The sequence below is a fragment of the Triturus cristatus genome, chromosome 6, assembly GCF_964204655.1.
Source record: "Triturus cristatus chromosome 6, aTriCri1.1, whole genome shotgun sequence".
In the NCBI taxonomy this organism is placed as follows: Eukaryota; Metazoa; Chordata; class Amphibia; order Caudata; family Salamandridae; genus Triturus; species Triturus cristatus.
The window spans coordinates 232,731,353-232,875,531 of NC_140589.1; the positions used below are offsets into that span (position 1 = coordinate 232,731,353).

The 144,179-nt window shown below is 49.9% G+C and overlaps 1 protein-coding gene and 2 pseudogenes across 2 annotated transcripts in view; 1 reads left to right on the forward strand and 2 right to left on the reverse strand.

The window, feature by feature from the left end:
- The window catches only part of GCFC2 (GC-rich sequence DNA-binding factor 2), a 255,188-nt gene extending 242,821 nt beyond the window's left edge, over positions 1-12,367 (reverse strand). Inside the window, exon 1 of one of the 2 annotated variants that reach the window (XM_085610585.1) lies at positions 11,925-12,367. In XM_085610585.1, the coding sequence (XP_085466711.1) occupies positions 11,925-12,264 (340 nt within the window). In that variant the 5' untranslated portion in view covers positions 12,265-12,367. The remainder of the gene's footprint in view (positions 1-11,924) is intronic. The other variant, XM_085610586.1, reaches the window with a different exon arrangement.
- On the forward strand, positions 3,383-3,703 carry LOC146816698 (large ribosomal subunit protein eL42-like; annotated as a pseudogene).
- A 29,201-nt stretch (positions 12,368-41,568) lies between the features above and the next one.
- LOC146816699 (putative tRNA(His) guanylyltransferase) lies at positions 41,569-114,440 on the reverse strand (annotated as a pseudogene).
- Positions 114,441-144,179: the final 29,739 nt, after the last annotated feature.

The window sequence follows — 144,179 nt, forward strand, 5'->3', positions numbered from 1 at the left end:
AATGCAAGTTGTTCGTGATGCATGATGTAACAGAGCTACAGCACTCCTTCCTCCATTATCAAGTCCAGAGAAGTAGGTTATAGATCAGGGAGGGGGCCGAAATGACAGGAGATGGGGCGGCTCTCTTTGTAACATGAAAGAAGCTCAGGTTTGAACACTAAAAATTGATCTAAAAGTCATAAAAACGCAGTTTGAACATATTGAGAAATCGCATGTAAAGTGAAAGAACGGGTAAAATTGCAATCTTGAATGCAGCTATTCCCCCTGCTCTGCGGGCCCTGTCTTTGTGCAGCAACAGGATGATATAGCAGCTTCCAACAAAAATCTAATTGTCTTTCGGAACTTTTGCAGTCATTGTTGTTTAGCAATAAAAGTGCGCTTCTTTGTTGCGACATGAAAAATGAAAGCAGGGGAAGCCCTGTCAATCAGGCCCGGCTCCAGGAATTTTTTGTTGGGTGGGCCAAGGGTGCATTTGGGTGGGCCACCGCGGACCCAATTTGTTTTCTTCTAGCCTACAAGCCCTAGATTAGATTATATCTACTTGCAAACAGTCACCAGTATACAACGGATCAATTCTGTGTGTATACAGAGCATGTGGAGAGTTATTTGAAAGTAAGAGCGATGTCTGGATGTAAGTGCAAACCCTTAAATTCCAACAGGCCAGGTTTTAACACAAGTACTTCCAGGCCCGATTATCCACTTTTCGACAATCCCACTCCTGTGTACCTTATCTCACAGCTGACCTTCGGGCCCCAGCCCCATATCAGCCCCATCCAGCTCTACTTTCATTATTCCCGTAAAAAACATTAGCAAAATCACCTTCAAACTTAAAACATTAAATATAGCAGTAAATATAATTAGCACGCACTTTAAAATATGTTCCACAGTTGCCCTAATGACCTGATTGCTAATTAAATAAAAACAGAAAGGCAATGACAGGGCCGGTTTTCTCGCTAGTATGTAATTCCGTCTACAGGGAATGTCACATGAGCCAATGAGGATTACAAGATGTAGGAATCACATGGCATCCATACTGGTGGGCAGTAAATTTAAAGAGGGTTTGGGCTGGGGAAGCACAAACTCAGGATTTAAAGCATACCGTAGTGGTTGGGGCTTGGCTTTACTAATAAAAATGTATATCGGCCCAAACTCTTTTTAGCAACATTAAAATAATGAAAGACTGGGGAATTTCTAACTTTATAGTAACACAAAAAAAGTGAAGTTCTAACTATACCATTCATGTTTGTCTGCAGCTCTTTGACGACAGTTCATAGCCACTGTCCTATGTTAGGATTGTAACGTTTGAACTGCAAGTAACACAAGAATCTCTGTGACAAAGGCAGTAACCCACTGAGCTATCCAAATAAAATACAGTTTATCTGCATTTCAAAACTACCAACAGGCAAAGGACTGCTCTCCAGCAGGATCATTAATCACCAGTTCTCTGGACATGTTTTATTGTTGCCTTGCATCCATGGCCATGATAATGTGCCTTGCTGGGCCTGTGCAGATTTTTAAAATAAAAACAAACAGTAACACATTCTCTGACCTACTCCAGTACTCCTTGTGTCCTAGCCTGATCTGATAAGCAGCTGCAGGAGTCAGGAAAGGTGAATCAGAAAAACAAACTTCTTTTCTCAAATGCTGAACAGAAATGGATGGAAATATCCACGCAGCAGCACAGGACGGTAGGCAAAAGTTACTCGGTGTCAAATAGGCAATAGTAATACCAATACGCAATAATAGGCCACAGTACTACACAGCCATAGCAAGAAGTTAGGGCGATGTACTCTTAATTCCCACCGCTCTGCTCTCAGTGTCTCCTAAATTGCTCTCTGGTGCTCATGACAGAAACGTCTCGAACAATACTGCTAAGACTGCTTCATGGGAGGGCGGGGGAGACGCAGGGGGTGTCAATGCCGTCGAGAGAATGTCGTCGAAAACAAAGGAACTTCCAAAATATTAATATTTGTAAATGTTTCCAAGTTTGACATGTTACAGATAAGTACAAATGAAGGGCTGTATATAGCTGGACTCTGGTGTGCGCTGCTCGCTGTTGTGCAGTCCGCGTGAGCCACGTCCATTTCAACGCCTTGTAGGTGGTAGTATTACCGTAGTAAGCGCTATATAAATACAATTACAGTCTTTTAAATGTCACATTTATTAAGCAGTTTAGCAGCACCGCTGGAGGAAAGCATTCCTGTGTGAAGGCATGTTTGCAGACTGAATTGTACAAAAAAACAATGACTGTTTGCCATGAACACTGAGGGAATTATAGACCCACTGCCGAGCCCGTCAGATCTCTCTCAATAGACCCACTGCCGAGCCCGTCAGATCTCTCCTGCCCACCCTGAACGTTTCATTTGACCCTCAGTGCCCATGAAATCTCATGACACGTCCCTCACCAGACCCATCACACAGCCTGTCAGATATCCCTCACCAGACCCATCACACAGCCTGTCAGATATCCCTCACCAGACCCATCACACAGCCTGTCAGATCTACCTCTCAAGGCCCATCACACAGCCTGTCAGATCTCCCTCACCAGACCCATTACACACCGTGTCATCTCTCCCTCGTCAGATCCACCGCATAGCCCGTAAGATCCCGACTGCACCCCGTGCATCTTATTGGAGGCACCCTTACCTCTCCTGCACATCTCCCCGTGACCTCCCTTACAACATTCTTCGCACACCCTAGATCTCCCTTCAATTATGCCCATCAGTGACCTGACGTACATTCCTGTGAGAGCACACTCCCCAAATCCCAGGTATGTCACGGGATCACGTACGTGTCGTTAGATCTCATCTCACTCGATGCACTCTGTACACCACCATACGTTTCCCTGGGATAAGGGATGGTTAACATGGCCTTTTTTGTAATCTTTAATTTATCTAATTGCTATACACTAATCTTTTAACTGTAACAAGGGCGCAACCCCTTAAAAGAACAACTATGGTATGGGTGGGGTAAAGTTATATTTGGGGAAAATCATTAAACATTATAATACGTATGTGAAACATTAATGCATCATTACCCTACCTACCTCTCAGCCTGGAGACGTAGATTAAATAAACTGGGCGCTTGATTACAAAGTGCACGACTTCTAATACCAAAAAAAATATAGTGATGTCCAAACATCTGATTTGAAGAAAATTATGGTTCCAGTTTGTGATAATTAGGTCCACTCTGCAGGTCCGCATGCTCAGAGGCTAATGCATGTATCCCCTCCAGGGATCTGTGTCTAACTCCATGATCATGGGTTCGAGGTGTACTCAGCCATTCATCCTCCCGAGGTCGATATTACGAGGATAACTGAGTTGGGTAACAAACACCCGTCAGCTGTCCAGAGTGTCGTCTTTGGTCCGCTGCTGCTGGCAAGATGGCGAACGTCCCGACAACTCGCAGGGCAGGCATTCTGTAAGAAGTGCGGGGTACATCAGCCCCACAAAGTAACCCATACAAGAAGGGGGCGGATTCCCTCTGTGCCCAGGGACAGGGGCGATACGATCGTAAGGAGAGCGGGTATGGTGGTCAAACAAAGCCCATTTTCCAAGGCCAAGACTACGAAAAAGGCTAATGTTAAGATTGGAACGCGCGGAGTCAAACTGCAGGTCCCAGAGGATGCTGGACATCAAAATATGTAAACAAGTTACACTTGGGCAGAGACAAGAAGAGAAAGGGCCGAGTTAACCAGTTCTAAGCTCCATCTTCGTGATCCATGTGCGGGAGCGCCCAGGAACCCATATGTGATGAATGTGCGCTCTGTAATACATATGTTTTGCTCTTTTATGTTACACTCTGTCATATGTGTAAACCTGCGGGGGGCCGGGGCGGTCAATAACAATAATAATATCATATTTAAATAGCAATTACTCTGACAAGCTTGCAGCTTCGAAGTGCTGCTATGTCTCGACAAACACACTCACCTGCTCAGTTGGTGTTGGTGGCACGTGGCAGACAGTGGGGGGGAGGGGGCTAGCCTTAAACCAGGTTCCGCTCCGGCTCTGTGGCTCTGTCCTGTCCTTAGAATAAAATTAAATTATAGTGGCGACGGCGACTTGAGAGACCTCCTCACCTCCCGAGTCCTCGGCGCCCCTCGTGATGCCAAGTCACGTGGACTTGGGGCCCAATGCGCATGCGGGATTCGGATTCCTGTATTCCAAAACATTAAAATAACATCGCCGACTGCACCCCTCTAGTGACTACGTCACTGCCGAGGTGCGCAGACAGTGCGCGCTGCGCCCAGAGGCACCTCCTCCTGCTCAATAGAAGTTATGTTTGCGTCGTCGTTGCGTTTCTGGTTTGTTCTGCAGTACTGCTCTGCAGTCTGCACCACACCACATCGACCGGCCCTTTGGTGTCACCCCCGTGAGGGTGTCACCCGGTGCGGTCCGCACCCCCCGCACCCCCATAGTGACACCACTGCCCCAATTTTGCTTCGTGATCAGACGTGCCACCCTAGGATCTTGAAAATTAACAACTATACACTCCCTCCCCCCCCCCCCCCCAAGTGCTTAGGAGTACAACCTATCCAGTCTGTCCTTCTCACTCCAATAATCAGCCCGTCCACTTCCCCGGGCAGTGGTCTATTTACCTTTAACCAGTGCATTACCTTGTTTTTTAGCATCTGGAAGGATTCTCTTTGCCCGGCCAACAAAGGTGGTACATTAGTAAGGACAGCCACGAAAGGATAAGAATCTGGAGTGAGATTCATAGGAGGTATCCTACGGGGTGCCTTCATCGGGAGGGTGTTAGGCAGGATAATGGCAGGAGCAGCAGGACCGGATGTTGGAATACTTGGTGGTAGTTGGAAACTATTCAATACAGTGTTATTAGTTTTGGAAATGTCATTGTTACCCCTAGCAGGAACACCAAGACTAGGTGTTGAAATGCTTGGTGAGGGTTGGGAACCATTAGATACAGGATTTCCACTTTTGGAGCTATCTTTATTACCTATAGCCACAGTATCAGGCAGCTTGTTTTTTTTAGTGGTATTACTACTTGGACGGTCCGACAAATCTAAATTAGTCTTGGGGATATGTCCCTTCGACTGAGGCCTACTTGCATTGCTGACTACGGGGGGGAGGAGGCTCAGCGATGGACACACCATTTGCCTGACCATTTGGTTTCGGAAGATTGATACTATCCCCCATCCTAGGGTGGGACTTGATTAGGGATTTGGTGGAAAAAAAGTTATCTAGAGTAGCCTGCTCGAAATGATCTAACCGATCAGCCAATTTTTTAACTCGTTCCTCAATAGGAGTCAAGAGAGACCTCATCAGCCTCTCCAACTCGTGGAGCAGGGGTGGAGCAGAAGATAAGGTCTCAGTCAACACCATCGCTGAGGGGTCATTCGTGTTAGATACAGGACTAGCCGGAACAACTCCGTCTTTGACAATCTTAACCCCACCAGAGCCAGCCCTAATAGACTCGCAGGAAGGGCGTAGACATATTCCAACCTTCCTTATTTTTTTCGGATGTTTAGGAAGATAGCACTTCTTCGGGGCAGCACTTCTTTTATTACTTGGTTTAGTTTTAGCCACGTGAGTTGACACACTCGGTTGGGCAGTGGTCACCTGCCCTGTAGGTAAACCAGTTAGTATAATGGACGAGGTAGAAGGCAAAATGGGCACATCGTGGCCCACAGACGAGCCAGCCAACAACTCTGGTGAAGGGGGAAAGGCGTAAGGCGTTTCCAGTACAGCTGGCAGGGTTAGGGATGACAGGGGAGGAACCAATGCCGGGAAACCCTGAGGTGGCCGTTTCTCCAAAGGAATTTTAAGGAGTTCAATAGATAACCTACGCTCGGCACGCCTTTCCGCCAAAGCGATCTCTTTGTCAATATCTAGGGTTACCCGACTAAAGTATTTGGCTAGAGGATCCAAAGTGGCTGCCCCACCTCGGCCTGAGTAGAGATCTGGGCAGTGGTATTTGAAGGAGAAGACATACTTTGCAGCCAACAAACTTTAAAAAGAACAATACTATATAAACAAACACCAGAGGTCTCTAGATACAGGGAACGTACTGTAACAAGTGGTCAGAGGGCGCAATGTCAGAGAGCGGGCCCAGCCCAGCCTCCTTCAGCCCCTGACGGCCACAGACGGTCCCGCCCTTGTCCCGGGCTTCTCCCGGGACGCTCCCGCGCAGCGGAAGTAAGCTCCACTGTTATAGATCAGACGTGACGCGCAGGGGGCGGGGCTGACAGGGAGAGCGGGCCAGGTGTTCTCAATCGGCCAGGCAGGGACTCCTGGGAGACGGAGTCCCTGTAGAAACGCTCGCAGCCCTGCCCAAGAGCCCCAGCACAACACAGACTGCACAGCCTCTCCACAGATTCCCCAGCGGCAATTCCAATGAAGCGGGACCCGCGAAGCGGGTCCAGCGAACAGTGGGCTCAAAAACAGTACAACAGCCCAAGGCCAAGAGTCCAGGAGCAAGGGTCCGTCAGACGCACCATCAAATCAGCAAGGGATCTTCTATACACATCAGTTTGTTCAGAAGATCAGGCTTTCTTTTGTATTTGGTTGTATATCTTCAGACAACCAGCCCCCAAACAGTGCAGTAATATTTTCTTCTTCTTGTCCGAAGTTAAATCATCATTGTCCTCAAAGGTTGAAACATAGTTTACAAAATGCTCTTTCCATTCCTTCCATTTCACTATTGGTTCGCCCTTTGCCGCTAGGTATGGCTGAGGAGGTGATAGGTTCCATACATTCCCAGAAGCCATATTACTAATAGTTAGTACAATTGACTAATGTGTATGTAGATTGAATTGCTAGGTGGTATAAAACATTTTTTTAAACTTTGCGTGTTTGATGAAAAGATCCAACTAGGCACTAACACAAGCCTGTCAGGCGCTGTGCTGAATAATGTGCTTATAGAATAATCCAATACACATATGCAATGGATAGCAATTTAAGGCATGCAGGCAGATTGCTGGTTCAAAGCATGCCTGTCGCTGATGATAACAACATAAAACGATCTCATCCATCAAATGGGAGTTTCCCAAAGTATGGCCGACAACGTCGTCATATGTGGTTTTCCTTAGGAAATCGGCTCTTTTATCCAGCGTGCGGACACAGACGCTATTGTGCTTGCTTTCAAATGGCAGTGAGGTACAACCTGTCAAGCACACAAGTGCTCCCTTCAGCCTTGTCTTTCAGTGACGTAAAGAGGCGCACGTGCAAGCTGCGTTGAGGCAGCAGTCTCGTGCCATACCACAGGAGTTCCGTGCTGCCAAAATTAAGGTATGTCTTTAAGTAAAATACCTTCCGGACGGATCCGCACGAAATACGAAGATACAATATATGCTGGAAACTCTTTACCAGACTCTGACGTGACATGGCGTTTTACCATAGATGAAACCTCTTCACGCGTTGAGTTCTTCGTGTCAGGATCGGGTGACAACTCGTCGCCAATCCTGTAATGACTCGTACGCCGTTTCCTTTGAAGTAAAGCTTTATTGGAACAATACTGACCCAACATGCGGAGACAGTGTGGCCCTCTAACAATCTCCGAGCCCTCCGCTTACAACCGTTTTCTCGATGACATCGACACATTCCAATACACAATAACATTCTCAACTATGTGGCAGGCGCATGCCAAAGCCATCACTACAAAATGTTAACATATGCCTATTTAAGGAAATGTCATCCTTTTTTTTTGTTTTTTTAAACTCCCTATGCTGTCTATCTGATCAGCTGTTGGCCTGGAATTCATGAAAGATAGCATGGAGAGTCCCTCAGAAGAGGGAACATTTTCACATTTTTTCCGCTTTCAAAAATAAATTCAGTCAGAAAACACATTGTTTTCTGTCTGAATCTCTAAAATTCAGTAAAAACTGAAAACCGGGAACCTTATTATAATGTACCAAAAATCCCACATGAGCACCTAGACACACCTATAATACTGACCCATTAGAGCAGACCAATTGCTCGCTCACTTATGTAGGACCTGCACTCAGATTTCCAGTATTAAAGTAGAGCAGCATGAGTGCCCGGTGATAGTTTGTTGTGCTATACAAAATAAAGAGTTATTTATGCATAGTTAATTCCAAACTTTTTTCAATACGAAATCAAGCCCATGGATCAGCAAGTTCTGCCGGCCGTGCAAGTCATCTGGTCGTAATTTCACTCATCAGGCCTGGTATAGGTGTGAACTTTGGTGACCCGATCATCAGCTGTCTGAATTTAAATAGTGAAACAAGTGGGCACTGTAAAGCAATAACTGATAAGTACTTTGAAACCCCATCTGGCCTGCCTACAGCTCTTAGCCCAGTGAGACGCCACACGGACGACCGATTAGCACGGTTGAAGCTCGGCATTATCCCCAGCTTTTTAGAGACACGTACACGTTTCCCTACGGTTCTCCTGTGCTCTAATTTCAGATACAGAATTACGGGTATTTCTAAGCTGTACATCATGAAGGGAAACAGGAACTTAGTACCTGACCCCCATGTGCTATCTTAAGGAACCCTGCCCTCTGATTCATATCGGGCACGTGATCAAGTCTAGAACTCACTCAGGTTGCCCTTCTTGTCCTGATGAAGACCCGCACGGCCAAGGCTCAAATTACCCTTTAGGCCACCTAGACGGGTCGAAACGTCGACGCCCCCTTTTCAATTACCTGGGACACGCAATTCCCTTACGTGCTATACTATGAATTGGTTTCTAGTTTGTTTTCTAAATGCATAATTGAGTCTTCATATTTTGTAACGTGACCAGGTTACTTTGGACGGTGATTTACAACCGGTCCCCTTAGTGAATTCATTTAAAATTCTCCTTGTCACTACCTTTCATAATTTCTCTCTCACTCACTCTTCAGCACCCTTGCTATATGCACGTTCCCTCTGGAGCAACCTTGTGTTACATATTACAGAAACTAAAATTGCCTAAAATGTAAAATAAATGTATGGTGATTTTGAATGTTGCTTTCTTTATGTTGGAATATTGTAATCAATACTGTGAGCTACTCAAAAATTTGTTTTCCTTATTTAGCTCTTTACTGAGTGAATGATATAACTAAGTAAGGGCTTACTGCCCCGGTGTGTTAATAATCGGTTTAGGACCATTGTCTTTTGTATCACAGCTCTTAACCCAACTGACACTCAATGAGCACATTGTGACATGACATCAGCATAGCTGCCAAGGTTTCAGATTGCTTATGTGTGACATTTTCAAAATTTCAGTGCAATTATGAGTGACACTTTCTCGTGAGCAAAATCAAACAATGAAGACGAAGGAAACATAAATATACGACCTTGCACCCATTTGAGCTACCAGAAACTAATAAGATCTTAGAACTGCTGTAAAGCACCAGAAATTAAAGGCTACTAACCTAGTAAAAAAGCAGTAACTCAGAGCTAATCCTCACAAAATACAGTTTTGCCAGTATGTGGGGTTCATGATCTTTTGTGCAAACTGTTAATAGACTAAACGCTGACCTTGCTCCAGCACTCTGCAAAATGTGTGACACTTAAGAGCGACACTTTCGCGCAAGTAAATACAAGCAATGAAGTGCAGGGAAAGACATAAATAATAGAAATCAGACCCCTTTGAGCAATGAAGTTCAAAAAGAATCTTGACCCCTCCCCCAAAATCACAGACATTGCTCTCATTGCAGTCATCTTCAGTGAGTACCCTCTTGTGGACTCACCTGTGCCACCACAAGTAAGTTCTCCCTGCAGTGCCAGACTGAGGCAGAGAGTATCTTTGCCCAGTGTTCTTGAGCAGATGGGCAAGTGAGCTCACTGGCAAAATGCTGTAAACTGTGGCTGCAGGTTGCGGTCTTACAGTGCCACTCTGGTGGCTAGCATTTATTTTTAATACAAACCAACTTGCCTTATAAAAAGTGGAGCTCCCCTCCATTAATGCAGCAGGTGGAAGCAGGGCCCCACAACGGAGTTGCGGCCCCCATCAGCATTACAATACAATACACTGAGGCTTCATCTAAATTTCTTCTCAGCACACCAATGACGCATACAGAATGTTTGCCATTTAGAGTGCAACGTTGCATCAACTTTACAATCAAAAGTGTAATGCTGATAAACACTGCCACGAATGTTATGGATTTAACTTGTTCCATCGGGTGTCCCATTGACTTTCGGGCTGCCCTCCTGCTTGCTGCACATTCTTCTAGCACTGCACTAAGGCCTCATGTCGGCCTCTAGCAGCTGCTCGTTGATTGAACCCCTCCAGTACAGTCAGCAAGTTCACCGGCACCCACAGAGCATCTGAAAAGCCTTTTACCGATAACCTTCAACCCTGCAATGACAGGCAACTTGGCACATTCACCACGCATTTCTGTTATATTAATCATAATGCCCTGCACTTGATAACCATTGCAATAAATGTGGCAAACGATGAGTTATTAACACTGCATACAATAAACAAAATCTACTGTACTGGAAAACACCTCCTGAAAACGCTCTCACGTTTGAATTAGGAATAAGGTACAGCACATGTCAAATGCTGACTAAAGCACAGGTAGAATACATGCGGTTCTTTGCACAGACAGTCTCTGAATTACGAGCATATACCACAAAAGCTAAATCGTCATTCCTTGGGTGGCATACACATACCAGTTTCAATATAAAGACCATTTACAAAGAAAAGATTGACACGTCCCTCGGCATTAAGGACACTCTGCATTAACAGAAAGATTCACACAAGTCACTCTCTAAAGGGCAGAGTGGAACAACACAGATGGTGCTTTGGGGCCAAGTTGGCACACCATTGAGTCCGTGCTGCAGAACGAGACAGCATGCGTGCTAGCTCCTAGAGAGGAGAAACAAACAAATTTCAGCAAGTGTAGAGAGAGCACAGACCTGCACTCCCTGCATACGTGCCTGGAGGAGGTTAGGGCAGCAAACTTAAATAGGAAACTTGTTGACACAAGTGTCAACAACACAATACTTGTATGAATCTGGGGCAGCCAACCCGGCCTACAATGTAACCATAACGCGCTACGTCGAGCAGCACTGCCAATGCCAAAAGATTATTCATTCTCTGACTACTAATCGCACCGCCATGTGCATCGCTGCCGTAGGACTTGACGTCACATACGCCTCTGTCTATTGTTAGTCACAAACTCCCCACCCCAGAGGCTGATTGTCTCCATAGAAGTGATTGAGCACACAGACTCGGCACTGAATACACTGAAATTTGATGCAGCACTGCGCCGTGACGGGCGCTGAATGATCCTTAATAATATTGTTACTGTTGAAACCAGAGTAGCAGCTGCTAGAGCTGAGGACTCTGAGACAGCACCCCCCCACGCTGCCACTTCACTTTCAGTGCTTTGTTATGGTGATTACTAGCGCTCCTAGACAGCTGAAGAGGCGCCATTATGCGCGATTATGCATTTCAGTGCGGTGATGCGGACCACCACGCTGAAATGCGTTAGTCTAACGCCTGATGCGTGATACTTGGCAGGGCTACTTCAGGTACTCTTATAAAAAGGTAAATAATTACTACGACTTCTGGAGCACACTTTGAGAAACAGAAGGTTCCCAAAGGGCGCTTGTGTTACATTTTAACCACTGTGATGGTTCTGAAACAGAGCACCCTCTACAGAGCTGGGTTTCTCGCTGACCAGGTGGAAATGTTTATAACATGTGCACAGTTCTCATCATTGCCTCGCCAATGCACAAGAAGCGCATCCAGTAAGAGACTCATCTGGGGATTTAGGGGCTTGCATTCCTGATAAGACATCAGAACTACAAGTACAAGAAGCGAAAACACCCTGTAGTGAATTACTACACACCCCTCATTGATATATAGACCTGGGACTATCGACAACTCTGGAGTTTAGACTTCACAGCGGTTTCCCTATTGGTCAGAACATGTGTGTTAAAGGTTAGAGGCAAAGCCACGTGACTCTATTCAACCAATTACACCGATTCATCTGCAAGGAGAGGCTGGTACCTTCCGTCTGCGCCCCGAAGCTCAGTAGACTGGCTCTCTGCTCTGCAGGTTCGGACTCTCGACCGATCATTCGAGGACTCTCCCCGCCCGAGGCACAGAATTCGGCCTCGAGAGGGGAATCTGTGCGCTGCAACCTCCTCCCTGGCCATTCATCAAGGGCGCGGGGCCTCGAGCTGCAGGATAGGCCCCTACCCCGGGGAGCCCAAGACCTGCCACTCGCTGCCTGTCTCTCCACATCTCCTGAAGATGGTGACGCTGCCGGCTCGTCCTCCGAGCTGCTGCCACCGCTGCTCGACTCTGCTTTTCGCGCACGGAAATTCCGCGCTCGCTTTTTGAACATCTCACGCGTTTGCAGCTGTTGTGAAGAGCGCAGACTCGGGACTGCGGCGCTTCCGGTTCGAGAGGCGACGCACTAATCTGTCAACTGAACGGAAGACACAAGAGAAACACGTGCGCGACGGACTGTAAACACAGAAGAAAGACAACAGTTCATTGCGCCGCCATCTTTGAACGGGTTGCATCCGTTATAATACATACATCGGCGATAATGTTGGACTTTCTGGTGATAATGATCTAATGTATTGGTGGTGGTGTAATTTCCCTCGTCTTTTGAAGCAATTAGACCAAGACATTTGATTGCATTGCTATGTATGTGAGATTTTAAAGTATGGCTACTTCTACCAAGACAGTCCTCTAAGTTCCCCAGGTCCTTTGTATGATATTTTGCCCTAGTCCAATTTTCTTTGAATTCTGTTTGCAGTGTTGTTTATCCCATTATAAAACAGCACTACAAGTCTCAGAGTTCAAAAACCTTAACTGGAGCAGCACACCATCATGGACCTGGGAAACTTGGCAACCATGGTAGGGGGATGGATTTTGAAAACAACATGCCTAGACTTTCTTCAGGTGTAAAAGAAGGGCTACAAATACCAATGATTGATACAATTCTGTGTTGGGTTTGAAGCTCAGATTTAACCATTATTTGTAAAGCGTACGGTCAGCAAGCCTTGATGCTCTAATGACAGATATTTATTGTTGTGTTACCATGTCGGCTGGGTATGCTAGGCTGCGCGGCAGTAAAAAGAAGCACACAGACTCAGGAAGTTATTTCACTGGCAGCTGAAGAAGAACCACAAGGTCTGTTCCAGTTCCTTTTTTAGGTCTCGCTGAGACAGTGCAAGCTGTCTCTTTGAGACATTTTGTAAGTGGGTTTTCAAAAGTGCTACCCACATGGTTTTGCTGGCCTAGAGCTTGAGTGCACAATGGCGTGCACGTGCACAGCTGCTCCTTGCATTCCCCCCTCCCTGCTCACCCAGCCCTTTGATGCTCTGCTCGTATCTCCCTCCTCCCTTCTCCTCCTCTTTTTTCGTCACGTGGATTCAGGCTCCTCGCATTCCCCCCTCCCTTCTTGTCTGCATTGCTCTGTGATAGGCCTCTCCATCTGCAGTGCGAGCAATGCTCAAAGCCATTTCACAGCAGAGGGTCTTTTTATTACCAGCTGTAAACATGCTGCTTCACTGATTTACGAGGCAGGGACTGGCTTACACCTCCTAGTGAGAATGTGTATATTCTGGGATGGAGGCCTTTATGGGGCAGTAGGACTCCGTCCCAGTCTTTGACCTCTGTACCTTAAAGGGGCCGGGCTACCATGACACAACAAGTGGCACTCTGTGATTCAAACATGTAGCGGCCCATTGGACCACTCTGTGCCCCTCCAGCCTGCGCGAGCAGGACGAATGCTTTCAAATTTGGATAACTTGCAGTTTGCGAATGCTCCCCGCCTACTGTTGGCAAGCACCGACTATACTATGCTCTGTAACCACAAAAGAGGATCACAAAGCATTTGTGCATATCTTCCTGAATGACAAGGGAGGGCAACGCCCTTTTGTCTCCCCTTCACTTGCAATTTGGAAAGGTTCACAATGTGTGCTTTTCAACTTAAATTATGAATCACAAAGTACTTTTTTGTGCATTGCACTTCTGACTTTGACCTCTCGGAATCAGTTGGACTGATTTTGCAAAACCAATATTGTTTGCGAATCAAGCCTCTAATCTGAATGAGGTGCTAAATATCTAAAGCAACGCTAAAAGAAAATATTCCTTACCTAACACTTACCATATAAGTGTAGGGCTGGTTCACAAAGATATTTCGGTAAGTAGCTGTCTTTTACTACTATTCAAGGTGTAAATTACTTCTAAATATTGAGGCCTGCTTTACAAATCCTTTTCTTACACCAGACCAGGCTCTCCGGCTCTGCTCCTTTCTTCTGTTACCCCCCACCAGCCCCGCCCTCTTTCATCCTCATTAGAAGAAAAGCTGTCTTGGATGACTGAACTAATGAGTGTAAAAGCTACGTGTAAGAGGGGGTTGAGGGGACACCCTTCCCCGGAACGTAAGGACCAGGATACAGCAGTAAGGTAAGATTTTTATTGAACGGGGTTCCAGTTTAAGGAAAGAATCAGACCACCAATGCAACAGTCTAGGAGGAAGACGGAGTACTTCGGGAATCTCTCAATAGTCCTGTCTGGTCGTTCTTGGTCACAGCTCGGTACTCTTCTGGCTTGAGGCTGACAAGGGCCCAGAGGTGTCTCTCGGATAGAAAGAAAACAAAACCCGGGGTTATATCCAATGTCGGGATTCCCGATGGTGAAAGGAGGGGGAGGGGAAGTGACGGGATCACCAGGGAACCTTTACCGTGCAACAATATGGTTGTGCAGGGGAGGTGTGCTCTTTTGACAATGTGAAAAGCCCACCCAAGCCCCTTCTGACTACCGTCACCCACCCCTACCGGTTCCCTCCCTGTGAGAAAACGAGTCCCCTTAATCGGGCTCGTACCTTGTGGTGCCATACTTCTCCAGAAGTGTGGCAGGGCGGAGCGTGGTCTCGTTGGCCTCCTGGCTTTTTCGTCTCCTGGGACGCCAACATCTCCGGATCGTCTCTCCTCTCCTGCTCCGACGGCTCTGCTCCGAATACCTTCGTCTCCTGGTTCACGAACACTCCTGCAACTGCTCCGTCCGGCTTCTCCTCTCCTGGCTGTGTCGCGCCGTGTTAGTCCTGACGTCGTTCTTTCAATGGCAACAGGACATCTGATTGGTGGACGGGCGGTGATGTCAGAGGCGGCGTCTCCTCCTCCGGGAATGGTCTGTCCTTCTTAAAGGGACCACGGCTGTCCTGCAAGCGGGGCGGAAACAAACAGGAATGAAAGTCCTCCCCCGGCTCGTGGCAGGCAGGGACCCCCTGACACATCCCTCCCCCGAGATTTCCCCGATCGGGGGAAAAGGGGAATCGAGACAAATAATCCGCATTCCCCTGCTCCAGTCCTTTCCGATGCCGAACCTCAATCTGAAAGGGTTGCAGAGCCAAGAACCATCGAAGAATGCGATCATTGTGACCCCGGTTCCTTTGTAGCCAGGTTAACGGGGCATGGTCCGTATACAAAATAAACGGTCGTCCCTCCAGGTAATACCTGAGTTTGTCCACTCCCCAACGAACCGCCAAGCACTCTTTTTCGATAGTGGAGGAAGCCACTTCCCTGGGGAACAGTTTACGACTGATGAAGAGTATCGGCCTTTCCGATCCCTCTGAATCCTCCTGGGATAGGACCGCCCCAATACCCACTCCTGAGGCGTCCGTCTGTAGGATAAAGGGTTTCGAGAAATCAGGGGAGATCAACACGGGTGCAGTGGTGAGGATGGTTTTTAATGCCTCAAATGCACGAGTCTCTCTGGGAGTAGGAGCAGGTAGTCTAGGTGACGACTGAGTTTTCTTTAAAAGGTCTGTAAGAGGGCCAGCCAAGTCAGCAAATTGAGCAATAAACCTCCTATAATAGCCCACTAGGCCCAGAAAAGCCCGTAGGTCTCTTTTGGTCTTGGGATAGGGAACTTCAAGGATAGCCTTGACTTTTTCGAGCTGTGGTTCTATCCTACCATTTCCCAAGACGTATCCTAGATACTTCACCTCTCTGAAGGCTACTCTAGTCTTTTTAGCATTTATGTGAAAGCCTGTTGTTCTTAAACTGCTGAGTATGTTTTTCAGATGTGTTATATGGTCCTTCCACGTTTTACTAAGTACGCAGAAGAATAGAGAGTATGGGACGACAATACCGTATCCATGGCTCTTTGAAACGTTGCCGGAGCACCGTGCAGTCCAAATGGTAGAACTGTGAACTGATAATGGCCAGAGGGGGTAGAGAAAGCGGTTTTCTCTTGATCCGCAGGGTTAAGGGGAATCTGCCAATACCCCTTGGTGAGGTCTATAGTGGTGATATAACGAGCCTCCCCAAGGCGTTCTAGCAATTCGTCTACCCTAGGAAGGGGGTATGCATCTTGTTTGGACACCCTATTCACTGCTCTGAAGTCGATACAAAATCGAATACTGCCGTCCGGTTTGGGGACGAGGACAACTGGAGAACACCAGTTGCTGCGGGAGGATACTATCACACCAGAGCGTAACATTTGATTCACCTCTTCTTGGAAGGCCTGCCTCCTAGCTTCGGGGACACGGTAGGGCTTTTGTTTGACCACCGTCCCCGGAGACGTAGGGATGGAGTGCATTGCTATGTTGGTTTTCCCTGGCTGATCAGAAAAGACATCTGCATACTGGAGAAGAAGGGCTAGTATTTCTTCCCGTTGGTCCAGGGATAGGTCAGAGTCGATAGGGGTGTCGTACACGGTATGTTCGGCTAAGGTAAGAGAATTGACCACTTGAGGAGGTGTTCCCAGCCATTTTTTCAACAAGTTTATATGGCACATTTGTGTTTTGTTACCTTGGACTTGTAAGATGTATGTGGTTTTACCGATTTTCCTAACAATTTTAAAAGGGCCCTTCCATTCTTTCCTCATTTTATGTGTTGACGAGGGCAGCAGAACCAAGGCCCACTCCCCAACATCCATCTCTCTCCACTTCTTGCCTCTGTCATAAAACGTTTTTTGTTTTGTCTGGGCTATGGCTAAGTGCTCATGTGCCATAGTCCTCAGTTTGTGTAACCGGGTTTGGAGCTGTCGGGTGTAATCTAGCAAGGCTTCTGATTCTTGTACCCCTTCCTTTTACCAGCTTTCTTTTGTTATTTCCAATAGGGTTCTTGGGGTTCTGCCAAACAACAACTCGAAAGGAGATGTGCCTAAGCTGGCTTGTTTTTGGCTCCGAAGGACAAAAAGAGCCAATGGTAACAGTTGGTCCCAATTTTTACCATCCCCAGAGAGGAGTTTCTTCAGGGTGAGTTTTAAGCTACCATTATACCTTTCGACCAAACCATCCGTCTGGGGATGGTAAACAGACGTTTTTATGTGAGTTATTTGGAGTTGTTTACAGACTTGTGTCATTAAGCGGGAGACAGAAGGCGTTCCTTGGTCAGTAATGATTTCGCGAGGAAAACCCATCCGAGCGAACACCTCAACGAGTTTTTGGGCGATGGCTGTTGATGTAGCCGCCCGGAGTGGAAAAGCCTCGGGGTAGCGAGTGGCATAGTCTACTAAGACCAGGGCATACTGGTGGCCCCTAGCCAACTTAGGTAAGGGACCGATAAGGTCCATGCCTATTCTCTCAAACGGGTTGCCTATGATCGGTAACGGGTTCAAAGGTACCGGAGGTGGAACATAGGGGTTTCTACGTTGGCATATCTGACACTCTTGACAGTATCGCTGTATTTGTGCGTAAATCCCTGGCCAAAAGAAGTGTTGCAAAATGGCCTGCCCGGTTTTTTCCACCCCTGAGTGTCCTGCCAGTAAGTGTGCATGTGCAAAGAATAAAATCCCTAAAGGCAACCGGTACCAGGAGTTGGGGCACTGCATCTGACTTGGCCAGCCGATATAACAACCCATTTTTTTCAATGAAGGTGGGATACGTAGTTGTTACAGGATCCTGACCTGAACGGGCGATGTGCCAAGCATTAGTAAGGGAGGAGTCATTTAGTTGGGCTGTTCGAAAATGGGTATCCCTGGCCCATGGTTCAGAAGCAAGAAGAGTGGGGCGGGGAGTGTTTTGCAAAGCCTCAGACATGAGAGCGACGAAGCCCGGATTGTCGGTACCTATGATCACAGGTTCTGGTAAAGTCGGCAAAACCCCAACGACTACTTCGGTTCTGGTTCCTGAGGCCGTGCAAACGATGATTTTGGCTATGGGATACTCCCTGACATCACCATGTACGCATTTTATGTGAACTCGTTTCCCTTGTATGAGGCATGAGGGGGGGACCAGTTCTTTTCTAACCACCGAGTGCCTGCATCCTGAGTCAAGTAAGGCGCGAACCACTTTCCCATATACAGTCACACTCACATAGAAGACCTGGCCTGTTTCTTGGGCGTACAGAAGTGAGTAGGGAGCATAGCTCACATCCATAGGTTCTTCTTCCTTTTCCTTTCGTTTTCGGCAATACCGTGAGATGTGTCCCCACTCCCCACAGTCATAGCATTGTGGACCGGAGTTGGGTTGAAAGTCTGGTTTTAGGGGTCGTGGTCGGTAAGGCTCTACAGGGGGCTTTGTAAGTTTTTTTGGGGGGTTTGCCCGGGATGGCCTTATTGGTTTTCTCTATTTCTCTTATAGGGGGTCGTCCCTGGGCCCTCGCATAAGATGTAGCCATCTCAACAGCATGGTCAAGGGTTAAGCCTGCATGTTGTTTCAGCCACCGTTGTGTCCCATACGGTAATGCTTCCAAAAACTGTTCAAGATATATTTTCTCCATTACTTCTTCCATATTACCTTCCTGGGGTTTGAGCCAGAGGTCGGCGGCTGCCTTCAACTTGAAGAACAAAGTCTTTGGGAGGTCTCCTGGGGAGCCGCGTTCTTGGCGAAACTTGAGGCGATGGGTCTCTTCATCCACCCCTAGCCGGTCGAGTATATACTGTTTCACCAAAGCGTAACCGGAAGTACCATCCTTATTCACTATCTGATAAGCGGCTTGTGCCTCCCCTGTTAAAAGAGGGGCAAGATAAAAAGGCCACCTTTCACCGGGCTAAGCGCTGGCCCTAGCGGCCCTTTCGAAGTTCAAAAAGAAAGCCAAAGGATCATCCCCTTGAGTGAACTTTTGTAACGGGACTACTGTTCCTGGGAGAGGGGCACTGGTTCTCCCTTGTCCTAGCGCTGCCACAAGTTGGTTTTGACCCTCTGCCAGCTTCAAAAGGCTAGCAGCCTGTGTCTGTATGGCAGAAGTAAACGCTGTGCGGTCGGCTTCCGCTTGAGTGGCTGTTTGTCCGATTGCCCATTCGAGTTTTTCCTGTCCTTCCTTCATTTGTTGGATAATGGTTTCCATCTTGTATCAGAGGACGGTCTTAACCTCCTATCTGGCTCGCCACTTGTAAGAGGGGGTTGAGGGGACACCCTTCCCCGGAACGTAAGGACCAGGATACAGCAGTAAGGTAAGATTTTTATTGAACGGGGTTCCAGTTTAAGGAAAGAATCAGACCAGCAATGCAACAGTCTAGGAGGAAGACGGAGTACTTCGGGAATCTCTCAATAGTCCTGTCTGGTCGTTCTTGGTCACAGCTCGGTACTCTTCTGGCTTGAGGCTGACAAGGGCCCAGAGGTGTCTCTCGGATAGAAAGAAAACAAAACCCGGGGTTGTATCCAATGTCGGGATTCCCGATGGTGAAAGGAGGGGAGGGGGAGTGACGGGATCACCAGGGAACCTTTACCGTGCAACAATATGGTTGTGCAGGGGAGGTGTGCTCTTTTGACAATGTGAAAAGCCCACCCAAGCCCCTTCTGACTACCGTCACCCACCCCTACCGGTTCCCTCCCTGTGAGAAAACGAGTCCCCTTAATCGGGCTCGTACCTTGTGGTGCCACACTTCTCCAGAAGTGTGGCGGGCGGAGCGTGGTCTCGTTGGCCTCCTGGCTTTTTCGTCTCCTGGGACGCCAACGTCTCCGGATCGTCTCTCCTCTCCTGCTCCGACGGCTCTGCTCCGAATACCTTCGTCTCCTGGTTCACGAACACTCCTGCAACTGCTCCGTCCGGCTGCTCCTCTCCTGGCTGTGTCGCGCCGTGTTCGTCCTGACGTCGTTCTTTCAATGGCACCAGGACATCTGATTGGTGGACGGCCGGTGATGTCAGAGGCGGCGTCTCCTCCTCCGGGAATGGTCTGTCCTTCTTAAAGGGACCACGGCTGTCCTGCAAGCGGGGCGGAAACGAACAGGAATGAAAGTCCTCCCCTGGCTCGTGGCAGGCAGGGACCCCCTGACACTACGTTTGTGGCTAGCACATCCTACAGGGCTTGACATTTGAAAGATAACAGATCAAACAGGACACTCAAAATGAAGGCATGATGGCAGGGCTCTCAGTGCCAGAAAAGTCTTTCGAGTTATCGGGTAAAATTACATTGTCCATTTACTCTCTTACAAATGGATGGTCAGCTAGGAAAAAATATGCGTACATTGTAAGAGAGTGCATTTTATTTTCAATTGACGTCAGAACTACAGGACAGAACTATTCATCATGAGTGCGACTGAATATAAAATATGATCTTTGTATCAATTATAGTTTCAGTGTGTTTCTGGGCCACTCGCTATTGCAGCAAGTACGTGATGAGGCATTTGAGTACTTGCACTAAGGTTATAACAAGCATTGGCATATAGCCAATAGGTCTCGCTTTTGGGACCTTATAAGTGTTTAGCCATGCAACAGTTGATGTTGTTGCACCAAGGATATTGTGCTGCATAACTAAATACTTATAAGGTCCCAAAAGCGAGACCTATTGGCTATGCCAATGCTTGTATTACCTTGCCCCATGAAAGCATGGCTGTGACCTAGTCAACAACAGTTGTGGGGTCCACCGCTCCCAACACCCTTAGGTGAGTTCCCAACAGTAACATTCCTACTTTACCCAGATATCAAAACTACAGCAGTACTTGAAGAACACTTGAGAAAAATGCTCAATGATGCATAGTGCAATGGCATTACAACGTACCAGCTCGGTGAGGTGCGTGAAACAAAGATGAAAAGTGAAATAGTGGAGAGACAAAAGAGGAAGATAAAAGAGAGAACAAGAGAAAGAGACATGTTGATGAGACACAACTCTTATTGGAGTCCAGCTTCCAAGCGTCAAATCAGTTTACCACAGTCTTTCAAATGTGAGGACTTCATTGGACGCTGCCTGAGGTGGTACCTATGTCCCTTGCCACCTGGAAGTTTCAACCCCGCCTGCAGGTGTTCATTGTGGCTGGCAGATCTGAGGAACAGAGTGTGGATTTTAACTTTCCTTCCTCGCACCGTCACTGGAGTTGGACGAGGTCACTTGCAACTGATGTTCATTAGCCTCTTGAGAGGACAGCACCGGAGATGAGGTCTGGCTACTGGAACACCCTGCGAACGAGTAACCATCTTCACGTATAATTACAGCCCAGTGCGATGTTGGTGAATGATAGCCAACCTGGCAGCAGGTTGCTGGTAGAGCTTGAAGAAGGACACATATCTTGTGACAGTCTCGCTCTGCTTCTGAACAGTTATCATAGTATATTTTACCGTGGTGGTGAGTGATGTGAATATGTCACATCACTCACCACCACCACAGTGTTGTCACTTGTGCTTAAGAATATCTTGAGGGGTATTGCTTATGAAAGCCACACAGTGTTTTTACTTTGAAATGCATGACCAGCATTGTTTTTTAACCTAATCACGTGTACTCAATACACCTGTTACAGTCTAATGTGAAGTTGACATGGACTGTTGTATTTTCTCTTTTTTGTTCTACAGGTTGCCTCAATTCCCCAAGGGTAGTGTCCCTGGGTACCACCAGTGGTAGGTAGCGTTGCACCTCACCACTCACGTGTAGATAGTTTCGCTTTTATTCACATGGTCCTGAAGAATCGCCAATGATCACTCCTTGACAGCTTTAGGCAAGAAACATGTTGACCTCCTGGGAGTCGAGGACTCATTTTGTCACATTATAACAAAAGAATTACCCCTCCCTTTTGACTTTTAATCAGGTTGGGTCCCTCGCAGAATACATTTTACTACAGCGGACTCCCTTATCAGTTTTACCACCACTTCAGACATCTGCACTCACGTAAGCCCCTCACACCCATGTCACCCTTATGGCAAGGAACTAAAGATCTCCGATAAAGAGCCCCTTTAAGGGTGCCCATCGGGCATTGCAGCTCCGGCCCGATGAGGAGCAGACCCATATGATGAAGCATGACACCTAGCTTGCTGGGTGTGTGAGGGCCCTAGTTCCGTAAGGAGGATTCCCCCTCCTCACGACCTGTAGAACCTTTTTAGTATTTATCTTGTGAGTGATTAATACATCACTTAGGAACTTTGTACCCTTTTCTTGTTCACTGGTTTTTGACTAGCACCATATCGCCAACGCAAATAATTAGCTTCTTTACGTTTCTTGTTCGAGAGATGTGGTCACTGACGCAGTGCTTCATCCACTTGGTTCCTTGATGCTGAGGGCTCATCCACATGGGGAATGGTGTCTTTCACGGCCCATTTCATCCAGAGAGCAGTGGGGCCCACCCTGGTTGTGGCGTGAGACGGTATTCCCTCAGAAAAGCGTAGAGAGCTCACCCCATGTTCTATCCATTATGATGAATACAGGCCCCAGCTAGGCCCGCAGAATACAAGGGTTCTCTCACCTGTAACAAAAGCTAGAAGGAAGTTGGCACGGAAACTGCAAATACAAAGACAGAGTTTATTAACCCTTAAGGGTGGTCCTACAACCTACACAACACTCTTCAGTATTGCATAGAGTAGCACAAAGAACTTGCGTACACGGTCCCCTTTTATACACAACAGAGGGGCTCATAAGTGGGTGGATACAACATGGAGCAAAATTCATTACCATTTATGGACATTTTCGATACAGGATCAATATATGGGCGGAGTTAACAATTTCCTGAGCCCGCGAAAACATGGTCAAACAAGGACTAACTGATAACAGATGTGGTCAAGTCTGGGCATGCACCAGACGGACAAAGGAGCTATTTATAGACTGTTACTAGGCAGATTACAAGAGCAACTAGCGGAAAGATAGGACTCTTCTCGTGCAGAGCACGTGGAGACATGACAATACAAAATGGAGTCCGGACATTAGTCAACATAAGACAAGAAAACATGTTTTAACTAAAGAGAATTCATGTCTTTAGTGAATGCTTAATCATATCGCTGTTTTAGTTTTCAACAGACGACCCTTTCAGCATTTACTGAAGACATTCGGCTTATTAGGATAATCATCATAAATGTCAATTTTCATCATCTCTTCCACCTCTTTGGTTAAATGTTTCGGATAAGTGATATTGGCAATAGCTTTCTTATCAGGTATACAGAATGACACACATAGAGAACAGAGTAAAGGACCACACTGTACACAGATGCAACAGGAAAACAGAACTGCTACAATAATACAGAGACCAGTTAAAACCTTCCATCCCCATGTAGTGATCAATGCCCAAAACCATCCAGAAAAGGTCCAAGTGCCATTTTCTGTATGAATCTCAGCTGCGATTTTATGCAATTTATTAATAGCGCTATAAACTGATGGCGTATGGTCAGGAATGAACACACAACAACTACTTCCGATAATTTTACATGCTCCACCTCTATCAGCTAACATAACATCTAATACCATACGATTCTGTAATGTAACAATTCTAGTAATTTGTAATTCTTCCGTAAGATTCCCAAGAGCAGCAGCGGTCTGATTCGTCACAGCCTCTACAACTCTTGTTACTCTTCGAACCTTCCTACTATTTAGGGCAGCTCCAACAAAGAAAAACAATCCTAAGTTGAAATCAACATACTGCTGTAAGCTAGTATCAGTTTGATCAACATCATCAATAGATAGAGTACGTTTATACCTATTTACAGTCACATTATTCAACAACTTCAAATCTTTATGATAGGATGCAGGTGCTAAGAATACAGGAGGTAATAAAAACGCTACATAACATACTCCGGACCAACCGGCTGGTAAGCGATAATAACCCTTATTCCCACATACGAAGTATGTGTTATGGGAGGCTAAGAAAGTACTATTATTTAATCCATCTATGTTCAATACAATAATACAGTCGCTAACACCAACAGGAATATAACCCACACTCTGAACACACAGGTCCGCTTGAGCTTGTGCCACTTGAATCACAAATTGTTCATTCCCAGCAGTGTCTCTGGTGTTCGTGAAGATGTAGGGGATCGATTCATTGTCTGGTCGATATTCTTCCCACTCCCATATTGTCCCATTCGCTTGTGGATAGCCTTCTTTATCTTGATGACATTCCCTATTAAGTCTGAAAAGTAATCGTCCCACTGTGGGTTTCCGTGTGGCGAAAAGCAAAGTGTACCATGCTCTACAAGAGCCATTATGAGAGAAAGGAAGAGGTATGAACGGCGTTCCTCCTTTCTTCTGATGAGCTGGCATCATACCACATATCCAACAGTTCGTAGCATTTGTAGCAACATGGGTATGATGCAACATCTGGATGAAAGTGTTATTCAAATAAGACTGACGATGCTTCAATTCTTGATACGGAAGGGTATAAAAGTAGTGTTCCTCAGGCACTGGAGTGGTCAAAACAAGCAACTCACGGGCAGGAGTCACATCCTCAACAAACCATGTGGTTATATCAACAATAGCTACAATGATAATAAAGCTTGTTGCACAAAGAATCTTCTTCTTCTCCATCTTGTAGTAAAAAGTCAATATCTTCCTGAAACTAAAAGGTTGTCAGAACTCTTCCCCTTAGGCAGCCGTTGATTTCTTCACCAGCGGGCCAAGACGGGTGTCACTACACTAATGCAGGGCTGATCCCCCCCCCTTGCCTCATTGGCTCTCCATTTCACTAACCTAAGGGCCGTTCTGACAACATCTCTGAATACAAAAAAAAAAAAATCACTTCCTCGGTCTGAGATGATATCTTCCTCCTCCAGGAATCGCTTGGTCCGGGAAGAGCTCCTCAGTGTCGTTCGGTTCCACAGCACGGCCTCTCTCTGCAGTCAGGACTTCTCGATGGTCGGTCAACACAGCAGGCTCCACTAATCCAGGCGGCACTTTACGACAGTGCAAAGAGTGGATCCAGTTCTTCCGATTGGAAACTCGCACAGCTGTCCTCGTTGCGAGCAAGACTTTCTCAGGACCAACCCATCTCGGCTCCAGACTGTTCGTCCTTTCGAACACCTTAATCATAACCTGATCCCCAGGTCGAAGATTATGACCTTCACCTGTGGACCGATCAGGGAGCGCTTCTCGAACCTGTTGATGAATAGAAACCAAATTATCCGTTAACTGTGCCAGATAATCATTCATCATTACACAAGGTACATCATACACTGACTTCGGTTTTGGTGGACCCCAAATATTCATTGGGTGTCTGAACACGATCTCGTAGGGTGTGAGACCGGTCCGTGAATGCGATATCGATCTAATTGACAATAATGCCAGCGGTAAAGCGTCTGGCCAAGTCAAAGAAGTCGAAGCTTGGATCTTAGCGATCTTAAGCTTCAAAGTGCCGTTATATTTCTCAACCAATCCCGCAGATTGAGGGTGAAACACTGCATGGAACTTCTGAGTAATGCCTAGGCCTTTAAGGACATACTTGATAACGTCTGCTATAAAATGAGGTCCGTTATCACTCCACAACAATCTACAAACACCATATCGAGGGAAGAACTCCTTCAATAGCATCTTGGCTGTAGTCATTGCAGTATTGTCTTTCGTAGGGTATGCCTCAACCCATTTACTGAAGGCACAAACCACTACTAGAACATACTTCAGATTGTTACAGCGCTCAAGCTGAATGTAATCCATCTGCAAAACCTCAAAGGGTGCAGTGGGTGTTGCAAATCCTCCTGCTGGAGTTCGTGTACCCTTTCCTGGGTTGTACCTCAGGCAAATCATGCAGGTCTGCACTACCCTCTTTGCCGTACTAGCGATCTCCGGATGCTCCCAAACTTGTGTGAGTAATTTTACAATTGCGGAAGCTCCGACATGCGCTAGTCCATGTGCCATCTGAACCATAGGTTGTACGAAGGCAGTGGGTAACTTCCATTTATCCATCTGCTTACTTCTCCAACACCCTTCATCATCCAATTCTCCATCATTGGACCATTGCTCCCGTTCCTTATCGGAAGCGGTCCTCTGTATCTCCAGCACTTCTCTCCTAGCATCGTGCCATCTTTCTGCCTGTGACTTCACAACATACATTGCAGTAGAGTCAGGCTGCATCGCAGTCTCTCGTGCCACCCGGTCTGCCAAAGCATTCCCTTCTCCAACTTTATCAACCACCTTTTTATGGGCACTACATTTAACTATAGCAATCTTCTTTGGATATGTTAATGCAGTCAAAAGGTTGTGAACTAACTCTCCATACATTATCTGTGCTCCATGTGACGTTAGAAACCCTCTCTCCTTCCAGAGTAGGCCGAAATCGTGCGCTACTCCGAAGGCATAGCGGCTATCTGTATAAACATTCACACACAATCCTGCACTGAGCTCACATGCTCGTGTTAATGCTATCAGTTCCGCTGCTTGAGCTGATTTCTGCGGTATGCGTGCTGTCTCCACTATTGTTTGCAATGTGGTAATTGCATACGCTGCTGAAGTCGTACCATCTGGTAGCTTCAGGCATGATCCGTCCACCCATAGTTCTCCATCAACATCTGTAAAGGGCGTATCCTGGAGATCAATACGACCCTTTGTCTGTTCCTCAGTCACAAGAATACAGTCATGTGCTTTTCGTGCTTCAGACCAAGTTTCCGGGAACGGCAACAATGGGGCTGGATTTAACGTTGCACACCTCTTTAACGTAATATGAGGAGCCAAAAGCGTCAACTCATATCCCGTTAAACGAGCACTGGTCAAATGCTGTGTCTTTGTCTGATTAAGCAGGGCATCAACAGCATGGGGAACTAATACCAACAGTTTGTGAGATAACACAATTCCCTCGCTTTGGAGTATTGACACAGCTGTCGCCGCAACCGAGCGAAAACAACCAGGTAATGCTCGGGCAACAGGATCAAGTACAGCCGAAAAATATGCACAAGGGCGCTGCTTGTCGCCGTGCATCTGCACTAAAACTGATAATGCACATCCATCTTTCTCATGCACATATAGTGAAAAGGGCTTCGTATAATCAGGGGTACCTAACACTGGTGCTGAACAAAGGGCTTGTCGTAATTGCTGAAAAGCAATTTCACACTCATTTGGCCAGGGAAGAGGAATCGGTGTGTCTTTTGTCAAAAGTGCTAACAATGGCTTAGCTATGTGTGAAAACCCCAATATCCATTGCCTACAAAAAGAAGCAAGACCCAAAAATGCACGCACATCCTTCTGTGTGGAAGGTACTGGCGTGTCCAAAATTGCTTGAATACGATCTGGTGTGAGTGCATGCCCCTCCTTAGACAAAAGGTGACCCAAATAAGTCACCTTTGGTCTACAGAATTGCAATTTCTTCCTCGACACTTTGTGATTGTGAGATGCCAAAAAGGAAAGCAAAGATAACGTACACTTCTCACACAGCTCAGGAGTGTCGGCCGCCAACAGGATGTCATCGACATATTGTATAAAGGCAACACCCTCAGGCAGAACAAAGGAATCCAATTGCCTTTTCAACGCTTGACTGTAAATACTAGGGCTCTCTGTATAACCCTATAAGACCTATTATTCAAAGTAAAGCCGAAAAGGTATCGGCTATCAGGGTGAATAGGAATCGAAAAGAATGCATTTTTCAAATCAATAACTGAAAACGTGGTCGCCGTTGGCGGGACCAAAGTGAGTAACGTTGTGATATCAGAAACCACTGGATACTGAGGTATCACTATCTTATTCACTTCCCTTAAGTCAATGATAAAACGATAAACCCTGGTATCGGTATCTTTCTTCAAAATGGGTAAAATAGGACTATTGCAGACATTGTAGGGAACTTCCTCCACTACTCCCACCTTAATCAAATCCTGCACAATCTGTATGAGTGCCTCCTCCCCCTCCTGGGAAATACGATACTGAGGGAGGCGTGGTAACACCGCACCCTCCTGGACACTAATGTGGACAGGCGGAATCACCATCTGTCCCACATCAGTATCCGAAGTGGCCCACAAAGAATGAGGGAGGGAAGCTAATGCAGTATCCTCCGCAACCACACACATCCGTTCTGTCATTGGGTGATTATCGTTTAATATCACACGTACTCCAGTAGGGGAGCAGCGGATCGTAGCTCTGAAGTGCTTAAGCATATCAAGACCCATAATGTTGTCGGGCGTGTTCGGAGCAAGCAAAAACGGACAGGGTGCAGAAAAGTGGTCAACATGAAATGCAAGGGGTCGGGATAGAGGGCTTTCGAGAGAGTGTACCATCAAACCCTACCGATGTAACCATTAAGCCAGATGGGGGAGCCCTCGGAACCAATTGTTTGGACAGCGCACTACGGGTAGCTCCTGTATCAACTAGGAACCGATCAGTAGAACCCAGAACATTTGCTGTAACATAAGGACCCTTCTGATCAACCCGTACTTCAACTGATTCCAACCCCCATCCAACGCAATCCTACGCATGCTGTGAACATGGTACCCAGAACGGCCGTTCCCAGACAGTTGATACTGATGTTGCCGATCAAACACATTAGGTCTATCGCATTGCTGCACATTAGGCTCAAATCGAGCACGATCATTAGAGTGCCCTCTAAAATTCGAAAAGCCCCTTCTACCTCTCGGTGGTCCCTGACCACGTCCCTGACGAGATGCATATAATACCGGACAATCTCTGGCCCAATGACCCGACTGTTTACAATACGCACATTGATTTCTATTAACATCTGACCGACCCGAAGGGGGACCATAGAATCCTCCTCTACCTCTTTCGACACCCCGACGAGACGGACCATACACTTGTGCTAGCATCACCTTAGTTTTCAAATCTTTCGATTTCTTCTCCTCATTCCCCTTCGCCTCTTGTTCCTGACGCTCATAATACTGAGCCATAGTCAGGAGGGATGCCGGAGACGAGGTGGACCAAGAACTTTCACTCGCTTTCAATCGAGCTGCTATTCCCGGTAATAAATTCGCCACATATTTATCGACAAAAAGATGTCGACCCGTATCATCCGTAAGTGACTGACCACTGAAATCATGAAATGTCTCCTCAAAGCGCGTAAAGAAGTCTGAAACTGATTCATCAACCTTCTGTTTACATGAGGCTAACATATTCCAGTCAATTTTTTTAGGGGGGATAATTGTTTTCAACTTAGTCAAGATAGCGGCAGGAAGATCTAAAATAAGCTGGGGTGGTTTTTGTGCGGGTTTTCTCTCCCTATCCACATCCTCAATCTCAGACCACCTAGCCTTAAAGGCGGTAACATCATCCACCTTCCGCACAGATCTCCACATATCCGGTGGTAAAATGAGCCCAAAGAACAAATCTATATCCGCTAAAGTCATAGTACAAGAATTCAAGGCCCCTTCGACCTCTTCGTAAAAGGCCGCTGGATTCTTGCGGGGGTCGGGCAATGCATTCTTTAATGCCATAACATCAGCCCTATGCCAGGGAGTATAAACCCAATTATACACGAAATATCCCCTAGCATCGGGGGAAGATATATCTGAACTGTTTCCTGCTCCTTTAGGAGGAACATACAAAGGTGCCGCCTCTCGCATCGGTTTAGCATGCACTAGTTCACTCTTATCTGAATGGGAAGTAGATGATTGATCGCCGCCGATATGTGAATCCGATTGCTCCTTCTCCCCTGCCTGTAGGCGCGCTCTCTCTTTAAGTTCAACCGCCGCGTCCCGCAATGCAAACAGCCGTCGGACCGCATCGGGTACCTTAGAGGGAGAAAAAACACCGTTACGTAATGCTTTAGCATCTGATACTACAGCATCAGGCTCGAAAACATCAGAATATTTCCGAAAGGCAGTAATCACTTCATCAGAAAAAGTTGCAGCAAAATACAGCTTCTCTCTATCCTGCCAACTTTCCAAAGATTCCAACAATTAAGCAAGGGATACCTTGCCTTTAAGAACACGCAGAGAAATTTTCCGAAGCTCACCCATACGCTCAATTGATAACATGGACCGCGTGTCTACCTTATCCGAAACCGATCCAGAATCCTGTGACCTCGGGGCAGACGCGCCAACATAAGGGGGCGGGGAGCGATCTAATAAATAAAAATCATCTTCAAGATTAGTAAGGACAGGATAAAGTGGCTGGCGGACAGCATATTGACCCGAGACTTGCAGCCTACGCTCTTTCTCTTGTCTCTCCGCCAGTTCTCTTTCCTCCCGACGCTTCGCTTCCTGTGCTCTCACATGATCATTTTTCCGTTGCTCTTTATCAAACAGCGCTTTCTCACGTTTCTCTCGCTTACGCACTTCCTTCACCCATAACCGTACACATTCAAACATGTCTTGTCGAGCACGCCGTTTACACATACACTGTTCCACATACTCAATCTTACGCATATCAAACGATCCATACAAAGGCCATCGTAACTCAGGATCCTTTTTGGTGTATTTCCTCCACACTGTGCTGTACATTATAGAGGAAAGACCATGCTTCACATACATATCCCTATTAGGAGTCCCCTCTGGGGGGGCTGGAGCAGATTCCTCGAGATTTAACCGGTTTCCAAAGCAGCAACACCACTTACGGAGTGCGCTAAAAGCAGGCATGCTCAAAAATAATGCAAAATATGCAGTATTATCAAAAAAATGGCACTTAAATTTTGCGCCGTTCAGATTTAAACAACTCCGGAGAAATATCTCCACATTACCTGCCTATATGTGTTGCAACGCATATATTCTCACAGTAATCAATACAAAATATGACCGGTCATCACAAATCAAACTCAAATAGCCAACCCAGGCTTCAAAACTCGGAGCAAGTACCGTACAACGGTTCTTACCAATCAAGAGTGTCCAGATTCCAGCTGCCAAGTTCCAAAATTCGCCCAAACGGCTGTCGCGGCAAACCGACAGAAGAGGTCTCAGTCGAGGACCGGCGCCACCCAGAAGGTCAGTTCGGAAGGGAAGGGAGAAACCTCGGGATGCCAGGACTAAAAACGCCACTGGCAGTGATCACATCCCCGGCCAAATTCCTCACCTTCGTCACAACCAGTCCTTCGAGCATCCGAGTCGCCGATGAGCCCCACGTGACGGGCGCCAATTGATGAATACAGGCCCCAGCTAGGCCCGCAGAATACAAGGGTTCGCTCTCCTGTAACAAAAGCTAGAAGGAAGTTGGCACGGAAACTGCAAATACAAAGACAGAGTTTATTAACCCTTAAGGGTGGTCCTACAACCTACACAACACTCTTCAGTATTGCATAGAGTAGCACAAAGAACTTGCGTACACGATCCCCTTTTATACACAACAGAGGGGCTCATAAGTGGGTGGATACAACATGGAGCAAAATTCATTACCATTTATGGACATTTTCGATACAGGATCAATATATGGGCGGAGTTAACAATTTCCTGAGCCCGCGAAAACATGGTCAAACAAGGACTAACTGATAACAGATGTGGTCAAGTCTGGGCATGCACCAGACGGACAAAGGAGCTATTTATAGACTGTTACTAGGCAGATTACAAGAGCAACTAGCGGAAAGATAGGACTCTTCTCGTGCAGAGCACGTGGAGACATGACAATACAAATTGGAGTCCGGACATTAGTCAACATAAGACAAGAAAACATGTTTTACCTAAAGAGAATTCATGTCTTTAGTGAATGCTTAATCATATCGCTGTTTTAGTTTTCAACAATTAGTTAGAGCAATTCTGAGGATTTTGTTCAAAGTTCGCAAAAATCTTTCGGCCTCTCTGTTGGCTTGTTGCCAACGGCATGTGATTCTCCCGTGAAGTATGCTATGGGATTGTAAGTACTCTGAACTCCTGACTGGGGAATGGGGGACCATTGTCAGTTCGGATCTCGCTCAACAAACCATGGGTAGACATGGTCTTTTCCAGTCGGGCAATCTTTTGGCTGGCTATCGTTGACTCTATGATCTCAACTTCAGGGTATTTCGAAAAGATTATCTGTGACCACCAGCATATGTCTGCCATCCTGTAGACTTCAAATATAGTCACTGGCCCTGTGCCATGGTAGAGGTGGTATGGTCTCTGTGATGATGAGTGCCGATACCTCTGCAGGTCAAGTAGCTTGACACAGCGAGCATTGCCATACACTACATTCCACTAGATCATCCAGATTTGGGAACCATACCTTGCCCCGCAGTCTAGACTTGGTTCTAACAATGATGAGCTGTGTGAGCGAGGTCAGCCACTCGTTGCTGCAATGTTCTCAGGATTACCAATTAGGGGCTTCTCATTAGACACCCTTTTGGAGAGATAGCAAGCTGTGATAGAAAATGTTGGTGCCTCGGTATGGTGTGATGCCTTTTGAGTGAGGGTGTGCCAATTTTCAGATGTTGCCACAGAAATGGCCAGCCAAAGGCACACATCAGTGGTGGTGGCCTGAACAATGTCCGCAAGGGAGATGGGGAGCAGCCCGGATCGTTCTACCACCAGTCAAACATATTCTTCCACTTCCTCCACATCTGGTTCCTCTTCCATGGGGGCTGACCTTGCACGCCTGGATAGATAATCAGCTGGATTTTCTGATCAAGGGCAGTATACCACTGAGAAACGGTATGCCTGAAGTTGAAGGATCCATTTCTCTATTTTTGGAGGAGGACCTATTGAATAGAGGGACTAACGGCTTGTTGTCCGCATATACTGTGAATGGTTGACCATACAAGTAGATACGAGAAATCGCGGCAGCCCCAATGCACTGCAATGGCTTCCTTTTAAACATGGGAATAGCGCTGCTCAGTCTCAATCAGGGCATGACTGACATACGCTACTGGTGCCCAATCACCATTATATTGTCTTCGGGATAATGCAGCCCCTAAGCCTGTGGGGCTTGAATCTACTGATAACACTGACTCCCAACTGAGGTCACAATAAACCAATGTGGTTGCCCGAAAAACCTCCTCTTGGGTAGGGCTCCAGTTCCATGCGGCATTCACCATGGTCAGTTCTCGAAGCGGGGCGGTTAGGGCTGTTAGGTTCTGGATGAAACACCGGCAATATGTGACCATCCCTAAAAAACTGCATACCCCAGTGACACTGGTGGGCACTGTGTGATAGGATGTTGTGGGATCTGGCATGACCCCCCGCCTCTAAGAAACTATCCAAAAACACTACTACGGATGAAAGAATGCACACTTCTCTTTGTGGAGTGTCTGACCATTTTCCTTTAGTCATTGAAATGTGGCTGTTAGACGGTCTAGATGTTCCTCCAGTGTTGGTGCATGGACGAGAATGTCATCACTGACATTAAAGACACCTGTGAGTCCAGCCGACACCTCCCTGATTGGGTCATGAAATACTTCTGGTGAACTCGACACGCTGAAACGGAGGCGTTTGTACCTTCGCAAACCTACGAAGGTGGAAAATGTAGTGATTTCTCTAGATTCTGGGGCACACATCAACTGATGGTATCCTGCGTGGAGATCCATTATGGAGAACCACTTGGAGCCACTGACTTCAGCCACAATGTCAACAATAGTGGGTGTGAGATGTCTTTCACGTCAAATGGCCATATTTGGTAGGCGCATATCAACACAGATTCTGACCTCCCTGTGGTATGTAATAGAATGTAGTGAGGTCATAGTGATCTCAAGCAGCAGGGATGACAGTTGGAGAGGAGAACTCTAGGAGATGAGCTGCAGGGTGGTTGAGGTCTTGAAGAATAAACTACGCTACAGTCTAACACTGCCTTTATTCCCGGTGTCTTGTTACACTGGCAACTGGATGAGATATTGAGGACCCCGGTGCAACATTAAAAGAAGAAACCTCAACAACGCTGTCTCAACATTGTTACGGTATTGACAGTATTGACAAGCAGTAGCTGTAGGAGACGTTAATTGTTTTGTTAAGAACAATTACGAGGTGAGAGCATACTTCCAGAAGGCTTCTGTATGAATTAAGCCTACGCTTCTTTTTGTACTTCAAATTGACCAAAAACGGAAGGTTAGACATCAGCGCCGCATTAATTTGCCTCAATACGCTTATACACTCAGTATGTGTGGCTATTTAAAATGGAACTTTAACTGTGGGCCTTCAACAGTTAATTTTCTTCAAGCCGGCGCGAGCATTGTCACAGCTGTTCTTTGCACACAACCAACCTACTGCACGTGAACAGAACTGTGTGTGATTACTGATCTGCGCAAGCATGGTCACATGTTTGTGACGACTTCCAGAATGTAATGTCATATCGCCACCTATTGGGCTTTATCAGTGCTAACAGCCATTTAGCATGCTTTCATGTTTCTGTGTTTAGCACGCTTTTGGTGGCAAATACATTTGTTAATTCTGTGAACTTTTACAGCAATTAGATAGTCTGTCTCATGTCAGGTGCATTTCATCCCAGCCATTGGCAGGCTTTTGTGGCAATTGCATTAGTTATTACAGTATTATAATTGTTAACATTGCACATGCAGTGATTCATAACTCTTGCAGCGATTGGCATGCTTTTGATGGCATTCACTTGGATTTTACCCAAGTGTATTCCCTGCTGACAACGTTTGTGCAAAGCGTACATGGGAGCTAATAAAAGCGTGTGGCAAAGAAATAATAATATCTGATGAAACATTATTGTAAAATCATGCGTTGTAATGGTAGTTGCGATGTAAAAACCATGTTGTAAAGGCATGCGTTGTAACTGTTTGCATTGTAACGTCATATATTCGATTTGGCTGGCACATATCAACACAGATTCTGACCTCACTGCGGTATGTAATAGAATGTAATGAGATCTTAGAATGTAGTGAGGTCATAGTGATTTCAAGACCTATTGGCCTTTCAAGACCTATTGGCCAACTTGGCGGTCAACTACGCCTCGGTCTTGGTGCTAGGGGACTTTAATTACTGGCCCTCTGACCCACACGAGTGCTCAGCCTCAAAAGAGTTTACACATTGCCTATCAACCCTTAATTTCGTGTCGCACATATCCGTCCCCACTCACTCCCATGGACACACATTGGACCAGGTCTGGTCCCTCAACCTCCCCGTGGCCTCGGCCACTGTCTCGCCGTGCCCTTGGTCCGACCATGCCCTCATTTCCTTCTCTATTCCCCGCAACGTGATGTCTAAAATTCCGTATGCCAAAAACACCTGGGCACGGAACTGGAATAGATTGGATTACCCCTCCTTGACCTCCATGCTCCGCGACTCTACTCCTACTCTTACTGGCTTAACATCTACCTCTCAAGCCAAGGCCATTAACACCTGGCTGGCGGATGGCTGCGACTCTGCGGCGCCCCTACGCCGCATCTCCGTCCGCCGACCAAAGGACTCTAATAGATGGTTCAACGACCACCTAAAAGCTCTCAAACTGAGCGCCCGACAGGCAGAAAGGCAATGGAGGAAAAATTACGATCCTCTATTAAAAACCCACTTCTCATCAGCTCTGGACAAATACAAAACAGCAATCCTGGCTGCTAAGTCCGCCTACTTTTCGTCCAAAATTACTTCTGCTGAAAACAAACCCAGGGTAATCTTCGGGATAGTGAATGACCTGGCATTCTCAGACCGAACCTCGCCCATTATTCCTCCCTCCCAACTTCTCTGCGACCAGCTTAATACCTATTTCTTAGATAAAATAGCAACCATCAAGCTTAATATCCCTCCATCCTCCTCTGCCTTCGTCGATCCCGCCCCCCCTCCCCTCCCCCACCTTCTTACCTCTATCCCCCCCCTCACGCAGGACTCTTTTCTGGAGATACTCCCTAAAGTGAAGTCGGGATCTCCCGCGGACGTCTGCCCAGCACGAGTCCTGCAGCAAATATACTCCAGCTGCCCTGGCCCCCCCATTGCCTTCCTCAACAGCTCCCTGGCACAGGGCGTAGTGCCCTATTCGCTTAAAGCAGCTACCATAGTGCCCATCCTGAAGAAAGCTGGCGCTGACTCTTCTACCTCGGCTAACTATCGCCCCATCTCCCTGCTACCCTTCTTGGGCAAGGTGATGGAACGCCATGTTACCGCGGTGCTCAGCGCCCATGTGGAGGCAAACGGGGGACTGGCTTCCCGCCAAGCCGGGTTCCGTCCCAGGCATTCGACCGAGTCAGTCGTGGTCTCAGTTTTGGACAAACTCAGAAAGGGTATGGACGAAAATAAACACCAGGCACTGGTCCTCCTTGATCTTTCCGCCGCCTTTGACACGGTGGACCACACCATCCTACTTACCCGTGTCAAGGCGGCCGGTATCGGGGGATCAGCTCTGATCTGGCTCTCCTCCTTTCTGAGGGAACGCACTCAGGCGGTCCGGTTAGGCGACTTCACGGCCACTCCCCTTCCTGTCACTTGTGGTGTTCCCCAGGGATCCTCGCTCTCCCCCTTACTTTTCAACCTTTACATCTTTCCTCTCATCTTTGCACTACAGCAGCTGGAGGTCACCGTCTATAACTACGCGGATGACCTCCAGCTCATCTTTGATCTGTCCCCTTCTCCTCTCTCGGTCTCCAATTTCCAGTCAACCATGACACTCATCAGTGACTGGATGAACCACAACCACCTTAAGCTGAACCCGGATAAAACCGAGCTGGTTCTCACTGGTGGTCCATCCAGTCCCTGGAACTCTCTCTTCTGGCCCCCTTCTCTTGGCTTTGCACCGACCCCCTCCACCACGGTCAAAACACTTGGTGTCAAAATAAACAGCCAACTCACTCTCCACTCACAAATCAGTTCTGTGGTGTCCTCCTGTTTCTTTTCTCTTCGCACTATCCGCACTGTCTCCCGCTTCTTTTCCCCCCAGGCACTTAAGATCATTATGGCCGCACTCGTGATATCAAAATTGGACTACGCAAACGCTCTTTATCACGGTATCCCCGCTTTCAGTTTGCGTAGACTCCAGACCGTCCAGAATCAAGCAGCCCGGCTTGTGTACGGCCTCCCTTGTTATCACCACTCCACCCCCCTTCTTAGAGAGCTTCACTGGCTCCCCATAAAGGAACGGGCCCTATTCAAGATCGGGTGCATGGTCTTCCAGGCCCGCCAGGGCTCCGCCCCTGCTTTCATCTCCTCATTAATCAAGTCCTATTTACCCACAAGAGAACTTCGATCTTCCTCCAGGTCCCTCCTCCAGATCCCTCGCTTCACTCGCAAAAAGTGGGGCGGGGCTAATTTCTCCACCCTAGCTCCAACCTTCTGGAACTCACTTCCTGACCACCTCCGGTCTGCCACCCAGTATCTCCCCTTTCGCAGAGATCTGAAAACGTTCCTTTTTAGCCAAGCCTTCCCCATTTAATCCCCTTCAAATATCCCTTTCTTCTCTCCCTGGTCTTCTTGTTTTCACCTCAGTTGCCGATCTCCCCAGCGCCAAGAAACCGCAAGGTGTATGCTGCGCTTTACAAGTATTTTAAATTAGAAATTAGAAATCAAGCAGCAGGCGTGGCAGTTGGAGAGGCGGGCGCTAGATGAGAAGCAGGGTGGGTGAGATCTTAAAGAAGAATGAACTACAAATGTTCATACAACACTACAGTCTGATGCTGCCTTTATTCCCGGCCTCTTGTTACACTCCCCCTGGTTGTTTAGGTTTTCATGCCACCATTATTGCGGACACCCAGGGCGTGGGGCTGTCAACCTTCTCAATGATGTCCGCTTGCTCCAACTTCCGCAGTTCAGCCTCTACTTTGGGGCATAGTTGGAAGGCTACCCTCAATGCTTCAGCGCGACAGGTTGGATGGAGTCATCAATGTGCAGGTGTATCAAACGGTCTTTGAGACATCCTATTCCTTCAAAGAAGGGTGCAAACTCTGCGCCAGGTCGTCCACACTTCCTAAGTAGATGCTAAAAGCAAAACCAAGGAGTACAAGACTCCGCAATCCAGCAGCTTCACAGCATTCCAGAGTCACCTTTAGTCACGTACACCTTGGCACGAGTCGAGTGGGACATATGCGTGATTTCGGTCGTGAAGACGCCTGCCAGTGTGAGCGGTGTGAATGATCCATATGCGAAAATACAGGTGGAGATGGGGTGAAGCACCGATTGGAAAGGGAGTGTCTTTAGGACATCTTGCGCTGGGTTATTAATCGAAGCTCTTGTGTAACTGATGGCCTGCCAAGAGGATGTTGCACTTGAGAATGCGTCTCCACAGATATTCAGTAGGTTGCAGCGCATGGTGACATGAACAGCTACTTCAGAGTCATCATTATCATCCATGTCCTCTTCATCGTCCGGCAAAGTGGGAGACTGCATCGCGATGACTGCTTTGGGTTTCTGGCCTTTTTTTGGTGTGGAAGAACGGCATACTTTGGCAAAATGATTGGGTTTGTTGCATGCCGAACATAGTTTTCCGTGAGCGGGCCAAGGTCCTTTGTGTGGGTACGACCCTCCACACGTAACACAACTTGGGAGTCGAGTTAGATTGGGACGGGGTTTATTTTTGTCTGTGTTTACTGCCCCCACCACATTGACTGGTTCCGTCGTGACCTGACATTGCTGAGCAGCTGAGGGGCTGGGTCCGAAGATGAGAACCTCGGTCTTTTCGGAGTTGAGTTTGAGGCAACTGTCCTTCATCCAGGTGGCTACTCCACTCATTCCCTCCTGGAAGCTCATTCTGGTGTCTTCGGGGTTACTGGTGAGGGAGAGGATGAGCTGGGTGTCGTCGGCATAGGATATGATGCTGAGTCTGTGCTGTCTGACGATGGGGGCCATGTAGATGTTGAAGAGGGTTGGGCTCAGAGAGGATCCCTGGGGGACCCCGCAGATGATGTCGGTGGGTTTGGAGAGGAAAGGGGGGAGCATGACCCTCTGTGTTCTGCTGGAGAGGAAGGATCGGAACCAGTTGAGGGCGTCTCCATGAATTCCCGTGTTGTGGAGTCTGGTGGTCAGTGTGCGATGTGAGACGGTGTCGAAGGCTGCAGAGAGGTCGAGGAGGATGAGGGCTGCGGTGTGTCTCTGATTGAGTAGCATGCGGATGTCATCGGTGTTTGCGATTAGGGCTGTCTCGTTGCTGTGGTTGCTGCGGAAACCAGATTGGGAGGGGTCTAGTATGTTGTTTTCTTCGATGAAGGTTGTCAGCTGGGTGTTCACGATTCGTTCTGAGACTTTGGCCACGAAATGAAGGAGGAAGATGGGTCCTGAGGTCGGTTGGGTCCGCCGATGGTTTTTTGAGGAGGGGCCTCACTTTGGTGCGCTACCAGTCCATGGGGCAGGTGCCGGAGGCCAGGGAAGAGTTGATGGTGCGGATTAGCTCGGGAGCGATGGCCGTGATGGCTCTGTGGAAGATGTGCGTGGGCAGGAGTCCGTCGGGGCGCCCGAGTGGGTCTTCTTCATGGTGGTGGTGATTAGTTCGACTGAAGCGGGGCTCCATGTGGAGATTGTAGAGTTTGCGTTGGTCGTGATTGTAGGGGCGAAGGCCGTAGTTGGTTCGTTGAAATTGTCGTAAAGGGTCATAATCTTCTGGTGGAAGAAGGTGCTGAGCTTGTTGCAGAGATCTTGGGTGAGTGTGATGTCAGTGGCTTCGCATGATGGTTTGGTGAGATGTTTGAAGACCTTGAAAAGTTCACTAGAGTTCGCTGCGTTGGCGTTGATTTTTTCCCTGATGAAGGTTCTTTTGGTGCCCCTTATTAGTTGGTGGTAGTTCTTCATGGCGGTCTTGTGGTTGATGAGGGCTTTGTTAGTCTTCTGGTTCCTCCATGTTTTCTCGAGTCGCCTGCAGGCGCGTCTAGTCTCTAGGAGTTCGGTGGTGAACCAGGCGGCTTTTGCGGGGCGTATCTTGGAAGACTGCCGGAGGGGGGCTACTATGTTAGCGCAGCTGGTAATCCACCGGTGGAGTTCCTTGGCGGCGGCGTCTGGGTCGGTGGTGGCTGCGGGAGGGTCGTGGAGGAGGGTAGTGTTGAGGAGGACTGGAGTGATCTTGCTCCAGTTCCGTGTAGGCGGGCGCGGGGCTGGTTTGGGCGTGGTGCTGGAATTGAAGGTGAATTGGATGCAGTGATGGTCTGTCCAGGGATGCCGGGTGGTGTGGGTGAACCGGATGTTCGGCCCTTCGGTAAAGATGGGGCCCGAGTGTGTCCCGCGTTGTGGGTGGATGTGTTGACTAGCTGCTTGAGTCCTAGGTTGGTGAGATTCTCCAGTAGCGCTTTGGAGTCAGGGTCCTGAAGGTTATCGAGGTGAAAGTTTAGATCTCCGAGCAGAATGTAGTCTGTGGAGGCGATGGCGTGGGCTGCGGCAAGTTCTTTGATGGTGGCAATGGGTTGGGCGCGAGGTCCTGGTGGTCTATAGATGAGAGTGCCCCGCAGCATTGTCCTGGGGTTGGTGTGTACCTGGAAGTGGAGGTGTTCCAGGCTGGGAAGCGCGCTGCTTGGGCCGGGTACGGTGAGTTTGAGTTTGAGGGAGGCTTTGTGTGCGATGGCGATTCCCCCCCCCTGGTTGGTTCGGGCGGTCTAGCCTCTTGAGCTTGTTGCCATCTGGTATGGCTGTGGCGATGTTCGGTCCGGAGCTTGCGTTCGTCCAGGTCTCAGTGAAGAAGGCGACATCAGGGTCGAGAGTGTCTAGTAGGTCCCAGATTTCTATGGCGTGCCGGTGTAGGGATCGTACGTTGAGAAGGATGCAGTTTATGGTGCTGGCGGGTCTGGCTGCCGGTGTGTCTTTGTCGGTTGTGTGCGGGGGGTCCACGGAGAAAGTGTTGCGGCAGTGGGCGCACGAGAAGGCTCCTTGAGTGTTGAGGGGTGAGGCCCGCATGCAGGGTTTGAGGAGGCTGGGTTTGAGTGCGAGGAGGCTGGCGAAGGTGTAGCAGGGGGGGCCCGGTGGACCAGGGGTCCTGGCGCTGGGCACGGTCCAGGCGTGGACGGGCGCAGACGGGCTTGCCTTAGGCGCGCACAGCAGTCGCCGTTTTAAAGGGAAGGGGGGCGGGATTGATGAGGAGGGGGGAGTGTGGCAGGGGCGGGGCAAGAGCGAGCGATCACCGGGGCTCGGGGACAGGAGGCGGCAAGGCGCTACGGCGCTGGATTAACGTGGGGAAACAACCTGTAAAAGAAGAAATGCCAAAACAGAGATACACCAAGACACGCACTGATGTCAGGAGCGCGGAAACACAATCACACCAAAAACCTGGTGCAAAGTCGGGCGCGCGGCTCGAACTCTGCTGCTGGGCGTCAAATGCGGCGTGTATCAGCTGGTGGAGCTGCGGGGAGAGTGCTGCCTGGACCGAGGTCTGGTCAGTACAAGCGCTCCCCCGCAGCGGTCGCCGTTTTAAAGGGAAGGGGGCGGGATCGATGAGGAGGCGGGCGGGAATGTGGAGGGGGCGGGGCAAGAGCGAGCGATCACCGGGGGCAGGAGGCGGCAAGGCGCTACGGTGCTGGATTAACGTGGGGAAACAACCTGTAAAAGAAGAAATACCAAAACAGAGATACACCAAGACACACGGTGATGTCAGGAGCGCGGAAACACAATCACACCAAAAACCTGGTGCAGAGTCGGGCGCGCGGCTCGAACTCTGCTGCTGGGCGTCAAATGCGGCGTGTATCAGCTGGTGGAGCTGCGGGGAGAGTGCTGCCTGGACCGAGGTCTGGTCAGTACAAGCGCTCCTCCGCAGCGGTCGCCATTTTAAAGGAAAGGGTGGCGGGATTGATGAGGAGGCGGGCGGGAGTGTGGAGGAGGCGGGGTAAGAGCGAGCGATCACCGGGGCTCGGAAGGCGGCAAGGTGCTACAGCACTGGATTAACGTGGGGAAACAACCTGTAAAAGAAGAAATACCAAAATTACCAAAACAGAGCTACACCAAGACACGCGCTGATGTCAGGAGCGCGGAAACACAATCACACCAAAAACCTGGTGCAGAGTTGGTCGCGCGGCTTAAACTCTCCTGCTGGGCGTCAAATGCGGCATGTATCAGCTGGTGGAGCTGCAGGGAGAGTGCTGCCTGGACCGAGGTCTGGTCAGTACAAGCGCTCCCCCGCATCGGTCGCCATTTTAAAGGGAAGGGGAGCGGGATTGATGAGGAGGCGGGCGGAAGTGTGGAGGAGGCGGGGCAAGTGCGAGCGATCACGGGGGGCGGGAGGTGGCAAGGCACCACGGCGCTGGATTAACGTGGGGAAACAACCTGTAAAAGAAGAAATACCAAAACACAGATACACCAAGACACGCGCTGATGTCAGGAGCACGGAAACACAATTACACCAAAACCACTGCGGGACGCACTGCTGGGATTTGTTGCCAAGGATCCCTACTCCAATTAAGAGGACCCTGTTGAATAAATCAATCCAAAATGCTGACAGCATCACTGCATTCTTTGTCCTGAATCTTTCTGCCACTGACACCACTAAGCCCTGCACTACGCAATGGAGAATGCCAGGTCCTACCCCCCACCAATGAGAACACAAGATCCTGCTGCGTTGAGTGATGACATCTCGTAAGCACCAAAGGTGGGAGAGGCATTGGATCCCAGGCAGAGTATCATAGGGTTTAAGTCCCACACAAGAAGAAGACTGCGATGACAGCAAGACATACCCTGCCACCGTATCTGTATGCTGATGACATCTCGTCTACCTTCGCCCTGAAAAGATGCATGCCCAATGCAGAGTGCCAGCAATCACTGGTGAATATACACAATAAAAGCACTAATTGTTATAGACTGCAGGCAATCCTTCCACAATACAGTTCCTTACCCGCAACCTCTCCTGCGCTTGCGCTGGTGTCAGACCTCCTCCCTGGACGAGCGACCAGAAAGCAGTGTTATACAGGTTGTTAATGTGACCTGAGGAAGGAATGCAAGTAGCCGTAAAATGTCAGCTGAAAAAGACGTTATTCCTTCTGAGTGCTACTCACTCCGATTCCAACTTTCACAGAATGCAAGATACCGTAATATACATCGAAAGCAAATAAAGTCAGTCATCCACAACCAATCTTGTTACTCCTTCTTCCCCCGCCCCCAAAAATGTTGTAGCCTTTACCACTCTCCTACTATCTTACACCAGTGCCCGATCCCCTCTCTTAAAAGGGCCCCCTCTCCTCGAGTTTCCGGTCATCCATGCCCACTGATCTCTTTCGGCATCATCAACCACTCTTTACTGGTCAGTGTGACCTTACTGACACTTCCCAATAGTCTCCTTGTCAAAGTCAACTCGCAGCTGCTGACAGTAGCCCTGCTGGCGTTCCCATGGTTCTCACGTGGCTTACTGTCTGCTTGTCTCTAGCTGAGGTAGTCCTTCAGGTTTTGGTCGCTCGGATATAGCACAGCTCGGCCATCAAATCTCGGTGGGTAGAGGAGGAGCTGCTCCGCAAACTAATCTTTCCAGTAAAAGACAAAACTCGATGCAAACTGGGGGGCCACGTGAGTCATAAATTTACTGATGGGTAGAGGGGAACACAAATAGAAAACAGATGATTACAAGTGGGGAAGGGGAGGAGATATAGCATTAGAAAGCAGAATCACAGAAATACACTATTTAAATAGCACACTAAGTATCACAGCGGCAGGGCAAGGGAGAGCATTATAAACCTTCACTTCTATTTTTCCATTTCAAGCACTGGACACAGCAGAAGAATTTCCATAAAACTGGAAGAAAGAAAAAAGAAGTATGGAAGGAGCTAGGGATGGGAGAGAGAACACATACCAACAATCTGAGCAAATCGTACTACCGCTTTTCAGACTTGGTCTTACTCAAAGACTCTAAACTGTGGAGACACAAAGGAGCCCACACATGAGCTCAGACCTATGTCTCTGAACGAGGAAATAATTGTGTGCAGTCAGTTAAGATACCTTTTGTGGCTATATGTGTTTCCCACTATTAGTTTTTTAAAACTGCAACAGAGAAATATAGGCAAGCTGGGTTAACCCCTTGTGTGCCCATGACGAGCTGGACTCGTCATGGAGCACAGTCGCGCTGGGCCCATGACGAGTCCAGCTCGTCATGAGGCATTCCCTGGGGCCCGCACCAGAGGGATTCTCTTTTACTGCAAATAGCTTTGGGAGCTGGGAAGGAGCTTCCCCAGCTCCCGAGGCCCCCCCCCTTTCACTGTAATGACGATCGGCGTTACAGTGGCATTACAGTGAAAGTGAAACTGAAATGAGCCAAGAGGCTCCTTTCAGGTTTCACTTTGTACGTGCTCAGGGGGCTATCTCAGCCCCCTGAGCACGTAGAAAGACGGGAGAGGTATCGTTGGAAAGGGGAGAATCTCCCCTTTCCAATGGTACCCCTCCCCAGTGGATCCCTGCTTGGGGATCGCCACAGGAGGGCGATCCCCAAGCAGGGATCCACCCACTAGACACCAGGGAGGGGAGAGCGGCCCCTTGGGCAAGGGCCTTTGCTCCCCCCAAAACATTTGGGCATTATTTAGTCTTTTTGCCCCCCCGGCGGGCAGATGGGGGCAGTAGCCCCCAATCTGCCCCCCTGGGGGGGCAAACAGCTCACTAGACACCAGGGAATAAAAAAAAAAAAATAGGGGTGGGGGCTGCCCAAAATGGGCAGGCCCATGCCCCCACCCCACCCCCCAATAATCACAGTCTTTCTGCCTCCCTGGGGGGCAGATGGGGCATCGGCCCCTAATCTGCCCCTTCGGGGGGCAGAAAGCCCACTTACACCACGGATTTATTTTCATTTGTTTTTAGGGTGGGGGCTGCCCGAAACGGGCACGCCAATGCCCCCACCCACCCACCACCATTACAGCCTTTCTGCCCCCCCTGGGGGACAGATGGGGCATTGGCCCCCAATCTGCCCCCGGGGGGGGGGGCAAAAACAACACTAGACACCAGGGAATTGTAAAAAAAAAAAATAAAGGGGTGGGGGCTGCCCAAAACGGGCAGGCCCATGCCCCTACCCCACCCCCCAATTACCACAGTCTTTCTGCCCCCTCGGGGGGGCAGATGGGGCATTGGCCCCTAATCTGCCCCTCTGGGGTGGGCAGAAAGCCCACTAAACACCAGGGATTTTTTTTGTGCAGTTGTTTTTAGGGTGTGGGCTGCCCGAAACGGGCACCCCAATGCCCTCACCCTCCCCCCCACAAAAATGACAGTCTTTCTGCCCCCCAGGAGGCAGATGGGAGCTGTAGCCCCCAATTTGGCCCCCCCTGGGGGCGCAGAATGCCCACTAGAAACCATGGATTTTTTGGTTTTATTGGTGATGGGGGAGGGGCTCCCCAAAATGGGCAGAGAAATTCCAGTCTTTCTGCCCCCCCCCCCACCGGGAGGGCAGATGGTGGCAGTGGCACCTGATCTGCCCCCTGGGGGGGCAGAAAGCCCACTAGGCGCCAGCGAGTACGCAGGCTTTTTTATGCGTGGGGGTGGGGGCTGCCCAAAATGGTCATACCAGTGCCCCCACCCCCACAAAAAATAGCCACAGTCTTTCTGCCCTTTTAGGGGCATATCAGGATGAAACCCCCTTCCCCGATTCCCCCCCAGGGCGGCAGAAAGGCCACTGGGCTCCGGATTATTTTTAGCAATGTGCATACCTGTGGATTTCGGGCCCTAGCGCAGTTGGCACGTAGGCAAACCTAGCTAACGTGTACATTGTTTAAAATTAGACACCGAGGGGAATCCAGGATGGGGTGACTTCACTGGCTCTCACCAGGTTCTGTTACCCAGAATCCATTGCAAACCTAAAAATGTGTCCAAAATAACACATTTTCCTCACATTTCTGTGGTGGAAAGTTCTGGAATCTGCGTGGGTCCACAAAATTCCACCCACCCTGCGTTCCCCAAAGTCTTTAGAGAAAAATGGTACCTCACTAGCGTGGGTGGGCCTAGTGCCCGCGTCAGGCAAGGGCCCAAAACCTATTGAGGAGACATCAAAATTACCTATAACAAAACAACCTGGTTTTGCAAAAGGGGTCCTATGAGTTTTTGGCCCCGGGCTTGGCGGCCACCTAAGCAAACCTACCAAACCCACACATTTCTGAAAACTAGACACCCGGGGGATTCCAGGGAGGTATGGCTTGCGTGGATCCCAAAACGTTTCCTTACCCAGAATGCCCTGCAAACCTCAAATTTAGCTGAAAAAATCACCTTTTTCACACATTTGTGTGTGGGAAAGTTGTGGCATCACCGGCCTGACACAAATTTCCTACCACCCAGCGTTCCCCCTGGCCTCCCGATAAAAACGGTGCCTCACTCGTGCGGGAGGCCCAATTACCGGCGACAGGCAAGGGCCCAAAACGTATTGAGGCGACATGAAAATTGCCTACCTCAAAACGACTTGGTTTTGCAAGTGGGGTCACCTGGGTTTTTGGCCTGGTGCTCGGCGGCCACCTAGGGGAACCTACCAAACCGACACATTTCTGAAAACTAGACACCCGGGGGATTCCAGCGAGGTATGGCTTGCGTGGATCCCCCAACGTTTCCTTACCTAGAATGCCCTGCAAACCTCAAATTTAGCTGTAAAAATCACCTTTTTCACACATTTTTGTGTGGTAAAGCTGTGGCATCACCGGGCTGACAGAAATTTCCTACCACCCAGCGTTCCCCCGGGTCTCCCGATAAAAACGGTGCCTCACTCGTGTGGGAGGCCCAAGTACCCGCGACAGGCAAGGGCCCAAAACGTATTGAGGCTAATGAAAATTGCCTACCTCAAAACGACCTGGTTTTGCAAAGGGGGTCACCTGGGTTTTTGGCCCAGTGCTCGGCGGCCACCTGGGGGAACCTACCAAACCCACACATTTCTGAAAACTAGACACCCGGGGGATTCCAGGGAGGTATGGCTTGCGTGGATCCCCCAACGTTTCCTTACCCAGAATGCCCTGCAAATCTCAAATTTAGGCAAAATAATCACCTTTTCCACACATTTTTGTGTGGGAAAGTTGCGGCATCAGCGGGCTGACACAAATTTCCTACCACCCAGCGTTCCCCCGGGTCTCCCGATAAAAATGGTGCCTCACTCGTGTGGGAGGCCCAAGTACCCGCGACAGGCAAGGGCCCACAACGTAGTGAGGCGACATAAAAATTGCCTACCTCAAAACGACCTGGTTTTGCACGGGGGTCACCTGGGTTTTTGGCCCGGTGCTCGGCGGCCACCTAGGGGAAACTACCAAACCCACACATTTCTGAAAACTAGACACCCGGGGGATTCCAGGGAGGTATGGCTTGCGTGGATCCCCCAACGTTTCCTTACCTAGAATGCCCTGCAAACCTCAAATTTAGCTGTAAAAATCACCTTTTTCACACATTTTTGTGTGGTAAAGCTGTGGCATCACCGGGCTGACACAAATTTCCTACCACCCAGCGTTCCCCTGGGTCTCCCGATAAAAACGGTGCCTCACTCGTGTGGGAGGCCCAAGTACCCGCGACAGGCAAGGGCCCAAAACGTATTGAGGCGACATGAAAATTGCCTACCTCAAAACGACCTGGTTTTGCAAAGGGGGTCACCTGGGTTTTTGGCCCAGTGCTCGGCGGCCACCTGGGGGAACCTACCAAACCCACACATTTCTGAAAACTAGACACCCGGGGGATTCCAGGGAGGTATGGCTTGCGTGGATCCCCCAACGTTTCCTTACCCAGAATGCCCTGCAAATCTCAAATTTAGGCAAAATAATCACCTTTTCCACACATTTTTGTGTGGGAAAGTTGCGGCATCAGCGGGCTGACACAAATTTCCTACCACCCAGCGTTCCCCCGGGTCTCCCGATAAAAATGGTGCCTCACTCGTGTGGGAGGCCCAAGTACCCGCGACAGGCAAGGGCCCACAACGTAGTGAGGCGACATAAAAATTGCCTACCTCAAAACGACCTGGTTTTGCACGGGGGTCACCTGGGTTTTTGGCCCGGTGCTCGGCGGCCACCTAGGGGAAACTACCAAACCCACACATTTCTGAAAACTAGACACCCGGGGGATTCCAGGGAGGTATGGCTTGTGTGGATCCCCCAAAGTTTCCCTACCCAGAATGCCCTGCAAACCTCAAATTTAGCGGAAAAAATCACGTTTTTCACACATTTTTGTGTGGGAAAGTTGTGGCATCACCGGGCTGACACAAATTTCCTACCACTCAGCATTCCCCCGTGTCTCCCAATAAAAACGGTGCCTCACTCGTGTGGGAGGCCCAAGTACCCGCGACAGGCAAGGGCCCAAAACGTATTGAGGCGACATGAAAATTGCCTACATCAAAACGACCTGGTTTTGCAAGGGGGGTCACCTGGGTTTTTGGCCCGGTGCTCGGCGGCCACCTAGGGGAACCTACCAAACCCACACATTTCTGAAAACTAGACACCCGGGGGATTCCAGGGAGGTATGACTTGCGTGGATCCCCCAACGTTTCCTTACCCAGAATGCCCTGCAAACCTCAAATTTAGCCCAAAAATGCACCTTTTTCACACATTTTTGTGTGGGAAAGTTGTGGCATCACCGGGCTGACACAAATGTCCTACCACCCAGAGTTCCCCCGGGTCTCCCAATAAAAACGGTGCCTCACTCGTGTGGTAGGCCCAAGTACTCGCGACAGGCAATGGCCCAAAACGTATTGAGGCGACATCGAAATTGCCTACCTCAAAACGACCTGGTTTTGCAAGGGGGGTCACCTAGGTTTTTGGCCCAGTGCTCGGTGACCACCTAGGGGACCCTACCAAACCCACACATTTCTGAAAACTAGACACCCGGGGGATTCCAGGGAGGTATGGCTTGCGTGGATCCCCCAACGTTTCCTTACCCAGAATGCCCTGCAAACCTCAAATTTAGGCAAAAAATTCACCTTTTTCACACATTTTTGTGTGGGAAAGTTGTGGCATCAGCGGGCTGACACAAATTCCCTACCACCCAGCGTTCCCCCGGGTCTCCCGATAAAAACGGTGCCTCACTCGTGTGGGAGGCCCAAGTACCCACGACAGGCAAGGGCCCACAACGTAGTGAGGCGACATAAAAACTGCCTACCTCAAAACGACTTGGTTTTGCACGGGGGTCACCTGGGTTTTTGGCCCGGTGCTCGGCGGCCACCTAGGGGAAACTACCAAACCCACACATTTCTGAAAACTAGACACCCGGGGGATTCCAGGGAGGTATGGCTTGCGTGGATCCCCCAACGTTTCCCTACCCAGAATGCCCTGCAAACCTCAAATTTAGCTGAAAAAATGACGTTTTTCACACATTTTTGTGTGGGAAAGTTGTGGCATCACTGGGCTGACACAAATTTCCTACCACCCAGCGTTCCCCCCGGGTCTCCTGATAAAAACGGTGCCTCACTCGTGTGGGAGGCCCAAGTACCCGCGACAGGCAAGGGCCCAAAACGTATTGAGGCGACATGAAAATTGCCTACATCAAAACGACCTGGTTTTGCAAGGGGGGTCACCTGGGTTTTTGGCCCGGTGCTCGGCGGCCACCTAGGGGAACCTACCAAACCCACACATTTCTGAAAACTAGACAACCGGGGGATTCTAGGGAGGTATGGTTTGCGTGGATCCCCCAACGTTTCCTTACCCAGAATGCCCTGCAAACCTCAAATTTAGCTGAAAAAATCACCTTTTTCACAAATTTTTGTGTGGGAAAGTTGTGGCATCACCGGGCTGACACAAATTTCCTACCACCCAGCGTTCCCCCCGGGTCTCCCGATAAAAACGGTGCCTCACTCGTGCGGGAGGCCCAATTACCGGCGACAGGCAAGGGCCCAAAACGTATTGAGGCGACATGAAAATTGCCTACCTCAAAACGACTTGGTTTTGCAAGTGGGGTCACCTGGGTTTTGGCCCGGTGCTCGGCGGCCACCTAGGGGAACCTACCAAACCCACACATTTCTGAAAACTAGACACCCGGGGGATTCCAGGGAGGTATGGCTTGCGTGGATCCCCCAACGTTTCCCTACCCAGAATGCCCTGCAAACCTCAAATTTAGCTGAAAAAATCACCTTTTTCACACATTTTTGTGTGGGAAAGTTGTGGCATCACCGGGCTGACACAAATTTCCTACCACCCAGCGTTCCCCTGGGTCTCCCGATAAAAACGGTGCCTCACTCGTGTGGGAGGCCCAAGTACCCGCGACAGGCAAGGGCCCAAAATGTATTGAGGCGACATGAAAATTGCCTACCTCAAAACGACCTGGTTTTGCAAAGGGGGTCACCTGGGTTTTTGGCCCAGTGCTCGGCGGCCACCTAGGGGAACCTACCAAACCCACACATTTCTGAAAACTAGACACCCCCGGGTCTCCCGATAAAAACGGTGCCTCACTCGTGTGGGAGGCCCAAGTACCCGCCACGGGCAAGGGCCCAAAACGTAGTGAGGCGCACTACGTTTAGGACCCTTGCCTGTTGAGGCACACTACGTTTTGGACCCTTGCCTGTCGCGGGTACTTGGGCCTACCACACGAGTGAGGCACCGTTTTTATCGGGAGACCCGGGGGAACGCTAGGTGGTAGGAAATTTGTGTCAGCCCAGTGATGCCACAACTTTCCCACACAAAAATGTGTGAAAAAGGTGATTTTTTTAGCTAAATTTGAGGTTTGCAGGGCATTCTGGGTAAGGAAACGTTGGGGGATCCACGCAAACCATACCTCCCTGGAATCCCCCGGGTGTCTAGTTTTCAGAAATGTGTGGGTTTGGTAGGTTCCCCTAGGTGGCCGCCTTGCACCGGGCCAAAAACCCAGATGAGCCCCCTTGCAAAACCAGGTCGTTTTGAGGTAAGCAATTTTCATGTCGCCTCACTACGTTGTGGGCCCTTGCCTGTCGCGGGTACTTGGGCCTCCCACACGAGTGAGGCACTGTTTTTATTGGGAGACCCGGGGGAACTCTGGGTGGTAGGACATTTGTGTCAGCCCGGTGATGCCACAACTTTCCCACACAAAAATGTGTGAAAAAGGTGATTTTTTCAGCTAAATTTGAGGTTTGCAGGGCATTCTGGGTAAGGAAACGTTGGGGGACCCACGCAAACCATACCTCCCTGGAATCCCCCGGGTGTCTAGTGTTCAGAAATGTGTGGGTTTGGTAGGTTCCCCTAGGTGGCCGCCGAGCACCGGGCCAAAAACCCAGGTGACCCCCCCCTTGCAAAACCAGGTTGTTTTGATGTAGGCAATTTTCATGTCGCCTCAATACGTTTTGGGCCCTTGCCTGTCGCGTGTACTTGGGCCTCCCATACGAGTGAGGCACCGTTTTAATCGGGAGACCCAGGGGAACGCTGGGTGGTAGGAAATTTGTGTCCGCCCGCTGATGCCACAACGTTCCCACACAAAAATGTGTGAAAAAGGTGAATTTTTTGCCTAAATTTGAGGTTTGCAGGGCATTCTGGGTAAGGACACGTTGGGGGATCCACGCAAGCCATACCTCCCTGGAATCCCCCGGGTGTCTAGTTTTCAGAAATGTGTGGGTTTGGTAGGTTCCCCTAGGTGGCCGCGGAGCACCGGGCCAAAAACCCAGGTGACCCCCCTTGCAAAACCAGGTCGTTTTGATGTAGGCAATTTTCATGTCGCCTCACTACGTTGTGGGCCCTTGCCTGTTGCGGGTACTTGGGCCTCCCACACGAGTGACGCGTTACAACAAACAAATGATGGACGGAATGCTGACAATGCAGACATTCTCCCCCAGTCAAGAGATCTGGGTTAAATCCATCGTTCTTTTGCCCACCACGCCACCCCAGTTTAGAAATGGCCGTATGCAAATCAGTCTTGACCCTGTGCCTCATGGGAACAGTCCAGCCCGAACTGCCAAGCCATGTCTTCCCTGGACCGGAATCAAGCATCCTAGGACCGGTTTCTGGCTATCAGCCGTCATCAGCCAGGATAGCTTGACTCCAGTGGCGTAGTGAGCACGGGTCCCACGTCTGGGAATACCCATCCCACTTAGGGCGAAAAGCGTTACAACAAACAAATGATGGACGGAATGCTGACAATGCAGACATTCTCCCCCAGTCAAGAGATCTGGGTTAAATCCATCGTTCTTTTGCCCACCACGCCACCCCAGTTTAGACATGGCCATATGCAAATCAGTCTTGACCCTGTGCCTCATGGGATCAGTCCAGCCCGAACTGCCAAGCCATGTCTTCCCTGGACCGGAATCAAGCATCCTAGGACCGGTTTCTGGCTATCAGCCGTCATCAGCCAGGATAGCTTGACTCCAGTGGCGTAGTGAGCACGGGTCCCACGTCTGGGAATACCCATCCCACTTAGGGCGAAAAGCGTTACAACAAACAAATGATGGACGGAATGCTGACAATGCAGACATTCTCCCCCAGTCAGTAGATCTGGGTTAAATCCATCGTTCTTTTGCCCACCACGCCACCCCAGTTTAGACATGGCCATATGCAAATCAGTCTTGACCCTGTGCCTCATGGGAACAGTCCAGCCCGAACTGCCAAGCCATGTCTTCCCTGGACCGGAATCAAGCATCCTAGGACCGGTTTCTGGCTATCAGCCGTCATCAGCCAGGATAGCTTGACTCCAGTGCCTAGTGAGCACGGGTCCCACGTCTGGGAATACCCATCCCACCTAGGGCGAAAAGCGTTACAACAAACAAATGATGGACGGAATGCTGACAATGCAGACATTCTCCCCCAGTCAAGAGATCTGGGTTAAATCCATCGTTCTTTTGCCCACCACGCCACCCCAGTTTAGAAATGGCCGTATGCAAATCAGTCTTGACCCTGTGCCTCATGGGAACAGTCCAGCCCGAACTGCCAAGCCATGTCTTCCCTGGACCGGAATCAAGCATCCTAGGACCGGTTTCTGGCTATCAGCCGTCATCAGCCAGGATAGCTTGACTCCAGTGGCGTAGTGAGCACGGGTCCCACGTCTGGGAATACCCATCCCACTTAGGGCGAAAAGCGTTACAACAAACAAATGATGGACGGAATGCTGACAATGCAGACATTCTCCCCCAGTCAAGAGATCTGGGTTAAATCCATCGTTCTTTTGCCCACCACGCCACCCCAGTTTAGACATGGCCATATGCAAATCAGTCTTGACCCTGTGCCTCATGGGAACAGTCCAGCCCGAACTGCCAAGCCATGTCTTCCCTGGACCGGAATCAAGCATCCTAGGACCGGTTTCTGGCTATCAGCCGTCATCAGCCAGGATAGCTTGACTCCAGTGGCGTAGTGAGCACGGGTCCCACGTCTGGGAATACCCATCCCACTTAGGGCGAAAAGCGTTACAACAAACAAATGATGGATGGAATGCTGACAATGCAGACATTCTCCCCCAGTCAGTAGATCTGGGTTAAATCCATCGTTCTTTTGCCCACCACGCCACCCCAGTTTAGACATGGCCATATGCAAATCAGTCTTGACCCTGTGCCTCATGGGAACAGTCCAGCCCGAACTGCCAAGCCATGTCTTCCCTGGACCGGAATCAAGCATCCTAGGACCAGTTTCTGGCTATCAGCCGTCATCAGCCAGGATAGCTTGACTCCAGTGGCGTAGTGAGCACGGGTCCCACGTCTGGGAATACCCATCCCACCTAGGGCGAAAAGCGTTACAACAAACAAATGATGGACGGAATGCTGACAATGCAGACATTCTCCCCCAGTCAAGAGATCTGGGTTAAATCCATCGTTCTTTTGCCCACCACGCCACCCCAGTTTAGAAATGGCTGTATGCAAATCAGTCTTGACCCTGTGCCTCATGGGAACAGTCCAGCCCGAACTGCCAAGCCATGTCTTCCCTGGACCGGAATCAAGCATCCTAGGACCGGTTTCTGGCTATCAGCCGTCATCAGCCAGGATAGCTTGACTCCAGTGGCGTAGTGAGCACGGGTCCCACGTCTGGGAATACCCATCCCACTTAGGGCGAAAAGCGTTACAACAAACAAATGATGGACGGAATGCTGACAATGCAGACATTCTCCCCCAGTCAAGAGATCTGGGTTAAATCCATCGTTCTTTTGCCCACCACGCCACCCCAGTTTAGACATGGCCATATGCAAATCAGTCTTGACCCTGTGCCTCATGGGAACAGTCCAGCCCGAACTGCCAAGCCATGTCTTCCCTGGACCGGAATCAAGCATCCTAGGACCGGTTTCTGGCTATCAGCCGTCATCAGCCAGGATAGCTTGACTCCAGTGGCGTAGTGAGCACGGGTCCCACGTCTGGGAATACCCATCCCACTTAGGGCGAAAAGCGTTACAACAAACAAATGATGGACGGAATGCTGACAATGCAGACATTCTCCCCCAGTCAAGAGATCTGGGTTAAATCCATCGTTCTTTTGCCCACCACGCCACCCCAGTTTAGACATGGCCATATGCAAATCAGTCTTGACCCTGTGCCTCATGGGAACAGTCCAGCCCGAACTGCCAAGCCATGTCTTCCCTGGACCGGAATCAAGCATCCTAGGACCGGTTTCTGGCTATCAGCCGTCATCAGCCAGGATAGCTTGACTCCAGTGGCGTAGTGAGCACGGGTCCCACGTCTGGGAATACCCATCCCACTTAGGGCGAAAAGCGTTACAACAAACAAATGATGGACGGAATGCTGACAATGCAGACATTCTCCCCCAGTCAAGAGATCTGGGTTAAATCCATTGTTGTTTTGCCCACCACGCCACCCCAGTTTAGACATGGCCATATGCAAATCAGTCTTGACCCTGTGCCTCATGGGAACAGTCCAGCCCGAACTGCCAAGCCATGTCTTCCCTGGACCGGAATCAAGCATCCTAGGACCGGTTTCTGGCTATCAGCCGTCATCAGCCAGGATAGCTTGACTCCAGTGGCGTAGTGAGCACGGGTCCCACGTCTGAGAATACCCATCCCACTTAGGGCGAAAAGCGTTACAACAAACAAATGATGGACGGAATGCTGACAATGCAGACATTCTCCCCCAGTCAAGAGATCTGGGTTAAATCCATCGTTCTTTTGCCCACCACGCCACCCCAGTTTAGACATGGCCATATGCAAATCAGTCTTGACCATGTGCCTCATGGGAACAGTCCAGCCCGAACTGCCAAGCCATGTCTTCCCTGGACCGGAATCAAGCATCCTAGGACCGGTTTCTGGCTATCAGCCGTCATCAGCCAGGATAGCTTGACTCCAGTGGCGTAGTGAGCACGGGTCCCACGTCTGGGAATACCCATCCCACTTAGGGCGAAAAGCGTTACAACAAACAAATGATGGACGGAATGCTGACAATGCAGACATTCTCCCCCAGTCAAGAGATCTGGGTTAAATCCATCGTTCTTTTGCCCACCACGCCACCCCAGTTTAGACATGGCCATATGCAAATCAGTCTTGACCCTGTGCCTCATGGGAACAGTCCAGCCCGAACTGCCAAGCCATGTCTTCCCTGGACCGGAATCAAGCATCCTAGGACCGGTTTCTGGCTATCAGCCGTCATCAGCCAGGATAGCTTGACTCCAGTGGCGTAGTGAGCACGGGTCCCACGTCTGGGAATACCCATCCCACTTAGGGCGAAAAGCGTTACAACAAACAAATGATGGATGGAATGCTGACAATGCAGACATTCTCCCCCAGTCAAGAGATCTGGGTTATATCCATCGTTCTTTTGCCCACCACGCCGACCCAGTTTAGACATGGCCATATGCAAATCAGTCTTGACCCTGTGCCTCATGGGAACAGTCCAGCCCGAACTGCCAAGCCATGTCTTCCCTGGACCGGAATCAAGCATCCTAGGACTGGTTTCTGGCTATCAGCCGTCATCAGCCAGGATAGCTTGACTCCAGTGGCGTAGTGAGCACGGGTCCCACGTCTGAGAATACCCATCCCACTTAGGGCGAAAAGCGTTACAACAAACAAATGATGGACGGAATGCTGACAATGCAGACATTCTCCCCCAGTCAAGAGATCTGGGTTAAATCCATCGTTCTTTTGCCCACCACGCCACCCCAGTTTAGACATGGCCATATGCAAATCAGTCTTGACCCTGTGCCTCATGGGAACAGTCCAGCCCGAACTGCCAAGCCATGTCTTCCCTGGACCGGAATCAAGCATCCTAGGACCGGTTTCTGGCTATCAGCCGTCATCAGCCAGGATAGCTTGACTCCAGTGGCGTAGTGAGCACGGGTCCCACGTCTGGGAATACCCATTCCACTTAGGGCGAAAAGCGTTACAACAAACAAATGATGGACGGAATGCTGACAATGCAGACATTCTCCCCCAGTCAAGAGATTTGGGTTAAATCCATCGTTCTTTTGCCCACCACGCCACCCCAGTTTAGACATGGCCATATGCAAATCAGTCTTGACCCTGTGCCTCATGGGAACAGTCCAGCCCGAACTGCCAAGCCATGTCTTCCCTGGACCGGAATCAAGCATCCTAGGACCGGTTTCTGGCTATCAGCCGTCATCAGCCAGGATAGCTTGACTCCAGTGGCGTAGTGAGCACGGGTCCCACGTCTGGGAATACCCATCCCACTTAGGGCGAAAAGCGTTACAAACAAACAAATGATGGACGGAATGCTGACAATGCAGACATTCTCCCCCAGTCAAGAGATCTGGGTTAAATCCATCGTTCTTTTGCCCACAACGCCACCCCAGTTTAGACATGGCCATATGCAAATCAGTCTTGACCCTGTGCCTCATGGGAACAGTCCAGCCCGAACTGCCAAGCCATGTCTTCCCTGGACCGGAATAAAGCATCCTAGGACCGGTTTCTGGCGATCAGCCGTCATCAGCCAGGATAGCTTGACTCCAGTGGTGTAGTGAGCACGGGTCCCACGTCTGGGAATACCCATCCCACTTAGGGTGAAAAGCGTTACAACAAACAAATGATGGACGGAATGCTGACAATGCAGACATTCTCCCCCAGTCAAGAGATCTGGGTTAAATCCATCGTTCTTTTGCCCACCACGCCACCCCAGTTTAGACATGGCCATATGCAAATCAGTCTTGACCCTGTGCCTCATGGGAACAGTCCAGCCCGAACTGCCAAGCCATGTCTTCCCTGGACCGGAATCAAGCATCCTAGGACCGGTTTCTGGCTATCAGCCGTCATCAGCCAGGATAGCTTGACTCCAGTGGCGTAGTGAGCACGGGTCCCACGTCTGGGAATACCCATCCCACTTAGGGCGAAAAGCGTTACAACAAACAAATGATGGACGGAATGCTGACAATGCAGACATTCTCCCCCAGTCAAGAGATCTGGGTTAAATCCATCGTTCTTTTGCCCACCACGCCACCCCAGTTTAGACATGGCCGTATGCAAATCCGTCTTGACCCTGTGCCTCATGGGAACAGTCCAGCCCGAACTGCCAAGCCATGTCTTCCCTGGACCGGAATCAAGCATCCTAGGACCGGTTTCTGGCTATCAGCCGTCATCAGCCAGGATAGCTTGACTCCAGTGGCGTAGTGAGCACGGGTCCCACGTCTGGGAATACCCATCCCACTTAGGGCGAAAAGCGTTACAACAAACAAATGATGGACGGAATGCTGACAATGCAGACATTCTCCCCCAGTCAAGAGATCTGGGTTAAATCCATCGTTCTTTTGCCCACCACGCCACCCCAGTTTAGACATGGCCATATGCAAATCAGTCTTGACCCTGTGCCTCATGGGAACAGTCCAGCCCGAACTGCCAAGCCATGTCTTCCCTGGACCGGAATCAAGCATCCTAGGACCGGTTTCTGGCTATCAGCCGTCATCAGCCAGGATAGCTTGACTCCAGTGGCGTAGTGAGCACGGGTCCCACGTCTGGGAATACCCATCCCACTTAGGGCGAAAAGCGTTACAACAAACAAATGATGGACGGAATGCTGACAATGCAGACATTCTCCCCCAGTCAAGAGATCTGGGTTAAATCCATCGTTCTTTTGCCCACCACGCCACCCCAGTTTAGACATGGCCATATGCAAATCAGTCTTGACCCTGTGCCTCATGGGAACAGTCCAGCCCGAACTGCCAAGCCATGTCTTCCCTGGACCGGAATCAAGCATCCTAGGACCGGTTTCTGGCTATCAGCCGTCATCAGCCAGGATAGCTTGACTCCAGTGGCGTAGTGAGCACGGGTCCCACGTCTGGGAATACCCATCCCACTTAGGGCGAAAAGCGTTACAACAAACAAATGATGGACGGAATGCTGACAATGCAGACATTCTCCCCCAGTCAAGAGATCTGGGTTAAATCCATCGTTCTTTTGCCCACCACGCCACCCCAGTTCAGACATGGCCATATGCAAATCAGTCTTGACCCTGTGCCTCATGGGAACAGTCCAGCCCGAACTGCCAAGCCATGTCTTCCCTGGACCGGAATCAAGCATCCTAGGACCGGTTTCTGGCTATCAGCCGTCATCAGCCAGAATAGCTTGACTCCAGTGGCGTAGTGAGCACGGGTCCCACGTCTGGGAATACCCATCCCACTTAGGGCGAAAAGCGTTACAACAAACAAATGATAAACGGTATGCTGACAATGCAGACATTCTCCCCCAGTCAAGAGATCTGGGTTAAATCCATCGTTCTTTTGCCCACCACGCCACCCCAGTTTAGACATGGCCATATGCAAATCAGTCTTGACCCTGTGCCTCATGGGAACAGTCCAGCCCGAACTGCCAAGCCATGTCTTCCCTGGACCGGAATCAAGCATCCTAGGACCGGTTTCTGGCTATCAGCCGTCATCAGCCAGGATAGCTTGACTCCAGTGGCGTAGTGAGCACTGGTCCCACGTCTGGGAATACCCATCCCACTTAGGGCGAAAAGCGTTACAACAAACAAATGATGGACGGAATGCTGACAATGCAGACATTCTCCCCCAGTCAAGAGATCTGGGTTAAATCCACCGTTCTTTTGCCCACCACGCCACCCCAGTTTAGACATGGCCATATGCAAATCAGTCTTGACCCTGTGCCTCATGGGAACAGTCCAGCCCGAACTGCCAAGCCATGTCTTCCCTGGACCGGAATCAAGCATCCTAGGACCGGTTTCTGGCTATCAGCCGTCATCAGCCAGGATAGCTTGACTCCAGTGGCGTAGTGAGCACGGGTCCCACGTCTGGGAATACCCATCCCACTTAGGGCGAAAAGCGTTACAACAAACAAATGATGGACGGAATGCTGACAATGCAGACATTCTCCCCCAGTCAAGAGATCTGGGTTAAATCCATCGTTCTTTTGCCCACCACGCCACCCCAGTTTAGACATGGCCATATGCAAATCAGTCTTGACCCTGTGCCTCATGGGAACAGTCCAGCCCGAACTGCCAAGCCATGTCTTCCCTGGACCGGTATCAAGCATCCTAGGACCAATTTCTGGCTATCAGCCGTCATCAGCCAGGATAGCTTGACTCCAGTGGCGTAGTGAGCACGGGTCCCACGTCTGGGAATACCCATCCCACTTAGGGCGAAAAGCGTTACAACAAACAAATGATGGACGGAATGCTGACAATGCAGACATTCTCCCCCAGTCAAGAGATCTGGGTTAAATCCATCGTTCTTTTGCCCACCACGCCACCCCAGTTTAGACATGGCCATATGCAAATCAGTCTTGACCCTGTGCCTCATGGGAACTGTCCAGCCCGAACTGCCAAGCCATGTCTTCCCTGGACCGGAATCAAGCATCCTAGGACTGGTTTCTGGCTATCAGCCGTCATCAGCCAGGATAGCTTGACTCCAGTGGCGTAGTGAGCACGGGTCCCACGTCTGGGAATACCCATCCCACTTAGGGCGAAAAGCGTTACAACAAACAAATGATCGACGGAATGCTGACAATGCAGACATTCTCCCCCAGTCAAGAGATCTGGGTTAAATCCATCGTTCTTTTGCCCACCACGCCACCCCAGTTTAGACATGGCCATATGCAAATCAGTCTTGACCCTGTGCCTCATGGGAACAGTCCAGCCCGAACTGCCAAGCCATGTCTTCCCTGGACCGGAATCAAGCATCCTAGGACCGGTTTCTGGCTATCAGCCGTCATCAGCCAGGATAGCTTGACTCCAGTGGCGTAGTGAGCACGGGTCCCACGTCTGGGAATACCCATCCCACTTAGGGCGAAAAGCGTTACAACAAACAAATGATGGACGGAATGCTGACAATGCAGACATTCTCCCCCAGTCAAGAGATCTGGGTTAAATCCATTGTTCTTTTGCCCACCACGCCACCCCAGTTTAGACATGGCCATATGCAAATCAGTCTTGACCCTGTGCCTCATGGGAACAGTCCAGCCCGAACTGCCAAGCCATGTCTTCCCTGGACCGGAATCAAGCATCCTAGGACCGGTTTCTGGCTATCAGCCGTCATCAGCCAGGATAGCTTGACTCCAGTCGCGTAGTGAGCACGGGTCCCACGTCTGGGAATACCCATCCCACTTAGGGCGAAAAGCGTTACAACAAACAAATGAGGGACGGAATGCTGACAATGCAGACATTCTCCCCCAGTCAAGAGATCTGGGTTAAATCCATCGTTCTTTTGCCCACCACGCCACCCCAGTTTAGACATGGCCATATGCAAATCAGTCTTGACCCTGTGCCTCATGGGAACAGTCCAGCCCGAACTGCCAAGCCATGTTTTCCCTGGACCGGAATCAAGCATCCTAGGACCGGTTTCTGGCTATCAGCCGTCATCAGCCAGGATAGCGCGACTCCAGTGGCGTAGTGAGCACGGGTCCCACGTCTGGGAATACCCATCCCACTTAGGGCAAAAAGCGTTACAACAAACAAATGATGGACGGAATGCTGACAATGCAGACATTCTCCCCCAGTCAAGAGATCTGGGTTAAATCCATCGTTCTTTTGCCCACCACGCCACCCCAGTTTAGACATGGCCATATGCAAATCAGTCTTGACCCTGTGCCTCATGGGAACAGTGCAGCCCGAACTGCCAAGCCATGTCTTCCCTGGACCGGAATCAAGCATCCTAGGACCGGTTTCTGGCTATCAGCCGTCATCAGCCAGGATAGCTTGACTCCAGTGGCGTAGTGAGCACGGGTCCCACGTCTGGGAATACCCATCCCACTTAGGGCGAAAAGCGTTACAACAAACAAATGATGGACGGAATGCTGACAATGCAGACATTCTCCCCCAGTCAAGAGATATGGGTTAAATCCATCGTTCTTTTGCCCACCACGCCACCCCAGTTTCGACATGGCCATATGCAAATCAGTCTTGACCCTGTGCCTCATGGGAACAGTCCAGCCCGAACTGCCAAGCCATGTCTTCCCTGGACCGGAATCAAGCATCCTAGGACCGGTTTCTGGCTATCAGCCGTCATCAGCCAGGATAGCTTGACTCCAGTGGCGTAGTGAGCACGGGTCCCACGTCTGGGAATACCCATCCCACTTAGGGCGAAAAGCGTTACAACAAACAAATGATGGACGGAATGCTGACAATGCAGACATTCTCCCCCAGTCAAGAGATCTGGGTTAAATCCATCGTTCTTTTGCCCACCACGCCACCCCAGTTTAGACATGGCCATATGCAAATCAGTCTTGACCCTGTGCCTCATGGGAACAGTCCAGCCCGAACTGCCAAGCCATGTCGTCCCTGGACCGGAATCAAGCATCCTAGGACCGGTTTCTGGCTATCAGCCGTCATCAGCCAGGATAGCTTGACTCCAGTGGGGTAGTGAGCACGGGTCCCACGTCTGGGAATACCCATCCCACTTAGGGCGAAAAGCGTTACAACAAACAAATGATGGACGGAATGCTGACAATGCAGACATTCTCCCCCAGTCAAGAGATCTGGGTTAAATCCATCGTTCTTTTGCCCACCACGCCACCCCAGTTTAGACATGGCCATATGCAAATCAGTCTTGACCCTGTGCCTCATGGGAACAGTCCAGCCCGAACTGCCAAGCCATGTCTTCCCTGGACCGGAATCAAGCATCCTAGGACCGGTTTCTGGCTATCAGCCGTCATCAGCCAGGATAGCTTGACTCCAGTGGCGTAGTGAGCACGGGTCCCACGTCTGGGAATACCCATCCCACTTAGGGCGAAAAGCGTTACAACAAACAAATGATGGATGGAATGCTGACAAAGCAGACATTCTCCCCCAGTCAAGAGATCTGGGTTATATCCATCGTTCTTTTGCCCACCACGCCACCCCAGTTTAGACATGGCCATATGCAAATCAGTCTTGACCCTGTGCCTCATAGGAATAGTCCAGCCCGAACTGCCAAGCCATGTCTTCCCTGGACCGGAATCAAGCATCCTAGGACTGGTTTCTGGCTATCAGCCATCATCAGCCAGGATAGCTTGACTCCAGTGGCGTAGTGAGCACGGGTCCCACGTCTGGGAATACCCATCCCACTTAGGGCGAAAAGCGTTACAACAAACAAATGATGGACGGAATGCTGACAATGCAGACATTCTCCCCCAGTCAAGAGATCTGGGTTAAATCCATCGTTCTTTTGCCCACCACGCCACCCCAGTTTAGACATGGCCATATGCAAATCAGTCTTGACCCTGTGCCTCATGGGAACAGTCCAGCCCGAACTGCCAAGCCATGTCTTCCCTGGACCGGAATCAAGCATCCTAGGACCGGTTTCTGGCTATCAGCCGTCATCAGCCAGGATAGCTTGAATCCAGTGGCGTAGTGAGCACGGGTCCCACGTCTGGGAATACCCATTCCACTTAGGGCGAAAAGCGTTACAACAAACAAATGATGGACGGAATGCTGACAATGCAGACATTCTCCCCCAGTCAAGAGATGTGGGTTAAATCCATCGTTCTTTTGCCCACCACGCCACCCCAGTTTAGACATGGCCATATGCAAATCAGTCTTGACCCTGTGCCTCATGGGAACAGTCCAGCCCGAACTGCCAAGCCATGTCTTCCCTGGACCGGAATCAAGCATCCTAGGACCGGTTTCTGGCTATCAGCCGTCATCAGCCAGGATAGCTTGACTCCAGTGGCGTAGTGAGCACGGGTCCCACGTCTGGGAATACCCATCCCACTTAGGGCGAAAAGCGTTACAACAAACAAATGATGGACGGAATGCTGACAATGCAGACATTCTCCCCCAGTCAAGAGATCTGGGTTAAATCCATCGTTCTTTTGCCCACAACGCCACCCCAGTTTAGACATGGCCATATGCAAATCAGTCTTGACCCTGTGCCTCATGGGAACAGTCCAGCCCGAACTGCCAAGCCATGTCTTCCCTGGACCGGAATCAAGCATCCTAGGACCGGTTTCTGGCGATCAGCCGTCATCAGCCAGGATAGCTTGACTCCAGTGGCGTAGTGAGCACGGGTCCCACGTCTGGGAATACCCATCCCACTTAGGGTGAAAAGCGTTACAACAAACAAATGATGGACGGAATGCTGACAATGCAGACATTCTCCCCCAGTCAAGAGATCAGGGTTAAATCCATCGTTCTTTTGCCCACCACGCCACCCCAGTTTAGACATGGCCGTATGCAAATCAGTCTTGACCCTGTGCCTCATGGGAACAGTCCAGCCCGAACTGCCAAGCCATGTCTTCCCTGGACCGGAATCAAGCATCCTAGGACCGGTTTCTGGCTATCAGCCGTCATCAGCCAGGATAGCTTGACTCCAGTGGCGTAGTGAGCACGGGTCCCACGTCTGGGAATACCCATCCCACTTAGGGCGAAAAGCGTTACAACAAACAAATGATGGACGGAATGCTGACAATGCAGATATTCTCCCCCAGTCAAGAGATCTGGGTTAAATCCATCGTTCTTTTGCCCACCACGCCACCCCAGTTTAGACATGGCCATATGCAAATCAGTCTTGACCCTGTGCCTCATGGGAACAGTCCAGCCCGAACTGCCAAGCCATGTCTTCCCTGGACCGGAATCAAGCATCCTAGGACCGGTTTCTGGCTATCAGCCGTCATCAGCCAGGATAGCTTGACTCCAGTGGCGTAGTGAGCACGGGTCCCACGTCTGGGAATACCCATCCCACTTAGGGCGAAAAGCGTTACAACAAACAAATGATGGACGGAATGCTGACAATGCAGACATTCTCCCCCAGTCAAGAGATCTGGGTTAAATCCATCGTTCTTTTGCCCACCACGCCACCCCAGTTTAGACATGGCCATATGCAAATCAGTCTTGACCTGTGCCTCATGGGAACAGTCCAGCCCGAACTGCCAAGCCATGTCTTCCCTGGACCGGAATCAAGCATCCTAGGACGGTTTTCTGGCTATCAGCCGTCATCAGCCAGGATAGCTTGACTCCAGTGGCGTAGTGAGCACGGGTCCCACGTCTGGGAATACCCATCCCACTTAGGGCGAAAAGCGTTACAACAAACAAATGATGGACGGAATGCTGACAATGCAGACATTCTCCCCCAGTCAAGAGATCTGGGTTAAATCCATCGTTCTTTTGCCCACCACGCCACCCCAGTTTAGACATGGCCATATGCAAATCAGTCTTGACCCTGTGCCTCATGGGAACAGTCCAGCCGAACTGCCAAGCCATGTCTTCCCTGGACCGGAATCAAGCATCCTAGGACCGGTTTCTGGCTATCAGCCGTCATCAGCCAGGATAGCTTGACTCCAGTGGCGTAGTGAGCACGGGTCCCACGTCTGGGAATACCAATCCCACTTAGGGCGAAAAGCGTTACAACAAACAAATGATGGACGGAATGCTGACAATGCAGACATTCTCCCCCAGTCAAGAGATCTGGGTTAAATCCATCGTTCTTTTGCCCACCACGCCACCCCAGTTTAGACATGGCCATATGCAAATCAGTCTTGACCCTGTGCCTCATGGGAACAGTCCAGCCCGAACTGCCAAGCCATGTCTTCCCTGGACCGGAATCAAGCATCCTAGGACCGGTTTCTGGCTATCAGCCGTCATCAGCCAGGATAGCTTGACTCCAGTGGCGTAGTGAGCACGGGTCCCACGTCTGGGAATACCCATCCCACTTAGGGCGAAAAGCGTTACAACAAACAAATGATGGACGGATGCTGACAATGCAGACATTCTCCCCCAGTCAAGAGATCTGGGTTAAATCCATCGTTCTTTTGCCCACCACGCCACCCCAGTTTAGACATGGCCATATGCAAATCAGTCTTGACCCTGTGCCTCATGGGAACAGTCCAGCCCGAACTGCCAAGCCATGTCTTCCCTGGACCGGAATCAAGCATCCTAGCACCGGTTTCTAGACTATCAGCCGTCATCAGCCAGGATAGCTTGACTCCAGTGGCGTAGTGAGCACGGGTCCCACGTCTGGGAATACCCATCCCACTTAGGCGAAAAGCGTTACAACAAACAAATGATGGACGGAATGCTGACAATGCAGACATTCTCCCCCAGTCAAGAGATCTGGGTTAAATCCATCGTTCTTTTGCCCACCACGCCACCCCAGTTTAGACATGGCCATATGCAAATCAGTCTTGACCTGTGCCTCATGGGAACAGTCCAGCCCGAACTGCCAAGCCATGTCTTCCTGGACCGGAATCAAGCATCCTAGGATCGGTTTCTAACTATCAGCCGTCATCAGCCAGGATAGCTTGACTCCAGTGGCGTAGTGAGCACGGGTCCCACGTCTGGAATACCCATCCCACTTAGGGCGAAAAGCGTTACAACAAACAAATGATGGACGGAATGCTGACAATGCAGACATTCTCCCCCAGTCAAGAGATCTGGTTAAATCCATCGTTCTTTTGCCCACCACGCCACCCCAGTTTAGACATGGCCATATGCAAATCAGTCTTGACCCTGTGCCTCATGGGAACAGTCCAGCCCGAACTGCCAAGCCATGTCTTCCCTGGACCGGAATCAAGCATCCTAGGACCCGGGTTCTAACTATCAGCCGTCATCAGCCAGGATAGCTGACTCCAGTGGCGTAGTGAGCACGGTCCCACGTCTGGAATACCCATCCCACTTAGGGCGAAAAGCTTACAACAAACAAATGATGGACGGAATGCTGACAATGCAGACATTCTCCCCCAGTCAAGAGATCTGGGTTAAATCCATCGTTCTTTTGCCCACCACGCCACCCCAGTTTAGACATGGCCATATGCAAATCAGTCTTGACCCTGTGCCTCATGGAACAGTCCAGCCCGAACTGCCAGCCATGTCTTCCCTGGACCGGAATCAAGCATCCTAGGACCGGTTTCTAACTATCAGCCGTCATCAGCCAGGATAGCTTGACTCCAGTGGCGTAGTGAGCACGGGTCCCACGTCTGGAATACCCATCCCACTTAGGGCGAAAAGCGTTACAAACAAACAAATGATGGACGGAATGCTGACAATGCAGACATTCTCCCCCAGTCAAGAGATCTGGGTTAAATCCATCGTTCTTTTGCCCACCACGCACCCCAGTTTAGACATGGCCATATGCAAATCAGTCTTGACCCTGTGCCTCATGGGAACAGTCCAGCCCGAACTGCCAAGCCATGTCTTCCCTGGACCGGAATCAAGCATCCTAGGACCGGTTTCTGGCTATCAGCCGTCATCAGCCAGGATAGCTTGACTCCAGTGGCGTAGTGAGCACGGGTCCCACTTCTGGGAATACCCATCCCACTTAGGGCGAAAAGCGTTACAACAAACAAATGATGGACGGAATGCTGACAATGCAGACATTCTCCCCAGTCAAGAGATCTGGGTAAATCCATCGTTCTTTTGCCCACAACGCCACCCCAGTTTAGACATGGCCATATGCAAATCAGTCTTGACCCTGTGCCTCATGGGAACAGTCCAGCCCGAACTGCCAAGCCATGTCTTCCCTGGACCGGAATAAAGCATCCTAGGACCGGTTTCTGGCGATCAGCCGTCATCAGCCAGGATAGCTTGACTCCAGTGGTGTAGTGAGCACGGGTCCACGTCTGGGAACCCATCCCACTTAGGGTGAAAAGAGTTACAACAAACAAATGATGGACGGAATGCTGACAATGCAGACATTCTCCCCCAGTCAAGAGATCTGGGTTAAATCCAATCGTTCTTTTGCCCACCACGCCACCCCAGTTTAGACATGGCCATATGCAAATCAGTCATGACCCTGTGCCTCATGGGAACAGTCCAGCCCGAGAACTGCCAAGCCATGTCTTCCCTGGACCGGAATCAAGCATCCTAGGACCGGTTTCCTGGCTATCAGCCGTCATCAGCCAGGATAGCTTGACTCCAGTGGCGTTAGTGAGCACGGGTCCCACGTCTGGGAATACCCATCCCACTTAGGGCGAAAAGCGTTACAACAAACAAATGATGGACGGAAATGCTGACAATGCAGACATTCTCCCCAGTCAAGAGATCTGGGTTAAATCCATCGTTCTTTTGCCCACCACGCCACCCCAGTTTAGACAGTGGCCGTATGCAAATCCGTCTTGACCCTGTGCCTCATGGGAACAGTCCAGCCCGAACTGCCAAGCCATGTCTTCCCTGGACCGGAATCAAGCATCCTAGGACCGGTTTCTGGCTATCAGCCGTCATCAGCCAGGATAGCTTGACTCCAGTGGCGTAGTGAGCACGGGTCCCACGTCTGGGATACCCATCCCACTTAGGGCGAAAAGAGTTACAACAAACAAATGATGGACGGAATGCTGACAATGCAGACATTCTCCCCAGTCAAGAGATCTGGGTAAATCCATCGTTCTTTTGGCCCACCACGCCACCCCAGTTTAGACATGGCCATATGCAAATCAGTCTTGACCCTGTGCCTCATGGGAACAGTCCAGCCCGAACTGCCAAGCCATGTCTTCCCTGGACCGGAATCAAGCATCCTAGGACCGGTTTCTGGCTATCAGCCGTCATCAGCCCAGGATAGCTTGACTCCAGTGGCGTAGTGAGCACGGGTCCCACGTCTGGGAATACCCATCCCACTTAGGGCGAAAAGCGTTACAACAAACAAATGATGGACGGAATGCTGACAATGCAGACATTCTCCCCAGTCAAGAGATCTGGGTTAATCCATCGTTCTTTTGCCCACCACGCCACCCCAGTTTAGACATGGCCATATGCAAATCAGTCTTGAACCCTGTGCCTCATGGGAACAGTCCAGCCCGAACTGCCAAGCCATGTCTTCCCTGGACCGGAATCAAGCATCCTAGGGGACCGGTTTCTGGCTATCAGCCGTCATCAGCCAGGATAGCTTGACTCCAGTGGCGTAGTGAGCACGGGTCCCACGTCTGGGAATACCCATCCCACTTAGGGCGAAAAGCGTTACAACAAACAAATGATGGACGGAATGCTGACAATGCAGACATTCTCCCCCAGTCAAGAGATCTGGGTTAAATCCATCGTTCTTTTGCCCACCACGCCACCCCAGTTCAGACATGGCCATATGCAAATCAGTCTTGACCCTGTGCCTCATGGGAACAGTCCAGCCCGAACTGCCAAGCCATGTCTTCCCTGGACCGGAATCAAGCATCCTAGGACCGGTTTCTGGCTATCAGCCGTCATCAGCCAGAATAGCTTGACTCCAGTGGCGTAGTGAGCACGGGTCCCACGTCTGGGAATACCCATCCCACTTAGGGCGAAAAGCGTTACAACAAACAAATGATAAACGGTATGCTGACAATGCAGACATTCTCCCCCAGTCAAGAGATCTGGGTTAAATCCATCGTTCTTTTGCCCACCACGCCACCCCAGTTTAGACATGGCCATATGCAAATCAGTCTTGACCCTGTGCCTCATGGGAACAGTCCAGCCCGAACTGCCAAGCCATGTCTTCCCTGGACCGGAATCAAGCATCCTAGGACCGGTTTCTGGCTATCAGCCGTCATCAGCCAGGATAGCTTGACTCCAGTGGCGTAGTGAGCACTGGTCCCACGTCTGGGAATACCCATCCCACTTAGGGCGAAAAGCGTTACAACAAACAAATGATGGACGGAATGCTGACAATGCAGACATTCTCCCCCAGTCAAGAGATCTGGGTTAAATCCACCGTTCTTTTGCCCACCACGCCACCCCAGTTTAGACATGGCCATATGCAAATCAGTCTTGACCCTGTGCCTCATGGGAACAGTCCAGCCCGAACTGCCAAGCCATGTCTTCCCTGGACCGGAATCAAGCATCCTAGGACCGGTTTCTGGCTATCAGCCGTCATCAGCCAGGATAGCTTGACTCCAGTGGCGTAGTGAGCACGGGTCCCACGTCTGGGAATACCCATCCCACTTAGGGCGAAAAGCGTTACAACAAACAAATGATGGACGGAATGCTGACAATGCAGACATTCTCCCCCAGTCAAGAGATCTGGGTTAAATCCATCGTTCTTTTGCCCACCACGCCACCCCAGTTTAGACATGGCCATATGCAAATCAGTCTTGACCCTGTGCCTCATGGGAACAGTCCAGCCCGAACTGCCAAGCCATGTCTTCCCTGGACCGGTATCAAGCATCCTAGGACCAATTTCTGGCTATCAGCCGTCATCAGCCAGGATAGCTTGACTCCAGTGGCGTAGTGAGCACGGGTCCCACGTCTGGGAATACCCATCCCACTTAGGGCGAAAAGCGTTACAACAAACAAATGATGGACGGAATGCTGACAATGCAGACATTCTCCCCCAGTCAAGAGATCTGGGTTAAATCCATCGTTCTTTTGCCCACCACGCCACCCCAGTTTAGACATGGCCATATGCAAATCAGTCTTGACCCTGTGCCTCATGGGAACTGTCCAGCCCGAACTGCCAAGCCATGTCTTCCCTGGACCGGAATCAAGCATCCTAGGACTGGTTTCTGGCTATCAGCCGTCATCAGCCAGGATAGCTTGACTCCAGTGGCGTAGTGAGCACGGGTCCCACGTCTGGGAATACCCATCCCACTTAGGGCGAAAAGCGTTACAACAAACAAATGATCGACGGAATGCTGACAATGCAGACATTCTCCCCCAGTCAAGAGATCTGGGTTAAATCCATCGTTCTTTTGCCCACCACGCCACCCCAGTTTAGACATGGCCATATGCAAATCAGTCTTGACCCTGTGCCTCATGGGAACAGTCCAGCCCGAACTGCCAAGCCATGTCTTCCCTGGACCGGAATCAAGCATCCTAGGACCGGTTTCTGGCTATCAGCCGTCATCAGCCAGGATAGCTTGACTCCAGTGGCGTAGTGAGCACGGGTCCCACGTCTGGGAATACCCATCCCACTTAGGGCGAAAAGCGTTACAACAAACAAATGATGGACGGAATGCTGACAATGCAGACATTCTCCCCCAGTCAAGAGATCTGGGTTAAATCCATTGTTCTTTTGCCCACCACGCCACCCCAGTTTAGACATGGCCATATGCAAATCAGTCTTGACCCTGTGCCTCATGGGAACAGTCCAGCCCGAACTGCCAAGCCATGTCTTCCCTGGACCGGAATCAAGCATCCTAGGACCGGTTTCTGGCTATCAGCCGTCATCAGCCAGGATAGCTTGACTCCAGTCGCGTAGTGAGCACGGGTCCCACGTCTGGGAATACCCATCCCACTTAGGGCGAAAAGCGTTACAACAAACAAATGAGGGACGGAATGCTGACAATGCAGACATTCTCCCCCAGTCAAGAGATCTGGGTTAAATCCATCGTTCTTTTGCCCACCACGCCACCCCAGTTTAGACATGGCCATATGCAAATCAGTCTTGACCCTGTGCCTCATGGGAACAGTCCAGCCCGAACTGCCAAGCCATGTTTTCCCTGGACCGGAATCAAGCATCCTAGGACCGGTTTCTGGCTATCAGCCGTCATCAGCCAGGATAGCGCGACTCCAGTGGCGTAGTGAGCACGGGTCCCACGTCTGGGAATACCCATCCCACTTAGGGCAAAAAGCGTTACAACAAACAAATGATGGACGGAATGCTGACAATGCAGACATTCTCCCCCAGTCAAGAGATCTGGGTTAAATCCATCGTTCTTTTGCCCACCACGCCACCCCAGTTTAGACATGGCCATATGCAAATCAGTCTTGACCCTGTGCCTCATGGGAACAGTGCAGCCCGAACTGCCAAGCCATGTCTTCCCTGGACCGGAATCAAGCATCCTAGGACCGGTTTCTGGCTATCAGCCGTCATCAGCCAGGATAGCTTGACTCCAGTGGCGTAGTGAGCACGGGTCCCACGTCTGGGAATACCCATCCCACTTAGGGCGAAAAGCGTTACAACAAACAAATGATGGACGGAATGCTGACAATGCAGACATTCTCCCCCAGTCAAGAGATATGGGTTAAATCCATCGTTCTTTTGCCCACCACGCCACCCCAGTTTCGACATGGCCATATGCAAATCAGTCTTGACCCTGTGCCTCATGGGAACAGTCCAGCCCGAACTGCCAAGCCATGTCTTCCCTGGACCGGAATCAAGCATCCTAGGACCGGTTTCTGGCTATCAGCCGTCATCAGCCAGGATAGCTTGACTCCAGTGGCGTAGTGAGCACGGGTCCCACGTCTGGGAATACCCATCCCACTTAGGGCGAAAAGCGTTACAACAAACAAATGATGGACGGAATGCTGACAATGCAGACATTCTCCCCCAGTCAAGAGATCTGGGTTAAATCCATCGTTCTTTTGCCCACCACGCCACCCCAGTTTAGACATGGCCATATGCAAATCAGTCTTGACCCTGTGCCTCATGGGAACAGTCCAGCCCGAACTGCCAAGCCATGTCTTCCCTGGACCGGAATCAAGCATCCTAGGACCGGTTTCTGGCTATCAGCCGTCATCAGCCAGGATAGCTTGACTCCAGTGGGGTAGTGAGCACGGGTCCCACGTCTGGGAATACCCATCCCACTTAGGGCGAAAAGCGTTACAACAAACAAATGATGGACGGAATGCTGACAATGCAGACATTCTCCCCCAGTCAAGAGATCTGGGTTAAATCCATCGTTCTTTTGCCCACCACGCCACCCCAGTTTAGACATGGCCATATGCAAATCAGTCTTGACCCTGTGCCTCATGGGAACAGTCCAGCCCGAACTGCCAAGCCATGTCTTCCCTGGACCGGAATCAAGCATCCTAGGACCGGTTTCTGGCTATCAGCCGTCATCAGCCAGGATAGCTTGACTCCAGTGGCATAGTGAGCACGGGTCCCACGTCTGGGAATACCCATCCCACTTAGGGCGAAAAGCGTTACAACAAACAAATGATGGATGGAATGCTGACAAAGCAGACATTCTCCCCCAGTCAAGAGATCTGGGTTATATCCATCGTTCTTTTGCCCACCACGCCACCCCAGTTTAGACATGGCCATATGCAAATCAGTCTTGACCCTGTGCCTCATAGGAATAGTCCAGCCCGAACTGCCAAGCCATGTCTTCCCTGGACCGGAATCAAGCATCCTAGGACTGGTTTCTGGCTATCAGCCATCATCAGCCAGGATAGCTTGACTCCAGTGGCGTAGTGAGCACGGGTCCCACGTCTGGGAATACCCATCCCACTTAGGGCGAAAAGCGTTACAACAAACAAATGATGGACGGAATGCTGACAATGCAGACATTCTCCCCCAGTCAAGAGATCTGGGTTAAATCCATCGTTCTTTTGCCCACCACGCCACCCCAGTTTAGACATGGCCATATGCAAATCAGTCTTGACCCTGTGCCTCATGGGAACAGTCCAGCCCGAACTGCCAAGCCATGTCTTCCCTGGACCGGAATCAAGCATCCTAGGACCGGTTTCTGGCTATCAGCCGTCATCAGCCAGGATAGCTTGAATCCAGTGGCGTAGTGAGCACGGGTCCCACGTCTGGGAATACCCATTCCACTTAGGGCGAAAAGCGTTACAACAAACAAATGATGGACGGAATGCTGACAATGCAGACATTCTCCCCCAGTCAAGAGATGTGGGTTAAATCCATCGTTCTTTTGCCCACCACGCCACCCCAGTTTAGACATGGCCATATGCAAATCAGTCTTGACCCTGTGCCTCATGGGAACAGTCCAGCCCGAACTGCCAAGCCATGTCTTCCCTGGACCGGAATCAAGCATCCTAGGACCGGTTTCTGGCTATCAGCCGTCATCAGCCAGGATAGCTTGACTCCAGTGGCGTAGTGAGCACGGGTCCCACGTCTGGGAATACCCATCCCACTTAGGGCGAAAAGCGTTACAACAAACAAATGATGGACGGAATGCTGACAATGCAGACATTCTCCCCCAGTCAAGAGATCTGGGTTAAATCCATCGTTCTTTTGCCCACAACGCCACCCCAGTTTAGACATGGCCATATGCAAATCAGTCTTGACCCTGTGCCTCATGGGAACAGTCCAGCCCGAACTGCCAAGCCATGTCTTCCCTGGACCGGAATCAAGCATCCTAGGACCGGTTTCTGGCGATCAGCCGTCATCAGCCAGGATAGCTTGACTCCAGTGGCGTAGTGAGCACGGGTCCCACGTCTGGGAATACCCATCCCACTTAGGGTGAAAAGCGTTACAACAAACAAATGATGGACGGAATGCTGACAATGCAGACATTCTCCCCCAGTCAAGAGATCAGGGTTAAATCCATCGTTCTTTTGCCCACCACGCCACCCCAGTTTAGACATGGCCGTATGCAAATCAGTCTTGACCCTGTGCCTCATGGGAACAGTCCAGCCCGAACTGCCAAGCCATGTCTTCCCTGGACCGGAATCAAGCATCCTAGGACCGGTTTCTGGCTATCAGCCGTCATCAGCCAGGATAGCTTGACTCCAGTGGCGTAGTGAGCACGGGTCCCACGTCTGGGAATACCCATCCCACTTAGGGCGAAAAGCGTTACAACAAACAAATGATGGACGGAATGCTGACAATGCAGATATTCTCCCCCAGTCAAGAGATCTGGGTTAAATCCATCGTTCTTTTGCCCACCACGCCACCCCAGTTTAGACATGGCCATATGCAAATCAGTCTTGACCCTGTGCCTCATGGGAACAGTCCAGCCCGAACTGCCAAGCCATGTCTTCCCTGGACCGGAATCAAGCATCCTAGGACCGGTTTCTGGCTATCAGCCGTCATCAGCCAGGATAGCTTGACTCCAGTGGCGTAGTGAGCACGGGTCCCACGTCTGGGAATACCCATCCCACTTAGGGCGAAAAGCGTTACAACAAACAAATGATGGACGGAATGCTGACAATGCAGACATTCTCCCCCAGTCAAGAGATCTGGGTTAAATCCATCGTTCTTTTGCCCACCACGCCACCCCAGTTTAGACATGGCCATATGCAAATCAGTCTTGACCCTGTGCCTCATGGGAACAGTCCAGCCCGAACTGCCAAGCCATGTCTTCCCTGGACCGGAATCAAGCATCCTAGGACCGGTTTCTGGCTATCAGCCGTCATCAGCCAGGATAGCTTGACTCCAGTGGCGTAGTGAGCACGGGTCCCACGTCTGGGAATACCCATCCCACTTAGGGCGAAAAGCGTTACAACAAACAAATGATGGACGGAATGCTGACAATGCAGACATTCTCCCCCAGTCAAGAGATCTGGGTTAAATCCATCGTTCTTTTGCCCACCACGCCACCCCAGTTTAGACATGGCCATATGCAAATCAGTCTTGACCCTGTGCCTCATGGGAACAGTCCAGCCCGAACTGCCAAGCCATGTCTTCCCTGGACCGGAATCAAGCATCCTAGGACCGGTTTCTGGCTATCAGCCGTCATCAGCCAGGATAGCTTGACTCCAGTGGCGTAGTGAGCACGGGTCCCACGTCTGGGAATACCAATCCCACTTAGGGCGAAAAGCGTTACAACAAACAAATGATGGACGGAATGCTGACAATGCAGACATTCTCCCCCAGTCAAGAGATCTGGGTTAAATCCATCGTTCTTTTGCCCACCACGCCACCCCAGTTTAGACATGGCCATATGCAAATCAGTCTTGACCCTGTGCCTCATGGGAACAGTCCAGCCCGAACTGCCAAGCCATGTCTTCCCTGGACCGGAATCAAGCATCCTAGGACCGGTTTCTGGCTATCAGCCGTCATCAGCCAGGATAGCTTGACTCCAGTGGCGTAGTGAGCACGGGTCCCACGTCTGGGAATACCCATCCCACTTAGGGCGAAAAGCGTTACAACAAACAAATGATGGACGGAATGCTGACAATGCAGACATTCTCCCCCAGTCAAGAGATCTGGGTTAAATCCATCGTTCTTTTGCCCACCACGCCACCCCAGTTTAGACATGGCCATATGCAAATCAGTCTTGACCCTGTGCCTCATGGGAACAGTCCAGCCCGAACTGCCAAGCCATGTCTTCCCTGGACCGGAATCAAGCATCCTAGCACCGGTTTCTAACTATCAGCCGTCATCAGCCAGGATAGCTTGACTCCAGTGGCGTAGTGAGCACGGGTCCCACGTCTGGGAATACCCATCCCACTTAGGGCGAAAAGCGTTACAACAAACAAATGATGGACGGAATGCTGACAATGCAGACATTCTCCCCCAGTCAAGAGATCTGGGTTAAATCCATCGTTCTTTTGCCCACCACGCCACCCCAGTTTAGACATGGCCATATGCAAATCAGTCTTGACCCTGTGCCTCATGGGAACAGTCCAGCCCGAACTGCCAAGCCATGTCTTCCCTGGACCGGAATCAAGCATCCTAGGATCGGTTTCTAACTATCAGCCGTCATCAGCCAGGATAGCTTGACTCCAGTGGCGTAGTGAGCACGGGTCCCACGTCTGGGAATACCCATCCCACTTAGGGCGAAAAGCGTTACAACAAACAAATGATGGACGGAATGCTGACAATGCAGACATTCTCCCCCAGTCAAGAGATCTGGGTTAAATCCATCGTTCTTTTGCCCACCACGCCACCCCAGTTTAGACATGGCCATATGCAAATCAGTCTTGACCCTGTGCCTCATGGGAACAGTCCAGCCCGAACTGCCAAGCCATGTCTTCCCTGGACCGGAATCAAGCATCCTAGGACCGGTTTCTAACTATCAGCCGTCATCAGCCAGGATAGCTTGACTCCAGTGGCGTAGTGAGCACGGGTCCCACGTCTGGGAATACCCATCCCACTTAGGGCGAAAAGCGTTACAACAAACAAATGATGGACGGAATGCTGACAATGCAGACATTCTCCCCCAGTCAAGAGATCTGGGTTAAATCCATCGTTCTTTTGCCCACCACGCCACCCCAGTTTAGACATGGCCATATGCAAATCAGTCTTGACCCTGTGCCTCATGGGAACAGTCCAGCCCGAACTGCCAAGCCATGTCTTCCCTGGACCGGAATCAAGCATCCTAGGACCGGTTTCTAACTATCAGCCGTCATCAGCCAGGATAGCTTGACTCCAGTGGCGTAGTGAGCACGGGTCCCACGTCTGGGAATACCCATCCCACTTAGGGCGAAAAGCGTTACAACAAACAAATGATGGACGGAATGCTGACAATGCAGACATTCTCCCCCAGTCAAGAGATCTGGGTTAAATCCATCGTTCTTTTGCCCACCACGCCACCCCAGTTTAGACATGGCCATATGCAAATCAGTCTTGACCCTGTGCCTCATGGGAACAGTCCAGCCCGAACTGCCAAGCCATGTCTTCCCTGGACCGGAATCAAGCATCCTAGGACCGGTTTCTGGCTATCAGCCGTCATCAGCCAGGATAGCTTGACTCCAGTGGCGTAGTGAGCACGGGTCCCACGTCTGGGAATACCCATCCCACTTAGGGCGAAAAGCGTTACAACAAACAAATGATGGACGGAATGCTGACAATGCAGACATTCTCCCCCAGTCAAGAGATCTGGGTTAAATCCATCGTTCTTTTGCCCACCACGCCACCCCAGTTTAGACATGGCCATATGCAAATCAGTCTTGACCCTGTGCCTCATGGGAACAGTCCAGCCCGAACTGCCAAGCCATGTCTTCCCTGGACCGGAATCAAGCATCCTAGGACCGGTTTCTGGCTATCAGCCGTCATCAGCCAGGATAGCTTGACTCCAGTGGCGTAGTGAGCACGGGTCCCACGTCTTGGAATACCCATCCCACTTAGGGCGAAAAGCGTTACAACAAACAAATGATGGACGGAATGCTGACAATGCAGACATTCTCCCCCAGTCAAGAGATCTGGGTTAAATCCATCGTTCTTTTGCCCACCACGCCACCCCAGTTTAGACATGGCCGTATGCAAATCAGTCTTGACCCTGTGCCTCATGGGAACAGTCCAGCCCGAACTGCCAAGCCACGTCTTCCCTGGACCGGAATCAAGCATCCTAGGACCGGTTTCTGGCTATCAGCCGTCATCAGCCAGGATAGCTTGACTCCAGTGGCGTAGTGAGCACGGGTCCCACGTCTGGGAATACCCATCCCACTTAGGGCGAAAAGCGTTACAACAAACAAATGATGGACGGAATGCTGACAATGCAGACATTCTCCCCCAGTCAAGAGATCTGGGTTAAATCCATCGTTCTTTTGCCCACCACGCCACCCCAGTTTAGACATGGCCGTATGCAAATCAGTCTTGACCCTGTGCCTCATGGGAACAGTCCAGCCCGAACTGCCAAGCCATGTCTTCCCTGGACCGGAATCAAGCATCCTAGGACCGGTGTCTGGCTATCAGCCGTCATCAGCCAGGATAGCTTGACTCCAGTGGCGTAGTGAGCACGGATCCCACGTCTGGGAATACCCATCCCACTTAGGGCGAAAAGCGTTACAACAAACAAATGATGGACGGAATGCTGACAATGCAGACATTCTCCCCCAGTCAAGAGATCTGGGTTAAATCCATCGTTCTTTTGCCCACCACGCCACCCCAGTTTAGACAAGGCCATATGCAAATCAGTCTTGACCCTGTGCCTCATGGGAACAGTCCAGCCCGAACTGCCAAGCCATGTCTTCCCTGGACCGGAATCAAGCATCCTAGGACCGGTTTCTGGCTATCAGCCGTCATCAGCCAGGATAGCTTGACTCCAGTGGCGTAGTGAGCACGGGTCCCACGTCTGGGAATACCCATCCCACTTAGGGCGAAAAGCGTTACAACAAACAAATGATGGACGGAATGCTGACAATGCAGACATTCTCCCCCAGTCAAGAGATCTGGGTTAAATCCATCGTTCTTTTGCCCACCACGCCACCCCAGTTTAGACATGGCCATATGCAAATCAGTCTTGACCCTGTGCCTCATGGGAACAGTCCAGCCCGAACTGCCAAGCCATGTCTTCCCTGGACCAGAATCAAGCATCCTAGGACCGGTTTCTGGCTATCAGCCGTCATCAGCCAGGATAGCTTGACTCCAGTGGCGTAGTGAGCACGGGTCCCACGTCTGGGAATACCCATCCCACTTAGGGCGAAAAGCGTTACAACAAACAAATGATGGACGGAATGCTGACAATGCAGACATTCTTCCCCAGTCAAGAGATCTGGGTTAAATCCATCGTTCTTTTGCCCACCACGCCACCCCAGTTTAGACATGGCCATATGCAAATCAGTCTTGACCCTGTGCCTCATGGGAACAGTCCAGCCCGAACTGCCAAGCCATGTCTTCCCTGGACCGGAATCAAGCATCCAAGGACCGGTTTCTGGCTATCAGCCGTCATCACCCAGGATAGCTTGACTCCAGTGGCGTAGTGAGCACGGGTCCCACGTCTGGGAATACCCATCCCACTTAGGGCGAAAAGCGTTACAACAAACAAATGATGGACGGAATGCTGACAATGCAGACATTCTCCCCCAGTCAAGAGATCTGGGTTAAATCCATCGTTCTTTTGCCCACCACGCCACCCCAGTTTAGACATGGCCATATGCAAATCAGTCTTGACCATGTGCCTCATGGGAACAGTCCAGCCCGAACTGCCAAGCCATGTCTTCCCTGGACCGGAATCAAGCATCCTAGGACCGGTTTCTGGCTATCAGCCGTCATCAGCCAGGATAGCTTGACTCCAGTGGCGTAGTGAGCACGGGTCCCACGTCTGGGAATACCCATCCCACTTAGGGCGAAAAGCGTTACAACAAACAAATGATGGACGGAATGCTGACAATGCAGACATTCTCCCCCAGTCAAGAGATCTGGGTTAAATCCATCGTTCTTTTGCCCACCACGCCACCCCAGTTTAGACATGGCCATATGCAAATCAGTCTTGACCCTGTGCCTCATGGGAACAGTCCAGCCCGAACTGCCAAGCCATGTCTTCCCTGGACCGGAATCAAGCATCCTAGGACCGGTTTCTGGCTAGCAGCCGTCATCAGCCAGGATAGCTTGACTCCAGTGGCGTAGTGAGCACGGGTCCCACGTCTGGGAATACCCATCCCACTTAGGGCGAAAAGCGTTACAACAAACAAATGATGGATGGAATGCTGACAATGCAGACATTCTCCCCCAGTCAAGAGATCTGGGTTATATCCATCGTTCTTTTGCCCACCACGCCACCCCAGTTTAGACATGGCCATATGCAAATCAGTCTTGACCCTGTGCCTCATGGGAACAGTCCAGCCTGAACTGCCAAGCCATGTCTTCCCTGGACCGGAATCAAGCATCCTAGGACTGGTTTCTGGCTATCAGCCGTCATCAGCCAGGATAGCTTGACTCCAGTGGCGTAGTGAGCACGGGTCCCACGTCTGGGAATACCCATCCCACTTAGGGCGAAAAGCGTTACAACAAACAAATGATGGACGGAATGCTGACAATGCAGACATTCTCCCCCAGTCAAGAGATCTGGGTTAAATCCATCGTTCTTTTGCCCACCACGCCACCCCAGTTTAGACATGGCCATATGCAAATCAGTCTTGACCCTGTGCCTCATGGGAACAGTCCAGCCCGAACTGCCAAGCCATGTCTTCCCTGGACCGGAATCAAGCATCCTAGGACCGGTTTCTGGCTATCAGCCGTCATCAGCCAGGATAGCTTGACTCCAGTGGCGTAGTGAGCACGGGTCCCACGTCTGGGAATACCCATTCCACTTAGGACGAAAAGCGTTACAACAAACAAATGATGGACGGAATGCTGACAATGCAGACATTCTCCCCCAGTCAAGAGATTTGGGTTAAATCCATCGTTCTTTTGCCCACCACGCCACCCCAGTTTAGACATGGCCATATGCAAATCAGTCTTGACCCTGTGCCTCATGGGAACAGTCCAGCCCGAACTGCCAAGCCATGTCTTCCCTGGACCGGAATCAAGCATCCTAGGACCGGTTACTGGCTATCAGCCGTCATCAGCCAGGATAGCTTGACTCCAGTGGCGTAGTGAGCACGGGTCCCACGTCTGGGAATACCCATCCCACTTAGGGCGAAAAGCGTTACAACAAACAAATGATGGACGGAATGCTGACAATGAAGACATTCTCCCCCAGTCAAGAGATCTGGGTTAAATCCATCGTTCTTTTGCCCACAACGCCACCCCAGTTTAGACATGGCCATATGCAAATCAGTCTTGACCCTGTGCCTCATGGGAACAGTCCAGCCCGAACTGCCAAGCCATGTCTTCCCTGGACCGGAATCAAGCATCCTAGGACCGGTTTCTGGCGATCAGCCGTCATCAGCCAGGATAGCTTGACTCCAGTGGTGTAGTGAGCACGGGTCCCACGTCTGGGAATACCCATCCCACTTAGGGTGAAAAGCGTTACAACAAACAAATGATGGACGGAATGCTGACAATGCAGACATTCTCCCCCAGTCAAGAGATCTGGGTTAAATCCATCGTTCTTTTGCCCACCACGCCACCCCAGTTTAGACATGGCCATATGCAAATCAGTCTTGACCCTGTGACTCATGGGAACAGTCCAGCCCGAACTGCCAAGCCATGTCTTCCCTGGACCGGAATCAAGCATCCTAGGACCGGTTTCTGGCTATCAGCCGTCATCAGCCAGGATAGCTTGACTCCAGTGGCGTAGTGAGCACGGGTCCCACGTCTGGGAATACCCATCCCACTTAGGGCGAAAAGCGTTACAACAAACAAATGATGGACGGAATGCTGACAATGCAGACATTCTCCCCCAGTCAAGAGATCTGGGTTAAATCCATCGTTCTTTTGCCCACCACGCCACCCCAGTTTAGACATGGCCATATGCAAATCAGTCTTGACCCTGTGCCTCATGGGAACAGTCCAGCCCGAAATGCCAAGCCATGTCTTCCCTGGACCGGAATCAAGCATCCTAGGACCGGTTTCTGGCTATCAGCCGTCATCAGCCAGGATAGCTTGACTCCAGTGGCGTAGTGAGCACGGGTCCCACGTCTGGGAATACCCATCCCACTTAGGGTGAAAAGCGTTACAACAAACAAATGATGGACGGAATGCTGACAATGCAGACATTCTCCCCCAGTCAAGAGATCTGGGTTAAATCCATCGTTCTTTTGCCCACCACGCCACCCCAGTTTAGACATGGCCATATGCAAATCAGTCTTGACCCTGTGCCTCATGGGAACAGTCCAGCCCGAACTGCCAAGCCATGTCTTCCCTGGACCGGAATCAAGCATCCTAGGACCGGTTTCTGGCTATCAGCCGTCATCAGCCAGGATAGCTTGACTCCAGTGGCGTAGTGAGCACGGGTCCCACGTCTGGGAATACCCATCCCACTTAGGGCGAAAAGCGTTACAACAAACAAATGATGGACGGAATGCTGACAATGCAGACATTCTCCCCCAGTCAAGAGATCTGGGTTAAATCCATCGTTCTTTTGCCCACCACGCCACCCCAGTTTAGACATGGCCATATGCAAATCAGTCTTGACCCTGTGCCTCATGGGAACAGTCCAGCCCGAACTGCCAAGCCATGTCTTCCCTGGACCGGAAACAAGCATCCTAGGACCGGTTTCTGGCTATCAGCCGTCATCAGCCAGGATAGCTTGACTCCAGTGGCGTAGTGAGCACGGGTCCCACGTCTGGGAATACCCATCCCACTTAGGGCGAAAAGCGTTACAACAAACAAATGATAAACGGTATGCTGACAATGCAGACATTCTCCCCCAGTCAAGAGATCTGGGTTAAATCCATCGTTCTTTTGCCCACCACGCCACCCCAGTTTAGACATGGCCATATGCAAATCAGTCTTGACCCTGTGCCTCATGGGAACAGTCCAGCCCGAACTGCCAAGCCATGTCTTCCCTGGACCGGAATCAAGCATCCTAGGACCGGTTTCTGGCTATCAGCCGTCATCAGCCAGGATAGCTTGACTCCAGTGGCGTAGTGAGCACTGGTCCCACGTCTGGGAATACCCATCCCACTTAGGGCGAAAAGCGTTACAACAAACAAATGATGGACGGAATGCTGACAATGCAGACATTCTCCCCCAGTCAAGAGATCTGGGTTAAATCCACCGTTCTTTTGCCCACCACGCCACCCCAGTTTAGACATGGCCATATGCAAATCAGTCTTGACCCTGTGCCTCATGGGAACAGTCCAGCCCGAACTGCCAAGCCATGTCTTCCCTGGACCGGAATCAAGCATCCTAGGACCGGTTTCTGGCTATCAGCCGTCATCAGCCAGGATAGCTTGACTCCAGTGGCGTAGTGAGCACGGGTCCCACGTCTGGGAATACCCATCCCACTTAGGGCGAAAAGCGTTACAACAAACAAATGATGGACGGAATGCTGACAATGCAGACATTCTCCCCCAGTCAAGAGATATGGGTTAAATCCATCGTTCTTTTGCCCACCACGCCACCCCAGTTTCGACATGGCCATATGCAAATCAGTCTTGACCCTGTGCCTCATGGGAACAGTCCAGCCCGAACTGCCAAGCCATGTCTTCCCTGGACCGGAATCAAGCATCCTAGGACCGGTTTCTGGCTATCAGCCGTCATCAGCCAGGATAGCTTGACTCCAGTGGCGTAGTGAGCACGGGTCCCACGTCTGGGAATACCCATCCCACTTAGGGCGAAAAGCGTTACAACAAACAAATGATGGACGGAATGCTGACAATGCAGACATTCTCCCCCAGTCAAGAGATCTGGGTTAAATCCATTGTTCTTTTGCCCACCACGCCACCCCAGTTTAGACATGGGCATATGCAAATCAGTCTTGACCCTGTGCCTCATGGGAACAGTCCAGCCCGAACTGCCAAGCCATGTCTTCCCTGGACCGGAATAAAGCATCCTAGGACCGGTTTCTGGCTATCAGCCGTCATCAGCCAGGATAGCTTGACTCCAGTGGGGTAGTGAGCACGGGTCCCACGTCTGGGAATACCCATCCCACTTAGGGCGAAAAGCGTTACAACAAACAAATGATGGATGGAATGCTGACAATGCAGACATTCTCCCCCAGTCAAGAGATCTGGGTTATATCCATCGTTCTTTTGCCCACCACGCCACCCCAGTTTAGACATGGCCATATGCAAATCAGTCTTGACCCTGTGCCTCATAGGAATAGTCCAGCCCGAACTGCCAAGCCATGTCTTCCCTGGACCGGAATCAAGCATCCTAGGACTGGTTTCTGGCTATCAGCCATCATCAGCCAGGATAGCTTGACTCCAGTGGCGTAGTGAGCACGGGTCCCACGTCTGGGAATACCCATCCCACTTAGGGCGAAAAGCGTTACAACAAACAAATGATGGACGGAATGCTGACAATGCAGACATTCTCCCCCAGTCAAGAGATCTGGGTTAAATCCATCGTTCTTTTGCCCACCACGCCACCCCAGTTTAGACATGGCCATATGCAAATCAGTCTTGACCCTGTGCCTCATGGGAACAGTCCAGCCCGAACTGCCAAGCCATGTCTTCCCTGGACCGGAATCAAGCATCCTAGGACCGGTTTCTGGCTATCAGCCGTCATCAGCCAGGATAGCTTGAATCCAGTGGCGTAGTGAGCACGGGTCCCACGTCTGGGAATACCCATTCCACTTAGGGCGAAAAGCGTTACAACAAACAAATGATGGACGGAATGCTGACAATGCAGACATTCTCCCCCAGTCAAGAGATTTGGGTTAAATCCATCGTTCTTTTGCCCACCACGCCACCCCAGTTTAGACATGGCCATATGCAAATCAGTCTTGACCCTGTGCCTCATGGGAACAGTCCAGCCCGAACTGCCAAGCCATGTCTTCCCTGGACCGGAATCAAGCATCCTAGGACCGGTTTCTGGCTATCAGCCGTCATCAGCCAGGATAGCTTGACTCCAGTGGCGTAGTGAGCACGGGTCCCACGTCTGGGAATACCCATCCCACTTAGGGCGAAAAGCGTTACAACAAACAAATGATGGACGGAATGCTGACAATGCAGACATTCTCCCCCAGTCAAGAGATCTGGGTTAAATCCATCGTTCTTTTGCCCACAACGCCACCCCAGTTTAGACATGGCCATATGCAAATCAGTCTTGACCCTGTGCCTCATGGGAACAGTCCAGCCCGAACTGCCAAGCCATGTCTTCCCTGGACCGGAATCAAGCATCCTAGGACCGGTTTCTGGCGATCAGCCGTCATCAGCCAGGATAGCTTGACTCCAGTGGCGTAGTGAGCACGGGTCCCACGTCTGGGAATACCCATCCCACTTAGGGTGAAAAGCGTTACAACAAACAAATGATGGACGGAATGCTGACAATGCAGACATTCTCCCCCAGTCAAGAGATCAGGGTTAAATCCATCGTTCTTTTGCCCACCACGCCACCCCAGTTTAGACATGGCCGTATGCAAATCAGTCTTGACCCTGTGCCTCATGGGAACAGTCCAGCCCGAACTGCCAAGCCATGTCTTCCCTGGACCGGAATCAAGCATCCTAGGACCGGTTTCTGGCTATCAGCCGTCATCAGCCAGGATAGCTTGACTCCAGTGGCGTAGTGAGCACGGGTCCCACGTCTGGGAATACCCATCCCACTTAGGGCGAAAAGCGTTACAACAAACAAATGATGGACGGAATGCTGACAATGCAGATATTCTCCCCCAGTCAAGAGATCTGGGTTAAATCCATCGTTCTTTTGCCCACCACGCCACCCCAGTTTAGACATGGCCATATGCAAATCAGTCTTGACCCTGTGCCTCATGGGAACAGTCCAGCCCGAACTGCCAAGCCATGTCTTCCCTGGACCGGAATCAAGCATCCTAGGACCGGTTTCTGGCTATCAGCCGTCATCAGCCAGGATAGCTTGACTCCAGTGGCGTAGTGAGCACGGGTCCCACGTCTGGGAATACCCATCCCACTTAGGGCGAAAAGCGTTACAACAAACAAATGATGGACGGAATGCTGACAATGCAGACATTCTCCCCCAGTCAAGAGATCTGGGTTAAATCCATCGTTCTTTTGCCCACCACGCCACCCCAGTTTAGACATGGCCATATGCAAATCAGTCTTGACCCTGTGCCTCATGGGAACAGTCCAGCCCGAACTGCCAAGCCATGTCTTCCCTGGACCGGAATCAAGCATCCTAGGACCGGTTTCTGGCTATCAGCCGTCATCAGCCAGGATAGCTTGAATCCAGTGGCGTAGTGAGCACGGGTCCCACGTCTGGGAATACCCATCCCACTTAGGGCGAAAAGCGTTACAACAAACAAATGATGGACGGAATGCTGACAATGCAGACATTCTCCCCCAGTCAAGAGATCTGGGTTAAATCCATCGTTCTTTTGCCCACCACGCCACCCCAGTTTAGACATGGCCATATGCAAATCAGTCTTGACCCTGTGCCTCATGGGAACAGTCCAGCCCGAACTGCCAAGCCATGTCTTCCCTGGACCGGAATCAAGCATCCTAGGACCGGTTTCTGGCTATCAGCCGTCATCAGCCAGGATAGCTTGACTCCAGTGGCGTAGTGAGCACGGGTCCCACGTCTGGGAATACCCATCCCACTTAGGGCGAAAAGCGTTACAACAAACAAATGATGGACGGAATGCTGACAATGCAGACATTCTCCCCCAGTCAAGAGATCTGGGTTAAATCCATCGTTCTTTTGCCCACCACGCCACCCCAGTTTAGACATGGCCATATGCAAATCAGTCTTGACCCTGTGCCTCATGGGAACAGTCCAGCCCGAACTACCAAGCCATGTCTTCCCTGGACCGGAATCAAGCATCCTAGGACCGGTTTCTGGCTATCAGCCGTCATCAGCCAGGATAGCTTGACTCCAGTGGCGTAGTGAGAACGGGTCCCACGTCTGGGAATACCCATCCCACTTAGGGCGAAAAGCGTTACAACAAACAAATGATGGACGGAATGCTGACAATGCAGACATTCTCCCCCAGTCAAGAGATCTGGGTTAAATCCATCGTTCTTTTGCCTACTACGCCACCCCAGTTCAGACATGGCCATATGCAAATCAGTCTTGACCCTGTGCCTCATGGGAACAGTCCAGCCCGAACTACCAAGCCATGTCTTCCCTGGACCGGAATCAAGCATCCTAGGACCGGTTTCTGGCTATCAGCCGTCATCAGCCAGGATAGCTTGACTCCAGTGGCGTAGTGAGCACGGGTCCCACGTCTGGGAATACCCATCCCACTTAGGGCGAAAAGCGTTACAACAAACAAATGATGGACGGAATCCTGACAATGCAGACATTCTCCCCCAGTCAAGAGATCTGGGTTAAATCCATCGTTCTTTTGCCCACTACGCCACCCCAGTTCAGACATGGCCATATGCAAATCAGTCTTGACCCTGTGCCTCATGGGAACAGTCCAGCCCGAACTACCAAGCCATGTCTTCCCTGGACCGGAATCAAGCATCCTAGGACCGGTTTCTGGCTATCAGCCGTCATCAGCCAGGATAGCTTGACTCCAGTGGCGTAGTGAGCACGGGTCCCACGTCTGGGAATACCCATCCCACTTAGGGCGAAAAGCGTTACAACAAACAAATGATGGACGGAATGCTGACAATGCAGACATTCTCCCCCAGTCAAGAGATCTGGGTTAAATCCATCGTTCTTTTGCCCACTACGCCACCCCAGTTCAGACATGGCCATATGCAAATCAGTCTTGACCCTGTGCCTCATGGGAACAGTCCAGCCCGAACTACCAAGCCATGTCTTCCCTGGACCGGAATCAAGCATCCTAGGACCGGTTTCTGGCTATCAGCTGTCATCAGCCATGATAGCTTGACTCCAGTGGCGTAGTGAGCACGGGTCCCACGTCTGGGAATACCCATCCCACTTAGGGCGAAAAGCGTTACAACAAACAAATGATGGACGGAATGCTGACAATGCAGACATTCTCCCCCAGTCAAGAGATCTGGGTTAAATCCATCGTTCTTTTGCCCACTACGCCACCCCAGTTCAGACATGGCCATATGCAAATCAGTCTTGACCCTGTGCCTCATGGGAACAGTCCAGCCCGAACTACCAAGCCATGTCTTCCCTGGACCGGAATCAAGCATCCTAGGACCGGTTTCTGGCTATCAGCCGTCATCAGCCAGGATAGCTTGACTCCAGTGGCGTAGTGAGCACGGGTCCCACGTCTGGGAATACCCATCCCACTTAGGGCGAAAAGCGTTACAACAAATGATGGACGGAATGCTGACAATGCAGACGTTCTCCCCCAGTCAAGAGATCTGGGTTAAATCCATCGTTCTTTTGCCCACTACGCCACCCCAGTTCAGACATGGCCATATGCAAATCAGTCTTGACCCTGTGCCTCATGGGAACAGTCCAGCCCGAACAACCAAGCCATGTCTTCCCTGGACCGGAATCAAGCATCCTAGGACCGGTTTCTTGCTATCAGCCGTCATCAGCCAGGATAGCTTGACTCCAGTGGCGTAGTGAGCACGGGTCCCACGTCTGGGAATACCCATCCCACTCAGGGCGAAAAGCGTTACAACAAAAAAATGATGGACGGAATGCTGACAATGCAGACATTCTCCCCCAGTCAAGAGATCTGGGTTAAATCCATCGTTCTTTTGCCCACTACGCCACCCCAGTTCAGACATGGCCATATGCAAATCAGTCTTGACCCTGTGCCTCATGGGAACAGTCCAGCCCGAACTGCCAAGCCATGTCTTCCCTGGACCGGAATCAAGCATCCTAGGACCGGTTTCTGGCTATCAGCCGTCATCAGCCAGGATAGCTTGACTCCAGTGGCGTAGTGAGCACGGGTCCCACGTCTGGGAATACCCATCCCACTTAGGGCGAAAAGCGTTACAACAAACAAATGATGGACGGAATGCTGACAATGCAGACATTCTCCCCCAGTCAAGAGATCTGGGTTAAATCCATCGTTCTTTTGCCCACTACGCCACCCCAGTTCAGACATGGCCATATGCAAATCAGTCTTGACCCTGTGCCTCATGGGAACAGTCCAGCCCGAACTACCAAGCCATGTCTTCCCTGGACTGGAATCAAGCATCCTAGGACTGGTTTCTGGCTATCAGCCGTCATCAGCCAGGATAGCTTGACTCCAGTGGCGTAGTGAGCACGGGTCCCACGTCTGGGAATACCCATCCCACTTAGGGCGAAAAGCGTTACAACAAACAAATGATGGACGGAATGCTGACAATGCAGACATTCTCCCCCAGTCAAGAGATCTGGGTTAAATCCATCGTTCTTTTGCCCACTACGCCACCCCAGTTCAGACATGGCCATATGCAAATCAGTCTTGACCCTGTGCCTCATGGGAACAGTCCAGCCCGAACTACCAAGCCATGTCTTCCCTGGACCGGAATCAAGCATCCTAGGACCGGTTTCTGGCTATCAGCCGTCATCAGCCAGGATAGCTTGACTCCAGTGGCGTAGTGAGCACGGGTCCCACGTCTGGGAATACCCATCCCACTTAGGGCGAAAAGCATTACAACAAACAAATGATGGACGGAATGCTGACAATGCAGACATTCTCCCCCAGTCAAGAGATCTGGGTTAAATCCATCGTTCTTTTGCCCACTACGCCACCCCAGTTCAGACATGGCCATATGCAAATCAGTCTTGACCCTGTGCCTCATGGGAACAGTCCAGCCCGAACTACCAAGCCATGTCTTCCCTGGACCGGAATCAAGCATCCTAGGGCCGGTTTCTGGCTATCAGCCGTCATCAGCCAGGATAGCTTGACTCCAGTGGCGTAGTGAGCACGGGTCCCACGTCTGGGAATACCCATCCCACTTAGGGCGAAAAGCGTTACAACAAACAAATGATGGACGGAATGCTGACAATGCAGACATTCTCCCCCAGTCAAGAGATCTGGGTTAAATCCATCGTTCTTTTGCCCACCACGCCACCCCAGTTTAGACATGGCCATATGCAAATCAGTCTTGACCCTGTGCCTCATGGGAACAGTCCAGCCCGAACTGCCAAGCCATGTCTTCCCTGGACCGGAATCAAGCATCCTAGGACCGGTTTCTGGCTATCAGCCGTCATCAGCCAGGATAGCTTGACTCCAGTGGCGTAGTGAGCACGGGTCCCACGTCTGGGAATACCCATCCCACTTAGGGTGAAAAGCGTTACAACAAACAAATGATGGACGGAATGCTGACAATGCAGACATTCTCCCCCAGTCAAGAGATCTGGGTTAAATCCATCGTTCTTTTGCCCACTACGCCACCCCAGTTCAGACATGGCCATATGCAAATCAGTCTTGACCCTGTGCCTCATGGGAACAGTCCAGCCCGAACTACCAAGCCATGTCTTCCCTGGACCGGAATCAAGCATCCTAGGACCGGTTTCTGGCTATCAGCCGTCATCAGCCAGGATAGATTGACTCCAGTGGCGTAGTGAGCACGGGTCCCACGTCTGGGAATACCCATCCCACTTAGGGCGAAAAGCGTTACAACAAATGATGGACGGAATGCTGACAATGCAGACATTCTCCCCCAGTCAAGAGATCTGGGTTAAATCCATCGTTCTTTTGCCCACCACGCCACCCCAGTTTAGACATGGCCATATGCAAATCAGTCTTGACCCTGTGCCTCATGGGAACAGTCCAGCCCGAACTGCCAAGCCATGTCTTCCCTGGACCGGAATCAAGCATCCTAGGACCGGTTTCTGGCTATCAGCCGTCATCAGCCAGGATAGCTTGACTCCAGTGGCGTAGTGAGCACGGGTCCCACGTCTGGGAATACCAATCCCACTTAGGGCGAAAAGCGTTACAACAAAAAAATGATGGACGGAATGCTGACAATGCAGACATTCTCCCCCAGTCAAGAGATCTGGGTTAAATCCATCGTTCTTTTGCCTACTACGCCACCCCAGTTCAGACATGGCCATATGCAAATCAGTCTTGACCCTGTGCCTCATGGGAACAGTCCAGCCCGAACTACCAAGCCATGTCTTCCCTGGACCGGAATCAAGCATCCTAGGACCGGTTTCTGGCTATCAGCCGTCATCAGCCAGGATAGCTTGACTCCAGTGGCGTAGTGAGCACGGGTCCCACGTCTGGGAATACACATCCCACTTAGGGCGCAAAGCGTTACAACAAACAAATGATGGACGGAATGCTGACAATGCAGACATTCTACCCCAGTCAAGAGATCTGGGTTAAATCCATCGTTCTTTTGCCCACCACGCCACCCCAGTTTAGACATGGCCATATGCAAATCAGTCTTGACCCTGTGCCTCATGGGAACAGTCCAGCCCGAACTGCCAAGCCATGTCTTCCCTGGACCGGAATCAAGCATCCTAGGACCGGTTTCTGGCTATCAGCCGTCATCAGCCAGGATAGCTTGACTCCAGTGGCGTAGTGAGCACGGGTCCCACGTCTGGGAATACCCATCCCACTTAGGGCGAAAAGCGTTACAACAAACAAATGATGGACGGAATGCTGACAATGCAGACATTGTCCCCCAGTCAAGAGATCTGGGTTAAATCCATCGTTCTTTTGCCCACCACGCCACCCCACCCCAGTTTAGACATGGCCATATGCAAATCAGTCTTGACCGTGTGCCTCATGGGAACAGTCCAGCCCGAACTGCCAAGCCATGTCTTCCCTGGACCGGAATCAAGCATCCTAGGACCGGTTTCTGGCTATCAGCCGTCATCAGCCAGGATGACATGGCTTGGTAGTTCGGGCTGGACTGTTCCCATGAGGCACAGGGTCAAGACTGATTTGCATATGGCCATGTCTGAACTGGGGTGGCGTAGTGGGCAAAAGAACGATGGATTTAACCCAGATCTCTTGACTGGGGGAGAATGTCTGCATTGTCAGCATTCCGTCCATCATTTGTTTGTTGTAACGCTTTTCGCCCTAAGTGGGATGGGTATTCTCAGACGTGGGACCCGTGCTCACTACGCCACTGGAGTCAAGCTATCCTGGCTGATGACGGCTGATAGCCAGAAACCGGTCCTAGGATGCTTGATTCCGGTCCAGGGAAGACATGGCTTGGTAGTTCGGGCTGGACTTTTCCCATGAGGCACAGGGTCAAGACTGATTTGCATATGGCCATGTCTGAACTGGGGTGGCGTAGTGGGCAAAAGAACGATGGATTTAACCCAGATTTCTTGACTGGGGGAGAATATCTGCATTGTCAGCATTCCGTCCATCATTTGTTTGTTGTAACGCTTTTCGCCCTAAGTGGGATGGGTATTCCCAGACGTGGGACCCGTGCTCACTACGCCACTGGAGTCAAGCTATCCTGGCTGATGACGGCTGATAGCAAGAAACCGGTCCTAGGATGCTTGATTCCGGTCCAGGGAAGACATGGCTTGGTAGTTCGGGCTGGACTGTTCCCATGAGGCACAGGGTCAAGACTGATTTGCATATGGCCATGTCTGAACTGGGGTGGCGTAGTGGGCAAAAGAACGATGGATTTAACCCAGATCTCTTGACTGGGGGAGAATGTCTGCATTGTCAGCATTCCGTCCATCATTTGTTTGTTGTAACGCTTTTCGCCCTAAGTGGGATGGGTATTCCCAGACGTGAGACCCGTGCTCACTACGCCACTGGAGTCAAGCTATCCTGGCTGATGACGGCTGCTAGCCAGAAACCGGTCCTAGGATGCTTGATTCCAGTCCAGGGAAGACATGGCTTGGTAGTTCGGGCTGGACTGTTCCCATGAGGCACAGGGTCAAGACTGATTTGCATATGGCCATGTCTGAACTGGAGTGGCGTAGTGGGCAAAAGAACGATGGATTTAACCCAGATCTCTTGACTGGGGGAGAATGTCTGCATTGTCAGCATTCCGTCCATCATTTGTTGTAACGCTTTTCGCCCTAAGTGGGATGGGTATTCCCAGACGTGGGACCCGTGCTCACTACGCCACTGGAGTCAATCTATCCTGGCTGATGACGGCTGATAGCCAGAAACCGGTCCTAGGATGCTTGATTCCGGTCCAGGGAAGACATGGCTTGGTAGTTCGGGCTGGACTGTTCCCATGAGGCACAGGGTCAAGACTGATTTGCATATGGCCATGTCTGAACTGGGGTGGCGTAGTGGGCAAAAGAACGATGGATTTAACCCAGATCTCTTGACTGGGGGAGAATGTCTGCATTGTCAGCATTCCGTCCATCATTTGTTTGTTGTAACGCTTTTCGCCCTAAGTGGGATGGGTATTCCCAGACGTGGGACCCGTGCTCACTACGCCACTGGAGTCAAGCTATCCTGGCTGATGACGGCTGATAGCCAGAAACCGGCCCTAGGATGCTTGATTCCGGTCCAGGGAAGACATGGCTTGGTAGTTCGGGCTGGACTGTTCCCATGAGGCACAGGGTCAAGACTGATTTGCATATGGCCATGTCTGAACTGGGGTGGCGTAGTGGGCAAAAGAACGATGGATTTAACCCAGATCTCTTGACTGGGGGAGAATGTCTGCATTGTCAGCATTCCGTCCATCATTTGTTTGTTGTAATGCTTTTCGCCCTAAGTGGGATGGGTATTCCCAGACGTGGGACCCGTGCTCACTACGCCACTGGAGTCAAGCTATCCTGGCTGATGACGGCTGATAGCCAGAAACCAGTCCTAGGATGCTTGATTCCAGTCCAGGGAAGACATGGCTTGGTAGTTCGGGCTGGACTGTTCCCATGAGGCACAGGGTCAAGACTGATTTGCATATGGCCATGTCTGAACTGGGGTGGCGTAGTGGGCAAAAGAACGATGGATTTAACCCAGATCTCTTGACTGGGGGAGAATGTCTGCATTGTCAGCATTCCGTCCATCATTTGTTTGTTGTAACGCTTTTCGCCCTAAGTGGGATGGGTATTCCCAGACGTGGGACCCGTGCTCACTACGCCACTGGAGTCAAGCTATCCTGGCTGATGACGGCTGATAGCCAGAAACCGGTCCTAGGATGCTTGATTCCGGTCCAGGGAAGACATGGCTTGGCAGTTCGGGCTGGACTGTTCCCATGAGGCACAGGGTCAAGACTGATTTGCATATGGCCATGTCTGAACTGGGGTGGCGTAGTGGGCAAAAGAACGATGGATTTAACCCAGATCTCTTGACTGGGGGAGAATGTCTGCATTGTCAGCATTCCGTCCATCATTTTTTTGTTGTAACGCTTTTCGCCCTGAGTGGGATGGGTATTCCCAGACGTGGGACCCGTGCTCACTACGCCACTGGAGTCAAGCTATCCTGGCTGATGACGGCTGATAGCAAGAAACCGGTCCTAGGATGCTTGATTCCGGTCCAGGGAAGACATGGCTTGGTTGTTCGGGCTGGACTGTTCCCATGAGGCACAGGGTCAAGACTGATTTGCATATGGCCATGTCTGAACTGGGGTGGCGTAGTGGGCAAAAGAACGATGGATTTAACCCAGATCTCTTGACTGGGGGAGAACGTCTGCATTGTCAGCATTCCGTCCATCATTTGTTGTAACGCTTTTCGCCCTAAGTGGGATGGGTATTCCCAGACGTGGGACCCGTGCTCACTACGCCACTGGAGTCAAGCTATCCTGGCTGATGACGGCTGATAGCCAGAAACCGGCCCTAGGATGCTTGATTCCGGTCCAGGGAAGACATGGCTTGGTAGTTCGGGCTGGACTGTTCCCATGAGGCACAGGGTCAAGACTGATTTGCATATGGCCATGTCTGAACTGGGGTGGCGTAGTGGGCAAAAGAACGATGGATTTAACCCAGATCTCTTGACTGGGGGAGAATGTCTGCATTGTCAGCATTCCGTCCATCATTTGTTTGTTGTAATGCTTTTCGCCCTAAGTGGGATGGGTATTCCCAGACGTGGGACCCGTGCTCACTACGCCACTGGAGTCAAGCTATCCTGGCTGATGACGGCTGATAGCCAGAAACCAGTCCTAGGATGCTTGATTCCAGTCCAGGGAAGACATGGCTTGGTAGTTCGGGCTGGACTGTTCCCATGAGGCACAGGGTCAAGACTGATTTGCATATGGCCATGTCTGAACTGGGGTGGCGTAGTGGGCAAAAGAACGATGGATTTAACCCAGATCTCTTGACTGGGGGAGAATGTCTGCATTGTCAGCATTCCGTCCATCATTTGTTTGTTGTAACGCTTTTCGCCCTAAGTGGGATGGGTATTCCCAGACGTGGGACCCGTGCTCACTACGCCACTGGAGTCAAGCTATCCTGGCTGATGACGGCTGATAGCCAGAAACCGGTCCTAGGATGCTTGATTCCGGTCCAGGGAAGACATGGCTTGGCAGTTCGGGCTGGACTGTTCCCATGAGGCACAGGGTCAAGACTGATTTGCATATGGCCATGTCTGAACTGGGGTGGCGTAGTGGGCAAAAGAACGATGGATTTAACCCAGATCTCTTGACTGGGGGAGAATGTCTGCATTGTCAGCATTCCGTCCATCATTTTTTTGTTGTAACGCTTTTCGCCCTGAGTGGGATGGGTATTCCCAGACGTGGGACCCGTGCTCACTACGCCACTGGAGTCAAGCTATCCTGGCTGATGACGGCTGATAGCAAGAAACCGGTCCTAGGATGCTTGATTCCGGTCCAGGGAAGACATGGCTTGGTTGTTCGGGCTGGACTGTTCCCATGAGGCACAGGGTCAAGACTGATTTGCATATGGCCATGTCTGAACTGGGGTGGCGTAGTGGGCAAAAGAACGATGGATTTAACCCAGATCTCTTGACTGGGGGAGAACGTCTGCATTGTCAGCATTCCGTCCATCATTTGTTGTAACGCTTTTCGCCCTAAGTGGGATGGGTATTCCCAGACGTGGGACCCGTGCTCACTACGCCACTGGAGTCAAGCTATCCTGGCTGATGACGGCTGATAGCCAGAAACCGGTCCTAGGATGCTTGATTCCGGTCCAGGGAAGACATGGCTTGGTAGTTCGGGCTGGACTGTTCCCATGAGGCACAGGGTCAAGACTGATTTGCATATGGCCATGTCTGAACTGGGGTGGCGTAGTGGGCAAAAGAACGATGGATTTAACCCAGATCTCTTGACTGGGGGAGAATGTCTGCATTGTCAGCATTCCGTCCATCATTTGTTTGTTGTAACGCTTTTCGCCCTAAGTGGGATGGGTATTCCCAGACGTGGGACCCGTGCTCACTACGCCACTGGAGTCAAGCTATCATGGCTGATGACAGCTGATAGCCAGAAACCGGTCCTAGGATGCTTGATTCCGGTCCAGGGAAGACATGGCTTGGTAGTTCGGGCTGGACTGTTCCCATGAGGCACAGGGTCAAGACTGATTTGCATATGGCCATGTCTGAACTGGGGTGGCGTAGTGGGCAAAAGAACGATGGATTTAACCCAGATCTCTTGACTGGGGGAGAATGTCTGCATTGTCAGCATTCCGTCCATCATTTGTTTGTTGTAACGCTTTTCGCCCTAAGTGGGATGGGTATTCCCAGACGTGGGACCCGTGCTCACTACGCCACTGGAGTCAAGCTATCCTGGCTGATGACGGCTGATAGCCAGAAACCGGTCCTAGGATGCTTGATTCCGGTCCAGGGAAGACATGGCTTGGCAGTTCGGGCTGGACTGTTCCCATGAGGCACAGGGTCAAGACTGATTTGCATATGGCCATGTCTAAACTGGGGTGGCGTGGTGGGCAAAAGAACGATGGATTTAACCCAGATCTCTTGACTGGGGTAGAATGTCTGCATTGTCAGCATTCCGTCCATCATTTGTTTGTTGTAACGCTTTGCGCCCTAAGTGGGATGGGTATTCCCAGACGTGGGACCCGTGCTCACTACGCCACTGGAGTCAAGCTATCCTGGCTGATGACGGCTGATAGCCAGAAACCGGTCCTAGGATGCTTGATTCCGGGCCAGGGAAGACATGGCTTGGCAGTTCGGGCTGGACTGTTCCCATGAGGCACAGGGTCAAGACTGAGTTGCATATGGCCATGTCTAAACTGGGGTGGCGTGGTGGGCAAAAGAACGATGGATTTAACCCAGATCTCTTGACTGGGGGTGAATGTCTGCATTGTCAGCATTCCGTCCATCATTTGTTTGTTGTAAAGCTTTTCGCCCTAAGTGGGATGGGTATTCCCAGACGTGGGACCCGTGCTCACTACGCCACTGGAGTCAAGCTATCCTGGCTGATGACGGCTGATAGCCAGAAACCGGTCCTAGGATGCTTGATTCCGGTCCAGGGAAGACATGGCTTGGCAGTTCGGGCTGGACTGTTCCCATGAGGCACAGGGTCAAGACTGATTTGCATATGGCCATGTCTAAACTGGTGTGGCGTGGTGGGCAAAAGAACGATGGATTTAACCCAGATCTCTTGACTGGGGGAGAATGTCTGCATTGTCAGCATTCCGTCCATCATTTGTTTGTTGTAACGCTTTTCGCCCTAAGTGGGATGGGTATTCCCAGACGTGGGACCCGTGCTCGCTACGCCACTGGAGTCAAGCTATCCTGGCTGATGACGGCTGATAGCCAGAAACCGGTCCTAGGATGCTTGATTCCGGTCCAGGGAAGACATGGCTTGGCAGTTCGGGCTGGACTGTTCCCATGAGGCACAGGGTCAAGACTGATTTGCATATGGCCATGTCTAAACTGGGGTGGCGTGGTGGGCAAAAGAACAATGGATTTAACCAAGATCTCTTGACTGGGGGAGAATGTCTGCATTGTCAGCATTCCGTCCATCATTTGTTTGTTGTAACGCTTTTCGCCCTAAGTGGGCGGGTATTCCCAGACGTGGGACCCGTGCTCACTACGCCACTGGAGTCAAGCTATCCTGGCTGATGACGGCTGATAGCCAAAAACCGGTCCTAGGATGCTTGATTCCGGTCCAGGGAAGACATGGCTTGGCAGTTCGGGCTGGACTGTTCCCATGAGGCACAGGGTCAAGACTGATTTGCATATGGCCATGTCTAAACTGGGGTGGCGTGGTGGGCAAAAGAATGATGGATTTAACCCAGATCTCCTGACTGGGGGTGAATGTCTGCATTGTCAGCATTCCATCCATCATTTGTTTGTTGTAACGCTTTTCGCCCTAAGTGGGATGGGTATTCCCAGACGTGGGACCCGTGCTCACTACGCCACTGGAGTCAAGCTATCCTGGCTGATGACGGCTGATAGCCAGAAACCGGTCCTAGGATGCTTGATTCCGGTCCAGGGAAGACATGGCTTGGCAGTTCGGGCTGGACTGTTCCCATGAGGCACAGGGTCAAGACTGATTTGCATATGGCCATGTCTAAACTGGGGTGGCGTGGTGGGCAAAAGAACGATGGATTTAACCCAGATCTCTTGACTGGGGGAGAATGTCTGCATTGTCAGCATTCCGTCCATCATTTGTTTGTTGTAACGCTTTTCGCCCTAAGTGGGATGGGTATTCCCAGACGTGGGACCCGTGCTCACTACGCCACTGGAGTCAAGCTATCCTGGCTGATGACGGCTGATAGCCAGAAACCGGTCCTAGGATGCTTGATTCCGGTCCAGGGAAGACATGGCTTGGCAGTTCGGGCTGGACTGTTCCCATGAGGCACAGGGTCAAGACTGATTTGCATATGGCCATGTCTAAACTGGGGTGGCGTGGTGGGCAAAAGAACGATGGATTTAACCCAGATCTCTTGACTGGGGGAGAATGTCTGCATTGTCAGCATTCCGTCCATCATTTGTTTGTTGTAACGCTTTTCGCCCTAAGTGGGATGGGTATTCCCAGACGTGGGACCCGTGCTCACTACGCCACTGGAGTCAAGCTATCCTGGCTGATGACGGCTGATAGCCAGAAACCGGTCCTAGGATGCTTGATTCCGGTCCAGGGAAGACATGGCTTGGCAGTTCGGGCTGGACTGTTCCCATGAGGCACAGGGTCAAGACTGATTTGCATATGGCCATGTCTAAACTGGGGTGGCGTGGTGGGCAAAAGAACGATGGATTTAACCCAGATCTCTTGACTGGGGGAGAATGTCTGCATTGTCAGCATTCCGTCCATCATTTGTTTGTTGTAACGCTTTTCGCCCTAAGTGGGATGGGTATTCCCAGACGTGGGACCCGTGCTCACTACGCCACTGGAGTCAAGCTATCCTGGCTGATGACGGCTGATAGCCAGAAACCGGTCCTAGGATGCTTGATTCCGGTCCAGGGAAAACATGGCTTGGCAGTTCGGGCTGGACTGTTCCCATGAGGCACAGGGTCAAGACTGATTTGCATATGGCCATGTCTAAACTGGGGTGGCGTGGTGGGCAAAAGAACGAGGGATTTAACCCAGATATCTTGACTGGGGGAGAATGTCTGCATTGTCAGCATTCCGTCCATCATTTGTTTGTTGTAACGCTTTTCGCCCTAAGTGGGATGGGTATTCCCAGACGTGGGACCCGTGCTCACTACGCGACTGGAGTCAAGCTATCCTGGCTGATGACGGCTGATAGCCAGAAACCGGTCCTAGGATGCTTGATTCCGGTCCAGGGAAGACATGGCTTGGCAGTTCGGGCTGGACTGTTCCCATGAGGCACAGGGTCAAGACTGATTTGCATATGGCCATGTCTAAACTGGGGTGGCGTGGTGGGCAAAAGAACGATGGATTTAACCCAGATCTCTTGACTGGGGGAGAATGTCTGCATTGTCAGCATTCCGTCCATCATTTGTTTGTTGTAACGCTTTTCGCCCTAAGTGGGATGGGTATTCCCAGACGTGGGACCCGTGCTCACTACGCCACTGGAGTCAAGCTATCCTGGCTGATGACGGCTGATAGCCAGAAACCGGTCCTAGGATGCTTGATTCCGGTCCAGGGAAGACATGGCTTGGCAGTTCGGGCTGGACTGTTCCCATGAGGCACAGGGTCAAGACTGATTTGCATATGGCCATGTCTAAACTGGGGTGGCGTGGTGGGCAAAAGAACGATGGATTTAACCCAGATCTCTTGACTGGGGGAGAATGTCTGCATTGTCATGTGATCTTTGGGATTTGGCGGGCTGGAAAAGCAGGCAAGGAGGCCGTATATAGTGTGCAATAGTCTACTTTATTGAGTCCAAGGTACGGTGTGCAACAGGATAGAATGCGGGCCTTCTGTAGGAGGGGGTGGAAGCGATGTGGGATCCCGTCGGTTGCGGTCGTCGTCACCGAAGGTCTTCTGCTGTCCAAGTCGCCGACGTTGGTCCCAGGAAGGGGGAAGGACGGACACCTCGGAGGGCAATGAGACAAAAACACAGAGGGAGCCGTTAGACCTGCGGACAGTCTATGTCGCTGCCGTAACCTTCACCGGGGAGTGATAAAGAGGAGGGGGTGTGAGGAGAAGGGACAAGGAGAAAGAAGGACAAGTCGAGGAAAGATGGGTGTTCGGAAAGGGGGTTGAGTGGGATACTATGTACAAAGCGTGAGGTGCTGTACAATGGATACTGAGAGATCCTACTAGTGTGCAGGGGTGCTAACAGGAGAGAGACTATATACATCTATGTACAAAGAACCCAAGGTACACACGGGTGCTTTAGAGTGCTATACTGGAAGAAAACTGGTACTCACGGGCTCCGCCGTAACTCTCATCCGAGTTACGGCCGCTCTTCAGCCTCCTCCGGGGGACTCCACCAGTCTTCCGACCACTCTTCTGGTTCGCCGCTCTCGTCCTCTCCTTTCGTCGTATCTCCTGCCGGACTCTCCTTCCACGATCCTTCGACGACCTCTGCTTCCTGTCTTCCGGCTTTTCTGTCCCCGGCGGGGAACGGGTAGGCGGGACTTCCGGGAATCAGGGGTTGTCCTTCCGGTGGGTCGCTGTTCGGGATTGGCTCCTGTAAGAGAAAGAGGGGCGGGGTTCCTGGGGTCACCGAGGCTGTGGATGAAAGCTTGGATGGACTGTCCGAACAGGGAGGATTGAGCGGAAAGGATTCCCTGGACAGGGTAAGGAAGGGGGCCCGATCCGAGGTAGGGGGTCTCCGTTACATTCCCTTTCCCTAGCTGTCTTTCTTGTATCCGGTGGGGATAGGGGATAGCGAGAGAGGAAGTCCGCGTTACCCTGTTCTGTGCCTTTTCGGTGTACTGTTTTGAAGCGGTATGGTTGGAGGGCCAGGAACCACCGCAGGACACGGTCATTGTGGCCCTTGTTCCGGGCCATCCACTCAAGGGGGGCGTGGTCGGTGAAGATGGTAAAGTCACGTCCTTCTAGGTAGTAACGGAGACTGTCCACTGCCCATTTAATCGCCAAAGCTTCTTTCTCCACGACGGCATAATTCCGTTCTCGAGGAAACAGTTTCCTGCTGAGGTACAGGATGGGTCTTTCGTTCCCCTCGTGGTCCCTCTGTGACAGTACTGCCCCTAAACCCTGTTCTGAAGCATCTGTCTGAAGGAGGAAGGGTTGTGTGTAATCCGGACTAACTAGTACGGGATCGGAGGTCAAGGCATTCTTCAGATCGTTAAATGCATGCCACAATAGGGGAGTCGGGTTTTTCAGAATGGCCTCTGTTTTCGTGGCTTTCTTCAATAGGTCAGTGAGCGGGGCGGCCCTTTGGGAAAAATTGGGCACAAACCTGCGATAGTAACCAAGGAGGCCCAGAAAGGCCCTCAAGTCTTTTCTGGTCTGGGGGAAGGGGAGGGAATGGATGGCTTCTGTTTTGCTGCTCTGGGGCCGTATGAGGCCCTCACCCAGGAGGTATCCCAGATATTTAACGGTTTGGGCTGCCAGGGTGGTTTTGGCGGGATTAATCGTGAACCCATAGGAGCCCAAAGAGGAAATGACTTTATGGAGATGCTCCAAGTGTTGTGACCAGGTGTCGCTGTAGATAACTATATCGTCGAGGTAGGCCCCTGCATACTGAGTGTGGGGACGTAAGATATGATTCATGGCCCGTTGGAATGTGGCGGGCGCGCCATGGAGGCCAAAGGGGAGGACGAGGAACTGATATAAACCTTCAGGGGTCGAAAATGCCGTTTTCTTTCGGTCTTCTTTTCTGAGGTGTATCTGCCAGTACCCCTTACAAAGGTCCAGAGTGGATATGTACTGGGCTTTCCCTATACGCTCTACCATCTCGTCTACTCGGGGTAACGGGTATGTGTCAAAGGTTGATATCTTATTGACCTCCCGGAAGTCAATACAAAATCTAACAGACCCATCAGGTTTGGGTACAAGCACTATTGGGGAATTCCAGTCACTTACAGAGGGTTCTATAATGCCCAGTTTTAACATTTGTTCGACTTCCTGGTGTATGATCGCTCTACGGGCTTCAGGGACCCTATAAGGCCTTTGTCGGACCACTTTCCCCGGACTCGTCTGTATGGCGTGCTCAGTAATGGAGGTGTGACCAGGCAAAGAGGAAAACACCTGTTGTAAAGGGGAGAGACGATGTTGGAGGGCTACACTCAGGGAAGGAGGTAGGGCGGGGTCTATGCAAGGGGAGAAAGAAAGGGGTTCCAGACCCACAGAGCCGGTCAGGACGGGACGAGGTCCTTCCCATTTTTTTAGTAGGTTGACGTGGTAAATCTGGGTGGTACCCCGTGTGGGGTCTAGTTGTATTTCGTAGGTGACAGGGGTTATTTGTCGGAGTATGGTGTAGGGACCTTGCCATTGTCCAAGGAGCTTTTGATCGGAAGAGGGCATCATTAAGAGAACTAGGTCTCCCACTGAGAAGACCCGGTGTTTTGTGCCTCTGTCATACTGACCCTTCTGTTTCTCTTGTGCCTGTGTAAGATTCTGATGTACTATGTCCCTTATTAGAGACAAGTGGTTTTTGAGGTTCTCCATATATTCCGGGAGGGGGCGGGTGCGATCTGGTTCTGCCTCCCAGGCTTCCTGAGCCATGTCTAATAGAGAACGAGGGGGTCGGCCATACAACAGTTCGTAGGGCGAATATCCTGTGCTGCTCTGCGTCTTGCAACGTATCGCAAATAAGGCAAGGGGTAACATCTCCTCCCACCTCCTCGCCTCCAGCCCTAATAGTTTCTTTAGGGTTTGTTTTATGGTGGCATTGTATCGTTCCACTAACCCATCGGTTTGTGGATGATACGCCGAGGTGCGTATCTGTTTAATCCCTAGTTGGGAGCAGACCTGTTTCATAAGGGAGGAGACGAAGGGAGTGCCTTGATCCGTCAGGATCTCCCGGGGAAATCCTACCCTTGAGAACACAGTGATGAGAGCTTTCGCAACGTTTTGGGTGGTGGGTTGTCGTAGGGGAAGGGCTTCGGGAAAGCGGGTGGCGTAATCCACGATAACTAGGGCGTATCGGCAACCACTTCGGGAAGGTAGCAAGGGCCCTATGATGTCCATACCTACCCTGCTGAAAGGGACGTCAATGAGGGGAAGGGGTTGTAGGGGTACCCTTGGAGGTTGGTATCTACTGTGTTTCTGACAGACCGGACACTCTCTGCAGTATGTTTTGATGGCTTGGTGTACCCCTGGCCAATAGAACCTGTCTAAGATCGCTTGGCTGGTTTTCTCGTCTCCGAAATGTCCCCCCAGAAGGTGGCTGTGGGCCAGAAAGAGTACCTTCTCCCGGAAGGGACTGGGTATGAGTAATTGTGGTTTTTGGTGGGTCCCTCCCTTCCGATATAGCAACCCATGTTTCTTAAAGAAGTAGGGACCTACTATAAGAGGATCCTCGTGGTCTACTGCCTTGGCCCATGCTTCCTGCAGCACCGGATCCTCTCGCTGGGCTGCCCTGAATTCTCTGTCGGTCTGCCACGGGTGTTCTTCGAGGGTCACTGGGAAGACACCGGTGTATTCACGTCTCTCCTTCTTTTTCTGGGCTTTGGGTTTCGGTGGTTTGGGATCAGTCCTAGGGAAACAGGTCCTTGAGGGAACGGGGCTTCTCCCCACCAACGGGTCAGGGAATCAGTTGTTTCTTGCAGAAGTCCTGGTAGTCCCATATAGTCGCTTCCCAGAATAGCCTGTTCCGGTAGAGTGGGGACAAGACCAACAGAGAGGGTGGTTCCAGGATCTTTGGGGTGTTGGACCCGAACTTGAGTAGTGGGGTACTGTTTTGTGTCTCCATGGACACATTGAATGGCGACCGTACCTGACGTCGGCCCCACAGGTTGAGGCAAGAGCTGGGGCCGGAGAACGCTCTGACGACACCCCGAGTCAGCCAAGGCCATAAGTGGTTGCCCATCAAAGCTTATCGGGCAGCGGAACGACGGAGGTGACATGCCTGGGATCGAACACACATAATTCCTGGCGAGTCCCACCTCCATGGGTTCCTCCTTCTGGGGGCACAACCGAGCAATATGACCAAAACCCCCGCAATGGTAACACTGGGGTCCGGGATTATTAGGTCGGGGAGGTACGGGGTATGGGAGCAGGGGGATTGGTTCCGGTCGCCTTTGGAAAGACGGACGGGGAGGTCGGAGGTTTGTGGAGGGATGTGGTTTGGGGGGCGGATCTTCCTTACTTCGTTGGATCTCTTGTGCCCGACTGTAGGCACTCGCAATTTCCACCGCAGTGTCTAGGGTAAGGTGGGCATGTTGTCGTACCCACCTTTGGGTGCCGGGCAACAAGGACATCAGAAATTGTTCCAGGTAGATTTTTTGTAACACGTCGTCCATGGTGGAGGATTCTGGTCTCAACCACCTATTGGCCAGGTCCTTAATCCTAAAGGATAGAGCTCTCGGGGTTTCCTGGGGTCCTTCCTTGATTTGTCGTAGTTTCCTGCGATATGTTTCATCGTCGATACCCAACCGTTCAAGGATGCATTTCTTTATGTCCCCATACGGTGTGGTACCCTGTACGTTCGCCTGTTGGTACGCCGCCTGTAATTCGCCGGTCAATAAGGGACCCAGGTAATGACCCCAGCGGTCGGCAGGCCATGCTGCAGCCTGTGCCAATCTCTCAAAATTGGTAAAGAAAAAATCGGGATCCTCCCCGGGCACGTATTTTTGCAGCACCACTGAGGGTAGTGAGGTGGTTGGTCTCTGGTGCTCCAATACAGTGGTCAGTTTTCCCATAGCCTGTTCATGGGTGGTCCCCTGACCCTTTAACACATCGTGTAGTTGGCCGCGATCGTCCTCGGCCGTCTTCAAGAACCGCTCCATCATTATCCCCATCTGCTCCTGATTCTCCGCCATTTTCTTTATTACGGCCTCCATGCTTCCAGCTGATCCCACTTCTGACACCACCTGTGATCTTTGGGATTTGGCGGGCTGGAAAAGCAGGCAAGGAGGCCGTATATAGTGTGCAATAGTCTACTTTATTGAGTCCAAGGTACGGTGTGCAACAGGATAGAATGCGGGCCTTCTGTAGGAGGGGGTGGAAGCGATGTGGGATCCCGTCGGTTGCGGTCGTCGTCACCGAAGGTCTTCTGCTGTCCAAGTCGCCGACGTTGGTCCCAGGAAGGGGGAAGGACGGACACCTCGGAGGGCAATGAGACAAAAACACAGAGGGAGCCGTTAGACCTGCGGACAGTCTATGTCGCTGCCGTAACCTTCACCGGGGAGTGATAAAGAGGAGGGGGTGTGAGGAGAAGGGACAAGGAGAAAGAAGGACAAGTCGAGGAAGATGGGTGTTCGGAAAGGGGGTTGAGTGGGATACTATGTACAAAGCGTGAGGTGCTGTACAATGGATACTGAGAGATCCTACTAGTGTGCAGGGGTGCTAACAGGAGAGAGACTATATACATCTATGTACAAAGAACCCAAGGTACACACGGGTGCTTTAGAGTGCTATACTGGAAGAAAACTGGTACTCACGGGCTCCGCCGTAACTCTCATCCGAGTTACGGCCGCTCTTCAGCCTCCTCCGGGGGACTCCACCAGTCTTCCGACCACTCTTCTGGTTCGCCGCTCTCGTCCTCTCCTTTCGTCGTATCTCCTGCCGGACTCTCCTTCCACGATCCTTCGACGACCTCTGCTTCCTGTCTTCCGGCTTTTCTGTCCCCGGCGGGGAACGGGTAGGCGGGACTTCCGGGAATCAGGGGTTGTCCTTCCGGTGGGTCGCTGTTCGGGATTGGCTCCTGTAAGAGAAAGAGGGGCGGGGTTCCTGGGGTCACCGAGGCTGTGGATGAAAGCTTGGATGGACTGTCCGAACAGGGAGGATTGAGCGGAAAGGATTCCCTGGACAGGGTAAGGAAGGGGGCCCGATCCGAGGTAGGGGGTCTCCGTTACATGTCAGCATTCCGTCCATCATTTGTTTGTTGTAACGCTTTTCGCCCTAAGTGGGATGGGTATTCCCAGACGTGGGACCCGTGCTCACTACGCCACTGGAGTCAAGCTATCCTGGCTGATGACGGCTGATAGCCAGAAACCAGTCCTAGGATGCTTGATTCCGGTCCAGGGAAGACATGGCTTGGCAGTTCGGGCTGGACTGTTCCCATGAGGCACAGGGTCAAGACTGATTTGCATATGGCCATGTCTAAACTGGGGTGGCGTGGTGGGCAAAAGAACAATGGATTTAACCCAGATCTCTTGACTGGGGGAGAATGTCTGCATTGTCAGCATTCCGTCCATCATTTGTTTGTTGTAACGCTTTTCGCCCTAAGTGGGATGGGTATTCCCAGACGTGGGACCCGTGCTCACTACGCCACTGGAGTCAAGCTATCCTGGCTGATGACGGCTGATAGCCAGAAACCGGTCCTAGGATGCTTGATTCCGGTCCAGGGAAGACATGGCTTGGCAGTTCGGGCTGGACTGTTCCCATGAGGCACAGGGTCAAGACTGATTTGCATATGGCCATGTCTAAACTGGGGTGGCGTGGTGGGCAAAAGAACGGTGGATTTAACCCAGATCTCTTGACTGGGGGAGAATGTCTGCATTGTCAGCATTCCGTCCATCATTTGTTTGTTGTAACGCTTTTCGCCCTAAGTGGGATGGGTATTCCCAGACGTGGGACCAGTGCTCACTACGCCACTGGAGTCAAGCTATCCTGGCTGATGACGGCTGATAGCCAGAAACCGGTCCTAGGATGCTTGATTCCGGTCCAGGGAAGACATGGCTTGGCAGTTCGGGCTGGACTGTTCCCATGAGGCACAGGGTCAAGACTGATTTGCATATGGCCATGTCTAAACTGGGGTGGCGTGGTGGGCAAAAGAACGATGGATTTAACCCAGATCTCTTGACTGGGGGAGAATGTCTGCATTGTCAGCATACCGTTTATCATTTGTTTGTTGTAACGCTTTTCGCCCTAAGTGGGATGGGTATTCCCAGACGTGGGACCCGTGCTCACTACGCCACTGGAGTCAAGCTATCCTGGCTGATGACGGCTGATAGCCAGAAACCGGTCCTAGGATGCTTGATTCCGGTCCAGGGAAGACATGGCTTGGCAGTTCGGGCTGGACTGTTCCCATGAGGCACAGGGTCAAGACTGATTTGCATATGGCCATGTCTAAACTGGGGTGGCGTGGTGGGCAAAAGAACGATGGATTTAACCCAGATCTCTTGACTGGGGGAGAATGTCTGCATTGTCAGCATTCCGTCCATCATTTGTTTGTTGTAACGCTTTTCGCCCTAAGTGGGATGGGTATTCCCAGACGTGGGACCCGTGCTCACTACGCCACTGGAGTCAAGCTATCCTGGCTGATGACGGCTGATAGCCAGAAACCGGTCCTAGGATGCTTGATTCCGGTCCAGGGAAGACATGGCTTGGCAGTTCGGGCTGGACTGTTCCCATGAGGCACAGGGTCAAGACTGATTTGCATATGGCCATGTCTAAACTGGGGTGGCGTGGTGGGCAAAAGAACGATGGATTTAACCCAGATCTCTTGACTGGGGGAGAATGTCTGCATTGTCAGCATTCCGTCCATCATTTGTTTGTTGTAACGCTTTTCACCCTAAGTGGGATGGGTATTCCCAGACGTGGGACCCGTGCTCACTACGCCACTGGAGTCAAGCTATCCTGGCTGATGACGGCTGATAGCCAGAAACCGGTCCTAGGATGCTTGATTCCGGTCCAGGGAAGACATGGCTTGGCAGTTCGGGCTGGACTGTTCCCATGAGGCACAGGGTCAAGACTGATTTGCATATGGCCATGTCTAAACTGGGGTGGCGTGGTGGGCAAAAGAACGATGGATTTAACCCAGATCTCTTGACTGGGGGAGAATGTCTGCATTGTCATTTGTTTGTTGTAACGCTTTTCACCCTAAGTGGGATGGGTATTCCCAGACGTGGGACCCGTGCTCACTACGCCACTGGAGTCAAGCTATCCTGGCTGATGACGGCTGATAGCCAGAAACCGGTCCTAGGATGCTTGATTCCGGTCCAGGGAAGACATGGCTTGGCAGTTCGGGCTGGACTGTTCCCATGAGTCACAGGGTCAAGACTGATTTGCATATGGCCATGTCTAAACTGGGGTGGCGTGGTGGGCAAAAGAACGATGGATTTAACCCAGATCTCTTGACTGGGGGAGAATGTCTGCATTGTCATTTGTTTGTTGTAACGCTTTTCGCCCTAAGTGGGATGGGTATTCCCAGACGTGGGACCCGTGCTCACTACGCCACTGGAGTCAAGCTATCCTGGCTGATGACGGCTGATAGCCAGAAACCGGTCCTAGGATGCTTGATTCCGGTCCAGGGAAGACATGGCTTGGCAGTTCGGGCTGGACTGTTCCCATGAGGCACAGGGTCAAGACTGATTTGCATATGGCCATGTCTAAACTGGGGTGGCGTGGTGGGCAAAAGAACGATGGATTTAACCCAGATCTCTTGACTGGGGGAGAATGTCTGCATTGTCAGCATTCCGTCCATCAATTGTTTGTTGTAACGCTTTTCACCCTAAGTGGGATGGGTATTCCCAGACGTGGGACCCGTGCTCACTACGCCACTGGAGTCAAGCTATCCTGGCTGATGACGGCTGATAGCCAGAAACCGGTCCTAGGATGCTTGATTCCGGTCCAGGGAAGACATGGCTTGGCAGTTCGGGCTGGACTGTTCCCATGAGGCACAGGGTCAAGACTGATTTGCATACGGCCATTTCTAAACTGGGGTGGCGTGGTGGGCAAAAGAACGATGGATTTAACCCAGATCTCTTGACTGGGGGAGAATGTCTGCATTGTCAGCATTCCGTCCATCATTTGTTTGTTGTAACGCTTTTCGCCCTAAGTGGGATGGGTATTCCCAGACGTGGGACCCGTGCTCACTACGCCACTGGAGTCAAGCTATCCTGGCTGATGACGGCTGATAGTTAGAAACCGGTCCTAGGATGCTTGATTCCGGTCCAGGGAAGACATGGCTTGGCAGTTCGGGCTGGACTGTTCCCATGAGGCACAGGGTCAAGACTGATTTGCATATGGCCTTGTCTAAACTGGGGTGGCGTGGTGGGCAAAAGAACGATGGATTTAACCCAGATCTCTTGACTGGGGGAGAATGTCTGCATTGTCAGCATTCCGTCCATCATTTGTTTGTTGTAACGCTTTTCGCCCTAAGTGGGATGGGTATTCCCAGACGTGGGATCCGTGCTCACTACGCCACTGGAGTCAAGCTATCCTGGCTGATGACGGCTGATAGCCAGAAACCGGTCCTAGGATGCTTGATTCCGGTCCAGGGAAGACATGGCTTGGCAGTTCGGGCAGGACTGTTCCCATGAGGCACAGGGTCAAGACTGATTTGCATACGGCCATGTCTAAACTGGGGTGGCGTGGTGGGCAAAAGAACGATGGATTTAACCCAGATCTCTTGACTGGGGGAGAATGTCTGCATTGTCAGCATTCCGTCCATCATTTGTTTGTTGTAACGCTTTTCGCCCTAAGTGGGATGGGTATTCCCAGACGTGGGACCCGTGCTCACTACGCCACTGGAGTCAAGCTATCCTGGCTGATGACGGCTGATAGCCAGAAACCGGTCCTAGGATGCTTGATTCCGGTCCAGGGAAGACATGGCTTGGCAGTTCGGGCTGGACTGTTCCCATGAGGCACAGGGTCAAGACTGATTTGCATATGGCCATGTCTAAACTGGGGTGGCGTGGTGGGCAAAAGAACGATGGATTTAACCCAGATCTCTTGACTGGGGGAGAATGTCTGCATTGTCAGCATTCCGTCCATCATTTGTTTGTTGTAACGCTTTTCGCCCTAAGCGGGATGGGTATTCCCAGACGTGGGACCCGTGCTCACTACGCCACTGGAGTCAAGCTATCCTGGCTGATGACGGCTGATAGCCAGAAACCGGTCCTAGGATGCTTGATTCCGGTCCAGGGAAGACGTGGCTTGGCAGTTCGGGCTGGACTGTTCCAATGAGGCACAGGGTCAAGACTGATTTGCATACGGCCATGTCTAAACTGGGGTGGCGTGGTGGGCAAAAGAACGATGGATTTAACCCAGATCTCTTGACTGGGGGAGAATGTCTGCATTGTCAGCATTCCGTCCATCATTTGTTTGTTGTAACGCTTTTCGCCCTAAGTGGGATGGGTATTCCAAGACGTGGGACCCGTGCTCACTACGCCACTGGAGTCAAGCTATCCTGGCTGATGACGGCTGATAGCCAGAAACCGGTCCTAGGATGCTTGATTCCGGTCCAGGGAAGACATGGCTTGGCAGTTCGGGCTGGACTGTTCCCATGAGGCACAGGGTCAAGACTGATTTGCATATGGCCATGTCTAAACTGGGGTGGCGTGGTGGGCAAAAGAACGATGGATTTAACCCAGATCTCTTGACTGGGGGAGAATGTCTGCATTGTCAGCATTCCGTCCATCATTTGTTTGTTGTAACGCTTTTCGCCCTAAGTGGGATGGGTATTCCCAGACGTGGGACCCGTGCTCACTACGCCACTGGAGTCAAGCTATCCTGGCTGATGACGGCTGATAGCCAGAAACCGGTCCTAGGATGCTTGATTCCGGTCCAGGGAAGACATGGCTTGGCAGTTCGGGCTGGACTGTTCCCATGAGGCACAGGGTCAAGACTGATTTGCATATGGCCATGTCTAAACTGGGGTGGCGTGGTGGGCAAAAGAACGATGGATTTAACCCAGATCTCTTGACTGGGGGAGAATGTCTGCATTGTCAGCATTCCGTCCATCATTTGTTTGTTGTAACGCTTTTCGCCCTAAGTGGGATGGGTATTCCCAGACGTGGGACCCGTGCTCACTACGCCACTGGAGTCAAGCTATCCTGGCTGATGACGGCTCATAGTTAGAAACCGGTCCTAGGATGCTTGATTCCGGTCCAGGGAAGACATGGCTTGGCAGTTCGGGCTGGACTGTTCCCATGAGGCACAGGGTCAAGACTGATTTGCATATGGCCATGTCTAAACTGGGGTGGCGTGGTGGGCAAAAGAACGATGGATTTAACCCAGATCTCTTGACTGGGGGAGAATGTCTGCATTGTCAGCATTCCGTCCATCATTTGTTTGTTGTAACGCTTTTCGCCCTAAGTGGGATGGGTATTCCCAGACGTGGGACCCGTGCTCACTACGCCACTGGAGTCAAGCTATCCTGGCTGATGACGGCTGATAGTTAGAAACCGGTCCTAGGATGCTTGATTCCGGTCCAGGGAAGACATGGCTTGGCAGTTCGGGCTGGACTGTTCCCATGAGGCACAGGGTCAAGACTGATTTGCATATGGCCATGTCTAAACTGGGGTGGCGTGGTGGGCAAAAGAACGATGGATTTAACCCAGATCTCTTGACTGGGGGAGAATGTCTGCATTGTCAGCATTCCGTCCATCATTTGTTTGTTGTAACGCTTTTCGCCCTAAGTGGGATGGGTATTCCCAGACGTGGGACCCGTGCTCACTACGCCACTGGAGTCAAGCTATCCTGGCTGATGACGGCTGATAGCCAGAAACCGGTCCTAGGATGCTTGATTCCGGTCCAGGGAAGACATGGCTTGGCAGTTCGGGCTGGACTGTTCCCATGAGGCACAGGGTCAAGACTGATTTGCATATGGCCATGTCTAAACTGGGGTGGCGTGGTGGGCAAAAGAACGATGGATTTAACCCAGATCTCTTGACTGGGGGAGAATGTCTGCATTGTCAGCATTCCGTCCATCATTTGTTTGTTGTAACGCTTTTCGCCCTAAGTGGGATGGGTATTCCCAGACGTGGGACCCGTGCTCACTACGCCACTGGAGTCAAGCTATCCTGGCTGATGACGGCTGATAGCCAGAAACCGGTCCTAGGATGCTTGATTCCGGTCCAGGGAAGACATGGCTTGGCAGTTCGGGCTGGACTGTTCCCATGAGGCACAGGGTCAAGACTGATTTGCATATGGCCATGTCTAAACTGGGGTGGCGTGGTGGGCAAAAGAACGATGGATTTAACCCAGATCTCTTGACTGGGGGAGAATGTCTGCATTGTCAGCATTCCGTCCATCATTTGTTTGTTGTAACGCTTCCCACACGAGTGAGGCACCGTTTTTATCGGAAGACCCGGGGGAACGCTGGGTGGTAGGAAATTTGTGTCAGCCCGGTGATGCCACAACTTTCCCACACAAAAATGTGTGAAAAAGGTGATTTTTTCAGCTAAATTTGAGGTTTGCAGGGCATTCTGGGTAAGGAAACGTTGGGGGATTCACGCAAGCCATACCTCCATGGAATCCCCCGGCTGTCTAGTTTTCAGAAATGTGTGGGTTTGGTAGGTTTCCCAAGGTGCCGGCAGAGCTAGGGTTCAAAAACTACAGCTAGGCACTTTGCCAAAAAAGGTTCATTTTTCACTGCGAAATTGAGGTGTGTCCACGATGCGTTTTGCGCCGTTTCCTGTCACGGGCACTAGGCCGACCCACACAAGTAAGGTTCCATTTTTATCGGAAGACTTTGGGGAACACGGGGTGGGTGGAAATTTGTGGATCCACGCAGATTCAAGAACTTTCCACCACAGAAATGTGGAGAAAATGTGTTTTTTGGGCAATTTTTTAGGTTTGCAAGGGATTCTGGGTAGCAGAACCTGGTGGGAGGCAGTCAAGTCACCCCATCCTGGATTCCCCTGGGTGTCTAGTTTTCAAAAATGTATAGGTTTTCTAGGTTTCACTAGGTGCCGGCAGAGCTATGGTTCAAAAACTACAGCTAGGCACTTTGCCAAAAAAGGGTCATTTTTCACAGCGAAATTGAGGTGTTTCCACGTTGTGTTTTGCGCCGTTTCCTGGCGCGGGCCCTAGGCCGACACACACAAGTGAGGTTCCATTTTTCTCGGAAGACTTTGGGGAATGCGGGGTGGGTGGAAATTTGTGGATCCACGCAGATTCCAGAACTTTCCACCAGAGAAATGTGGGGGAAAAGTCTTTTTTTGGGAAATTTTTTTTTTACGTTTACAAGGGATTCTGGGTAACAGAACCTGGTGGGAGGCAGTCAAGTCACCCCATCCTGGATTCCCCTGGGTGTCTAGTTTTCAAAAATGTATAGGTTTGCAAGGTTTCCCTAGGTGCCGGCAGAGCTATGGTTCAAAAACTACAGCTAGGCACTTTGCCAAAAAAGGGTCATTTTTCACAGCGAAATTGAGGTGTGTCCACGTTGCGTTTTGCGCCGTTTCCTGTCGCGGGCACTAGTCTGACCCACACAAGTGAGGTACCAATTTTCTCGGAAGACTTTGAGGAACGCGGGGTGGGTGGAAATTTGTGGATCCATGCAGATTCCAGAACTTTCCACCAGAGAAATGTGGGGAAAAAGTGTTTTTTTTGGCAATTTTTTAGGTTTGCAAGGGATTCTGGGTAACAGAACCTGGTGGGAGGCGGTCAAGTCACCCCATCCTGGATTCCCCTGGGTATCTAGTTTTAAAAAATGTATAGGTTTGCTAGGTTTCCCTAGGTGCCCGCAGAGCTAGGGTTAAAATCCTACAGCTAGGCACTTTGCTAAAAAAAGGGTAATTTTGCATTGTGAAAATGTGGTGTGTTCACGGTGGGTTTTTAGCCATTTCCTGTCGTGGGCACTATGCCTACCCCTACAAGTGAGGTACCATTTTTATCGGGAGACTTAGGGTAATTCAGATTTGTAAGGGAACTGTTATTATCTATTGACTTTCGATGCATTTCTGCCTTCCAAATGAAAGACATTGTGTAAAAAAGAAGTCATTCTAAAAAATTACTGATAATTCTCATGCTAGTATGAGTGTTCCCAAATTCGGAAATGTGCAAATATCGACTGTTTCTAAACTCTATATTTTGTTCCCATTTCAGAAATACATAGGTGTCTTTCATACCAATTTTTCCATGTACACATTTTTACAGAATAATTACTATATAGCCGGTACATAATAAAAGACCATTGCAAGTTGCTGCTCAGTTTTTGGCTCTGGGTTCGTCGGGTTCTTGGTGAACCTACAAGTCCTATATAACCCCACAACCAGTAATGTCCAGCGGATGTAACGGTACATTGCTTTCAAAGAGCTGTCATAATTACAAGAAGTTACAGGTGAAAACGTTGACACAAAAGGCGCTTTTATTCAACAAATTTTCAATTTATCCTATATTTAACTGTTAGTTTCTATAAAGAAACCTTGATGGATCTACACAAATGACCCCTTGCTGAATTCAGAATTTTGTCTACTTCTCCAAAATGTATAGCTTTCCAGGATCCATTATTGCTTTTGTACCCATTTCTACCATTAACTGGAAGGGGGTCGAAAGCACAAAAAATAGCAAAAATAGGCTATGTCCCAGAAAAATGCCAAAACTGTGTAAAAAATGTTGGGTTTCTGACAAAAGTCTGGTATCCCCTAAAAGCTGGGAAAATGCTGATTTCAGCCCCACAAACCCTTTTTTGATAACACTTGCAGGGAAAACCCCAGAAGCTTTCATTTGCAGCCCGTTTTTCCCATTTTCCCCCAAAAAAACTAAATTTTGCTGTATTTTGCCTCATTTCTGTGACCCCTCCAGGGGAATCCACAAACCCTGAGTACCTTCAGAATCCCCATGATGTTGGAAGAAAAGGACGCAAATTTGGCGTGGATACCTTATGTGGTCAAAAAGTTACTTGGGCCTCAGCGCGCACTACCCCAAATAACCAAAAAAGGGCGTGGCACAAGAGGGGAAAAGGCCTGGCAGCTAAGGGGTTAAACAAAATCAACGCAATGACTTTTGACTCAAAATTAGAACTCATGAGTCTACCATCCGGCTTATTTACTGCAGGTTTCATGTCACTTTTTTCTGTAACAGGTGAGAAAACAACACCTACTTGCACGTCTAATTTACTATTCCATCTCGAGTTACTGCATGCTAGGGGGAAGAGGGTGCGGGCACTTCTAGGTCACTGGGCACGCACGCTCACAAAGGAAGGACAATGTTTTTCAAAAGCTACGGAAAATTGGCAACACATCAGTTTTCTTCCTTCTTGCTGTAGTTCCACCTTACTCACCTGGCCCTCCTCTTGAACCAATTTGATTTCTTGTGGAAGACGAAGCTATATTCGTCACTCTGGCCATACGCAAGCAAAATGTCCTCCAGCTCCCGCATTACATTCTGTGCACAGTGGTTCATCAAGTGCAGGGCCCGTCATCATTGGGCTTGGAGAAGTTGTGTTGCTCAGAAAACCTGCACAGAAAACAAATATCAGGTTTACGAACAGGCATGGTTGTATTGTGGAAAACTAACAATGGTCATTGAAAAACAAAAGATTTAGAAACCAGCACTCAACAGGCCCCAAAAAGCAGGTCAATGCCCACCCACTCTAAATTACATCCACAGCAATTCAGACATGCTCAGAGCTTTCTCATCTAATAACAGCCACATACTCACATTCCATAGCATATTCACCCCCGCAGCCTGCCCCATTAGCAAAACAATTAAAAGATGTCGAGAAGAGAGTTGCAAAAAGCAGAGTAGGTCTAGGGCATGCGACGGAGAATTACTAAAACGAAGCCATCCCTTCATTCACATAAAAAAGGATTAGAAGGACCCCGTTAGAAACTTTCCGTTTCCGGCGTTAACTCTCAAGGCAGGCGGTATGTGTCCTTAGCCAACTGTGCCAAAATATGCAAACAAGGATGCCTATTTGTTTGAAAAACAATGACACAGCCAACTTTACATAACATTGTTAAACGTCTGCAACAGGATTTTCTGTTCACTGAGCGCCATCTCGTAGCTAAAATGTTAACATCTTTTACAATGAAGCAGAAGAGAAACCGAATGTAACCTAACATGGTAGGATATTTAACAGGAGCGCGCGCCTCGCGCTAAAAGTGGGAGGGTTGAGGGGAGTGCGAGCAAGAGCACACAAAGCATTTCCCTAGCAGGAGCGAGCCAGGGGCACCATGTGTTTCCAAGTCAATTACAAACATATGGTGTCAAAGCTCGCTCACGCAAGGGAATCGCCAAACGTTGCTATTGAAGGCAATGGAACGCATGCACGTTTTTTTAGGACAAAAACCGAAGCGTTTGCGAAAGATCTTTTTCCTATGCAGCGCAGGCGAGACCTGAAAAAACTGGTGTAGGAAGGTGGGCGATAGCGCCAATACGCAGTGTTATGACCTGTTAGCGTGGCACACATGTCCTCGGGGCAATGGAGCATGTATTGTCGCTTTCCTGTTCAGACAGGTAAGGCCCAGGAAAGTGCGCACTTGGCATGCGTGCCCGTGGTGAGTAAAGGCGCTGACTCCTCTTGGTGCACGTAGGTGGCAGCAGAGACGTCCATCCAGTAGGACACACCAGGCAGCTGAAAGGTGTGCTGAAAGGCAAGCCCGGTGGCACTCCACACCAGGACAGTGCTACCGAGGCAGGGAGACAGCACCATGGGCCAAAGACCGGCACCTCTCCTGGGGAGGCCCTCAGTGGCAGGAAAGGCTGATGGAGGGATGGCCTCGCAGACACCGCTGCTTTCAGGAGGCCAGGGGAGCGCGAGAGCGCACACCTCCTCCCTCTCGGTAGAATGGAGACATGCACCAGCGCGCGAAGACGGCGAGCCACCAGAAACAGTCCAGCACAGGCCGCAGAGCAGCAGGAGACGCTTCGCGGTTAGGAACGGGCTACAGCAATACGCAAGGGGAATAGCAGGATACACTCCGAGGCCTACCAGTAGGGCAGGAAGAGCAGCACGAGGGTAAGTGGGCAAGGCCCACCTCGTCGGCAGTTGTTGCATTGCCATGTCGGTCGGGTATGCTAGGCCGGGTGGCATGTAAATAAAGCACACAAACTCAGGAAGTTATTTTACTGAGATCAGAAGAACCACGATGTCGGTTCTGGGCCTGTTTTTATTATCTTGCCCCCTGATGTTACGGCCATGACCAAGTCATCAACATTGGTGGGGTCCACTGCTCAAACACTCCTACATTAGACCCCAACATGGGGCGTTCTGTCCCCAAACATAACATTTATTGTTAGCCATATTAGTAGTGCTCCTTTTCATCTTATCGACTTCACAAGGATGAAAGGCTTAGTGGAACCCGCCAGAATCTGAACCTGTGACCATGAGGTCAAGTACAGATTTCCAGAGTGGATGCATTAGTCCACCGAGCCACTGACCCAGCTTCCCTTCCTAAACTTCACAGCAGCAACAAACCTGGTCAATCAGTATGATCTTCTCTCAGTCTGGGAGCTAAATTTTGGTTGCAACACAGGCCCGGCCTGTAGGAGCTTGCCTGGAATTCTCGTTTCCTTAATTATTTGTTACTTGCTTGGGGTGCCCCTCACCCATTGTTATCTCTGTCAGTGTTATTAAAAAAAGCATTTTTTTAGAGTTTTATATAGCACAAACTAGACCCGAAGATATCGGGTATCAGAGCGCTTTACATGCGTACCAGTTTCGTTACAGATGAGCACATTCATATTTTGCTTAGGCTCTGGACATTAAGTGATTTGCCCACAATCTCAGGATGTTGAGCGTCATTGCAGAGACTCGAACCTGGTTCCCACGCTTCGAAGTCTACTGCTCTAGCCGTAAGGCTACATCCTCTCCCCAGTGTTCCCACCGTTGGGTGATTAAGGGCTAAATGCTGCATTGTCAAACCTAGATTTTGAACATGACATATAGTGGATCCTTTCCCCTATCCATAATCATACGGGAGAAAGAGAAATTTCATAGAAGGTCACCTTAATTTTTCAACAGATTAACGTTAATACTAAGGAGGAGTCCTACCAGTAGGGTTATATTCTTGCAACTAGTAAAAGTATTTGGGTAAACCTGGAGGTTATTTTAAATTTCCTCCAAAAAACAGACCTCTGATTAATCCATAGGACTACTACCAAAGTGCTCCCTCCAAAAGTTGGATTGAGCCTGTCGGCAATAGTTGTGCTGAACGCAGGATTCAATGATGAAGCATTCCAAACATTTGTGTGGGTGAGATTGCTTTTTAAAAATAAGGACTCATTTTCTGGAAGGAGTTAGATCGTTTCCCTTAGACAAGTATGAGGAGTATTTGAAGGAGGATTTCTCATCTTACTATTTGGATGACAGCCTTACCTATACCATAATAGTCTGTCTATAAAGCTTTATTCTTACCATTGAAGTTTTTACTAGACAGTCTAAGATGTGCCCCCCAAAGGATGGTAATGCCCTCCCATACTGACCTTTCAACATCCAATCAGGAAGGCTCTGGCAGCCTCTGAAAGAAAAGCGAAATGCAGATATGAATGTTGCGCTCATAATGCCATGGACAAAATGACAGATGATTTCGTAGTGGACCATGAATATAGCTCTCTGGAGACTCAATTTGGATATATCCAACTCAAAAGCATGCAGAGAGCAAAATTCATTTGGGGAAAGACTTGGAGGCATTCAATATGTCAGACTCCTGGAGGTCCTGGTGCCTACTCACTAAAGGTAAATGTAGGCTAGTTCAAAGCATGGAAAGTTGTGACCAACCCTTTCAGCCTTCAGGCGTGACTCAATCAGAATTATTCTCCTTTGATCTGAGAGACATCATACATCCAAGAGCAACAGATTGAGTCCCGGCTCTGGCCATGGCAGCATATGTCCAATTACGCCTCAGAAAGGATTTTGAGGAAGAAATTTGAAATTTGAAATAGTCCCTCTCTGCAAGGAAAGAAGCATTGACTCATATATGCTAACATTCATGTCAAAATTTACGAGGGACACAAAAAAGGCATTAGCAGGCCTTGGAAGGCCTGTCAAGACAAATTACTTAATCTCTGGCCCCCTAGCAAACATTCTAGAGATGGCTTATCAGGCAAAAGTCTAGTGCACAGCAGCTGATCCAGATAGATATTAGGTGGTTGGGTGCAACAGGCCGCATGCCTTCTTGGCAATGCACACAGTGGCATATTATCTGAACAATGTTGATCTGTCCTGCTCAGAATTGATCGTAAACTGGCTGAGCTGGCCACTTCTATAGCGGGACCGGTGGGAGAAGGACTTCTCTTCAGAGACCCTTTTGTTCATGGCCTATGCAAATTTGTTAATACGTTTATTGCACTCGACAATGCACACTAGTCTTTAACGAAGATGGCGGCCGCATGAGGCTGGGGTAGCTCGTCAGGCAGAGCTTTTTTTTCAAGGTTCCCATAGAGTACTAATTGCATAAAGAAGAAGTGGTTGGCATGGCTGACATCAGGGTGCCACCTTCCTATCTAGAACCAGAGGAGGATGTACCAGATATGTTATGTTATGTTAAAAAATGTATACAGCGCACGAATACCAGTGGTGTCTTGGCGCTAGCAAACCGAGAAGCAGACAGAAGCATTAGTCAGTGAAAATCCAAATCTTTATGGCTTTCCTGAAAAGCGTTAAGGAAGACAGAAGCTGCGGTAGAAATACTTCATACTTTAGCACAACCTATGTAGTTGCAGGTAACCTCATCCCTTTTTCCCATGTTAAATTGTGGGGCAGTTTATAAATGGTCACAGTTGGCTCATTCTCACTCAGGATGCTTGTATTCTGGAAAGGGCATGGGGGTTTCATTTGGAGTTTTACAAGACTTTCCTGCACATTTCTCCACCCAGGCCCATGCTTTGTTTCCTTTCTAGAATAGGCCTTTATAGACAAGGATGTCCAAGGCTTATTGCAACCCAACATACTTCCCCACACCTCATGCGTTTTTGTAGCAACATTGTTTGGAACAAAAGAAGGGTTGAGGGGTTGCGCCGAGGAAATACCACTAACCTGGAACACACAATCCACAGGAGCGAAGATGTACCCACACTCTCCCAGAGGGCAGCGCCCATATGAGACCACACAAAAAATACTCAATAACTGTAGCAATCACCAGTAATCTCACCCCCAAACGTGCCTGTTACCAGAAAGCGATAGGAATTGTTTCCACGTTTCCCCGATGTCAGGGTTTCCTGAACTACAACTCCCTGCATGCACTGGGGCGCATCCGAAGACCTTTCCTACATAAGCACTTCCGCTGGAGGCGGAAGGTGCTTGTCAATCATAGAGCTTATGGATTTTCGAGGCGGAAGGTGCTCCCCGCCGGATTCCAGCGAGAAGCATTGCCACATTCATTCCTGTGACGGGCCGAGTCCCGCGTTCCAATGGAAGCAAGCCTTTGGCATCGGAGGGTAAGAAACGCCATGATATCGGGAAGGCAGCTGCTCCAGCATCTCTGGTGAGAAGAGCGTGTTGTTTGTTCAACAAAACTTTATTGAGACTTATCGAGACCGTGTTTATTCCCAGTGTGCCTTTTCCCCTCACCCGGAGATTACGTGGACTGCTTCACGCAAACACAGACGCTACGTACCTCGCTGCCGTTCTGCCATGTATAAACTGCTTTATTACATTCTCCCCGAATTCCCAAGGAGGGAATACTCTTTTGTTTTTGGAGCAACGCAATCGCTGTGACTGAGCAATTACTGGGGCTCACGAGTGGATCCCTTCTTCGCTATCGCTGTGACTGTGCAATTACTGGGGCTCACGAGTGGATCCCTTCAGCTAGTCTCTGACTTAGTTGGTGTGAGATGTGTATCACATCACGAAGAAGCCAGGGGCAGTCCTACGCACGTTAAACTCAAGGGCTCAGTTTCGAATAATATCTACACACTCTAGTGACATTTAACTGGAACAGTGTGGTAACCCCGGGTAGCGGTATTAACTACGGGAGACAGTCAGGGGGGTGCCGAAGGTTACAAGATATCACAAAGGAATTGAGGTAATCCCAAGACACCATAGTTCTGGTGGGTAGGCATAAGGTTGAACTTTCGCTGCACTGTAGGAGAGAAGTCTTTTGTTTACCTACTGTCTCTCTCATCCTAGGTCTGCCGGTAACCAACTTCTAAGAGAAGATTACATCCCCGACTTATATCCTGAAGAGCCCATATTCCTGGCCTCATCTTGTTTATGTTATCCACTTCCCTTTTTTCCCTCAGGCCTGATCTCACGCAGCTAGGTTGCCTTCCTCTGCTGGGGATTAGGCTCTTGGGAATCAGGGACTTACTCATCTGCTATCGTCTCTGCTGGATTCTACGATAACAGGTTAGTGGCGTATATAGGCTTGGGCGCTACTGACAACCTGGCATACCTGACAGATTGACAAGCCCACGTTTACGCCCAGCCCAGACAATGGATACCAGTGTAGTGCTCACCTCTCTGCTGGAAAGCCTGACGGCTCTACAGCAAGAGGTTCAGACGTCCCGACAAGAAAATCAGAACATACAGAGAGAAGTGAGCTCCTTGCGGAGAGAGGTAGCGGGTCTTTCTCGCAGGGGTCAAGGAGAGAGTTCTTACATTAGATCAGCTACTTTACCCCCTCCTGTTTCTTCTATCCCTAACCCACCTTCTGGAGTGGGATTTTTCACCACCCCTTATACCCCCGCACCTACAGACACGGTTCCTACGGTTCACGTGTTACAGAACACCAGCATTCCCCTAGCCCCACCTGAACGCTTTTATGGGAATCCAAAAAAGTTTGAAACATTTTTAAATCAGTGCAGATTTCATTTTCTCTGCAAACCAATAGTATTTCAGGGAGACGCTGCAAAAACGACATTTATGATGTCTTATATGGGGGGCAACGCAGCGAGTTGGACCATCCCCTTGATGGAAAGAAACGATCCGGTCCTCCATAATTTCACGGACTTCTGCCTAGCCTTACGGAAACTGTTCGATAGAAAATCCCACATGTTGTCATTGGATCCTGAATTACTCACGTTACGACAGGGATCACAAGACTTGCTTACCTACATAACGACTTTTAATCGGTTGGTGGTGGAGACCGAGTGGCCCCCTGAAAAAAGACTAAGCCTGTTTTACCAAGGACTTAGGGGGGAGCTCAAAGATGTCCTAGCCCAAGTTGTGCAACTGCCACAAACATGCGAGGAATTGATTGACTTAACAGTCCAGTTGGATCATCGCCTCCTAGAGCGAAAAGGGGACAAGAACAGAGGGGGAAACCGTTTTCCTATACTCGGCCAAAGAACGTCCCGGAAGAACCACCTAAATCCCTAGAGGGGGCGGAACCCATGCAGCTAGGAGGACTCCGAGGCCCTCTTACCCCGGAAGAGAGAGAAAAACGACGGAAAATGAAACTGTGCCTCTACTGCGGCAAGGGTGGCCACTTCATTCGAGAGTGCCGTGCTCGGACGCCGATCAGTGGCAGAACCCCTGTTTCTCGTGTACAGGCTGCTATAAAACAAGACGAACCAACGGAAACTAATACGTCCGAATCAGGTTGAGGTCTCTGGTTTGGGCGTTCCACGTGTCACGATCTCATCGGTACTAGCTAATACCCTGCAATCGGCCGTAGCCCATCTGAATATAGGGGTGTCCCTGTGGCTCACGCCCCAGAACATGTTAGAAGTAGATGCGCTGCTGGATTCTGGAGCCACAGGAAACTACATCGACCAAGAGTTTGCCCGAAGACTGGGGATCTCCAACGAAAAGAAAGACATCCCAGAGCATGTAAAAGCGGTAGATGGAACTACCCTCTCTTCCGGACCAGTGAAATATCGGACACTGCCTCTTCGAATGACTATAAATCCAGACCATCAAGAGTATATACAATTCGACCTCATAGATGCCCCTCAGTTTCGTCTTATCTTAGGAATGCCGTGGTTGACGTTACATGACCCTGAAATCAGTTGGGCCGATCGCACTGTGAAGTTGGCTTCGGTGTATTGCCAAGAACATTGTAAACCTCAAGACGGCTGGGGTACATGATGGAGAAGAATCACCTGCCACTTATTTAGCGATCGCCTGCGCGCAGGAGCGGTATTGTTGCTCCACTACCCTGCCTGATGACTACCGCCTGTATCACGATCTGTTCGATAAACAAAAAGCAACTACCCTCCCTCCTCATCGAGAGTACGATTGCCGTATTGAACTGATACCTGGAGCCCCCATTCCATGCAGCAGAGTGTACTCATTGACTGAACCAGAAACACTTTATCTCAAAAAATACCTCGATGACAATCTGGCATCCGGATTCATCAGACACTCCTCCTCTCCCGCCTCTTCACCTCTTTTCTTCATTCCGAAGAAGGACTGCGAAGAATTGAGGATGTGTATAGACTACCGTGCATTGAATAGGATAACCATCAAGAACCGGTACCCACTTCCTCTTATACCGGTACTGTTGGACCAGTTAAAAGGGGCGAGATATTTCACCAAGCTTGACCTCCGCGGAGCATATCACCTTATCCGAGTTCGCAAAGGCGATGAGTGGAAGACCGCCTTCAGAACTAAGTTCGGTCTCTTCGAGTACAGGGTGATGCCCTTCGGGCTCTGCAACGCCCCGGCAGCCTTCCAATTGTTCATGGATGAAGTGCTGCGGGGTTATCTGGATACCTTCTGTGTGGTATACATAGATGATATCCTAATTCATTCAGCAACCTACCAGGAACACATAATCCATGTTAAAGCTGTGTTAGAGAGGTTACAACATCATTCTCTATCTGCTAAGCTGGAGAAATGCCTTTTTCATGTTCAGGAGGTCGCATTTTTGGGATACATCATCAACGCCCAAGGATTTCAAATGGAAACCAATAAGGTAGAAGCCATCACTCAATGGCCTACTCCACAGAATATCAAGGCCGTGCAAAGCTTCTTGGTTTTGCCAACTTTTATCGGCGCTTTATTCAAGACTTTTCAAAGGTGATTCGCCCCATCTCTAGTTTGCTACGAAAAAATGTTCCTTTCAAATGGGGAGAAGAGGCAGCGCGATCCTTCCAGGAGTTGAAGGATAGATTCACTCAAGCCCCCATCCTACGTCATCCTGATCCACAGCTCCCTTTCATTTTGGAAACGGACGCTTCACAACACGCCGTGGGAGGGGTACTATCCCAGCGTCATCCGGAAACCGGACAATTACATCCTGTCGCATTCTATTCCCGAAAACTTACTCCGTGTGAAGTCAATTACACCATCTCGGACAAGGAAGTCCTAGCAATAAAGAGAGCATGTGAGGAATGGCGACACTACCTCATGGGGGCGCGGCACACGGTGGAGATCTACACAGATCATAGGAATCTGCTGTTTCTGAAGACGGCCAGAGCGCTGACCCCTCGCCAATTACGATGGACCTTGTTCTTTTCGGACTACGATTTCGTCATTAAATACCGGCCTGGGCCCCAAAACGGGAAAGCAGATGCCCTTTCTCGCTTGGGAGAATCAGATAACACCATCTCTCAAAACCTAGATCCTCCACCTTGTATTCTCACTGAGAACAGGCAACCCAGACCCACGATAGCACTCCTCACCTCATCAGACTTCCTCGAGGATGTGAGGGTGTCTTTAGCAGAGGTGGACGTGCAAGCCTGGATTCAAGAGGAACCTGAAATCAGGTCGGAAGTAGAGGAGTTGGCATATCACTACCATGCGTTGTACATTCCTCATCCTAGTCAGCAGCAGCAGGTTTTGCAATGGGCTCACGACTCTGTTTTGGGTGGACATCTCGGAACCTATAAGACCATCGCTTGTGTGGAACGGTCATTTTGGTGGCCCAGAATGCATAAAGACGTCCAGGAATATGTTAAGAACTGTGCTATTTGTGTGCAAGGAAAAGCCAGACATGTGAAACCTGCAGGGCTACTCCGGTCCTTGCCTATTCCCCCACGACCTTGGCACACCATATCAATGGATTTTATAGTTGAAATGCCCCCCAGCGAAGGGAAGACAGTAATATTGGTGCTGATTGACCATTTAACCAAGATGGGTCACTTCATTGCATTGGGGCGGTTACCCACATCACAGGAACTAGCATGGGTTTTTCTACAGCATGTTGTCCGTGCTCATGGGATTCCGAATGTCTTAATAACTGATAGGGGGACACAATTCACCTCCCGTTTTTGGAAAGCTCTCTGCAAAACATTAGACATCGATGCACGTCTCTCTTCAAGTTACCACCCCCAAACAGATGGCAAAACTGAACGCCTAAATCAAAACATGGAACAGTATCTCCGCTGTTTATCTCTGCAGAATTCTATACACTGGCCCACCTTGTTATGGGTGGCTGAGTTTGCATATAACAACACCACACATTCCACTTTGGGTTGTTCCCCGTTTTATTGTAATTATGGTCATCACCCCAACATGCTCCCGTTTGAATGGCCAGTCCAATCCCCCGTACCCAGCATACACGAACATCATGCACACCTTAGGGCCGTGTTAACAGAAGCTAAACAAAACCTAGCAGATGCCCAAGCCACTCAAAAGACCTATGCAGATAGAAAAAGAACAAGAGAACCCGAGTATCAGGTGGGGGACAAGGTCTGTCTGTCTACAAAAAATCTACACTTAAGGGGAGTGAATAAGTTCAAACCAAGATTTGTGGGGCCCTATAGCGTAGAAGAAATCATAAACCCAGTAGCCCTGCGACTGTCATTACCTAGTGCATGGAAAATCCACCCAGTCTTCCATGTCTCCCTACTTCAACCATGTCTCCCCAACACTAGATTACCAGCAAAACCGCAACCCCTGGAAGTAGAGGGTCAGGAAGAGTATGAGGTACAAGAAATTCTGGATTCCAAGTTAGTCCTTGGAAGGGTAAAATATCTAGTGGACTGGAAAGGTTTTGGGGTGGAAGATAGAACCTGGGAACCTGAGGAACATTTGCACTGCCCAGAACTGGTAGAACGGTTTCATGAGGAAAACCCAGGTAAGCCCGGCCGACCGCCGAGTCGTCGGTCTTTGAGAAGGGGTACTGTAGCAATCACCAGTAATCTCACCCCCAAACGTGCCTGTTACCAGAAAGCAATAGGAATTGTTTCCGCGTTTCCCCGATGTCAGGGTTTCCTGAACTACAACTCCCTGCATGCACTGGGGCGCATCCGAAGACCTTTCCTACATAAGCACTTCCGCTGGAGGCAGAAGGTGATTGTCAATCATAGAGCTTATGGATTTTTGAGGCAGAAGGTGCTCCCCGCCGGATTCCAGTGAGAAGCATTGCCACATTCATTCCTGTGACGGGCCGAGTCCCGCGTTCCAATGGAAGCAAGCCTTTGGCATCGGAGGGTAAGAAACGTCATGATATCGGGAAGGCAGCTGTTCCAGCATCTCTGGTGAGAAGAGCGTGTTGTTTGTTCAACAAAACTTTATTGAGACATATCGAGACCGTGTTTATTCCCAGTGTGCCTTTTCCCCTCACCCGGAGATTACGTGGACTGCTTCACGCAAACACAGACGCTACGTACCTCGCTGCCGTTCTGCCATGTATAAACTGCTTTATTACATTCTCCTCGAATTCCCAAGGAGGGAATACTCTTTTGTTTTTGGAGCAACGCAATCGCTGTGACTGAGCAATTACTGGGGCTCACGAGTGGATCCCTTCTTCGCTATCGCTGTGACTGTGCAATTACTGGGGCTCACGAGTGGATCCCTTCAGCTAGTCTCTGACTTAGTTGGTGTGAGATGTGTATCACATCACGAAGAAGCCAGGGGCAGTCCTACGCACGTTAAACTCAAGGGCTCAGTTTCGAATAATATCTACACACTCTAGTGACATTTAACTGGAACAGTGTGGTAACCCCGGGTAGCGGTATTAACTACGGGAGACAGTCAGGGGGGTGCCGAAGGTTACAAGATATCACAAAGGAATTGAGGTAATCCCAAGACACCACAGTTCTGGTGGGTAGGCATAAGGTTGAACTTTCGCTGCACTGTAGGAGAGAAGTCTTTTGTTTACCTACTGTCTCTCTCATCCTAGGTCTGCCGGTAACCAACTTCTAAGAGAAGATTACATCCCCGACTTACATCCTGAAGAGCCCATATCCCTGGCCTCATCTTGTTTATGTTATCCACTTCCCTTTTTTCCCTCAGGCCTGATCTCACGCAGCTAGGTTGCCTTCCTCTGCTGTGGATTAGGCTCTTGGGAATCAGGGACTTACTCATCTGCTATCGTCTCTGCTGGATTCTACGATAACAGGTTAGTGGCGTATATAGGCTTGGGCGCTACTGACAACCTGGCATACCTGAAAATAACAGTAAACTCCAATCTGGGAGGTAGGGGGAGGAATCTTTGAAGGACCACACAAATGAAATCTCAAAGAACTGTATGCGTCGAGACAAGGCAAGAAATCTTTCACTCAACCAACATCAGGAAAGAACTCTAAATAGAGAAAAACAAGAAAAATAAAAAGGGATACAGATTACCAATTTACTAGCATTGTTAGTTTATACCCATTACCCCTTTCTTGTAAATTCTCTGTGTATAACTGTCATATGTGAACACCTCGAAGTCAGTTTGATGCTCAATTAGGGTCCACCACTTGATCGTCTCAATTCTGCCGAATGAACAACACAGAATCTTGATCAGATCACTTGAGGGAAGAAAGAGCAGGAAACAGCGGGGAAGGAGACTTAGAAATGAAATACACACATTAGCTATCTGAACCAGCACCACAACAATGCAAACACTAGTAAGGACTTCTTATATACCTGTAAAGAAAATAAAGGCAGGCTGAAATATAATACGTCCCGTTTTGGTTTCAATTAAACTTCGTAAGGATTTTTAATCCTGAAATACATAGAAGGCATACAAATGCACATTAATAATACACCCTTGTTGAGTAAACACGTAACCTGCCTCCACTTCCTGCCAAATCTTCCAGTGGTCTAGTTGCCGTATTGTATTTTCACTTCCGCTTTCCTGTTCCTGAGTGTCGCGCCTGAGTCAGCTGACTCTGCTACACTCCACCAAAGACTTTCCCAATGAGACGAGTTGAGCATGCTGGTTTCGCCGGATGCCCTTAAAGGAAAAAAAAAGTTGCAGCAATTGGTTTCCTTTATCCTCATTTCACTGTCACAACGTTTTCTCTCCCCTTCGGATATCCCTTTCCTAAATGGACCCTAGCGACGCATATCAAGCAAGGTCAGTGCACTGATGAAGACGAGCCTTTGTTATTATTGAATTTCACAAACCCCAGTTGTGGTTTGACAATTGCCATAAAAAAAACTTTCTGTTGATATTGGAGCTTGTATGCATAACTAATTGTATACTCTGGAAAAGAAGAAGACGCCTGTTGTCATTTAGGAGCGCTTTTAACTCCTAATGCACCTAGTCTTGTTTTGGGAGATTTTATGGTGAGTGGTGTGTGGTTATTGTCATGACTCACCTTTTGCCCGTAGAATGGAACCACTGTGCTTCCTCGGTCCGGAACGAACTATGGGGAGCTTCCTGTTCACATGGTCACGTGACAAAAGGATTTCCGGCTGAAATCCTTGAAGGGGCGGCTTGGCAATTGACTCGAGGCAGATTATTCTATCATATGCGAACACCTCGGAGTCGGTTTGATGCTCAAATAGGGTCCACCTCTTGATCGTCTCAATTCTGCCAAATGAACAACACAGAATCTTGATCGGATCAAGTGAGGGAAGGAAGGGAAGGGAACAGTGGGGAAGGAGACCTAGAAAAGAAATACACACATTAGCTATCTGAACCAGCACCACAACAACGCAAGCACTAGTATGAACTTCTTATCTACCTGTAAAGAAAATAAATGCAGGCTGAAATGTAATACGTCCCCTTTTGGTTTCAATTAAACTTCATAAGGATTTTAAATCCTGAAATACATAGAAGGCATATAAATACACATTAATAATACACCCTCAATAATTCTCGCTATATCCAGTATGATCTACACCAGACCGTCCAGTACCTACCCAAGAAAAAACTATGCCCAACGTCACAGGGGAAGAGAAGAAACTTCACAAGAGATCCTCCCCTGTTAAATGGCAATAGGAAAAGATCAGACCATTAAAGCCTCAATTGAAATGTACCATGCACCATAATTCCTGTTATCAAGTCACATGAAATATGCACATGCAGGGTTGTTCCCACCCTTGCAGTAGAGAAAGAAGCAATGTCAGAACGATCCGATTACAGTATATCCCAGCGTGAAAATACTGACTTCACTCAAGATCAAAAGGGAACAAGTACCTCTCCTCGAGGTTTAGGATAGGCGCAGACTCCTCTGAGTCTAAATGGATGTGTGAAAACCTCTCCTTGAGGTTACTGTGTTCAGGAATAAACAATGTGCAAAAGAAAACCTCTCCATGAGGTTACTGTGATCAGGAATAAAACAAGACACCAACACTTTTGAAATAGAACACTGCCCTTGCTGCGGGGAATGGAATAGCAAGGCAGAAAGTCAAGAACAAAGGGTACGCAAGTAACTACCAGCGCACCACCCAATACGTTACCCTTCCAAATACAGTCATGCACAGGACTCCAGGAACTGCTCCAAGAATAGGGTAACTCGAGCGGCAGGAAAGAATAATCTGCTTCGAGTCAATTGCCAAGCTGCTCCTTCCAGGATTCTGGCTGGAAATCCTTTTGTCGCGTGACCCCAGAAACAGGAAGCGGAGTTAGGACTCACAGGAGTTGTAGTCCAGAACAGCTCGCTCCCGATAGTTCATTCCGGATCAAGGAAGCACAGCGGTTCCCTTCTACAGGCAAAAGGTGAGTCATGACAGTACATCCCTCTTCCCCAGGAACGCTGTCATGGGCCAGGCTTCTGAGAGAAAAGGACATGAAACCTCCTAACACATCTGGAAACATGTAACCCAGAAGCAGGTTCCCAGGAATTCTCCTCCGGGCCATACCCTTTCCAGGACACCAAGTACCACAATTTACGTCCCCTCCATTTGGAGTCAATAATGCTCTGTAACCTCATATTCCAATTCTTGATCAACCCAAACAGGAGCAGGCAGCCTTACCGGGGTGAGAGATGGTTTCAACAACAAAACATTAAAGACCGGGTTCATTCTCATGTGTTTAGGTAAGGCCAACTTAACAGCAACAGGGTTGATCACCTTGAGGATTCTGTAGGGACCAATGTAACGAGGATTGAGGATGCTATACCGTCTAAAATGTAGGTTTTTTGTAGACAACCATACTGCATCTTCCTTCGTGTATTGTGGTTCTCTTCTCCGATGGAGATCAGCGTACTTTTTATACTTAACCTTAGCTTCAGCTACCTTTTTTCTGGTTTCGATCAGGGTTCTTTGCTTGAATTTCACCCTCTCCCGTACCTCAGGGAGTTTGTCAGTGTACTGAGGATGCACAAAAGGTATGAACCTAGGATGAAATCCATATGTGCTATAAAATAGTGCGGATCTAGTAGTGCTATGTTGTGCACTATTGTATGCCACCTCTGCTGTCCACCTCCATTCCACCCACGATTCAGTATAACACCGCAAATACTATTTAAGTGTCTGATTTAATCTCTCAGTTTGACCATCTGTTTGTGGGTGAAAGCTTATGGAGGTAGCGGCTGAGATGTTCAGGGCGGAGCACCACACCTTCCAAAATTGTGCAGTAAAGTGGGATATGCTGTCTGATACGATAAACTGGGGGAGCCCATGTAACCGAACAATGTTATTTAACAGAAGCTGTGCCACCTTACCGGACGAAAGGGCGTGACTACACGCGATGAAATGACCCAGCTTGGTCAGACTATCTATCACCACCAATATCATTGTACACCCTTGATCCTTCGGCAGCCCTACAATAAAATCCAAAGAGATATGTTCCCATGGTCTCACAGGGGTTGGTAAAGGACGTAAACAACCATAAGGTTTACCCCGCTCTGACTTCATTTGAGCACATACCTCGCATTTCCTGACCATAGCCGTGATATCCCGACGCACTGTAGGCCACAAGATCTGCCGCAGCACTCTTTCTACTGTCTTTTCCACACCGCTGTGACCAGCCACAGGAGATGAATGACACCATTTCATCACTTCCTTGCGTAACATGAGAGAAGGAACTAAGAGTTGCTTGCCTCTCATTGGAATCCTATCTTTCAAACTCCAGTCCCCATTCTTTTCCAACCAAGCCTTCCAGATAGAGCTATTCACCTCAGTCTTTATTTTTTCTAGGAACCGATCTGTGGATAACAAACATACCACTTTGTCTGGGCTGATTATGGCTTGTATTGGATTCTCACTGGGTGATGTCGGGATATCTTGCCTAGTCAATGCATCAGCCTTCCTATTGTCCTTGCCTGGTCTATAAATGAGAATGAACTGAAATTCGTCAAAGAAGAGCATCCATCGTAATTGTCTGGGAGACAAAACTTGAACTGACTTCATGTACTGTAAATTATGGTGGTCGGTATATACCGTGAAGGTGTGTTTAGCTCCCATCAAATAGTGACGCCATTCCTTGAAGGTGTCAGGCTGACAAAAGGTCGCGGGGTTTCCCACTAACCTGTAACGTGACCCAGCGGGGACGATGCATAGCTAGATCTCCAATTCCCCTAGGAGACACTACTCAAGAGCTGTTAGCCAAGCTATCTCGAGTAGGCACCTTTCTGGGGGAAAAGGGGAAAAGGGACAAAATAACAAAAGGCTGCTGAAGAATCACAACTCTCTTCTGCAGTGTCCTTCCCAGCGTGACTTTCTCGCTCCAGAAGAAGCCTCCCTCAATGTGTGCTGTCTGCAGTAGGGAAGAGAAAAGACAAGTACACTCATATAGGACCTGCTTAGACACTTTCTATAGAACACAGGCTACTGAATTCAATACTCACATTCAAACATACAGGAGACGCTCATGTACCAGTCAGGCACTCTGTTCGCAATATGTCTTGCACAGGCAAGTTGAATAGTTTGTAACCTAATAGTAAAGTTTGGTTCCTTAAAAGGTTCGGCAAGGTGTGGATAATATGTTCGGGCTTCCAAATGAAAAGTAAAAGTTAAAAAAATAAGTATGCAGAGCCCCCTGACTACGGCCTTAGGAATAGACACTCCCACTGTCCTGAGGAGGTGGAAGGGACGTAAGCGCAGTCCTGCAACCACGCACGGCCCACAGTCACAAGTTCAAGCTCCAACTGCAGAATATCCAGAAATAGACGATTGCCAACTACTGTTTGTAATGGAGCTAAACAATGGCCATTGCTCTCCTGGAGCGCTACCAATACAAGGAGGCAGGAAGACTGTAACAGGACTTATCTGGACTCCACTGATCGCCGGCTTCGGTTTCCTGTCCTGCACGATGTAGGAGAGAGAGAGCAAGGAGCAAACATAGAGTCAAAAGCAAGGACGATCCTGCCTTGGCTGGATACCAACACCAGGATGCAACGGCGCTGCAGAGAATACGCCCACATGCGTATCAGGAAGCTTGATGTCCATTGTATGGAACACGAGCCGACTGCTCGTTCCGCCGAAATGAAACGCAAGAAGAATTCCGGGTGAAGTTGTCAAGCACACTTCTCTTCCTGGGCATGCCTTAAGTAGGACTTTATCCAGGTGCTTTCCTGTTCTCCTCGGCCACTCCCTTTCATAGGTTTTCTGGGAGATGTAGTTTGCCCGTGACCCCGCATTCGTCTCCCCATTCATACCATTACAGAAGAAAGGGAGAGGTAACGAGTGGAAATCGGGCTTCGTATCGGACAACCATGACAGAAGGCTTCTATTATAGCCAGGAGTTCTTTTTCGGCTACAGTATAATGTTGCTCTGCGTCATTGAGTTTCCAAGACATATAGGCTACGAGATTTAACAGCCCGTTGTCCAGATCTCTTTGAGATAACACTGCTCCTATGGCAACATCAGAAGCATCTGCTTCGACTGTATAAGGTTTCTCAGGGTTAGGCTGAGCCAAGATAGGAGCAGATGTAAATGCTGATTTCAAGAGCACAAAGCTTCCTCAGTCTACTTAAATTTTTTTTTTTTCTTCGATAAATAGGTAATAGGTGACACCACCTTAGAGAATTGAGACGAGGTGGACCCCTATTGAGCATCAAACCGACTCCGAGGTGTTCGCATATGACAGAGAACTGTCATGACTCACCTTTTGCCTGTAGAAGGGAACCGCTGTGCTTCCTCAATCCGGAACGAACTATCGGGAGCGAGTGGTTCTGGACTACAACTCCTGTGAGTCCAAGCTCTGCTTCCTGTTTCCAGGGTCACGTGACAAAAGGATTTCCGGCCGTAATCCTTGAAGGGGCGACTTGGCGATTAACTCGAGGCAGATTATTCTTTCCTGACGCTCAAGTTACCCCGTTCTTGGAGCAGTTCCTGGAGTCCTGTGCACGACTTTATGTCGATGGGTAATGTATTGGGTGGTGCGCTGGTAGTTACTTGCATGCCCTTTGTTCTTGACTTTCTGCCTTGCTATTCCAGTCTCTGCAGCAAGGGCAGTGTTCTATTTCAAAAGTGTTGGTGTCTTGTTTCATTCCTGATCATTGCAACCTCAAGGAGAGGTTTTCTTTTGCACATTGTTTATTCCTGAACATAGCAACCTCAAGGAGAGGTTTTCTTTTGCACATTGTTTATTCCTGAACACAGTAACCTCAAGGAGAGATTTTCCCACATTCATTTAGACTCAGAGGAGTCTGCTCCTATGCTAAACCTCGAGGAGAGGTACTTGTTCCCTTTTGATCTTGAGTGAATTCAGTATTTTCACGCTGGGATATACTGTAATCGGATCGTTCTGACATTAATTCTTTCTCTACTGAAAGGGTGGGAATAACCCTGCATGTACATATTTCATGTGACTTGATAACAGGAATTATGGTGCATGGTACATTTCAATTGAGGCTTTAATGGTCTGATCTTTTCCTATTGCCATTTAACAGGGGAGGATCTCTTGTGAAGTTTCTTCTCTTCCCCTGTGACGTTGGGCATAGTTTTTTCTTGGGTAGGTACTGGACGGTCTGGTATAGATCATACTGGATGTAGCGAGAATTATTGAGGGTGTATTATTAATGTGTATTTATATGCCTTCTATGTATTTCAGGATTTAAAATCCTTATGAAGTTTAATTGAAACCAAAAGGGGACGTATTACATTTCAGCCTGCATTTATTTTCTTTACAGGTAGATAAGAAGTTCATACTAGTGTTTGCGTTGTTGTGGTGCTGGTTCAGATAGCTAATGTGTGTATTTCTTTTCTAGGTCTCCTTCCCCACTGTTCCCTTCCCTTCCTTCCCTCACTTGATCCGATCAAGATTCTGTGTTGTTCATTTGGCAGAATTGAGACGATCAAGAGGTGGACCCTATTTGAGCATTAAACTGACTCTGAGGTGTTCGCATATGACAGAATAATCTGCCTCGAGTCAATTGCCAAGCCGCCCCTTCAAGGATTTCAGCCGGAAATCCTTTTGTCACGTGACCATGTGAACAGGAAGCTCCCCATAGTTCGTTCCGGACCGAGGAAGCACAGTGGTTCCATTCTACGGGCAAAAGGTGAGTCATGACAATAACCACACACCACTCACCATAAAATCTCCCAAAACAAGACTAGGTGCATTAGGAGTTAAAAGCACTCCTAAATGACAACAGGCGTCTTCTTCTTTTCTGGAGTATACAATTAGTTATGCATACAAGCTCCAATATTAACAGAAAGTTTTTTTTTATGGCAATTGACAAACCATAACTGGGGTTTGTGAAATTCAATAATAAAAAAGGCTCGTCTTCATCAGTGCACTGACCTTGCTTGATAGGTGTCGGTAGGGTCCATTTAGGAAAGGAATATCCGAAGGGGAGAGAAAACGTTGTGACAGCGAAATGATGATAAAGGAAACCAATTGCTGCAACTTTTTTTTCCTTTAAGGGCATGCGGCGAAACCAGCATGCTCAACTCGTCTCATTGGGAAAGTCTTTGGTGGAGTGTAGCAGAGTCAACTGACTCGGGCGCGACACTCAGGAACAGGAAAGCGGAAGTGAAAATACAATACGGCAACTAGACCACTTTAAGATTTGGCAGGAAGTGGAGGCAGGTTACGGGTTTACTCAACAAGGGGGTATGGTCCATAGCTAGACGAGAATGTTGAAGCCAAGCACTGTTATATGTCTGAGGTGCTGCTTTTATACTGCCATCACAGGACTTGGATTCTTGCACCGTACACCATACAAAAGGAGATGGTAAGGTCCTGGCTAAAACATAGAATATTTACACTGTAATCGGGGGTACAAGAAAAGAAACTGTGAAAAGAAGCAAGAGTCTACTCTACGCTTGTGTGTTTCTTATCCAAGTAATCAAACATGATGCCCAAGTTGTAACAGTTCTCCCTCCCAATGGTCTATTCACTGGGCAGGGTTTTGTAGGGTGGAGAGCATGAAATCGGCAGACCAAGGAGGGAGCATGTACCTGATCTGCAGGTTCCCAAGATCTATCTTCGGGAGAATCAGGACCACACATACAAATACATGGCTCTTCAATTTCGTCGTAAGCTCCAAGGTGAATAAATCTGCACTTCTGTAGAAGCAATGGAACTCCTTTTTAACCTGTAAATCCCAATGGAACCGGCGAGGCTTGCAAAATTTGCACAACAACTCCAAAGGCTACCTACAGAAAGACAAGCCTGGGGCCAAGACAATAAAGATGGAATCTAATTGTAGCTTTAAAGTGGAATATACATCCACCGGTTTATTGGCTCAATTTTTTAATATTTCAATTCCATTAAATAAAAAAATTAATTAAACTGTGTGTGGTTTTTGTAACAATTTTTTTAATTGAAACAAATTCATTTATTACATTACAATGGTGGAGTACCTGAGTGCCAAAAATGTGCACATCATTATTTACATGGATAACACAATTCTTATTTCACAGTAGCCCCAATAGCTCAGAACTCTTCTCCCATTGCCAATATGCCAATATGGCTCATACAAGAGCCAGGTTTCATCATCAGCCAAGAGAAATAGGCTCTCAACCCAACAGTAAGACTTTTTGAGGTATTGATTAGATTCAGCTTGGGCACACCTGCCGGTTGACGTAAAAGTCATCAAGCTGGAACTGATGACTGTATTAAGCAGAAATCAGAGATCACTTTTTTGGCCCGGATTGTGTCCTAGTGGCATCATAAAGTCAGACTGCCATTTCAGGCCCTCTTCATTGTAGGGCCATGAAGAAACTGAAGATACAATACGTTTGCAAGAGGGTATCCTACTCAGACTTGATTGCCCTGTCAGAAGAAGCCATGAGAGAAGTGGATTGAACCACATGGAAACCTGGAATACCATTTCCTTTTTTGGATGCCAGCAGGATGTCATCATTGAATCAGATGCCAGTGGATGGGGTTGGTGTGCCAGATGTGGCTCCCTTTCGACAGGAGGATGTTGAGCATGCAAAGAGCTAGAATTGTTCATCAACTTGTTGGAGCTTCAGGCCAGCTCATTTTCTATCAAGTCTCTGTCACTGCAAAAGAAGAATTGTTTCATCCTCTTGAGGATAGATAATCTCTCAGCTGTTCTTTATATCAACAAACTGGGAGGCATGTGGTCTTGAATCTTGACCCAAAGTGCAAGACTTCTGGCATTACTGCCTCCAGCGTCGGCTGCCAGTAACAGCAGAATATCTGGGACAGAAATATTTTGTTCTAAACCGATGCCAGGGATTGACGGTGCAATGATCTGACCTTCTGAGTGTTAATGAGGATGTGAGGTATGTGTGCAATAGAACCGTTTGCATCTTGCTTTAACAGATAGCTCCCTCTGTTCTTTAGTTGTAGGCTAGACCTGGAAGCTCAGACAACAGACGCTCTTTGAACCAACATTATGTATTTCCTCTGTTCATGATGATCCCATGATAAATAGGAAGCAATGGGCGGATCTTGGGCTGCTTCCATCCAATAGTGACAGTGGGCCAGCTTCACCTCATGGCGTGGATGCTAGCAAATGGCAGGATTTTTAGAGCAAGTTGCATTCTACATCAATCATGCTTGGTCCTCCCTAACTCGTTAACAATATTCTCCATCCCCCAAGAGATGGCTACAGTGGTATGTCGAACAGGAAACGGAATGTAGATTCCATAAGGGCACATGTGTCCCAAATCCTAAATTTCTGGTCTGAACTAGTGACAGGAGGGCTGGCTAACAGACCTATGTATGATTTCAGGTCAGCTATTTTGGATGGTCACGTTCCAGTAATTATTAAGCCAACTAAGGAACAGTCATTAGTCTGTAAACTGATTAAATGGATTAGATTGTCAAAATATCCAGAACCCAGGTACACTACGCTGTGGGATGTCAATATAGTCTCAAGGTTTTGGGAAAAGTAGACAACAAATGCAACAGCTATCAGATAAATTGACAACACTTTTGTGACAGGTGTCCTGCAGGACAGCATCTGATGTAAAAATGGTGGATCTAGGAGGCATTCCTACCAGAAAATGTTCCTTTTAATATTTCTAAAGGAGATATAGCTAACAAAATGTAATATATATAGTTTGCTGAAGACTCCAAAGTTGTGTGTAGTATGATGCCTAAAAGCTTGTCAGGATTGTGGTAGACAGTTTAGAATGAATACTAAAGGATAGCTGTTAATTGTAATTTAGAAGCCATTTAAACCACTTCCTTTAGCTACTCTTTTTAGGTGGAAAAGGTGGCTTATGGGGCGTCCTGGCATTGCTCTGCGTGAATTTGGAGCACATTTTACAGGAGGCGCTATGGCTTCCAAATCCTTTGTTTTAGGTACCAGGTTTGAGGACAACAGACTGACCATCCTTCCGATTCTACTTTTCAAACATTTTAGTTAGTTTAGGGAGCACATCCTTAATAACTGTCCAAATCAGCAGCTGCACCAGTACCTGGTGGGCTCTGATCTGACCTCTCCCCAAGAATTAGGAAAGAAGGCAGGCAAATGGGTGTGTACCAGGGTGAAGCAGAAAAACAATGGTGGTGGAGGTGACCAGAAGAAGAAAGATTCATCTAAGGCCCAAGAGAAGGGTGGGGAGAAGGGTAATGACAAAAAGGAGTCTTCACAAGATCCCCACAAATCTTCCTCTGGGGGTGGGTCCCAAAACTCCTCTTCCTCTGGCAAGAAACCTTGGTGAAAAAGGCCACAGTGCAAGAGATGCCAATTGCTGTAAAGCTAACACCAAATAAGCTACTACTACTGCCCCTAAAGCAACTCGCACCCCTAGTACAAGTACAAGTAGTAGTAGTGGCACCAAGGGATTGGTAGGGTTACCCGTGGGTCCTTAAATGGGTTCTGGCCTAGTCAGAACTCCAACTCAGGCTGTCCTTGTCTGTGACAGTGGCATGGAACTTGACACTTTACATGTATGTCCCGCTAACTTAGGCAAGTACAGACAACATCCACTGATTAATGGTCAGGAAGCTGTGGAATACAGGGACACAAGTGCCAGTATCACAATGGTGGCAGAAAAACGTGTGTCTCCTGACCAAATAATGCTTGGTCAACTTTAACAAGTGACCAATGCAAGCAATGTCAGGACTGATCATTCCTTGGCAGTTTAAAATCTCAGCTGTAGAGGGGTAACTGGCCCTAAAAGAGTTGTGGTTTCCCCAGACCTACCTTTGGACAGTCTGTTGGGCAATGATTTAGAAACTTCAGCCTGGTCTGAAGTGGAGTTCAGGACATATGCAGAGATGATGGGAATCTCTTCCAGAGCATTTACTGTAATTAGGGCTTAGGCCAAACAGTTAGGCACTGAGGGAGCTCTGTATCCGGGAGAAATGGAACAGATAGTTCCTAAGAGAAGGAGTAGGAAGGGTAAGGAATTATCCTCCTCTCAGACTCCCAGCAAAGATCAGTCTGCTGAGGGAAATGATCCTAGCCCCTGGGAAGGAACTGTCCTAGAGGAAGTTGGGGCTGACAAGGCATAGTTCTTGGGGGAATGGGGCCCTTCCAGTGCAGACTTGATCCTGGAGCGGAATTCCTGCCCATGTCCTGAACAGCTCAGACAGCAAGCCGCTGTTAAGGAGACAGGGATTGTCAGTGGGTCCCATAGAATCTATTGAGAAGATGAACTTCTGTTTTCTGAGAGTAGAGACCCCAAGTCTCGTGCCACCAGAAGGTTGGTTATACATCAGAAATACAGGGGTTTCTTCTGTGCCTAGCACATGATATTCTACTTGTAGGACATCTTGGGCAAAGCAAGACTTGGGACAGGCTTGTCCCTTATTTTCACTGGCCCCACATGTCAGAAGACACCAAGGAGTTTTGTCGCTCCTGTGTCACTTGTCAAGCTAGTTGTAAGTCAGGTGGCACTACAAAGGTCCCCTTAATTCCACTTACAGTGGTTGGGGTTCCCGTTGAGAGGGCAGGGATAGACATTGTTGGTCCCTTAAACCCTCCAACAGCATCTGGACACAGTTACATCCTAGTGGTGGTGGATCATGCCACTAGGTATCCAGAAGCTATTCCACTTAGGACCACCACAGCTCCTGTGGTGGCTAGGGCCCTTCTGGGAGTCTTTTCCAGAGTGGGGTTTCCTAAGAAGGTCTTGTCAGACAGAAGTACAATCCTCATGTCTAACTGCAATGTGGAAATAGTGTGGTGTAAACTACAACGTTATCACACAACTGATGCCCATCCAATTCCCAGGGTAGATAAGCTGATTAATACGCTGGCCTCAGCCAAGTATCTCAGTACATTTGACCTGACTGCTGGCTACTGGCAAATCGGATTTTCTGAGGATGCCAGGCCAAAAACAGCATTTTCAACCCCTAGTGGGCATTATCAATTTATTGTGATGCATTATGGTTTGAAAAATGCACCTACCGCATTTCAGAGGTTGATGAACAAAGTGCTCACAGGTCTGGAAGCCTATATGAAGCATATCTAGATGAAATTGCTGTTGTTAGTTCCACCTGGGAGGATCACCTGGCCCACCTCAGGAATGTTCTAGAGGCCTTGCAAAAGGCAAGCCTTACTATCAAGGCCACCTAGTGCCAGGTAGGGCAGAGCAAGGTTGTGTCATTGGAGACTAAAATCCAGACCATAATGGACTGGGTTGCTCCCGCTACCCAGACTCATGTCAGAGCTTTCTTGGGCCTGACTGAGTACTACAGATCCCACCTCCAAAAGAATGCCTAAGAAAGTTCAGTGGACAGTTAGCTGTTGGAAGGCATTTGAAGACCTGAAGCAGGTTATGTGCACTGCTCCCATCCTGATTACGCCAAAACCTTCATTGTCCAGACAGATGCTTCTGAGATAAAGGTAGGTGTAGGCCTATCACAACTTAATGCAGATGGCCAGGACCAACCACTAGCTTTTATAAGCAGAAGGTTGACCTCCAGGGAGGGGTGGTTTCCAACATAATTTTGCACCTATGCACCCTGCTTCCCTGGTGTTGGCACCCTGGTTCCTGGGGTATTCATGGGTGAGATGATTCTCCTACCATCTGTCTTCCATGGGGTTTCTTCAGGGTCCCCTGGGAAGGGTCCTTCTTTTTCAAAACTGCAACAGTGACTCCTATTGGGTACGCAGCTGTATTTCCACTTTTCCCACAGCCTCTGTTGGGTTTCTGGGTACTTACCTTGGGTTATTCCTTATGTCCCCAGCTCTTCTGAGTCTGCTGGTCCAAGTCCTGACATTGGTCGCAGTACGCATTCCACTTTCTTAGTATATGGTTTCGTCTTCCCCTGGATCCATTGTGTATTGTGCTTACTTACCTCTTACAATTGAAGTATTCTTGTGTATTTGTGTTGATATCTCCGGGTAGGAGATACAATAATGTGTTAGTGAGTGGTGTGTAATAAATAGACATATTTTTATATATACACTGTGTGGTTCCTTTTCGTTTAACCTACACTACGTGAGATCTGGTAAAACAAGCTGCTTAACACTCCTCATGGACTAAGCCTGAAGGCTGCTCTCCACAGCTACCACTTAGAGAACTTTCTAATGTTGTCTAAGCCCACTAAAATCACCATAAGGGTTGTTTGGATTAGTGCAAGGTGCTTCACTGAAATAGGTGTGCACAATATACTAAGCCAGCCTCCAATCACTTCTTTCCCTTGCCAATGCTTTTTGGCCATGCTGTGCAATACTGACAAAATAAAAGGGGAAAAAAGGCACAATGTTTTTTCCCTAAGCAAAAGCATGCTTGATGATGTATATGCACACATGCTCTGACACACATGTGGGCAACTAGGGAATGACACAAGCACCATTTTCTTTTTATTTACCAATTCATGATGGCAGGTGCCACTCGAATCAGTAAATGAAAAAAAGACAAAAAAGTTGCTTGATCAAACGTGCTTCTTGCAATGCTGAACTGCCTAGTGGCAAATGGCAGTTGCTAGGCACTCCAAAAAAGCAAAATTCAAACTTTATTGAAAGAACTGCAGGAGGCAGATTAGGGCAATGAATGAGGGGTAAGGAGAAGCAGGGGGTGGGGGCGAGAAAGCAACAAGGGAACGTAATGATGGATCCCAGGGAGAAAAACATGAGGGAGAGATCTAGAAAACACAAACACTCTCATGGAGGGCTAAAAGAAATACTTGGGGCCTCATGTAGGTAAATATAATTTACCGATTCTTAAATACCGAACTTTACCGAATCGGTATTTATGAATCGGAAAGTTATATGTAGGTAATAATTCGGTAATAATTACCGATTCGGTAACATTCGGTATTAAAGAATCGGAATTTTCCGAATCGGTAAATACCGAGGTGGTATTTACCGAATCGGTAAATACCGATTTGGTATTTACCGAATCGGAAAAACGAAAACACATGACTGGATGAAACAGCCAATCCTGTGCAACCACACCCCACCCAACCAGGAAGTGGCCACACCCAGGCAGGTGCACACAATCAACATACCCTGGAGAAGCTGGGAGTGCAGAGGAGAGGTAGGGAGCAAGTGCCTGATTGTGCAGCTCAAAACCACTATGTCCAGCCAGAGGACACAGAGAGATGGAGGGGAAAGGAGGAGGAAGCAGAAATTCAGCCCCAGGGAACTCCAGGTGCTAGTGGAGGAGGTGGTGAAGCAGCACCAGAAGCTGTTTGGGAGGCAGTCCCTGCAAGTGCCAGAGTCAGAGAAGCGCAATATATGGCTGGGAATCCAGGCGCAGGTCAATGCGGTTGGAGTGACCCCCAGGGACATTGAGGTACTGAAAAAGCGCTGGTACGACCTGAGGATCGTCACAAAGAGGAAGATGGGGGAAATACAGAAGGAGGCCAGCCGGACAGGAGGTGGAATTAACAGGGCACCTGCCCTCACCGAACTGGAGGAGCTGGTGGAGGCCACAATAGAGCACGAGAGCGTCGTGGGCCTTGGGGATGCCGACAGCTCTGCCAGAGCCACCACCCAACAAGGTAAGACGAATGCACAGCAATGTAGCCCCCCCTACCCCTATCCCACATCCCCCATTGTGAAATGAGTATCCCACTCCAGTCCATGTGTTAGTGCAGACAGGCAATGCATTATGGGAGATGTAGTCAGGGAAACCCCAACCATGAACTGAATAGCACAGAACAACAATGCATGGTACACACATTAGCCAAAAGGATGCAGAGGACAATGTGAGAGTGTTACATAAATTTATTGTGATGCTAGCAATGCAGGGCTTCAGGTACACTGAGCTGATGTTGCATTTCTGTCCACAGATGTAACATCGCGCAGGACTGCACATGCTGCAGGAGAGAGGGCACACCGGCAAGACAGGTCAGCTCTGGCCAGCACAAGTTCTGCCCAGGGAGCATTGCCACAGCCAGCATCACCACTACCACAGCCAGCATCACCACCACCACAGCCCGCATCACCACTACCACAGCCAGCATCACCTCAACCACAGCCAGCATCACCTCTACCACAGCCAGCATCGCCACTCATGTTTGAGTCACCGGCCACATCACCGCCTGCATTTGTGAGGTCGAGGAGGCGTGCTGCTGCCAGGTTGCGAGCGTTAGACACCTCATCTGACGACAGCAGGGGCCCGGAGCCAAACACTATGCCCCAGGATGGGAGCCATGCCACTGTGCCCTCCACCACACAGGGAGAACACGCGGGTGCAAGACGGCGCCGCAGGTCGCGGGTGCAGAGTCCACCAGCAGACGTCGACAGCCATGGGGTCTTCTCGGGGCTCGAGGGCAACATGCTGAAGCAACAGCGCCTGCAAACAAAGGCAGTTATGTCAGTGCAGCGACATATGCGGGGACTGAAAACCACTTTTGTCAACATGGACAGGAACATCAGCGCAATGGCGGTGGGGATGGGTGACATGGCAGCGGGCATTCAGGACATGTCCCAGTCCATCAAGCTGTTGTGCAGCAAATATGATGCTGACAGAGCTGCACGGCGCCGGGAACGGCAGAGGAGGGACAGTCACACCAGGGCACTCAACCGGCTGGCAACTGCCACGTCACTACTCTGCCGGCGCTCTGTGTCTATGCAGGAGGGCCTGACACACTGCAGCAGCGACGTGTCTCGGGGGATGGTGCAGGTCACAAGTGCACTTGAGGTGCTATTGACTAGTCAGGCGGCCACAACTGGTGCAGGGGATGCTGCTGAAAGCATCGACACCAGCAGCAGGAGCAGCATAACACCCCCGGTACCAGATACCCACAGGAGCAGCAGGCGGCTTGGGGCTGGCACTAGTGAGGAGGCTCAATCCGTGCCATCCCACACTGTAGCAAGTGGCCGCAAGCATTAATGCAGCACCGCATAGCCAAAGACTATTGGGTGACGTAACCCTGGACTTACTACTTGTAATTACGCAATGTTGCCAGAATGGCATATTCTTGGTGTTGTGGCGTAGTGCCGCATTAAAACTACGTCATGACATACCACAACTGGCTGTGTCCCCTTACTTACTCAGAAATAGTTGCATGTGATCTCTGCCCGTCTCTCTCTCCCATCTGTTGCTGTTGGCACTCCAGCAGCGTTGGCCTCTGGCTGACCTGAATCATCCTCATTGTCCTCAAAATCTGTTAGTTCCACCTCTGTACCTCTCTTCGTGGCAAGGTTGTGCAGCATTGCACAAGTGCGCCTCCGCTCTTGTGGAGGCAGCGGAACCTGCTTTTCAATAGTCCAAACGTGCGCTCCACCACGTTGCGTATAGATTTGTGTGCCACGTTATATCGTCTCTCACTCTGGGTTGCTGGGTGTAGGTAGGGAGTGAGGATGAATGACCGCACGGCATATGCACTGTCGCCTAGGTGAGTAAAAGGGAACCATCAGTCACATGCCTCAATACACTATGATTTGCAAGTTTCATGGGGCGTCACTGTTACTTACCTAGCAGGTATCCCTCTCCAAATTCTCCGGCAAGCAGTCGTGTGTAGATCCCACTGTTCTGGAAGATGTAGGAGTCGTGGGTGCTCCCAGGAAACTTCGCAACAATATCAGTGATGATGTTCCCTGCATCGTAGATTACCTGCACATTGATGGAGTGGGTGGACTTTCTGTTCCTGTAGATGTGCTCAGTGGCAGCTGGTGGGCAGATTGGGATGTGTGTGCCATCAATACAGCCAATGACATGGGGGAACTGTGCCATGTGATAAAAGTCAGTTTTAGTTTTCTGCAGTTCAGCCTGTGTGTTTGGGAAGCTGATGTAGTGGTGCATTCTCTGCATCATGGCATCCAGGAACTTCCTGAAGAAACGGACAGGCAACTCTGGGATACACCGCCCACCGCAGCTATCACCCCCTGGTAACTGCCAGATGCGAGTAGATGTAGGCTGCAGAGTACCTGCACATGTGGTGGTATGGCATGCGCCCTTCTTGTTGGCTGGTCCAGGAGTGGGTGCAGGTCCCTGATCAGGTCCATGATGGTTTGTGGGTGTAGCCTGTACCTTTCATGTATCTCTGCGTCAGTCTGTTGAAAGAGTGTGATGCGCTGTCTGTAGATGCGTTCCTCCCGTCTCCAAATCCTCAGACCTGCTGCCTGTAGACGTAGGCGCCTTGCAATGACATACAGAGCGGCCATGTTGTCCACGCTGTTGCATTTTGAGATTGCTTATATGCACTGTTGATGCTTACCACCTGCTTTCAATCTGTGTTAATTACCGACTCTTAATTACCGAATTTCATGGATTTCTTAATTACCGAATTTACCTACGTCTTTTTCAGTTTTACCACTTCATTTTTACCACTTCATATTTACCACTTCATATTTACCACTTCATATTTACCGATTCGGTAAATATGTATTCGGTAAATATGAATCGGTATTTTAGAAATCGGTAAATATGAATCGGTATTTACTGCTTCATATTTACCGAAAACTGTTTTTTGGCCTCCTACATCTCACTTGACTAAATACCGGTCGGTAACGGGATATTTACCGAATTTCGGCCGTTACCGACCGGTATTTAGCTACCTACATATGGCCCTTAGTTCCCTAAATATGAGTGGTGGAAGGATGCAAGTTATAAAATCGAGAGGCTCGTAAAGAACCAAAGGAGGAACAAATACAAGAAGAGGAAGGAAAGCCATTAAATAAAAAGTAAGCAAATGAGTGACAAGCAAACCAAACAATAGTAAGTAGACAGTTTGCTTAAGCCCGCTATAGGTTTTTGGTATGGTCCACCAGAGGTCATTTACAAACCTCGTAAAGCTGTCCTGTAAAGCTAAACCTAAAACTGGGTCAGGCTACAAAGAGCTTCCATGATGGCATAGAGAGTAGAAGTCATCATATGTGGGTCTGCTCCCTTCTGCCACCAGGACTCTGGTTGACATGTTTCAGTGCACGCGTGCCAGAAGTAGTGTTAGGCATGTATTGGGGAGGGCAAGGGGATGCATACCATGCATGGCAAGACACCAGATTCAGGCATACAACCCCAAATTATTTTT